Source organism: Sinohyriopsis cumingii, chromosome 19 (assembly GCF_028554795.1).
Source record: "Sinohyriopsis cumingii isolate HCF-2022 chromosome 19, ASM2855479v2, whole genome shotgun sequence".
NCBI lineage: Eukaryota > Metazoa > Mollusca > Bivalvia > Unionida > Unionidae > Sinohyriopsis > Sinohyriopsis cumingii.
In genome coordinates, this window is record NC_142979.1 from 34,724,307 (window position 1) to 34,868,485 (window position 144,179).

The window sequence follows — 144,179 nt, forward strand, 5'->3', positions numbered from 1 at the left end:
AAGGAGACAAACAATTGTGGACCATTTTATTGAGAAGTTGCATCGGTTACCTGCTTCCCAATCCCTCCCTGAAATTCTCCTCGAACGGGAACCACGGGAACCTTGTGTCCAGTGCCAGTGCCAGTCACCACTCCAACCACAACCAGAACCCCATTTTGGGACGAGACACGCCTCTGACGTCCAGTAACCCCTCGGACAGCCACAGAACTCTGGAATTATGAGTCACGAGAACCAATTTTACTTAACCTTACCCAGTGACAGTTCCATGGAGGTGTTTCCCCACAACACGTTGTGCTGTTACACGGCCAAATTACCTCAAGCCATCCCCTTAGATCACGAATCCCATTGGGAAGTAGCTTTAGTAGAAATGATTCACCCGACCCAAGTCCTCAATGTCCTTCCCAATCAAAATAAATTTGATGTGGATGTTTTTGACGAGCGAGTGCAACAGTGATTGGATAACCATGGCAAATATGACAAGAAAACCCGTTTACAAAATCAAAAGTACACCACCTATCACTTGTTCATTCCCCCAGGCTATTATTTTAGTGGTCAACATTTGGTCAGCACCATAACCTCCAGGTTTAATGTCGTGTTTCTGAAGGCTTTGGAGGATGCCAAAAAAAGTGTCACCATGGAATACCACAAAGCAGCTCGTCGCTTCTTGATGAAATTTGACGGGAGTAAAATCGTGTCCATTTTATTTTGTCCTGAATTGTTTGACATGTTGGGCGGAGACATGGACATGAGAATGACCATGATGAAGAAAAACGAATTACCCATCGTTTACGACAACGAGTCTTTTAGCAAGTTATTTCGTGCCCCAGTAGAACTGAATGAAGGACTGAATTTGATGTTCGTGTATTCCGATGTGGTGGAGTACAACGTGGTGGGACACACCTCCGTACCGTTACTGCGTGTCATTCCTTTCAAAGTGGATTCTGCCACGAACGCTGACGAGGAAGGTGGAAACACTTACCACGTCCACCGCGAATTTGTCCATCCTCACTATTTGCCTGTCAGCAAGTCTTATTTGGACACGGTCAACATTGCTATAAAAGGAGATTTGGGACAAAATATTCCATTCACCAAAGGAAAAGTCACGGTGAAACTCCATTTTCGAAAACGGTTCTCTCACGACTCGTAAGTCATGTATCCAGTGTACCGAGGGGTTGCTCGACAGCGAGGACACGGTTTAGGAGATATGCTGAAATCAGCCTTTCGTTCGGTGGCCCCGGTGTTGAAACCGATGGTGACACGCGGATTGCACGCCTTGAAAGATGCGGCACTGACGCAAGGCAAAGAATTTCTCCAAAATGTCATCATCGACAAACAAAACCCTAAAGAAGCCTTCATGAGGGCAGGCAAAAATGTCTTGCTGCAAACGGGCAAAGACATTTTAGGCCGACGAGACACACCTATAAATGCCCTGCACGCTACCGAGTCAGGCATTCAGCAAGGACAAGGCAGAAAGAGACGACGAAGAAAACACCCTTTCACCAGACTTCAAGCTAGAAAGGCCAAGAAAAGAAGAACCGTTCGAGACTTAGACGTTTTCGATTATTGAGAAAAGAGACAAAAAAATGATGCACCGAGAGTCTTGCGCTTGTTCCAAGACGGAACTGGATCTGTTTGCCATGCCCCCCACCATGATGACGATGCAAGAATCCCAATGGGTGAAATTTCACCCCGTCTCCTCATTGACAGCCTCAGCTCCCATCGAGTTTGAAATCAAAGGACAGCCCGAAGATTACATCGATCTGAATAGCAGTTACTTGTACTTGAAAGTCAAATTTGTCGATGAGGACAATTCAACCCTAGCTGGCGATGAGGTAATAGCTCCCGTCAACAATTTCATGCATTCCTTGTTTAGCGGAGTGGACTTGTACTTGAACAACAAACTGGTCAGCAGCAGCATGGATACTTACCCTTATCGAGCGTACCTGGAAAATCTCTTGACGTACGGAATAGACGCCAAGAACACTCATCTCAATGCCTGTGTGGTATGGGAAGCTGACGAAGCAGGCCAGTTTGAAACATTCGAAACTGATGCAACCAAAACACCAAACAATGACGGATTTGTAGAACGAAGAGACAAAATCAAAAACGGACAAAGTTTAGAACTAATGGATCGTTTGCATTTGGACATGTGGTTGCAAGAGAAATATTTGCTGAACGGGGTGAATGTCCGCCTGAGACTGAATCGTAGCAGTGCCGCTTTCCATTTGATAGGTAATACTGCTTGCAAAACTGTCATCGAGGAAGCCAAGCTCTACGTACGACGCGTAGAAGTGTTACCTAAAGTGGGTAACGACATCAGTCAGACGTTGAGCAGAACGACCGCCAAGTATCCGATCCGACGCGTGGAAGTGAAAACCTTCACCATTCCCAAGGGACAGCGATCCATGATCGAAGATCATCTGTTCCAAGGACAGCTACCCAAACGTTTGATCGTTGGTATCGTCGAAAATGAAGCCTTCAACGGAGCTTTGGCTAAAAATCCTTTCTACTTTCAACACTTTGGCGTGTCCAAAATCGAAGTCAGTCGCGATGGCAAGACCTTGTGTACCCGACCCTTTGAGCCTGACTTTCAGAAGAAGAATTACTTGAGATCGTACTTGTCCCTGTACGAAGCCACCGGCCAGTTAGGAACCAACACCAGTCACGGTATTACGTACGACGATTATGTAGGAGGCTATGCTTTGTGGGCTTTCGATTTCACTCCTGACCAAGGCAGCGACGAGGGACATTTCCACCCTATAAAATCAGGCCAGATTCGTGTGGAAATTCAGTTTGCAAACCGAGACCCTGATGTAACGGTGAACGTCATCCTGTATGCAGAATTCGATAATACCATAGAAATCAACAGTTTGAGAGAAGTCATTCTAGATTATTAGAAACCATGGAAGACTGTTCTCCCTCTTTACCTAGTGGAGAAACTTTAAAGATGGAATGTGAGGAGACTGTGGAAAAAGAAGAAGTGATCATGATGAAGTCGAGATGGCCAGAACAAGAAGCCCATTTAGTCTCCTGTTTTGCCAAACACTTGTCGACAAAATGACGGAATTGATCAAGAAAAATTGTTATGGATGTCAAAACGATCATCCCAGTCAAATTCAACACGATAAATGCCTGTTGTTGAGTCAAGAAGAAAAATTGGACGAGTATCTGGACGAAGCTTGGAGTCTCATCTCGAACAAAGACGTGTTGAACCAGTGGTATAAAGACTTGCGTGAACATTCTTGTCCACCATTAACCACTCAAGAGATCCATCGTATCGAAGCTCTCCTAAATCAGAGTGAGGAAACAGAACGAATAACCGTTTATTCGTCAGACATTTTCAAGCAAAAAGTCAGGATGGAATTGACGATTTATTATTACCTGTGAAGAAGAAGAAAAAAACACAAAACAATGGATACCTGGGAACTTTATTACCTTTTGAACCACAGTTCGTATACGTCTTCTTGGAATCCTGTCGTCTGTGCTAAAGATGAACTCCCTCATCGCAAACCTAAAGACCATCAAGCTTACGTGATCAACACGGATGACAGTCATCTCCCAGGAACCCACTGGGTAGCCGTCTACTTTCCTCAAGAAGGATGTGTGGAATATTTCGATTCGTACGGATTGCCCCCTTTGGAAGACGATATCATCGACTTTATGAGAAGAAATGCTCAAACCACCCGATTCAATAATGTGAAATTACAAGGCACAGATTCCTTGTGTGTGGACAGTACTGCGTGTATTTTCTGCATCATCGCAGCCTGGGCTATTCCTTAGAACATTTAGTGACTCATTTTGATCCTCGTTCTTCTTCTAGAAACGATGTGAAAGTAGATCGATGGTTTTGTGACCATTATGCTTATCTTTTGTCTCAAGCTAGGAAACGTAGTGTCCATCAATGGCCTAATGATTTCCAACAGTGGAAATCACAATTTCATTCACAACGTTGTCAGCCCTGTTTAAAGTAGATTGTCAGTTGAGAAAAAATGTTTGTGATTTGAAAAAAATTGTTTGATGTTATAGTGTTGGATTATTGTTAAAAAATGTTACAGTTGTTGTTTAGTGTTAAGTGATTTTTGAATAAAAAATGTTGTGTTTTGAAAAAAATGCCTTTGTCTTTTGTTTAGCTATAAGAATGTTGGATTGATGCTCTTTCATTTCTTACTATCCCTCTCATGACACTCACTGAACGTTGCGAATCGAAAACCATGTGGGGGATGTTTTCCTTCACGTCCGCGCTTTGACTTTAAGAACCGGTTTGTTTCCAGTCTAACCATCCATTGTCGACTCATCCTCCTAAGAAGATGTGTTCCAAACTAGCTAAGCTCAACGAAGCCTACGTGAATTTGCATAGGGTCAGACACAGTCTGATACCGAAGCCAGAAGAAATAGAGAATGTGAGAATGTTAAAAGTCACTGAAGACCTGATAGAAGAGCTCTTCAGAGAAGAAGTGAACAGAGAGAAAGAAGAATGGACAGAGAAATACAGACTTCAGAGACAGCAGCAACAGCAACAACAAGAACAACAACAGCAGCAACCTGAAGCTGACAGAGGCTTTGTCGATTGCCGTATCGACACCAAAGAGTTCTTCTTCTCTTTCCGAAGAAGCAGACCTATCGCCAGAAAGCCTATCCTCAGAGGACATCGCATTCTTACAAACTAAAAAAGAATGCCATAGCAAACAAAAAAACAGCCCTTTTCAGGGCTACCCAATACTCTAGAAAAGAAATAACTATTAATTTGCCAATGTGTGTAGGTAGAGTAGTGTGAATATAAACACTAACTCTTTATTGATAGTGAGAGTGTATGTGTTTGTGTGTTTGTAAGTGCTCAAGTACGTTGGTGTGGATAGTAGATTAATATGATGTTTTTTTGGGTGTTTGAGGTGTATATTTGGGGTTAGATTGGATTGGTTTTGCGTATGTGGATAGTCTATTGAAGTGATTTATGAAAAAAATTTTAAAACAGTGATGGGTAGCATAAAAAAGTGAGTGAGTGTTTCTTTTAGGTCCGCGCGTTGTTGTTGTTTTTGGTCATGATCTAGGTAAGATCAATTTTATGTTTTTAGGGGGATGTTTTCCTTCACGTCCGCGCTTTCACTATAAATTGAAACTCGCTGGGCAGTCTAGCTACCCTTGTTGATTGATCAACACAAAAATGAATAGTAGCAGAATAAGCAAACTTCTTGAACTCCAGATACATCTGGAATATGTAAGGCGCCTGGTCAATGAACTGGCTGCGGAGGCTATAATAGAAGAAGAAAGAATAAAGAAGGAAGAGGAGGAGAGAAGACAGAGGGAAGAGGAGGAAAAGAAAAGAGAAGAGAGGATGTCGTTCAATATTCCCGAGACAGAGGATTGGGGTGATGAAGCGAATCATCCTCCCTCTTCGCTCCCCAGAAGAAAGGTGAAAGGAGACTGGGGAAGAAGATGCGTGTGTGGCGCCAGGCCAGGAAGGTGCAATCATTAGATAGTTGCATCTGGAGTTGAAAAAAAACAGCCCTTTTCAGGGCTATCCAATACTCTAGAAAAGAAATAACTATTAATTTGCCAATGTGTGTAGGTAGAGTAGTGTGAAAATAAACACTAACTCTTTTTTAAGATCGTGTGAGGGTATGTGTTGGTGTGTTTGTGTTTGTAAGAGTAAAGGTATGTTTGTGCGAATAGTAGATTATGGGTTTCTTTATTGTTTCTTAGCAAATGTGGAGAGTATAGTTTGGGTTAAATTATATGAAATGAAAAAGTAGGGGGATGTTTTCCTTCACGTCCGCGCGTTGTTTGGTCATGATCTAGGTAAGATCCATTTTATGTTTTTAGGGGGATGTTTTCCTTCACGTACGCGCTTTCAGTATAAGAACCCACAGTATTCGTCGTTCAAACCATTCTACATAGAAGATGGCTTCAAACCACCTGGATAAATTTCAATCATTGCAAGACGTCCTTGACAATTTGGGCATGATAGAACAAATGCTCGTACGACTCGTTGAAGACCACTATTCTTATAGTCCGCATAGAGTAAAAATGGAAATTAACAACTTAAGAAAAGCAAAGGACATGATCAGTGGTGTGATGAAGGAAATAAAGGAGGAGAAGGAGGATGAAGAGGAAAAGATAAAAATAAGAACATGGAACGAAAAAATTGAAAAAGAAGAAGAAAATGAGAAGAGGAAGAAAGAAGAGGAGGAAGAGAAGAAAGAAGAAGAGGAGGAGAAAAAAAGAAAGAAAAGAAGATAAAGAGTGTTGGAGATAAAATAAGAAGTTGGTGGAGGAAAAGAAGAAATTAGAAGCAGAAGAAGAAGAAGAAGAAGAAAAACCAAAGGCCCTTTTCAGGGCCCCCATATTTCTCGAAAAGAGATAGCCTTTCCATTGCCTACCCCTTTTTTAAAAAAATTTTTTAAAAAAAATCCCATGTTCAATTTCCCTTGACGCTATACAGTCCCACCCTGTTTAAATTCCTTTGAAGCTATACAGTCCCAATTCCCATGTTCAATTCCTCTTGAGGCTATATCGTCCCACGATTTTTCTCTATGTTAAATTCCCATTGAGGCTATATGTTCCCACGATTTTTCTCCATGTTAAATTTCCATTGAGGCTATATGTTCCCAGGGGTGTTTTTAATGCTAATTCCCATTGAGGCTATACTATCCCCCTTCACTACTCCGGGGCCTCCATGTTTGGTATGAAAATTATCGCCCTGAGATGAATATCGATTCATCTGACACTATATGAAATTTACGATCCAGTGAAAGGCCAGATTAAATAATTTGTGCCATAATCGTCTAAAAATAAAGGTCACTGTATCAACATTCTGACTGAAGCTTAAGAATGGAAGTATTTTTTTCCCCGAAAACTGAATCGCAACGGTAACTAGAATAAAAAATAGAGCACTTTCATATAAATGGTCCCGGTCTCTTAAATAATCCGAAACAAAATTCTGTAACAACATATGTTTGGCATAAGATACATTTATGCAGTGTCCTTTCCAAACAGATGTACATATACTGTTATTAAACCGAATCATATAATCTCTACAGTGAACTTATATATATATATATATATATATATATATATATATATATATATATATATATATATATATGGGCTCTGTAAAATAATTTCTTGTCTGCGATAAGCATTCTGATGTTTTGATTAGATTAGATAAGTACGCTCCAGGTTACTTAACATCGCTGATAACATAAAAGGAGGCAAATGGATACTGGAACCGTGGCGACTCAATAGTTAGCGTGACGGACTCAAGCCCGAAAGGTGGCGAGTTATAATCTTAACAGAGGCCCTGGGTGGCCGAGCAGTCTAATGCGTTCGCCATTACAGATCACACACACACACAATTCTCATAACTGTCCACATGAATTCGAATCTCGGCCGGACCTTCGTGGGTATATGAGAAAGCTTGCCAGTAACTGCCAGCCAGTCGGCTGTTCTTTCCACGTCTCCTCGGACTCTGACTCCACCAAAATGTCTTGGCCGCCATGTACAGTATCATGTTCAGAACAATGATGTTAAACAACACCAAACACAAAACATTCCGAACAACCGATCAGTCAGCGTGGAATAAGGTGGTGTCCTTCTGGTAGGCACTCATCCTAATGGATTCAACATTAATAAAACTTGCTTGTGTTGCTGTTCCATAAAATAAGAAAGATATTAAATATTTTATATAAAAACCTATCACAACATCTGTGCCTAATTTTATCACGTATCAATTTACTTTTGGCTGGGCGGATGAATGGATGGATCAACGGACTGTCTAATTTTCCGAATGTCTATTTTAGTGTTCATACTGACACCTCTTTCTGCGTTGTCCATATATCTGCGATGTCACCAATCTCGACTTGAGCAGTTGTTTTATTCCAATGTATAGTCATTAGGGCTATCATACTTAACTATCATTGAGTACTCTCTCTCTCTCTCTCTCTAACAGTTTTGATGCATCGTGAACGAATTATTTCATGCAAATTTACAGACTTGTACTGTTCAACATCTATTTCCACTGGTATCCTCTTTTTTTTTTTTACAGGACACTATCCATTTCCACTCTATGCACTATATTGAAAGGTCTGGTTCTGTAGCAAACGTTTCCGTACTCAGTTTGTTCACCATTTTTAATGGGTCGTCTCAGTCTGGTGGTTATGTCTGATTGAGCTGTCATGAAATCAAATTGTCATTTTTTTTTCTAATGACTATCTTTTTAGGTTATACCTGAACGTGATTGAAAATATAAATATTTGTTTTGTTTTCTGTATTTCTTTTGGATGAATTTTAAAGCCTTTTTTCATATGATTCTATTTAAATTCTGTATATACAAGCCTTGTTATTTTTTTACTCGGAAAAATGCATTAAGAGGAATTTTTTAAATATTTTCCCTTGTTTTGGAATTGGTGTTTTGCCATTGATGCATGGTATCGAAATCTTCTTCTTTATTGTTTTTTAATTTTAAAAAAATATGTTTAAAACACTAAACACGTCATTGTTTTTCACGTACAACTCCATCGCTATTGTATATGTACAATGCCACTACTTTACGAGCTTGAGTACTGCGTCACTGTTTCTGTGCACTGCAACGTAGAATGCAAGCTAAAAACATGCTATAATTTTCACTTGTGTAATGTTCTGTGGTGTACATCTCATAATTTGGACTTGCGCATTCCATCGCGGTTCTTGCGTATTGTGGTGTAGCCAACATTAAAAGAAAAGAAAAAAAAAACTTTTGAAACACAGACCTTTCAATCTAGTTCTATAATGTACTTGTACTCCAAATGAATCTGCCTACTAAAACCATGATGTACTCCAAATGAATCTGCCTACTAAACCATGAGCGCTCTGCAATATTTGTTTAACTGTCATTCCTTGACAACGACACATTTTGGTCTCATTTAATGAAACAGCGAGATTTCAAACGGTGAGACTGTAGCGCTGCACAACAGTAGTGAACAATGTCACAGAACTGTAATCTGAATTTAATTTCTTAACATTTCGCGATGTGGGCAGAAAAGGGTTTTCTTTTAGTTTCACTATGGTTCAGTTTTCTCAAAATGTTTACTCCTCACATTGGATATTATTCATTTTAGAGCAGTGTTATAAGGACAGCCAGTCGCAAAGCACTTCAATAGGTCTAGATATCTGAGATATCGACATTTAACTTTACTTGTCCTGACCTTGCATTTGCAATCTCGATAGGAAAATGTGTGTGTAAACCCCATTCGCAAATTAAAGTGTGTGACCAATGGTGAAGTTACACAACTCTTGATAGCAAAGTGCTGCCGGATGTTGTTCAATGACAACGTAATCCTGGTCAGAATTTCATAATCCATCTTAAGTACGTACCGAAACAAACATTCTAACAGGACATACGTCTTGATGAAGTCAGGTTTGAATAGGATTGTCTAGTGTTTCAACCTATGATGACTATCATCGTGTGAAACATACATTCATGACAACGTTCAGAGCGTGCGTTCCAGATACTGCGTTTTGTAAATCCGTTTACTAACACCACACAGAATACTTAGTCGTACTTGTTGTTTCTTTTTGGGATTTTTTGTTGTTTTTTTTTTAAATTTGGTTTTGTTTGCTACTTTACCACCCCAACCCTTCCAACATCTTAATCACTTTTATGCATTTTCCAGATCATAACCATGTATATTTTAAGAAAACGTTACATCTCGGCGAGATTTCAAAATTATGAGTCTCTAACCATCAACCGTGACGTGACTAGAGGCGATAATATCATTATAATGTATACACCATACACGGATGTGTAGATTCCTTGTGGTTTAATTTGTAGCTGACTTGCCTATGCTAGTTCAAAACAAGATAAATTTTTATTTAACGACCATTTATGGCTAGGATGACATGCACACAAGCATACAGATATCCACGAGTTCTTTAACAAGCACAAAACGCACATTCAGATAGACTAAATACGAATTGATTAAAATGATAATTAAAGTGACTGATTACTTATTTATCACTATGTATAGACAATTATTGAGAAACAGACCGTGGGGGATGAAGGGAGGAGAAAGCCGCATCTTATATATTTAAAGAAAACGCCGAAAACGCCAACTGTAATGGAATCAAAACAGTTACAGGGATTTATGACGACATATTTATCGTAAATGTGTACAATTTAAATTTTTTTAAAATCACCAAATGAAAATAATATTTGTATAACCCAAAAATATGAATATTCTAAATCAGAGAAGGTGACCCAATATGAACCATTTTGTTCAGAGAGAGAGAGAGAGAGAGAGAGAATAACTTCAGGCTTGGGTTCTTAGTTATATTTCCGTGACTCAAAAGTTATAACTCCATAACGTTTCATATAAATACATCACCTCTGGCATATAATTTGTAACTGAAAACAATTATTGTGTAACGAAACCTTTTCCGCAAGGAATCACGAACAAGCGTGCATCTATATTCAGACTTTCTATTGTAAATTTGCTGCTAATTTGCCATTGGTGACCAATGAAATGGAGGGGCCATCGGGCTTGAAATAGTGGAGACCACATCATTCTGGTTAATGAATTACTTGTTGATAGTCAATCCAAGTCGTATTAATCTTAAAATACTGTGGAACTTCAAATAGCTGAGTAAAAACGAAACAAAAATTGCGTATATCACACCAACACGGTGACCAGAAATTTGCTAGCCAAGGGTCGTGGATCCACTTTATTCCACATCGTCCATTGGCACATGCAGCTAACCAAAACTGTTTTCAAGAACTGCCCTCTTGTGAATGAAAACGTGACTAATCAGGGAGCTTGCTGCTGGACATGTTAAGTTTTGAACACTTGGACTTCTGTAATATTCACGTACATTGACGTGAACGAAAATGTGTATGACAGGTTTTGATTGGTGAAATGGACACGAGGTATGTGTCACTATCCACCGAAGTTGCGATGATTATTCCAAACTATCTTCTAAGTTAAAAGTAGCGAACAGCCTAATTGGATCAGTTTCAGTCAGATACCGGAGCGGCAGATATTGCTTTTGCTAATAATAGCGGTTTTGTACTTTTTTTAATACTGATATAGGTTAAAGCCTTCCATCGCCATGACACAATGTTACCCACAAGTGTCCCTGCAAAATGGAAACCACGTGGGGTAGTAGACTCTACCCTAGATCAGTATTCAACAAAACAGATTTTATTATACTGGCAATACGCTGACAACCATTTACTCAATGTTCACTGAATGTAAATCCACTACCCTGTGCCTGGAATTATCGGTGGTTTTCCATTTCCGGCCAAAGTAATTATTTTATCCTCAATAGCCATCGAGTAGAGATTATTAATTATATGGAGACTGCCTTGTACCGCCGTGAGAAGTTCTGAATTGACGTTTTCGCAAATGCAGCCTTAACGAGATTATATTACCAGCTGTGCCAGTCACACTGGATACTAATAATATGACTCCACACACAGTTCTGATTGGTGTGAATATAATAGTTTCCGCAGTCATGATTCCCGTTTGAACCAATGGTGCAACCATGTCGATTCCATAAACAGCATATACGAACACACATGCGCTTGTGTTTCACAAGTAGCACTGTTCTCTTCACGATTTCATCTCGCAGCTGTTGTTTCGCTTTAATTGTTTTTCGTGTCAGTAACATCGAAGGTCTATCATAATTCTTATATTAACAATGTGATGGCCTCCATGTGCAACACACACGAGCTCTTCTAACCAATTACTGTTATTTGCTTGTACAACTATCATAAAATTATAGAAAATCAATGTTGGTCTAAGATAATGAAAGAGATATGCAACCGGGATGGATTTGTTGGTCAGTTCCACTTCATTGTTGCAAAAACAAATTTCTGAGCGTTTTCACGTTTTTATGTTATAACGGCAAGCTGGCCTCCAGTCGGTATTGGTACATCAGGGTGGTCCCAACTGTCAGTTTCTATATGGTCCTTTACAAAGTTATATTTCACTGCATAAAATGGTTTGTTAATATAGCTCTAACGCATATATCTGACACGTGGAACAAAACTACTATCGTGTCTGCATCCACTGTTAGCAGGTCAATATCCCGCCAGCAAATTCCGCAAGCTCATAAACACGGTTAGAATCCATCACTTATATCTAACAATAAATCTAATCTTAAACACAAACAAGAAGGACGGTTAAGTACCCGTCCGGATAAACGTGGTCTTCAAATTGAAATTTCATCTCCAGCGAACTTCGACACCGATAGACACATTCCTGTTATTGTTTCTGCTCATACACACGTGATTGTTTGCTATTTCCTTCTTCTCTTACTCATTCTTATTGTTGTTCCTGTATGGGTGGTACATGTTTTCTTTTCTCTTGAGCTGCACTACGTCTTTTTTTCCATTTCTTCCCAGTAAATTAGCAATTCTTGCCTCGGGTAAACTTTTCAGGTGGAGGAGCTGTCGTGCGGATGTACATATTCCTTTCTTATGTCAAGGTGGAGGTGCAGGTGAATATTCGCGTGCAGACATTTTCTCTTTACCAGTAGAGGCTGAGATAAATAACCGCGTGCGGGTGTAAATGTTCCAAATAGTCTCATATAATGGTCGAGGTTCGTATAATTGTCCGGGTTTGGGTTGGCGTTGTTGTGCGCGAGGTTGTTTTCTCGGTCTTTCTATATCTACTTCTTGCATAAATGCTGGCAACATTTGGGTGCCTTCGTTAACGTTCCCATCATGAACTGATTTAAAGCATTCTGTCATATATAAAAAATCAAATAGCTCTACAGTGGCTTGCTTAAACCCAGTGAATTCCCCTTAGATCCACTAAGTACTCTTTCCATTACAGGGGTAGGGGCTATCTCAACAACACTCTTTTAATGGATTTTCAAAGAGACACAAAATGACCTGTTTCATGGTAACAGGCTGATCTGGACCATGGCTGATTCGGACCAGGCTTACTCGGTCCAAATTACGGGCTGATTCGGACCAGATTGTTGGCTGATTCGGACCATGTGAAATATCAATAAGTTTCGTCTGAGATTTAAATGTGACACTTAAATTTGTTTAAGACACGATATTTCTCATTATTTCCCAGGTACGTTCAGCAGTTCCAATATGCATTTAAGGAATCGATCATTAAATTGCATTTAAGGAATCGATCATTAAATTGTATGCAGATTGTTGGGGACAAAAATAGCTAAAACAGTGTCCATGCATATATATATATATATATATATATATATATATATATATATATATATATATATATTGGTTGAAAAAATCTAAATGCTATAGTTAATATGGACTTTGTTCTGATTTCGGTTAGAAATTTGCTAACAACTGTCTTACGTAAATTTAAAAGCCGAATATCAACTTTTTTATATCGTCTTAGTATGTCTGCAAAAACAGTAATAACTATTAAACTAAATAATGTGTGTGTTACACGGTTTTTCTTATAACAGTTTTTATATCGTCTTAGTATGTCTGCAAAAACAGTAATAACTATTAAACTAAATAATGTGTGTGTGTTACACGGTTTTTCTTATAATAGTTCACATGGTCCGAATCAGCCAGTCATCTGGTCCGAATCAGCCCTTAATTTGGGCCGAATAAGCCCGTCATTTGGGCCGAATCAGCTATGGTACGAATCAGCCACGATCCGAATCAGCCAGCATTCTTGTTTCATTACAGTGGTGCAGTTTGTTTTCAACATTGACTGATACACGGGTAGCAATGGTGGTGGAAGATTCTAACGTCTTCATTAGATATTTCTTGCCACCTTGTCAGAATTTTCCCATCTGTGTTAATAACTGTTCAGAGGCTTGGGATGTCCTGGCAACCAGTCGCACCATCTTTGCAGTAGTTTCTGCAACTTTCTTTACCTATTCTCTGGTTTCACATATGGGCTTGAGCAGTCTTCAATTGTTTCTTCAAAGACCTCTGTGACAATGTTCCCGTACATTTAGTTTTGCTTGCAACACATCTGGAACATGTTTGGAGCCAGCTATAACATTACAAATCAGTTCCTAGTGTTTTTTGAAGCTCTGTTGTGTCGCTCCAATTCTTCTACTACATCAGTTGCAGGTATTGGCATTATATTCATTATAAATCTTAAAATTATCATGTCCAAATTGGCTTGATACTTGCGTGGTCCACCAGTCATGTCAATAGTAAAGTAAATATATGGCTCCTGGGTGGCCTCTGCAAACATACTTCGAAACGCGCCCCACGAGTAACCAATAAACACATTAAGTCCAATGGATGTCTGTGAGGTCATGTGTCCATGCCACAAAATATCATAAATACGTTACAATTATCCCAAATGACTTTAGGCAAGCGTGCATATCTTTTCTGTGTTATACAGATCAGGTCTGTGGTTTGTGTTGACCTCAGGAAAATATTATTGTAGGATTGTCTTGGTGTTCAAGCACCAAATCGTCTTGTCTTCATGTGTGTGATGCCGCAAGAAAACTCGTACTGTACATCCAGAGTGGCTTAAAACACATAATCATGGAGCTTTAATCACCAGATATTAAGTATGATGTCAAGCAAAGAAACTCATGTTTGTGACAACTTCCACCATGAAACACAAACATAGGTTAAAAGAAAAAGTTGGAGATAATATCGCAGCTGCATTTTCAAAGCCAACTCAAATGCCATGAAGTAAATTTCCTGCTAAAAATTACATTCCTGGACACAGGCTTGGTGCACAACTGGATATATGACTTGATTCAAATAACCAACTAAAGCCTGGAGAAGCACCTATTTATAATGTTTATGCTGCATGTTACCAACATGATCTTCCTTACAAGGCATCAAACAATACCTGTGCATGCCAAGATACTGATACTGATCTCATCTATGACTCAAATGTGATCAATCCTACACTTAGCAAAAGAAATGCCAAATGGATCATCAAAGAGGGTAGGAAGGATAAGATTCTCATTGAGGTAAAGCACACTGATATAAAGAACCTAGCCACACTCTATTAGTCCTCACAGTTACTGGAAAGGTTAAGCTGCTGTTGAAAAGTTAGTGAGTACAGCAAAAGTAACCAACAAGACCGATCAGGTATAGTTGTCCAAACAAGCACTGTGGCAAATTTACCTACAAGCACCATGAAAGATTTGTCATTGATGTCAAAACACCTAACAAAGTTCATAAGGTTGATCTTGGTTTCTTCTCCATGATCTCGTTTGGGAACAAATATATAGAATACTTTAACTATTGTAGATGTTGCCAGTAGATAAAAAGCTGAACCACTGACATAATGTATATTTAATTTATACTATGTGCTTGACTTTTGGCCATGATTGAGAGGTAATATCTGACTTTTATCAGGATTTTAAGATATTTACTAAACTTTGAGTTCAAGGCCAACCTTGTTTATGAGCTTAGAATGTTCAAGAAAAGACACTGTTGCCAATTAGATTGAATTTTTAATTACCAATGACTCATATCAAGCGAATTCCAGATCAATCAATTGTGATGAAAGGTAAAGTGGGTATCTGTATATATTGTTGATTTGGTAAACAAAATTAATTCCTGTTGCATATCACTCTTTGGGTTCAGAGTTTCCAGTTGTGTTCAAATGTAATTTGAGAGGAATTATTTCAATTGTAAATTGGAATTACAAAGTGCACATTGACTTTTTGGACTAAAACACTACTTTTTAATTATTGAGAACTCATCCAAAGACATTCTTGATGATATCACTGATGTCAAATAGGACATTCAAGACTAAAATGTAGTTAGGATTATTAGGGATTTAATTCACAATTCTGTAAGTGTTTTAAATTTTCACTTTTTAACTTAAAGAAATTATTTGTTGACTTTTACTAAATGTATTGGTTTCACTTTCTTTCTATTACATGCTTAAAGACGACTGCTCTGGTGACCTAGTGGTTAGAGCATCCATCTCAGATGTGGGAGGTTGCCAATTCAAACTCCGGCCAAGTCATACCAAAGACTGATAAAAATGGTACAAACAGCTGCCTTGCTAGGTGCTCAGCATTAAGAGGATAATGTTAGGACTGATTGGATCAGTTTCAGGGTAATGCCACTTGGTGGGACATCATGCTACATATATGCAGGCATGATGCCCCAGTGATAGACATCACCATAAATTGCCACTGCAGACATCATAGCAATATGACTGAAAAATTGTTAAAGCTACATGAAAAATCCAGATCGCGCACACACAGAGTTCAAGACACAAATCATAATAATGCCTAAAGATTCAGCAAGTGTTGCATATACCTTTTTCAAGAGCCTCTTTATAATATGGTCCCCTTTAAAAGTGCCACTGTATAACAGGCTCTCTTTTTAAGGCACCTTAGTATAACAAGGTCCCTTTATAAATAGCCTCAGTATAACAAAGTTTTTTTAAAAGCACACCTCATTACAGCATGCTTCCTTTTAGCAGTGCCTCAGTATAACATGGTCTTTTCTGATATATCATTATAGCATGGTCCCATTTTAAAGTGCCACAATGCAATATGGTCCCATTTTGAGGTGCTTCAGTATAACAAGGTCTCTTTTTAAAGTGCCTTAGTATTACATAATCCCTTTTAAAGTGCTTCATTGTAACAAGTAACAAGGTCTCATTGATATGGCACTTCAGTATAACAAGGTCCATATTTAAGGTGCCCAAGTATCACTTTTTTGTGTGCAAGGCACCTCATAATAGCATGGTCCCATTTTAAAGTGTGCGAGTATAGCAAGATCCCTTTCTACATTGCCTCAGTATAACATGGTGCCTAAAGTTCCTCAGTATAACATGGTCCTTTTTATGGTTCCTCAGTATCACATGGTGCCTAAAGTTCCTCAGTATAATAAAGATCCATTTTAGGTTCCTTGGTATAATGCAGTGTCTATTACAAGGCACCTCATGACAGCATGGTCCCTTTTAAAGTGTCTCAGTATAACAATAGCCTTTTTATAATGAGGGTATTGTCATGGATCCCAAGACATGATGCCTTAAACAGTGCTATAGTGAGGGATCACTGTGATACCTTCAAGTAATTCTGTATTTATCCCTTTACAGGTCATGTCCAACTGCAAATTGAACAAACCCAAATTTGCCATCATCACATAATGCACCAGCAGACCTAGGTCTATGCAATTTGTTAAGAGTAATCAGCAGAACAAACAACACAGACACTGATCTGCTCATGGATTATCAGACTGCATATCTGGGTGTCTGCATTTTGTAGCTAGACTTAACTTTTAAGTGAGTAAATATAGTATTTTCAACTCTCACGTCAATAAAGAAACAGAAAGGTTCTGACTAATTTTATTGTAGTAAGTGATATTATAGGAAAGCAATAAAACATACTTAACAGATTTGTAAACAAAACCTGTGTCAAACACAAAACATATCTATATATCAATACTAGCGATATTTAATCTATAACATTTAAGTGAAAGCTATAAAATATTCTATTTTAAAAGATAAAAAGGAAACTAATTAAAAAAAATGATGTGGATCTTGAAGTGTTCAATTAGGTAATGCTATAATAGGAATCACAGAAAACTACAATATATATATATATAACAAATTACTATGAAAGAGATTAACAGTTAAAAGTGCATTATGTATAGATATTATTTAATGGCACGTAAGTTCAGATCCTGCGCACATAAAAATGCAAAAGCAAGGTAGCAAAACTGATAAAGGCAAAACCTTGCCATATCCACCGGAAGACAAACCCATTCATACCCATCGGAAGACAAACCCTTCAATCAAAAGCTATGAGACATCATATTAAAACAAAAAAAGGTGCAAATGCTCCAATATCTACCCAAAACCCAAACAGGTTATAAAAGAAAGGCAATTATTGGGAAAAAGTTTGTTCTACATTAACAATATTTTAAAAAGCCCAAGATCAATTTAGCTCAAATGTCACAGGATGCATACTGCAACAAACAGGATGGATATAATTTTCTTTGGTCTCTTAGAATAGCATACTGTGGTCTTCATGTTAAGAAACAGCAAAAGAAATCATCTAAGATCCTTTAGAGTCAGGCCACGTTGTATCACTGAGACAGAACACTGAGTTTTCAAGATTTCAGGTAAAAGCCAATGCAGTCTGCTGAATCATAGCAGGGCACATCCTTCATTTGATTATGAGAATTAGAGAAATTCACAACAATGTATTTGACAGCTCCAGTGGCCAAGTGGTTAGAGCTTCTGCCTCATATGTTGGAGGTTGTGAGTTCGAACCTTGGCCAAGTTATACCAAAGACTTATAAAAATGGTACAAGCAGATGTCTTGCTAGGTACTCAGCATTATGAGGTTAGTTTTAGGACTGGTTGGCCTGGTCTCAGGATAATGTGACTGGGTGGGACATAATGCTACATGTCTGTGGCATTATGCTCCAGTGCTAGACATCGCTAAAAGTTGTCACACAGCAGACATCGCAGGAATATGACTGAATTCTTTTTAAAGCTATGTTAAAATACGAAATCTCACACACACACACACACACAAAACAATGTATTTGGAAACAGGAACCTGCTGACTAGGAGTCTGTAAAGGCTGAGTTCAAATTAAATGGGATGCTATATACCTCATGGGCTGTGCACTGAATTCCATTTCCGCTCCTAAAAAGGTCAAGGAGAATTTGGAAAGGATGATTTGTGAAGGCATTATAAAAAAAAATTAAACAACCATCCGAGTGGTGTGAACTGATGGTTCTGGTAACAACCCACTGAGTGGTGTGAACTGATGGTTCTGGTTACAATCCACTGAGTGGTGTGAACTGATGGTTCTGGTAACAACCCACTGAGTGGTGTGAACTGATGGTTCTGGTAACAACCCACTGAGTGGTGTGAACTGATGGTTCTGGTTACAACCCACTGGGTGGTGTGAACTAATGGTTCTGGTTACAAAAGTTCAATGAAGCAGTTATACCCGACAATTTCAAACTTGGACATCACACCTGAACTTGTGTGATTAAAAATAACTAGAAAATTGAATCTGTTGAGCAAATTTTGTCAAATCCAACTGGATCCTGACATTTCCAGCCTTTACTGCATATATTTGATTCAAACACTTCAAATTTATTTTTGCTGGTTAGGGAATTCAGTCTTGTTCTGTTTGGGATTACATGTGCTACAGATATCTTCAACACTAGATGTCTGACTTTCTTCAGATTATGTACAGATCCAATGCCGTAATGAATGACAGAATATGTACAGATCCAACACCATAAGGAATAGCAAAGTTCAGATGGCTGAAAGGGATCAAATAAGGGTTCCTGCATGGGTCTGGAATTGTCAAATGTTTCTTTAAACAATCTGTAAATTTTATTTGCTGTCCATAGGAACCTACATACATTGTAGGCTCTGATAACAGGACAGTAATCCTGTCAAGCTTACAAGTACAGACTCGAAACCATCTTCCCAGTATGTGCCAATCTATGTGTATGGTGGCAAACAGTCAAACGGAACTCTAGAACCTGAACCATCAGTGCTCATTTTTTTCTCTCCAGATTTATAAACACATACAAAGAAAAGATCTGCTTAAAAAGACAGGTCTGTGAGATTAGATGAGGCAAAAAACTGAAGTAGAACTTTTCAAGTCAAACAAACAAACACTTCTTTGTACTTAACATATAACTCCTCATGGTATATGTCATTTCCCAAAAACTGATTGTCAAAATAGAAAACATGTTTGTGCACTTCGCTGACCTAGACGAAATGGTCACAGACAAAGGAATGTTTACTTCATCTGGCTGACCCAGATCAACTGGTCCCAGATAATGGAAAGCAGCTTACTTTATCCAAGCTTTAAGAATCCACCCAGAAATGAAACATGAAAAAAAAAAACATTTGTGAGTCCTCACTGCCTCACAGGTAATGGCAAGTTTTGAATCTGGTGTTATTATTATGAAAGAAATAATGAATGAAAAAATTATCTCACATAAAAAATATCATAGGATGCCAATTGCAGTAACCGGTCACTCATGTACTAACCAGCCTCTCTAGTACTAACCAGTCTCTCTTGCACTAACCAAACTCTCATGTACTAACCAATCTCTCTTGTTCTAAGCAGTCCCTCTTGTACTAACCAGTCTCTCTTATACAACTTATGCCAGATACAATATCTGTGTAAGTGTTCCTACAGAACAAACATGAACTGCAGATCATATATTTTCAATACTCTAACTTGTATATACACTCACAACTACAGACATATACTCTAACTTTTATACACTCATAACTACAGACATATACAATGTATAGCACCAGTGCAAAAACAGTAATTTCTCCTGATACAAAAGCAATTACAAGTAAAAATTTACCAAATCAGTTGCCTTAGTCACCTCAGGTGATCAATGGTACAAATAAACCAAAACAGTTACCTCAGTCACCCCTGATAACTAATGGTACAAATAAACCCAAATAGTTGCCTCAGTCACCCCTGGTAACTAATGGTACAAAATAAACCAAAACAGTTGCCTCATTCACCTCAAGTGATCAATGGTACAAATAAACCAAAACAGTTGCCTCAGTCAACTCAGGTGATCAATGGTACAAATAAACCAATACAACTGCCTCAGTTACCCCTGGTAACTAATGGTACAAATAAACCAAACCAGTTGCCTCAGGCACACCTGGTAAGCTAATGGTACAAATAAACCAAAACATACAAATGTCATTTTTTGCATTGCCATGAAAACTGACACCCACTAAAATACATGTAATGACAGTACCACATATGCGTACTTATTAATCAGATCCAACATCAAAGAACACAGACCATGATCTGCTGTCATGCAATAATAAGTTTCATGACCAGAGGCAACAGTGTTTACATCTAACCTAAACAAGCAACTTATGCAAATAAGTGAAGCATAAAATCTAGAGCTTCATGACCTAGTTTTGTCAAAACTCTGCACCTCATGAAACAGATGGATCTCAAATTAGATGGCCCTACAGAAAAATATGAGCAAAGTATTATGCAAATGTTAACCAAACTGTTGACAACTACAATACTGACAAGACTGATCAAACTGATATAAGAGTGGAGTTGCTTTGCATTCTGATCATGAGGTGCACAATTAAATAAACATTTAAGACGGATCATATTTCTGTATTCTTGTTTCAAGTCAGTCTAATTTTCACCTTAAAAAATTTACCCTTGACTTGTACTTCCGGGGTCCATACTTGGGAGCAATCAAGACGAAATAGTCACCCTCAAGTCTGCACTTTTGCCTCAACATGCCCAAAATGAAAGTTCATTTCACCGTATACTGATTTCAAGCCATTCCCCAATCCTTCTAATTCAATAAAATGCAATAAAAATTCAAGTAAAGCACTGCCTTCCATGAATATTTTCTATTCAAAGAGAAAGGTGTAATGTAATAAACAGATTTAAGTTTTGTAGTCACTCTGGTGCTAAGTTTGATGATCATAAATGCCAAAATTATATGGGTATCTATGGAATGCCAGCTGAAAATTGGCCAATTTTCAAAGAAAAAAAAAATGAGTAAAATATTTATATTTTTGTTTCCAATCAGAAGTAAATTATGATTCAGTGAAGGTGTCTAGGTCCTAACACCATTAGTCATTTTATCCAATTATTGCATCCAATCAAATCATACAATGCAAATCATTGCCAATTTTCCAAAGTAACCTCTATTCAAGGTTGCCATTTTTCATTATACAACTCTAGTGAAGCAAGATAATGAAAGTTAAATTGATACTTCAGTAGTTATAATAATAAATCATCCATATTTTGATCAATATATCTGGTACTCTTTATTGGATTCAACACGAAAAAGGTTAAGTGGATGGTCTTTTTATAAATAATCATCTCTAGTAGTAAGAACCTAATCTGTATATCCCAGTTTGACTTATATTTGAAGCAAGCAGTGGAAAATAATAAAAAAATCACATAACCCATCTTTCACTCTACATCGACTTATTACTGTATATACTTGCTTATAAGATGAGTCCAACTGCAAACTGCACAGACCCAGATCAGCTGTAACATAATGCACCAGCAGATCAGGGTCTGTGCAGTTTGTTAGGAATAATTAGCACAACAAACAAGACAGACCTTATCTGCAGATACAGTATGCTATGGCAGATCAGGATCTTTGTTGTTAGCAGTTTGACTTGACTGAGAAGCGAGTATATACCGTAAAAGCATGGTACTCTCCTATTATATGACAAACTAAACAGCAATGTTATCAAAGTTTGACCGAAAAAATAGCATATAACTTTTTCAAAGGAATTAAAGAAGAAAAAGTGGAAAATATTACACTATCTTCATTCACTCCTGAGCCAGGTAACTTTGCAGATTTTCAATTTGTTTCAAAATACTGGGCTTTCCAGTTCCTCCATAAACTGAATAACGTTCCACGGAGTTCTCATAATTCCACACAGATGATACATCCTCATCAAACTGGGGACTGCAAAAAAAGACATGAAAAAAGTGCACTTGCACATATACTGAGTTAACAAAACACTTGTTAAAGTCAATATGACATAAGAGCATATAGCTTAAGCTATCATAAGTTTTGTATATGCGAGTTTATCAAGCAAAGAAAACTATTTTGAATACGAATCATTCATGTCATTACAGGAAAATTCAAATTATCTGTTGCTATTATCCAAGTTGTTCATTTGTATGGATTCTTGCCAAATATTCAATTATAGAATAGACTGTTTTCTCAGCTGAATTCATGGTCTTCCAATGGTGTGTGCGTGTGTGTGTGTGATTTGGATTTTTAACGCAGCTTTAATAATACTTCAGTCATATCTCTACGATGTCTGCAGTGTGGCAGATTACAGTGATGTCTAGCACTGAGGCATCATGCCACAGACATTTGGCATCATGCCCCGCCCAGTCAGATTATCCTGACACCAGGCCAACCAGTCCTAATACTAATCTCTTTATGCTGAGTACCAATCAAGGCAACTGCTAGTACCATTTTTTATAAATACCATTTTTTTTATAAGTCTTTGTTTTCACTCGGGAGGGGTTTAAACTTCAATGGATTTGTATAATTAGCATACTACTACACAGCACACACACAAGTGGATTTGACCTATTGTGCTGGTGTAGGATGTGTGTGCGTGTGTTTTAGATTTTTAATGTAGCTTTAACAATTTTTAGTCATACTGCAATTATGTCTGCAGTGTGTCAGTTTATAGTGATGTCTAGCACTGGAACATCATGCCACAGACATGTAGCATCATGTTCCACCCAGTCACATTAACCTCTTAATGCCGAGTGCCTATGAGGCAGCTCTTAGTACCATTTGGTATGACTCAGCCGGTGCTCGAACCAACAACCTCCCGCATCTGAGGCGGATAATCTAACCAGTTAGGCCATATGTAGTATGCAAGTGAGTAAAGAAAAGTGACTATGTACTATTCGCACTCTTGCTGTAGTACTCTCTCTAAGTTTAAGTTACACTCTAATTTACTCTCATGAGTGAAGTCTACCAGGCCAATGTATGGATTACCTTGTATATTTAATATCCTAAAAGGACTCACACCAGGTCGTAACTGTAAACTTAAGGTAATTAATCAAAGTCTACCAACCTACAGCACAATGAAGACAGACCCTTATTTCACTGGTAATAGATTGATAGCATGCAGCATTTTGGGGTGTAAATTACTGGCAGCTATTCAATCATGAGTGGAAAATAGTCAATAATTTTGTGTATACTGTATAATAGGCATCTGCAACCTATGGCCCATGGGCCACATCTGCCCTGGGACCTGGTTTTATCCAGTTACATTAATATCATACATTGTGGCTTTAAAATTCATTATCTGGCCAAAGGCCTGGAGAAAGTTGCAAATGCCAGCTGTATAATGTGGCTTGTGATAGTGCATTATCACTTTCTCATAATCCCAGCACAAACCAAAATAACAATAGGAATGATAGAACTAAATTTACACTGGTTAATAAATATCCATGACGATAGATGCTAAATCACAACAGGAATCCTATCATCAATATTTTGATGAAATGATTTATTTTTACAATTTATAACCTAATAAACAGAAGTGATTTTTAATATGCTTTTTTTGTAAACAGCAATACTTCCAACATTGTTCACCAAAAAAATAACCATAAAGATTATAAATGTTTTCTTCACAAGTTATCTCTTTTTTTCCTCTTAATTTCTGTCACCATATTTTATCTATCTGAAGTCTGTTACTGGTTCCTGTTCAATGCATTGAGTCCCTACATACAGAAACTATATTCAATCTACCAGTCATATTATTGCTGAAGAACTTTTCTTCCTACCTGTGTTTGACTGATATGCAGTCTAAACTGGCAAATTACTATCACACACCAGCACCTACTAAAATCTCTATTCTTGGTTGGTTAGTAATTGACATAATAATAATAATGATGATGATGATGGTGATGATGATGATGATGATGATGATGATGTCATTCTCTAAATTAACACTACATAAGAGTCCCTCAAAATGACTGAAGCTCTAGAGGACAATAAGAATTTTCAGTCATGACAATTACCCATTCATATGGAGTAGTGACAAGATATGACAGGCACCATTTTCATTTTGAGGTAACTATGCATCAAAGAAGCCTTTGGTGAATACTCCATGTTGATGTAGACATCCATAATGACAGGAGTTAAGATAACAATATTTTCAAGAGATGACTTTCCATTTAGGAATAATAATATTTTCAAGATGGCAGCTTTGACAACCCACACTGGAGAATCAGATTCATAACATTTTCACTTAAGACCAACTAGACATCACAAGTAGTCTTTTAGTGAAAATCCCACACTGATACGACCATCCATTCAGGACATGTAGTGATAACACAATTTTAAAGATGGCTGTCATGGTGGCCAATTTGGGTTTTGGATAAGCACCATTTTGATGTAACCATTTATTTGGAGAGGAGTTGAGATATCCAGATTTTTAAGATATGACTTTTTGTTCAGATCAGCAATAACAAGATTTTCCAAATGGCTGCTGTCATAGGTCATTTTGATATAAGAGCAACTGGACATCATCAGAAGTCTTCTGGTGAAATCCCCACATCAAGAATAATTTCTGTTCAGTTGAGTTATGACAATAATATTAAAATTGCTGCCATGGTGGCTGTATTGAATGTCAGGTTGGCATCATTTGTATTTAGGACCAGACAGAAATTATAAGAAGTATTTCAGCGAAAACCCCACGCTAAGACCACTGATTCAGGAGAAGAAGCAGTAAGATTTTCAAGATGGCTGATGTGGTGGCTATATTTAGCATGAACTAGACAGCAAAAATGTCTTTTCATCAAAGCCCCATGTTGATATGATGATCTAATCTGGAGAAGTAGTGATAACAAGATTTTCAAGATGCTGGATGTTTGAGTGGCACCATTTTCACTTAGGACCAACTAGGCTGCAGGATCAATGCGTTGTAAAGTTTCAAAGTGATCCTCCAAGTACTTTAGGAGGAGTAACGATAACAAACTTGTGTTAATGGATAGGTTGTTGTTGTGGGGTTTAACGCCATTTTTCAGCACACGATAGGCTATACATGGCGGCCAGTATTAATGGTGGAGGAAAAACCCGAGAAAACCCCCAAAAGAACCACCAACCCATGAGAAGCTATAATCGATAGGTATAACAAGATTTCAAGAGGGCCACTATGGCAGACATAACAGACATCAGATCTGCGTGATTTTCATTTAGGACGAACACCTGACACCATAATAAGTCTTTAAGCCTTTGACTGACCATCAAAATGCTGATAATCCCATTTCTGATTAACTGCAAATGTCAAATGGTATGGTTCATGACAGGAAACCATAAAAGAATTATCTATTGTGCAGGACAAATACAGCGCTAACAAGGATACCATATATTTACTGTCTGATCAAGTGAATCTGACAAAACAACAATTATATGGATGTCCAGACTTTTTGATCTTACATACTGACCTAGTGTCCCTAGATACACAATATATTATGCATAAATGTATCAGTTATCTGGACAAAAGCCATGTCCCCGCATGAGTCCAGATAATTTATGTATTACTGTATGCATATTCAAAATAAGGATTGAGTGTACTTAGAATACATTAGAGGATGGAAATTCCATAGTCCAAATACCTCATACAAGTAAAACTCAAAGCTGGGAAAGTTAAATTTCATCTATGCAGCCCATTTTGTACATAGAATAAAGAATACAAATTAGACTTTGATGACCAATTTCCTCATATTATCCTGCTGGGATAGTAAGCCAAAACTGGAACTGTCACCCTGTGGATAAGAAATAATAATAGCAATCCCTTAGAGGTTCACTATTGCAATGCCTTACTGTAATTGTTTCTCTCAGTTTACTGTATTTGAAATGGAAGTAAGAAAGTCATGTGAGCAAATAACATAGCCTTGTCTCAAGATTATACAATATCACTCTTGATCATTTCATCTCAATATTATACAATATCACTCCTGATAACCAGTTTCATCTCAAGATTAAAAATATTATAAATCTTGATTTGTTTCATCAAACAATTATACACTATCACTCTTGATGACTGGTTTCATCTAAATACACTATCACTCTTGATCAGTTTCATCTCAAGATTATACACTATCACTCTTGATGAACAGTGTTATCTCAGGATTATACACTATCAATCTTGATGACTTCTTTCATTTCAGGATTACACACTATCACTCTTGATGACTTGTTTCATCTCAAGATTATACACTATCACTTTTGATGAGCAATTTCATCTAAAAAGAATACACTCTCACCCTTGATGATTAGCATCATCTCAAAATCACACACTTTTACTCCTGATGATCTGTTTCATCTGAAAATTATACACAACACTCCTAAGTTTCATCTCAAGATTATACACTATCACTTTTGATGATCCATTTCATCTCAGGATTATACAATATCACTCTTGATGATTAGTTTCACCTCAAAATTATACAATATCACTCTTGATGATTAGTTTCATCTCAAGATTATACAATATCACTCTTGATGATTCATTTCATCTCAAGATTATACAATATCACTCTTGATGATTCATTTCATCTCAAGATTATACAATATCACTCTTGATGATTAGTTTCATCTCAAGATTATACAATATCACTCTTGACGATTAGTTTCATCTCAAGATTATATGCTATCACTCTTAATTAGTTTTATCTCAAGCTATCACTCTTAATTAGTGTCATCTCAAGATTATACACTGTACACTCTCAAATTTTATGCAGATAAACAAATACTTTCCAAAGTCATACTCTAGACATTCATTTTTGTATAAATACAACATAAATATATTGACAACAACTAACAGAGAGATGACAGAAAATCTAGCCAAGCAGGCAAGACCAAATCAAGCTACTAACCTCACTGACTTAAGATCCTGCAGTGTGAGCTCTGGAAGCTGACAGCCATTCTTTTCTGCCAGGGCCACACATTGTCCAGATAGTCCATGTGCTTCACGGAATGGAATCTAAAGTAAAAGGAACAGAAAAAGATCGATTGTCAACAGAAAAGTTCCATCAGCTGAAAAACATAGCTTTTATATCATATGTAACAGCCAGTTCAGTTGAAATAAAGTTAACAAGTTAGATATTACTGTCATGCAGTTTTCCATTCTTGTAACAACAAATTCAACTATTGCAAAATGCTTAGTAATCAATAACACCCACTATGAACCCAAAAAGATATAACAAGTTTTCTTTGGAATGTAGTGCCTGGATGGTTAATGGTGCTATGTAAATGTACCATATTTTCTCACTTATAAGTTGCGTCCAACTACTAAAAAAAGACCCAGTTCTGCTGTCACATTATGTACCAGCAGATCAGGGTTTATGCTGAATGTTCTACTAATTACTCCTAGCAAACTGCATAGATCCAGATATACCACTGCATTATGCAATGGCACAGCTGGGTCTCTGCAGTTAGTAGTTGGATTTGACTTAAAAGTGAGTATATATGGTAGCTTTTCTTCACACGAACATGAACTCCTAACATACCAGCATACAAACTTTAGAGATAGTGTAATATTATCACAAAGTTTTAGCATCTGATAAAGATATGTCGCTTAAAAAAATTCACAAAACTTTCAAGACAACAATCTGACTGAAAGCTAAGAGGGAGAAAACCCTCTAATGTTCACTCGTACTTTGAATTAATGTACAAAGTAAATGAAAATAAAATACTATTAATTTTTTCAAATATACCACTCCATTGTAAAGATATTGCCAATAATGTCAAATATTCATGCTGATAGTCGAGGCTCCAAGAAGTGCCATGATGATTATAGCTGGAATGTCACTAATCTGAATCTGGTCTACCACTGATAAGTCATCTACTGAATTGCTGTTGCAATCAAGTTTATTTTGGAATCGTTGAAAACAAAAAAGTCACAGAGAGCAATGTTTACTATATACTATTAAACGAAGATGAGGATTCAGGTTAAGGAGATAACACAAGGAAACAATTAATAAGCCTGTTCAACCTAGTCCAGAAACCTACTGCATTTCATTATGGAATGATAACTATAGTTACTACTGATTAGTTATATAAACTCATTTTATCAAGATACTGCAAGTTATTGCTAAGACACTATTTTACACCATATGATATCCAAATTTTCTCATCAGATTTTAAAATCTATGCAGTCACTTTCAACAAACTGACAACTAGCCTCATAATCATTATAAACTATAACCGCTTTTACAGTTTATGAGCTTTCAGGTTTGGCAATATGCTTTACACTAGTAAAATTGTCAACTGCAGTAAAGACAGCCAGAAACCATCCTTTAAAAGATTTTAAAAGAATCATCAGACATGATGAGGACAATTTTGCCTGAGAGACGATCTTCCCGGAAGTGAAAGGCCTTGATGACAGCCTTGAAGTGAAGTCCAGCAAGAGGTGGGCGCACCAACTGTATGTACTGGTGTCAGGGCAAACTGTTATTTCTGCTAGGGGCTTCTCCAGCAGGATTCCCCTGGACAGCAAACCTAGGGTGCACCATGGAAGCAACAAGGATCAAATCTCTCACGCGATCTGGATGGGTTGATTGAGGGTATCTGAGAAGGGGAACCACTGAATCAGCAGTGAGATCTGTAAGGGGCACATAAAAAGGCGCCCAAGCAGGATCAAGTCCACCACTGGACTGAATGAACCAAGGAGATGCAGGAACTCACTCACTGAAATCTGAGGCTTGTCAGAAACAGACTCAACCAGTTCTAGTATTTCGTTGATGTGGACATGAGAGAGCCACACAAGATTCTGGTTTGTGAAATACCCAAATGGAAAAAGTTCTGGGATGGATGAAGATCGGATTTTTCCCAGTTCACTAGAAAACCTAGCTGAGTCACAAGAGAAAGATCATTCCTGCCTTGAAGCAGGGTAAAACTTACCATGTGTTCCTGAAGGATGTTGTCCAGGTATGCTACTGTCGCTGTTGAAGATGTCAATCGGAACTGAGAGACAACGCCATCCATCAGATGAGTAAAAGCCTTGGGGCTCATGTTGAGGCCAAAGGGGAAGAACTGTAAATTGGTAGACTGTGCCTCAGTAAGCAAAGCAAAGATACTAGTGTGATATTGGGAGAATGGGGATGTGAAAATATGTGTCAGTCAGGTTGAGACTTTGAGACTGACGGCATACTCGCTGTGTCAGATGGAGAGGCAGATCAACCTCACTGTCTCCATCTTGAACTTTGGAGAAAGGATAAATTGATTGAGGTGACTCAAACTGATTATAGGCCTGAGTTCGCCATTCGTTTTTTGAATCAGGTACAGCCTTGAGTAAAACCCCAATGATTGTGGTTTTCACACAATCTCCACTGCCCTGCTTGGACAGGAGAGACCAAATATCCTGTTGAAGCAAGGAATCCCTCTCCCAATATGCCAAATCTTCAGTGAAGATGGGGGACGAAGAGAAGAGAGGGGTTGACAAAACAAAACCTGAAGCCCCTCCAAAATGACTTCAATCATCCATCCTTCTTGAGGGAAGAGGGAGATCCAGTGATCTCTAAAGCACAGGAGACTTCCATCCACTGGTAGGCTGTCTACAGGTGGTGAGGGAAATATGTCTATGTTTGTGATTGGGAGGTTTGAATGCAGAGAAAGTTGGTTTCTTCCTGCCTTTGTACAAACACCTCCTAAACTGAGTAGAGTTTGTCTCCTGGAACTGGGTTGGGACTAGCACAGGCTACATCATGCTGGGAGTGACGCATCTCTGGGCTGCTGAGCAGCTCTTAGCATGGGCAGGGGCTGAGGGGTCCATGTGCCCAAGCGGGGGGGGAGCGGCAAATTGGAGGGGTAGCCCCTGAGCTGCCTGCCTCCAAATATCTTCATTTTGTCCTCCCAAATATCAATGGAGACAGAAACAGGATCATCTGCAAATCAAGCGTATGGTGTGTCGACTGCAGACATGTATCACAATGGATAAGATCAAGATTGGCCAAAGCTGTCAAGGCAGTGGCCATAGTATGGTGAGCTGCTCGATTAAGGACATGAGTGATCCTAGCCATCACATCCCACACGTGGCTATTGTCGGATTCCTTCACAAGTCACAAGACTGCCAATGAGGCCAAGTCTAACATGGAAGATATTGCCACTATATTCCGAACCAGCTTAAACATTGCATGGAACACATTATTCACTTTGTAACACAATGGACCCGACATGTGAACAAATGCTATATTCTTGTCAAACCCCAGAAGGTCCATGCTGAAGGCATTGGTGTGAGTCTGATACTAGAACGTGGTGAAGTTCACTGGAATCTGGCTTTCTGAAAAGAACACCTGAGTTGCCACAATTCTAACCAAAAGCCAATCATTAATTTCCTTAATCTTTGCCAAGTGTTGAACAAGCCAGAAAGACAGCATCTCCCCCTCCTCCCCAACATCCAATGATGCCTTGACTGTGTAGTCTTGCAAAGTGGATGGGGGGCATTCCGAAGTGGCCAAAACCTGATAAATTTCCTCAATGGCAGCTTGAATTCAGTCAGTTCCATAGTCGGGTCGGCATAAGACATGCTGGATGGCACTGATGACTCGGCTCAGTCGTATCTGTCCAAGACAAGAGTTTGCCCTTAAGGATAAGCCATGAATAATCTAATATCCAGAATCTCAGGCACTGCCGGCATTGTTAGTTTTGCCAGCATCACTGGCCTTTCCAGTATTGCCGGCTGATGTAAGCAGTATGAAGTCAACCCGGTGATTTGTTGTATATACATCGATCCAGCCAGCCCATGCTGGTTGCTCCAAAGCTATGGATGTACAGGCAGATTTCTCATTGAAATCACCAATGAAATAATGATCTGCTGATGGCAGAAGGATCTTTTACTAAGATCCCCATAAACACTGTCTGATTGGCCTATTCCAGCCAAGAGGTCTCTATGCTGGGACAGCTGGGCTGCTGGTAATGTCAGGGCAACTGCCAGTGTCAGCTGGATGCTGATATTTTGTTAATCCCATGCACCCCAATGTACCGGCCCGAAGGCCATGCTCTGACATGTGGGAAGGCTTACCCCATCTGGGTTGCATAAAATTGGGGAATATTCCCCTAAAGTATCCATAGGAGCAAAAGATGGGAAGAAAGGGATGACTTGCTCAGATTGATGGAGTTGCATTTTCATCTGCTACACCATGTGATGCATCTTATCCAGCAATGGGTGGTCCCCTCCTTTATTTTCTCTGTCCCCTGTTCTGTGCAACGAACTTTAGCGGGGGTGGGAGGGATCCCAGCATCCCCCACAAAGTTTGCTGAGGAGGCTGATTTGGGGTTTAGACTAAAGATGTCATGCTCAACACAAATGACCTTGTGGAGGTCGACGATAGCATGGTGGAATGGGACCTTGCATACGAAATCTCAATAAATAACAAAATCAGTTTTTGCTGAAATTGTACAACAATATATACAACCTGCAGGAGATGAATAAATCCACTGAATAAATCCAAAACACTTGATGGACGGGCCTCTAGGCAAGAAGAGAAAGGCTGGATTGTTTGCGGCTATAACACTGTGTGTGCACTTCACAACAGCAAAGCTAAAAACTTGCAACCTCTGGTGGTATCAAGGGGAGGTAATGTACAAGAGTTACTGCCCTTCAACTATGTAATACTAGACAGGATAAGATGATTTTCATCTTTTAGTAGGCCTGGATTGAAGAGGTAGCAGGCTAATATTTGTAAAGTAATGTGACTGAGGAATGTATTTGAAGGACAAAGTTAACAGCACAATACAAAAACTTGAGTATTACTGATCAATATCATAAGGACAATAACATCTATTAAAACTATGCATAAATGTGTATAAATTCACTGGGATAAATGGAATTTTGCACATACCAGGTATATCAACCTTTTGGCTTGCTATACCACTGAAAATCATGTTGCATGGTCAAAAATGATTACTGACTGCAATGGATTCTTCAGTAGATTTTAAACTAGTAAAATCTAGGATATGTTTGACCATCTAGTGCAAACAAATGGTGTTGAGCTGTAAGAGTAACTTCCCTTCATCTATATGAAATACAGATGCAAAGACTTCTTGACTTGTAGAGGGAGCTGGATTTGGAAATGGAATAATTTCCTATTAATAATGTGACTGAATAGGGCATTTGATGGAGAAACAATAAATATTCTTACCCCTTTTTGTACTAGATAATAAGCCAAGTCCGTAGCTAGCATGTCTGGACTTAAGGCACCCATCATCTTGTCTGGATGTATCTATAAAAAAAATATTAACAATGACTTTAACAGTCCAAGTATAACTAAACAAAGAGATTTATTCTTAAATATTTGAAGTTTACAATTAAAAACATTGCTCATGCAATTTCATATAAATTTTCCAAGCGATATTTTATATCTGTAGATATCATTCTACTTGCAGAGAAAACAACACAACATGTTAAATATCTAGTGTCTGATTCCTATTATAACCCCATTTTTGTAAGTTTGTAAAATATCACATCCAATGTTTTATAAAAACAGGAGTGTGTAACACAAAAGGATTTAAACTTATTTCATTCACCGGATATAACTCTCTCTCTGTGTGTGTGTGTGTGTGTGTGTGTGTGTGTGTGTGTGTGTGTGTGTGTGTGTGTGTGTGTGTGTGTGTGTGTGTGTGTGTGTGTGTGTGTGTGTGTGTGTGTGTGTGTGTGTGTGTGTGTGTGTGTGTGAGATTTGGATTTTTAACGTAGATTTAACAATCTTTCAGTCACATCGCCACGATGTCTGCAGTGTGGCAGTTTATAGTAATGTCTTGCACTTGGGCATCATGCCGCAGACATGTAGCATCATGTCCCACCCAGTCACATTATCCTGACACCAGGATGACCAGTCCTAACACTAACCTCTTAATGCTGAGAGCCAAGCAAGGCAGCTGTTAGTACCATTTTTTTAAGTCTTTGGTATGACTCGGCTGGAGATCGAACCCACGACCTCCTGCATCCGAGGCAGACACTCTAACCACTAGGCCAGTGGAATGGTTGGTTCGTTGTAACATAGATCTTAATCGACAAAAAGAGCACCTGGTAAGCATGGACAAGTCCTCTTAATAACACAACCAATATGACCATATACAATATGTGTATACCATCTATACTCACTCAGAAGCCGAGACCAACTGCCAATTGCACAGACCAATATCTGCCATTGCATAATGTGCTGGTAGCTCTGGATATGTACAGTTCATCAGGAGTAATCTGTAGAACAAACAACATATACCATGGTCTGCAGGTGCATTATGCTATGGCAGATCAGAATCTTTGTTGCTTGCAGTTTGCTTTGACTTATAAGGCAGTATGTATAGTGCACAGAAATGTTCATTGTTCTGCACCTAGAACTGGCATGCACTAAGTAAATTGTACATTACTCTTCAAACAGGCATAAAGTATAGACAATACCCGGTTTGTATCAAAGACACACAGACTATGGGCAAAAAATGTTTATTTGGAAAACATTTTTTCTTCTCCATTATAATTAATTCTCACTTTCTTCCCATAAAATACTTAGTACATGCAGAAACTAAAAGTGTTTTTTTTTTATACTAAACATGATTATCATGTAAAACTACTTTGTTGTGTGTCAAGATTATTGAAATTTATTTTGGGAATTATGTCTACTATAAATACAGCAATACACATGCAGCGCTACTAATGTGCCCTACTGTCCATGTCACAATGAAACAAGACTAATACAATGTCAAAACTGTTTCCTCAGAAAAATTAAACTGAACCTACCCAGACAGAGGGTACACTTTGCTAAAATGTATAAATTGTAGACAATAAAGAAGAAAACATTAAAAATAAACTAAGAAAAGTAAACAATTTATAGACCAATTACACAATGATAATTACCATGAGACTTTGATGGCTTGCTAAAATTAGTGGACTTTGATAAAAATTCAGAAGAAAAAAAAGGAATTTATCAGACAAATCATAAGTACTATAATCCACAGGGGCTCATATCGTTGCTTACAATCGACCTGTCATACATGTACTATATAATAACTAAAAGGGAGGACACTTCTCTCCTTTCTCGCATGACCCATTTAAGAATAAACACTGATATTTCAAGCGTAGCTTAATAAATTAGGTACCAATACAACACGCTGATTGGAAAACTGCATACTCGTTGGCCAACTGAAAATGTCGCATGATGGCTTAGATTTTTAATTGTAATTTTTTGATAGGCTGAAATACATTGACATATCACAGGTGTTTTCACTGGGGTCGTAGTGTTGCTGATGCCGGCATGTGTTTGCATGATGGAAGATATTGTACATGCCGCAATTTCAGGCTTTAATATCATCATATTAGGGCAGGTTGGCACAGGCTTTAAGTGGGCCCAATCAGGACCATGTCGAGCGGTACAGTGGGAAAATGATTTGACATTCCTTAAAGTTATGATATTAAGTCAAACTTTTGATGGGGACTCATAGTCAAATGCCGGAGCTAAATATCTGTACCAAATTTATTAAGCGTTTATTCTTAAATGAGAAAGGAGATAAGTGTCCTCCCTTGTAGTTATTATGTAGTACATGTATGACAGGTCGACTGTAAGCAACGATAAGAGCCCCTGTGCTATAATCGTAACAAATACACTCCTTCTTAGGTTTTAAACTGAATGGAGTAAAATATCAATAACAATATTGTGAATATTCAAATCTGAAATATATCCTTTTTAACTTAAAGAGTGTGATATATATTTCTTGTTATAATCTTCATTATACCAATTTAGTGCTATTTTCTCCAGTAAAATTCAGCTAAAAGTAGCGTATATTGAGCAAATTGGTATACAAAAAGAATGAAAATCAATATCTCTCTCCCTCTCTAATACAAAAGCAAACTACTTTTACTTATCTGGTATAATGTCCTAAGGCACATAATCTATTTGGAACATACCAAATCTGAATAAAGCGGGGAGAAGCAGTATTTGTGTTTGTAAAGTATTGGACTCAGAAATCGAAGGATCATGGCTTCAATACCCACCCTGACCAGAACAGGTCAGCTGCTGCAGTGTTTTCTTGTGAAATGCTTTTAGCTCCCAGTAAAACCAAACATGCCGGTAAAACCAAGCATGCTGGTAAAACCAAACATGCCAGTAAAACCAAACATGCCGGTAAAACCAAACATGCCAGTAAAACCAAACATGCCCGTAAAACCAAACATGCCGGTAAAACCAAGCATGCAAGGAGAATAAAGGTGTAATAAAAGAATAACAATGTTTTTGCCCAAATTATCTCTATTTCAAGCTTATCTAATGTGATAACAATAAATAAGCAAATTCAGACAATATACTAGTCTAAGACTATTTTACAGTGCTATTGGTGCAATTACCTCTGATGCAATGGACAATGCTACTTGTGCAATTACCTTCAATATAGTGTACAATGCTACTGGTGCAAGTACCTCTGATGTGGTGTACAATAATAGTGCAAGTACTTTCAATGTAGTGTATAATGCTATTGGTGTGATTACCTTCAATGCAGTGTACAATGCAATTAGTGCAATTACCTCTGATGTAGTGTACAATGCAACTAGTGCAATTACCTCTGATGTAGTGTACAATGCAACTAGTGCAATCACCTCTGATGTAGTGTACAATGTGATTAGCACAATTACCTCTGATGAAGTTTACAATGCTATTAGTGCAAGTACTTTTGATGTGTTGAATAATGCTACTGGTGCAATTACCTTCAATGTAGTGTATAATGTGATTGGTGCAATTACCTCAGATGTAGTTAGTGTAAAATGCTATTGATGCAATTACCTTTGAGGTAGATGAATTAATATTTATAATCATTCTGATATAATCATATCCTCCTAAATATCTGGTCCTTTATATTTTTTGTATATGATCACCACCAAAAACTAATAAATTTCTAACACATTACTTTTTACACTTGCAAAATTACATAAATCAAGGTAGTCAGGAATCTTAATAGATCCAGATATTTTCATACCTCATTTACAGTCTTACTGGTATTTTAAGTTTACCTGTAAGGTTGAAATTACACCTGTGGCCACCTGCAGGACACTTAGAAGAGTGTCGTACACATCAAACATGGCCTCTTTATCTTCCTGCGAAATAAAAAACAGATATAAAATTTGGCTTAAACCTTATGTCTGCTTAAGCCTTCATCCTATTAACAGTACCATTACAGTCGATTCCTATGGGTCTGTGGTTCTTTCTGGGTTTTAATGGTATACTGGCCACCATGTAGAATCTATCATGTACAAAAAAAATGGCATTAAATTGACAAGCCAGAGAAACCATTAAAATCTGTAAGCAGGTGTAGATCATCTATCAGTTCTTTATGCAACTGCAGTTTTGATTTAATGGAAAATCTGCTTTGTTAAAACATTCTTTCTCAAACAAGCATACAAATTTTTCATTTGTTTTTGGATGACAAAATTTAAGTTTTGCTGCCCCAAAACATACAAAAATAATTCATTCAGTGTTTGAAAACAAACTTATAAAATCAAAGGCCAAACAACCAATTGCACACCTATTATATGAAAATTCCCTTTAGTCAAACAGCAAATTAAACAAGAACATTTATAGTAATTAATAAAAACAAACCTTACCTGCTTAGTTTCAACCTATTTCAATCCATAAGAAAATGTAAGCACATTAGAAAATAAATATCTGCATTATCTCCCCTACCCTCATCTCCTGACAACAAAAATCTGCACAAATATAACTCAAGTCTGCACTATGGTTTGTCATTGACTACCAAAAACCCAACTGAAAATAGGCAAAATAAGATGAGGCTAGTCTTGATTATGATTTTCCACAAATTTTATTTTGGTTGTGTGTAAAAGAGTAGAATCTCGAATTTTAAATATTCCAAACTGAACTAATGAACCAATCCCAGTTTTAGCAGTTCAGAAAAATAACTTATACAAAACCAGTGGCAAAATTCCTGGACTAATACTTACAAAAATTCACAGCAATGAATAAAACATAGGCAACAAAGATTTGTTTTCTTTAAGATTAACTTTTAAATAAATTATCCTCCTGTAAAATTAATTACCACGGACACATTTGTGGGCAAAGTCTGATGAAGATACATTAATGAATACAGGAGATATTGCACTTTAAAATAACTTTAACAAAATGTTTATTAAGGACAGACAGATGGATGGACATCATGACTACAGGCAAGACAAAAATGGAGGCATGAATATGCACTATTTGGCTTTTAAATACATAAAGAAAAAACATACAGGTTGATGATGACAATGCTAAAGCAATACAGGACCAGCCGATCAGCTGACATGACCCAACACAAAGCCTGTGCACCATTTAACATTTAAGCACAAGTTTGCACTGGAATTGAAATTTTAACCATAGATGTATGCTTTTAGAATTACAGTAATATGATTAACAGGACTATAACAAAGTACTGACATTATATAGTGATGAAATTTAGAAATGCAACAAATTCTCAAGACTCATGAATGTGGGTGGGGTGGAGGTAGTTACAGTGTTCTTATTCTATAATAACTACATATGCAGGACAAAGCGTTATTTAAGTTAAAGCCCAACTACCAAGCACCTTCAAAAAAGTCAAATATAATATATAATGAAGTTTTCAAAATGAAAAAGTTAATGTTTGATAAGACACATGAGAAGATCAAAATACTTCATTGTTACATTTTTTAAAGTCCATCTAATTCAGCACCTTTGTAAAACTGTCGAGAAATTAGTGAACCCTCACAATTTTCATCAAAAACATGGATTTCATTTGGTTTTATTAGGTTTTAATGCAGTACATGACAGGCTAAACATAGCAGCATATTTGACTGAGGAAGAACCAAGGAAGACCCCCAAAAGAACCAAAGGAAGCTGATGAGAATCTTCCTCACATACCCATGCTGGTCAATTTGAGATTTGAACTCAAGCTGACTGAGGTAAATTGTGAGAGTGACCTATAGAGGCAATTACCTTAGACTGCACAACTACTTAAAGCCCCAGGATCAAAAAATGAAATTATGAAACTTCAATCCAAAGTATGAATTCAAATTTTAGGATATTGGCTGTATTATACTTTGAACTCTCTAACATTGGACTAATTTAAATAAACAAGAATTCTTTGAAGGGAAGGATGCTCTACTGGGTGAAAAGAATCTCCAGGAATTCAAGATAAGACCATTTCTTCCTTGTAACTGTCAAGCACTGAAACCATCTCTGAAATTCATCAGCAAATTAGCCACTACTGTACACATAATTTATGTCAGCTTGGCACCATTTTCATATGGGACAAAGTGAACATCATTCTGGTGAAAATCCATGTCATAATGATCATCCATTCAGGAGTAGTGACAACAAAATGTTTAAGAAAGTCTTCATGGCAGCCTCATTGAATGTACAACTGGCACCATTTTAATTTAGGACCAACTAGGAATCATAAGAAGTCTACTGCTGAAAACCCCATGTTGATATACCATCCATTTGGAGAGGATAGAGATAACATTTTCAAGATATGACTTTCTAAACCCCACATGAAAATGACTTTCTTTTCAAGCAGAGTTGTGATAACAAGATTTGGAAGATGACAGTCATGCTGGCCATATTGGATGGCATCATTTTTTTATATTAAGGAACAGCTAAATATCATATGAATTCATTTAGAGAAAACCCAATGCTGATATGACCATCCACTTATGAGGAATAGTGATAACAAGATTTTCAAGCTCTCTGCCATGGTTACCATACTGGATATTGGATCAACAGTGTTTTTATTTAGCCCCAACTTGACGCCATAAAATGTCTCTTAGTCAAAACTCAATGTGATATAATCATCAATTCATGAGGAGTTGTGATAGTAGGATTTTCAAGATGGCTGCAATGGTCTCCATTTCAGATGTTGGATTGGCACCATTTCCATTCTGGACCAACTAGTAGGCATCATAAGGAGGAGAAGAGAAAACTAGACTTTAAGGTAGCTGCAATGGTGGTCATATTGAACATCAGATTGGCAACATTTTCATTCAGGACCAACCACACATATTAAAGTCTTTTAGTGAAAACCTCCCGCTGATATGACCATCCATTCAGAAGGAGCACAAAAACAAATTTTTTTATATGCTGTGTGTGTGTGTGTGTGTGTGTGTGTGTGAGAGGGAGAGAGAGAGAGAGAGAGAGAGGGAGAGAGAGAGAGATTTTTAACAAAGCTTTAACAATTTTATCATATCACTAAGATGTCTTCAGTGTGGCAGTTTATAGTGATGTCCAACACCTGGGCATCATGCCACAGACATGTAGCATAATGTCCCACCAATTACATTATCCTGACACCAGGGTGACCAGTCTTAATACTAACCTCTTAATGCTCAGAGTCAAGTGAGGCAGCTGCAAGTACTATTTTTGTTAGTCATTGGTATGACTTGGCTGAGGTTCGAACCCATGACTTTCCGCATCCAAAGTGGATGCTCTAACCACTTAGGCAACCGAAGTGGTGATGGCCACTTTGGCAGCTAAATTGGATGTCTGAGCAAAACCATTTTTATTTACGACCAACTAGACCATGAAATGAATGTGTGTATAAAGTTTCAAGTCAATCCTCCAAGTACTTTAGGAGGAGTAGCAATAATAAACTTGTGATAATGGACATACATTGGGCAACAGACGATCGATGGACAACATACATCCTATAAGCTTTTCAAGTCTATGACCAGTAGAGCTAAAAATGATACTTATGGAAGTATAGAAACTTCAAGCCAGGCCTTTGAAATCCATATACTGTTCAAATCTGAACATGTCAAATTTACAGAATTAGAAAATCTGAAAATCTACTAAAAATATATTGTGTGTAATTTTAACGATACTCCTGTGAAAATAATTATGCAAATTTCTTTTTTAAAATTGTCTCAAAAGGCAGAATTATTTCTAAAAGTGAACTTCGTATATAAATGCCATGCTTGGAGAAAAAGTTTGACATTTTCAACAGAAAGACAAGACTTAATCATCTTCTAGGGATAGATCTAGATCAATGATTTTTCAATATTTTTATCACAAGATGAATCTCAACAACATACCTGTAGATCTTTATTGTATGTACTGGGGATCCCTTTGAGAGTCATCACAAATCCACAGGACTGCAAAATATAAAACAAAAAGGCATATCTGTACAAGAAAAGTCACAGAGGCCAAGAGTGTTTCTAGTCATGACTATAAGTATACAAGAACACATTGTGTTACATACCCATTTAATGTCACATTTTTATCAAAGCACTTAATAAGAATGTTCAATCTACATTTCTCTATCGCACATACATGACTGAACTATTTTGGTTGATTTCAATGACATTTTTGCATGCACATTCCTAAATCAAACTTCTAAAACTTAATTTGTGCAGTTAACTTTTATACCATTCAGTTACAAATATGAGGAAGATTAAAATAAGGGAGTCATTTGATATGACTTTAAAAATATATCTCAGTTTGGCACCTCAATCTTTTTCAAACTCTAACAAAATAATCATGCCATTTTCATTTATTTTTGCAATCATGAAATCATAAGTAAAAACTGAAAATGATGAAATGACAAAATGAACTACTTTTATTTTTTATTGCTAACTCAAAAGTTTACAGTCAAAAGTGGTAAGAATTAATTTTATTTATGAAAATACAAGTTATTTTGTGGAAACATTTTTTCATCTTTAAGTCTCTGTGACCTTGATCTTTAACCCAAGTTCAAAATCAAAACGATTTTACCTTGTGATAATACAAACTACTTAGTAAAGTTTGAAAAGGTAAAATGTTGGATAAAAATACTTATTAAAATCATTTCTTCATCCAACTGAAACTGTTGCAAACAAATTAAATCCTTTTGAAAAAAACGATTTATTTTATCTTTGCTTGTTTAATTCAAAAGATCAACTCTGTAAAATATTAGGTAAATAATCAAGAAAATGTTGAAGTGAATCAATCCAGCTTTCTCAAAGCCATGGCTAATTAGGTCCAATCTTTCACATTTTCATGTGAACTGCTATTATCCATTTAGGATTATTCAGTTTGATTCATAAGGTTTTAAGGTCCACTATCCACTAATGCAGTTACTTCTTCCTTTTCCCTGATGGTCTCCATGACCGGTTTAGCATAGTATTTATGGAAGCATGATTTTAATTCTTCTCTGTAGTTTCTATTTATTGGAAAGTTTAGTGGTTGAAGTTGGTCCAAGCATGAGGCAGGCTCAGATAAAGGAGTGATTCCAATGTCTTTCAATTTAGTTAGCATCTTCTCACTTTGATGGGCTCTGAACACATCAAATATTGACTCTACCAGCTAATTCACTGAGAAAGAGGGAGCTCATCACATGTTTGATTCACATATGGAATTATAACCTTATACAAACTGATGGAGATCTAAGTTAAATTTTACCACTCTTAAGACACCCTATATAATGCCATAGTCATCGGAACATGCTGATTGTGCAACATTATGTAATGTATTCTAAGTAAGAGATAAAACACATGTACCTATAAATTGATCAGCCTAATGTTGCTGGCTGCATCAGCCCCCTTTGATGTTCAGTGTAAAAGAATGATCTAGACAGGCATTTGATTTTTGCTCATACAGCTGGCAGCATTGTTTTAACTGCCATTTGTTGTCAGCAAAGCTCTGTTCTTTTTTATTCTTTATTTTTGTATTTCGTTAATCCACAAAATTAAATACCTACAAATATGCAAAACATGGCTGACAACTCCTTGAATTTAAGTACACACATTAGTGTCTTTAAAAAAAGATAATTAAAAAAAACAACAAAAATTGAGATCCAGGAAAATAAATGAAACCACAGTAATAATCAATCAGATGATATGTCCCACTGAAAAAAAGCATCTTTCACTGGAATAAGAGCAATCAAGTTTCATACTGGTCTTCCAATAAGATTAAGCTTTGTCCTCGTTAACAGTTACTGTCTAATTTTCTGTACCAAAAAACAAAAAAAAAATAATTAAAAGGGGTAAGTATTTAGGAAGAGCTTGCTTCTGTTACCCTGCCAAAAACTCGCCCAGTTTTACCCCGGATCAGTTCTAGGCTGTCTGAATTCTTCTTCTGGGGCATAAGGCTGCTGCCTGTGCTGTGTGTTAGATGAAAAGGCCAGAATTAACAAATGCAACTAATATTGTAGGCTGAAATGTTGAAAAAATATTACTTTTGTATTAAGTGTGTGTGTGTAGTTGGTCATACAATATTTGAAACTTCCATACTTGAAAAACTCATATTCATTGTAACCTTCTAAAAAAATAATACCAATCATACAAAAGTCAGTATTTTTTTCTGCCAACTGAGCTGCACTGTAGATGAAACACATGTATATGTACAGAGAGTTCAGTTTTAGTTCATTCTATGTCTTTTAGTTCCTGCTTTAAAAACTTAATGTGATAAAGAAGCAGGAAAAGGAAAGCAGGATTTATATGATCAAAAGTTAAATATTATCTGTGATGATATTAAACAAACTAGAATAAACACATGGTAATGTTATACTGCTTTACAAAGCAGTGGCTGAGGAACTGATGGCCACTCAACAAAAGTGTGACAATTGTCATAAAATAAAGGAAAAAGCAAATCCTAATGTTTTAGGCAAAAACAATAATCATAAACATACCTTTTTATTCTTGTGATATGTAGCAAATATTACCCAGCCTTTTAGTTTAGTGCAATTTCTGTTTTTTACACAGTAACATAAATATAAAAGAGGAAAGTAAGAAACAGACACAAATGTACTAGAAAATCAGAATCTAATAAATTCTTCAGTGGGGTTGGCATAATGTGTACATGTGTGGAAAAAAGAGACAGACAGAAAATCTGTGAATCAGTTGTGGGTGCATGTCTGTGTGTATACGGTTTGTAAATGTGTTCATGTGTTCATTTTCTGGAAATACCACCTGTAGGCATCAGACAAGGTGACAAATCCGAATTCTTTAGTGGAGTAGATAATTAAGTCCTCTGCCCATCTGCTTAGGTGTGTACTGACAAGTGTGCCCCACATCAAAAACTCCACTGCAAGACAGAACATTATATTCCTCATGTACTTAAACTAGTATTCATAGGTATTTCAAGAAACAAAGCTACAATTCTAAGTCTTATGTATCACTTTTTTCTTGAAATGCAGTTAGAACAATCATCACATGTTTGCAAAACTGAGATAGTCTGGCAAGGATTGAACATTTTCATTTCATGTTTAGACTGAAGTATTACAATTTAACCTTCATTTAGGAGATTCTCATGCAAGACACTAAAGTAAACAATACACTCATAATGTTGTCAACTAACCCTGTTAATTACCTTGGGACATGGACTCTAACGTGATGATCACTACCTTCTTTTTTTGGCCACTTGAAAAATTGTTAGCTAAGTTAAATCTAGCATTAAGGAAATGTGACCAAGATGTTGCATGTAAGACATTTTTGTCCACTTAATAAAACAGCAGACTTATCACACAGACTGCCATAATGCTTTTGTCCAAGTACAGCCGAGTACTCAGTGCTGAATGACAGTAAATGTGTGCAGTACCAGCATGAAGAAATGAAGCTGGCAGCTGCGTTCAGAAAGAAAGCCATAGAAGTTTCCAGATCCTGTAATCTATCCATCAGGCAATCAGAGACTTCCTTAACCTTTGCTGACTGGAAGAAGACAGATGGATGTCTGGTCATCTTCATCTTCCAAATCCACTGAAGCCTTGACCTTACAGACCTAGCTTGCAATTCAGAAATTGACAGAACTCTCTATGGCCACTTCAAAACTGTATTCCACTTGCTCATTAAGGTTATCCCTGAATTGAATGCAGCATTTGTCCTCATGGGACATTCTGTTAACATCACAGTAAAATATCCCCACCAGCAAGGATGAGGCCTTACCATTATCCCTGTGTTCAGTTGTACAGTAAAATATCCCCACCAGCAAGGATGAGGCCTTACCATTATCCCTGTGTTCAGTTGTACAGTAAAATATCCCCACCAGCAAGGAAGAGGCCTTACCATTATCCCTGTGTTCAGTTGTACAGTAAAATATCCCACCAGCAAGGATGAGGCCTTACCATTATCACTGTGTTCAGTTGTACAGTAAAATATCCCCATCAGCAAGGATGAGGCCTTACCAATATCACTGTGTCCAGTTGTACATCTCATCAAAGGATGAGTCTTAATGATTTCAACCAGCAGTTGCATCAGCAGGCAGGCAAGTGCCATGGACTGCCCTGCCAGTATATGTCAATAAGATTGCTGGCCATTCACTTCGGATGTCAGCTGGACTGATATTTTTCAAGTGGTTAATGGCTAGCCATCTGGCTTGGTTCTTGGCTGCACAGGCAGCTCAGTAACTGCCTGGTTGGTCTGTGAAGCAAGACAGATGGATTGATTAACCAGATCCATGTCCAGACTGTAGTTCTGACAAAAAATATTTTCTTGAAACACAGTCTTTTTTTTAATAAAGATGGGAACTGAGATAATGATCTGATTTTGTTTTATATCAGTATCATAAATTTATTTTTGCAAAAATTATTTTTTAAACATTTCAAAAAAACATCACTGATATGTCTTTTGTCTTAAATTAAAAATCTGACTGAGCATAAATATTTAATTCATTCTTCTCTTAGTAATAAGAAAATTCCTTCTACTCACTATAATAAAAATTCATTTAAGTCATAATTACTACATACACTGTTAATAACCCAATTTTTTTAGTTGACTTCTCTCTCTGTCACATCTCCACTGAACTTACATCTCATTTATCTGAAGAATCACTGCTCTCCTTTTTTGATCCAAGTTTGAACCCTTATAAACAATGTTCCCTTTAAAAGTCTGTGCATTTTAAATGAGTTTGCTCCCTTTATCTCTGTTGGTAACCCTCTATCTGAGATGTACTTTTCCGACATGGTCACACAAAATAAAGCATGTTTACATTTGTTTTTTAGACTGATTTAACCAACAAATATAGGTGGTAATGAGGCCTCAGACACACATCAGGGAAAGTTCCAAGAAAACTAGGCTGTTCTATGCAAACTCGGAAAGATATTTTTTATGAGCATTGACCAAAACTATGTACACAAATGCCATGTACCAGTACTACGACAAAAACCTAACAGATACTCTATGCAAAAATCTCAGTTGATAAGTACACACTTAATTCTTTCCTTATTATTCAATACAACTAATGACCCCTAAATATTTAGCAAAACAAATTCTTTAGAGAAAATTGCTGCTTACCAACAAAATCACGATCACTCACAGCATCAAGACTATTTCCAGACACATCAGAAAAGGACATATCTGCAAAAAAAGAATCAGTTAAATGTATAGGGTTTAAAGAGACATCATGACAATCATGTTTGCATAGTGCCAAGTAAATCTGACTATCCCCACCCACCTTGGGCATAAAAAACAAACATGCCAACTAAAAGGGTAAAACCTCTAAATACAAACTTAGTTAAATCATTGACATTAATTGTGCTCTTTGTAGAAGTCTAAGACCATATAAAATGGAACATGATCATGTGATGCATACATAGGTAAAAAGGCTGCCTTCCAGTAATTGCCTCTTGACCTATAGGAGTGTATAACTGATCTATTTGACATTCTTCTTATCACACACACGAGTGAGTTATAGACCTATTCTACATCCTTCTTATGACACACAGGAGTGTGTAATAGACCTATTCTACATCCTTCTTATAACAGAAAAGAGTGAGTTATAGACCTATTCTACATCCTTCTTATGACACAAAGGAGTGAGTTATAGACCTATTCTACATCCTTCTTATGACACACAGGAGTGTGTAATAGACCTATTTTACACCCTTCTTATGACACACAGGAGTGTGTAACAGACCTATTCTTCATCCTTCTTATAACAGAAAAGAGTGAGTTATAGACCTATTCTACATCCTTCTTATGACACACAGGAGTGTTGTTGTTGTTGTTGTTATAGGGTTTAATGCCATTTTTCAGCACAAGATAGGCTATACATGGCGGCCAGTATTAATAGTGGAGGAAGAACCCGGGAAAACCCCGGAAAGAATCACCGACCCATGAGAAGCTACCAGCAAGCTTTCTCACATATCCACATTGGCTGAGCCAGAGACTCGAACCTACTGAGACAGAGGAGAGATGGCAGTGATCCGTGACGGAAAGTGCTTTAGACCACTTGGCCACTCAGGGCCCTAACACAGGAGTGTGTATTAGACCCATTCTACTCCCCTCTTACGACATACAGGATTGTGCAAAAGACCTATTCTATATCCTTCTTATAACACACACGAGTGTGTAACAGACCTATTCTACATCCCCTCTTATGGCATACAAGAGTGTGTAATAGATCCATTCTACATCCTTCTTACAACACACAGGAGTGTCTAACAGACCCATTCTACATCCCCTCTTATGACATACAGGAGTGTGTAATAGACCTATTTTACATCCTTCTTATGACACACAGGATTGAGTTAAAGACCTGTTTTAAATCCTTCTTATGACACACAGGAGTGTGTAATAGACCTATTTTACATCCTTCTTATGACACACGGGAGTGTGTAACAGACCTATTCTACATCCTTCTTATGACACACAGGAGTAAGTAATAGACCAATTTTACATCCTTCTTATGACACACAGGAGTTATAGACCTATTTTACATCCTTATTTGCCACACAGGAGTGTGTAAAAGACCTATTTTACATCCTTCTTATGACACACAGAAGTGAGTCAAAGACCTATCTTACATCCTTCTTATGACAGACAGGAGTAAGTTACAGACCTATTCTACATCTGTCTTACGACACACAGGAGTGAGTTATAGACCTATTCTACATCCTTCTTATGACACACGGGAGTGTGTCATAGACCTATTCTACATGCTTCTTACGACACACAGGAGTGCATAATAGACCAATTTTACATCATTTTTGCGACACACAGGAGTGTGTAATAGACCTATTTTACATCCTTCTTATGACACACAGGAGTTTGTAACAGACCTATTATTATACATCCTTCTTAGGATATACAGGAGTGTGTAATAGACCCATTCTACATCCCCTCTTATGACATACAGGAGTGTGTAATAGACCTATTCTACATACCCTCTTATGACATACAGGGGCATGTAATAGACCTATTCTACATCCCCTCTTATGACATACAGGAGTGTGTAATAGACCTATTCTACATCCCCTCTTATGACATACATGAGAGTGTAATAGACCTATTCTACATCCCCTCTTATGACATACAGGAGTGTGTAATAGACCTATTCTACATTCCCTCTTATGACATACAGGAGTGTGCAATAGACCCATTCTATATCCCCTCTTATGACATACAGGGGCGTGTAACAGACCTATGCTACTACCTGAGCACATGCAGGTCTTTGGAAGTAAGCAGCAAAACACCTGACATTACAGGTCACAATGGAGGATTCTGTTTAAACCTGGCATTACAGGTCACAATGGAGGATTCTGTTTAAACTTATTTTTAAATCTTCCCTCATTTGTTACCAAAAATTGCTTTTGCATCATTAATGATTAAATTTATGACCATCAAAAAATTTGGAATGGGTATTTTCAGCCCCAAATAATTACGTGAAAGTGATGCACCACTAGAACAAAGAACTTGCTCATATGGAGATTGCATTGTTAGGAAATGTAGAAAGATTATCAAATGAACAGTGATCTTGTGGAAATCAGTTTGTCCTTATCTTTCGTAGCGTTAAGCTCAATACTAAAGTGCGAAGTTATGTCAAAATTACAACATAACCAAAAATGTTACAGTGCTGAAAAAGATGATGACTCTGATGATAAGACAGTTATTTAGCTGAAAATGAGAAGGCTGGGAAATACACAAAACTGATATGACTAATCCAATATCAACAATCATTATGGTCACTAAAGGTTCAACAAAAAAGAACAATGCCACTTATTGGAAAGAATTATGTAAATATTGTTCATTCAAATACAGACAAGTGCTCCCAACATATATTAAAACTCTTATATATTATAAATGCTATATGAAGAAAATAAAGGCATTAAGATTATCTACTATAATGTTACAAAATAAACAATGGTTCCTTCAAATGGTACACTGGGAACCCCACCCCATTTAAATATAACCACTTATCACCATGTTCTTTTTTATATTTGCTGATTGTATTACATCACTATAAATCTACAGAACAAAGCTTAAATGAAGATACATGGCTGTTTTTGGTTTGCAGTTCAAATTTTTGTACTTGAAGAAACAGGATGGCTTATTTTCAATATTCATCTTGTCTCTCTTGCTTGCATATTATCTCAATTTTAGTTACTGAATGTCTAACTGATATGTCCAAAGCTCTTCATAATAATTCATGGCCCCTGAGCATAAGGCCTGCTTGAAAAGTTCTCCATAATAATTCCTGGTCTATGAGCAGTAAGGCCAACTTGAGAAGCTCATCATAATAATTCATGGCCTCTGAGCAGTATGGTCTACTTGAGAACTCAACCTCCTAATAATTCCTGGTCTTTGAGCAGTATCTACTATTGGAAAGCTCTTCATAATACCTCCTGGTCTATGAGCAGTATGGCCCACTTCATAATAATTCCTGGTCTGTGAGCAGTATGGCCTACTTTTAAGGCTCTTTGTAATAATTCCTAGTCTATGAACATTATGGCCTACTTCATAATTCCTGGTCTGTGAACAGTATGGCCTACTTCATAATAATTCCTGATCTATGAACAGTATGGCCTACTTCATAATAATTCCTGGTCTATGAACAGTATGGCCTACTTCATAATAATTCCTGGTCTATGAACAGTATGGCCTACTTCATAATAATTCCTGGTCTGTGAACAGTATGGCCTACTTCATAATAATTCCTGGTCTATGAACAGTATGGCCTACTTCATAATTATCCCAGGTTTATGAACAGTATGGCCTACTTCATAATAATTCCTGGTCTATGAACAGTATGGCCTACTTCATAATAATTCCTGGTCTATGAACAGTATGGCCTACTTCATAATAATTCCTGGTCTATGAACAGTATGGCCTACTTCATAATAATTCCTGGTCTGTGAACAGTATGGCCTACTTCATAATAATTCCTGATCTATGAACAGTATGGCCTACTTCATAATAATTCCTGGTCTATGAACAGTATGGCCTACTTCATAATAATTCCTGGTCTATGAACAGTATGGCCTACTTCATAATAATTCCTGGTCTATGAACAGCATGACCTACTTCATAATAATTCCTGATCTATGAACAGTATGGCCTACTTCATAATAATTCCTGGTCTATGAACAGTATGGCCTACTTCATAATAGTTCCTGGTCTATGAGAACTATGAGCTACTTACAAAGCTCTTCATGATCCTTCCTGGTCTAACAACAGCATAGCTAGTATATCCTTATTTCTCCATTTAAAACAAAATGAAACCAATATCCCTTTTTTATTGCAATTTTGACTGTATAAATCACAAAATCCATCAATTATACTTTAAAGGGCTGTGCAGTTGTACATTACTGGCTGATTCATTGTGCAATTACATCACACATAACAGCAAACCTTGCCTTAGTCATGAGAGGTAGTTCAATTGGTAAATTTTGGACACTACCGTATACACTCGCATATAGACCTCACAATTTAGGAAAAACTAAAGGCTTGGAAGAAGAGGGGTTGGATTATCCGCAAGCCAATGTGTAAACTTGACAGCTTTTAGATCTTTTTGTTGACTACTGTAATGGCTGTAAATCTTGGGACATGAAACAATACTTTTTTACGTGTCCTAAGACATAGGCACGTAAGAAAGTAACTTCTGTGACCCAACAATTATTAAACTGTTATAAAGTACTATGATTGATTTTGTTATTATTTTGCATGTGCATATTCTCTGATTTCTCCAAAATGAAGTTAAATAAAGGTAAATACAGACTTCATAATTCACTGGCCAGTTGAGTTTACCAGGGAGACCATCCTGAACTATAGTACTTACACAGTGCAAAGCATGCACAGCATCACTTAAATCCTTATTTATTCCCAAACTTAGATGCAGATTCTGCTTTATTCATTGTTTCGACCAAACTGCATTCTTCCAGATAACATTTCTGCTAGTACTTAATAGCTGTTTTATTTACATTGTTGTTGTTGTAGGGTTTAACACCATTTTTCAGCACACGATAAGCTATACATGTCGGCCAGTACTAATGGTGGAGGAAGAACCTGGGAAAACCCGGAAAGAACCACTGACCCACAAGAAGCTACTGGCAAGCTTTCTCACATACCCACATTGGCTGAATCCGAGACTCGCACCCATGCAGACAGAGGTGAGATGGCAGTGATCCGTAACGGACAGCGCTTTAGACCACTCAGCCACTCAGGGCCCCTCATTTACATTGAAACACACACTCACGAGTTTTTTCAATGATATAAGTGATCCTACAAATTGAGGTAATATTTTTACAAAGGTACGCACGTTTATTTGTACAAGGCACATAACCATCATAATTTACATGTTCACAAAGAGAGGTAATAATAAAGGCTATAATTCTCATATAGATCATCTAAGATCAACATCAATTAATTTTAGTTTTGTGTTTTAGCTGAACAAACTTTCAACACAATGGAAAGCTTGATGTTTTGGCATCTCCTATGTTGATAGTCGGCAAATTTGTCCTTCGTTTTGCAACAACAGTACATCCCATTTAATCATTAAAACCCTGAAACTGGCTTGTGATAAGAGGGAATTTTGACCAGTAACTATACCAGTTTAACATTGGTATATACAGTACAAAAATGCCAGGTGTTCACTTGTGTAAGTTTCTTTCGTTGGAATTGAGCTATATCATATGGAGTTACAGCATTCGTAGTGATCTTTCTTGGGATTGAAATTAATTGTAGATGATTTTATTGTTGCAGCTAATTCTTTTTGTTCTGGTTTATTTTTTTATTTTTTTTATTTTTGTACAGGTAAAAACAATCAATAATTTAAGTGAATAATGTTTAAACTTAGCATTCTATTTAGTAAAGAAGCATACTAAAATAATTATTTAGTCACAACAATAATTCACAGGTGATACAACAGAACATGTAGGACTTTTCTTGTTTAGAAGAAATGAAAATCCAAGATATAATGTAATAATCAGGAGTTCTCTGCAAAATTTGGAAGATATTATGAAATCGGGAGGTAGGCGTGGAACGACCCCAAATATCAGGAGTTTTTTTTTCCTCCCGGTATGAAAGTTGACAGGCATGGTGTAAGGTCGCTTACATCAAAGCAAACTACAATTCAGCTTTTACGTTATTAGCATAATTTTTGAAGCATTATTTATGAAACTTCATTATTGTATTTTGGAGATATCATAAAAGTTGAGTGCAATGGTGCCCATGATTTAACTCCAAGGGATGTACTTAATTCATTGCGTAATCAAACCTACTATGTACATGTGGTGGCGCCATTATGTAAATATGTTCTGTATCATAATTGCGAGCATTGCATTGAACCGTATTGTTTGTTCATTGTGTTGTCATACTGGGATTACATTTGAATGAGTTTAGGTATTTACAATTTCAAAGCAAAGTAAAAACGTAATTACCGGTGCACTGATATAAAATATCCAATGCAATAATGCATAAACAAACAATAATCTAGTCAAAAGGGAGAGGTAGTGTTACAGGAACTCGTGATTGCTAAATTCTTGTCATCGTTCTATCAAATTATACACAAATCTAAATTAGGCAGAAACAATAAGAAAACAGAAAATTAAATTACTTTTCAAACAAGTTTATACCATTTCTTTATAAAAATCCTGCAGGCCAACCGAGATAAGCATATATGTAATTTTTTTAAATACAAGTTTGCCTAAATAAATGCATTTAGAACTTACCTCATGCATCTTGAGATGCCTCAGAGTTGTAAGTCGGCTTATACATGGGTCATGCAATTTTTAGTGTTTAAACCTGTTCAGTTTGGGGGTCGGCTTATATGCGAGTGGGTTTATAAGCGAGTATATACAGGTAACTCATTATTTTAATGGTAAAGTTTGCCAATTTGAGTACATTTTACTGGACAACTTTGATTGCTTTTTTAATATAAACAGTGTTCCAAATAAAGCATGAAAAAGGCCAAGGCTGGAAAAGGGCTCACTGGCAGTGATAAATTCAAGTGTTTGTAACAGCATTCGTTATGGTCATAACACAAAAACATATATATACATGATATAATGCTGCGATGTCAAAAGAACAGTCCATTTTGTTCCTAAATAAGTAAGTGTTCTGTGAAAACCTCAAATCTTGCCAATTTTCTGCATCTTCAGAGTCCTAGTAACTCCAAGTTCTATACATATATATAGTAATTTTCCTACCATGTTACAATACAGTTGCATTCACGTAAGGGTACAACATTTGAATACATTATCCAGATCAAATATTAGAATGATGGTTCTAGACTAACGTCAAACTTTCTCTTTGGTTTTTAATGCAGATAAATAGGTTGCCTTCATATTTCTTGTTAATGATTCATGCTTATTTGCATTTCTGCCTTACTTTCCCATATCACAGATGATTTTGTCTTTTAATGAAAATTTGAAATTTTTATTCAAAGATTTACTTAAAAATAACCCTGAAAGCACTTTGTTTTCAAATACTACTCAATGCCTTACATGATTCATGTTGTCTGTTTGGATTGGTATGGTGCTAATTGGCAGAGCAACACAAATGGGTTATTTAGTGCCAAGGCAACTGGACTAAAGTGCCTTGCTCAAGGATACACTGTGGTAGCTAACCTAGTCTGATCTAGTGGTGGGATTTGAAAAACACACCTTTAGGTTTGAGTCCAGCAGGCTAATCACTGAGCCACTATTCCAAGAAGTTCACAAGCACAGATTTTTATGCTGGTGATCATTCATGTGTGTCAGTGACTATGTGTGGGATAGAGAGAGAGAGAGAGAGAGAGAGAGAGAGAGAGAGAGAGAGAGAGAGACTGAGTTGTGTGTGTGACTTGGATTTTTAACGTAGCTTTAACAATTGTTCAGTCATATCGCTACAATGTCTGCAGTGTGACAGGTTATAATGTTGTCTAGCACTGGGGCATCATGCCGCAGACATGTAGCATCATGCAGAGACGACATCTGGGGGGATGGGGGGGTGTAAAATGCAAAATTGCTGTTGCCTATATACGAAAATTAACAAGCCCATCAAGTTTTGGCCCCCCCACAAAAAATAATGTTGAAATGATGTCACTGGTATCATGTCCCACCCGGTTATATTATCCTGACACCAGGCCAACCAGTCCTAACACTAACCTCTTAATGCTGAGCGTCAAGCGAGGTAGTTGTTAGTACCATTTTTGTAAGTTTTTGGTATGACTCGGCCGTGGATGGAACCCATGACCTCCTGCATTTGAGGCGAGAGAGAGACTGAGAGATAGAGAGAAAAGCACTATAACAATGAGTTAACCAACAAAAAAATGAAGGCAACGGCATTTTTGAAGCCTTCCTTGAACATCTTTGGCAATGTACAGTTGTCAGATTTGGAAAGTCATTTACATGCTTTCTGAGAATGTGCAAAGTCATAATAATAGGTTACTGCATTTGTAAAGGAAAATATAAACATATTTTTTCTGAGCAATACTGCATGACATTAGGAGTGCAGCATTACTCAGGAAAAAAAAATGAGTTATTATTTTCCCATACAAATGTAATGACCTTTTTATGATATACCCATTTTTGCTTTTCTACCCAAGTCTAAATAATAAATAGAACACACTGCAAGACATAAATTAACCAAATTTATGCTAGATTCCAAAGCAAATAACACATCTGTAGGTTCAACAATACACACTAACAGTATTAATGAAAACATATCACAGTCATGTGACTTTTGAATAAGGTCATGCCTTCAGTCATTCATTTAAAAGATAAATCTCATTTTTGATCTACATAAAATTGAAATTTCAAGATATGTTGTGAATGAATGCACACTGAAACAACTTTATCTGTTGGTCTGGAATGGAAGGATTTTGTTTTGTGTTGATCCAACTAAATTCTGTTTTCTAGTTGTGATGGACTAGACTTATTAACTGGGTCAATTCTGTACAATGTACATATGACTGGCCTTAATACAGCTGTACTTGTGTCTCAGTTCTGTCATTGATTGTATGGAATCATATGTAGGAATAATATGAATTATTTTAACTGAAATTCTCAAAATGACACTGGATTAAATATTGTTTGCAGGGAATATTATATTCATTTTGTTTTTAGTGCAGCAAGGAGATTGTGATTTCTGTTGGAAATGTAGTTGAAATTACAGTACAATTTCATGGCATTGTCCAATTCTTGGGACCCATGTAATTCTGATTAGCAGAAATTAACTAGAATACCTTTTGAGGAAACTGAAGATGCAAAAGTTAAATATATTTATTGTTAATACCAGCTAAAGATGGCATATGTTTATTCCATCTCTTACATGCTTCTGTTGGAGGAACCACAGCAATTGACATGCCCTGTATGGCTTTGTTCACTACCATAAATCCAAACATTTGTCTCAAACAAGTTAAACCAGGAAAACTGCAAAGCAGCTACAATGTGACAGCCCATTTTGCCAGTGGAAATATGACTTTTTAATCATCTTGGCTTATTGGCTCTAAGGTTCTTGGTTTTCTACCAAACCCCACCTGCATCTGCATTTTTGTCTTCAAATTTAGTGTTTAAATGACTTGTAAAATGGGACACCTCCAAGGGAGATTGGATAACCCATGCCCTTAATATGCCTTTCCATTTTTATAGACTCTAGAGTTATGTCATAGTCTAAACCATTTGATTTATTAATAGTTATTAACATGTCTCCTAAATGTTTAAATTATCAGAAAGGTTTCTTCAATATAATGCATGTCTCATATATGTTATGGACATAGCTGACATCACATTCATTCATTCATTCATTTGCTCTGTTGAAAGTTTCTTTTTTGATTCGGTGAACTGATCAACATCATTAACTTTATCATTCTGACACTCAAATGGATCAAACAGCTTGTTTAGTTCATCCACGGACAAATAAATCAAAAGCTCTGGCATCTGATACATGACCCTACATTGTTTGTTTACAATCTAAAGTAGTTCCTAAAACATGATACTATTTCATACACGTGTCATGCAGTATGAAGTAGTGCAGTATGGAAAAACCACCTGATTCAAACAATATAATGGAGAATAAAATGAGCAAGCTATTTTTGTCAAAATTAGATTGTCTATTCTATGTCTAGCAGAAACCTTAAAGACACTACAATTACCTTTTAAGATCGGTTTACCTATGAGCCTAAAAGTTCGAACAATAATCAATGAATAAAACAAATTCAGACTTTCCAAACATCTGAAAAATCCCAATTTATTTCTTTGTTTTCCAAAGAAAACTAATATTCTAATGGTCAAAATGAAATAAACAGCATCAGTTGTTCAACCAGATGCACACTTTTGTGTTTGGTTCAATCAAAGGTTTCCATCCCATCAAAATCTACCTTCAAATATCTTTGTGTTTTGTTCATTCAACAGAATTTTAAACTTCTTTCATTCAAATGATTAACATTAATATAACAATCACTGCTGGAAATTTGAGAAAGATACCTTCACTGGCTATTCAAAAGGTCAAATGGCCATTAGCTTTCCCCAGCCAACATGCAAAGACTCTTACTGAAGTACTCTACTGTCACACAATCAATCAATTTATTTACTATTAATGCAATTATCTTATGGTCACTCACATCCAATTTATATACTACTCATGCAATTACCCTATGGTCATTCACACTCAATTTATATACTACTCATGCAATTATCTAATGGCCACTTGCACTCAATTTAATATAAACTACTCATGCAATTATCTAATGGTCACTCACACTCAATTTATATACTACTCATGCAATTGCCTTATGGTGACTCACACTCAAATATATACTACTCATGCAATTATCTAATGGTCACTAACACTGAATTTATTTACTACTCATGCAATTATCTAATGTTCACTAACTCAATTTATATACTACTCCTGCAATTACCTTACAGAGATTCACACTCAATTTAATATATACTGCTCATGCAATTACCTTATGGTCACTCACTCAATTTATATACTACTCATGCAATTATCTAATGGTCACTCGCACTCAATATATACAACTCATGCAATTATCTAATGGTCACTCACTCTCAATTTATATACTACTCATGCAATTGCCCTATGGTGACTCACACTCAAATATATACTACTCATGCAATTGCCTTATGGTGACTCACACTCAAATATATACTACTCATGCAATTATCTAATGGTCACTAACACTCAATTTATTTACTACTCATGCAATTATCTAATGTTCACTAACTCAATTTATATACTACTCATGCAATTACCTTACAGAGATTCACACTCAATTTAATATATACTACTCATGCAATTATCTTATGGTCACTCACAATTTATATACTACTCATGCAATTGCCACATGGTCACTCACTCAATTTATATACTACTCATGCAATTACCCTATGGTCACTCACTCAATTTATATACTACTCATGCAATTACCTTATGGCCACTCACTCAATTTATATGCTACTCATGCAATTACCTTATGGCCACTCACACTCAATTCATATACTACTCATGCAATTACCTTATGGCCACTCACACTCAATTCATATACTACTCATGCAATTACCTTATGGTCACTCACTCAATTTATACGCTACTCATGCAATTACCTTATGGCCACTCACACTCAATTCATATACTACTCATGCAATTACCTCATGGCCACTCACACTCGATTTATATACTACTCATGCCTATGGTCAATCACTGTAAACATATATACTGCTGATGTGAATACCTATTCACAATAACATGCTGTACAAAGCTTCTATAAAATATGGAATGCATAAAATTCTATGCATGAAAAGTCATGTCTAAGCAACTTTCTACACAACTATACCTTGTCCAGCTGAAATGTTTTAAGTGGGGTTGAAAAATTTATAATACACTCACCCAGTCAACCCTTTACTGCATGATAGCATGGTACATCAACAACCTCATTTGCATTGAATGTTGCTGTATCATGGCTATATAGAATCTAAGGTAAAATATTATTTTCAAATCTTTCCAAAACCATCATACATGCCAACCCCTGGCAAGGAAAAAGTGTAATCCAAGTTGACAAAAAGAGTAATCTGAGCAGAAAAAGAGTAATACACACATAACACCATAAAAATTCAATGAGCATATGTACAAAATGATTTATGTATCTCTCTGGTCTTTTAACGTCAATTACTGCTTCAAGTTTTCGTATATAACACTCTGAGCATTAAAAAGCAACAGACTCTCAAATTGCATTTCAAAACACTCTGTACCCACTGAGACTGAATGTTTTGCACACCAGTAGAGCGCTAAGTGCTGGGTTACAGAGCCTGGATGTGAATTCAATTATATTTTTGTTAACAATACTGAACAATCTCTCACAGTCAGCATTAGAATGGTAAAGAACCAATATTCCTTTCATAACCTGACAAAGAAGAGGAAATTTATATCCTCCAGTTATTGGGTCTTTTAGCTGGGAAAATAAGATGAAAAAAATCAACTCTGTCCGCATGAAGTTTATTGTCAGATAGAGTGCCAACTTGATACTTCAGTTCTTCTAATTTATCAGCAGCCTTTCCTGCAGCATGGTGCATCATATGACTGAGACAACCTGATATGAACAATGATGCAGACATTTTTCAAAATATAGAATGCAACTCATTTATGAATTCCAGTCATCACTGATGCAGTATCAGCTGAAAACCCCATACAGTTCTGCCATCTTATATTTATTCAAAGCACTATCCAGGAAATAAAAAAATGTTTTCTCAAGTGGAATCAACTGTTAATTCTGATAATGAAAGAAGAGCACTCTGACTTTGTCATTTTCATTGACAAAGTCTCTTACACAAACTGGGTACAACATTTTGTCATCATAATCGCTACTCCTGTCTGTTGCAATACTAAATGCCCAATTTTCATGGCTTTTTCAATTTTAAGTGAAGTATCATCTGCTAAACACCTAACAGTGTTAGATTATTGTTCTTGCAAATGCATATTTTCTGCAATATTAGAATCAGGAAAGATCTGTTTAAACAAAGGACCAATGTAGTTTTCTACCACTAGGGGTAGTCCGTGTTCTATTAAGAACTCGGTACATAACGCCTCTGCATTTATAAAATTCATGTCCCCAATTTAGCTCTGCTGTAAAAAAGAAGTTACCTTTAAGTTAGCATTGGAGTTAGTAAAACAAGCTATTTCAAGGTTTCTTTGTTTTACCACCATGACCAATATTAAAATCCTTTCCACACAGATTGCAAGGGGTGTGAAGCTGCCCTAGAATGGAAGGCTGTATTGTGTAATTCATGTATTCATCTCTGAATAGATTTTTCTTTTCCTAATCCATCTGTGAAATTATTTGAATTTTTTTTTTGCTCTAATACATGCATATCAACCAGGATAAATCTGACTTGACCTTTACTGCCAAATACCTACAGACTGGTTATGTATCAGATATGACTTTCAACAAAGAATCTGTGAGCAAATATTATGAGTTAGAAAACCAGTCTGTTCTCCGAACTAAGCCATACAGCTGCTATAAATAGAAACTGAGGTCAAAAGTTTGAAAGTAGAACCAGCATGTTTCTAGGAAATAGGGCAGCTGCTATATATAGAACATAATACTGTTAGGAAAGTGCATGCAAGTCTACGGACAAGCATACTCTTAAGTTGTAGTTACATAGCAGCCATCCTTTCAAGAATATGGTCTGTGGGATTAATGGAGTGTTAACAAAAATGAGAAAAGAAATTATTAATTTCTTTTCAAGGGGGATATACCCAAAATGCATAATCCGAATACATTTATGCGTAAGGGGTAATTTTGTGAAAAAAAGCGTAATGATTACACCAAAAGCATAATGGTTGGCATGTATGTGTACCATGTATGAAAACTCTGAGACTGATTCCTAATTTTAAATTTATTGATGAAATGTACTCATACCTTATATTTATTAAAAGCATATAATTACTGTGCATAAATCATGGGATGTTCTGTTACCATGGTAACCATTCTGAGTGATTTGCATGTGCAATTTGGATTTTTAATGTAGCTTTAACAATTTTTTAGACATATTGCTATGATGTCTGCAGTGTGGCAGTTTATAGTGATGTCTAGCACTGAGGCATCATGCCACAGACATGTAGCATCATGTCCCACCCAGTCCCATTATCATGACACCAGGCTCATTAGTCCTAACACTGACCTCTTAATGCTGAGCACCAAGCAAGGCAGCTGTTAGTACCATTTTTTAAGTCTTTGGTATGACTTGGCAGGGGATTGAACCATTCTGATATGAATAACAACACATGTAAATATAAATAATGTGACAATTTTTATTGATGATTTGATTTAAAGGAATCACATTCAAACAGTTCTCAAGGTTGTATAAAAAAAGAAAACTTTCCAAACATAAATACCTTTATTAAGTGGAAAAGCTTCACCTGCACCAGTATTCGGCATTATAAATTGAACAGATGTAGACAATGACTGGGGAGTAAAAATTTAAAAGAAGTGTAGAATGTGACAGAAATCCAACAACAGATGAAGTGGACAATTATGTTTGTCAAGTCTCGAAAATAGTGAACAAAACAATTCCTCATTCTTCCAATAAAAAACCATGAAAAGTATGGTACGCTTTAAAGCATCCAGCTTTGCATAAATTGATGTTGCACTGAATGCAGCCACAAACAGTTTCTTTATATCTCTTCAGTCCACTCTTAATGCACCATCTGCATCTGGTTCTTGGGTGTGCAAGCTCAGAAACTTTGTGAATTCTTGGTTGAACTGGTACATGGATTGGATGTAGTCTAGACGAGAAGCTGCTCATCAACCCTTCGGCAACATCAACTCTGATGTCTATGAAGGTATACCTTTTCTTCAGTTGGCAATGTAGGTATATGTCTCCTTCAGAACAATAAATTCATTTTAAATATACAAGTTTACAAGATAAAATAAAAAATACTGCCACCACTTCTTTGATTACATGCCCACTGGATTTTTTGCTCTCAACTGATTGTTTCTGTCAATGCCTCCCATGTAATTTTGATAAGTTTCCACTGAAGGTGGAAAACTAGCTTCTACTCTGCTTCCATATGCAAGTCGACAGAAGGTTGATCCATTCCTGAATGGGTCAGAGTTAGTAGACAGCAAATGTACCTTAAACTGAAAAGTAAAACCTTATAAAAAAAAATCATCTATACCATGAAATGTGTATGAAGACGTTAATGTGTCCAAGTTAGCATTGTTAATAATATGACAATGGAGGATTAAAAATTAATCAACTATAGAGGAATTTTCCAAATTAATTCATCTGTGACATCATGTGTCACTTTATATGAGCTCTGCTGCAAATAAAATTACTTTTCATTGATAAATGTTCTTATTTTTTTCCTTTTGGATTTCTTTCAGTACACTGTTTCATTAATTACAGATTTAATACAGTACACAACTTTAAAACTAAACAGAGCAAAAAGCACCTGCCCATATCATACCCTAGCTTGTTGTTATTGTTGTAGGGTTTAACACCATTTTCAGCACAGGATAGGCTATACATGCCAGCTAGTTTTAATGGTGGAGGAAGAACCCAGGAAAACCATGTAAAGAACCACTGACCCATGAGAAGCTACTGGAAGCTTTCTCACATACCCATATAGGCCAAACCCAAGGCTTGAACCCTTGCAGACAGAGGTGAAATGGCATCTATCTGTAACGGTGAGTGCTTTAGACCGCTCAGCCACTCGGGAACCCATTACCCATACAGTAGCAACTAGGTTGTTGTGTTTTGTCAAAATACTCTTGCCCAACAGGAATGACTTCATATTGGAACCCTAGAACAGTACTGTAACTTACATACCTGTCATCTTTTCAAAGGCCAAGCAGTGAGACTGAAAAAAAATAGGGAGATTGGGACACTTTTTAAGCCTCATTTTTACTAAATATTGTCTGATCTTTTGAGTCCAATACGCATGAAATTCTCAAAGGACGAGCCATTTCCCCCTGTGACATGCCTTATTTTCTCCCCAGGATGTGCCCTCTTTTCATATTCTGGCCAGCTGTGGCCAAACTGCAGAACAGTTAAAGTTAGTCCTAAGCAAAAAAGCCAGTGTGACTAATTAACAGTTAATCCTTCTCATTGCAGTTATCTTGTGAAAAGGACTTGCATAAGGCCTAATTCAAAGAAACCATGTTCTACAGTGTGTGTTATGTAAGCACCAGCAATTGATTGGCAAATAAACAAAGCCCTGTTCTGTTGTAAATAGGCAGTCTATAGTATGCTAACATACCTGTGGCAACTATTTTTCCCATGTTTATATCCCGCCTTATTTCCTTTTTCTGACAATAATTGTCAAGATTACAAATACTAACGGCCAGAAGGTCAAATCGTCGTGATGTTAAATGGTACATAACAAAGCCATTTTGGATTCTCTCACTTAGTGTAAAGAAATGTATAAAAACAACAGGGTACCAGACTACGACTAACGAATCACGTGACAAGATCACTTTCCTTTAAAAACACATGGCAATTTGTTTAAATGCATAAAAATTATTTTATCAGTCTTATAGATGGCAACTTGATTAACTTAATTCAAAAAGACCAACATGTCATCGAGGAAAAGAAAAACTCTAAATATAGAAGAGAAAGTGAAAGTAATTCAACTGACTGAAACGGGGCGGGATTCTACAATCCTTGCAGAAAACTGTGATGTCGGAAAGACTCAAATAAACAATATCGTGAAAGATAAGGAAACAATTCTGCAGAGACATGGGATGGTGGAATGGACAGAGAAAGAAAATTGTTTAAGTCCGGAGATGTTTGTATCCTGATTTGAATTACAAGGTTTTTGAATGGTTTTGCACTGTGTGTGCTAAGAAAATTCCACACACCGGTCGAATGATCCAAGGAAAAGCAACCATTTTGTCAGCTGAAATGGGATATGAAGACTTTACCGCAAGTAACGGATGGTTGCACAGATTTCAAGTCCGCCGCACTAATACGTGTTCTGTCCTATGTGGAGAATCAACTGATGATAATAATGAAGTTGTCAAAGATTGGAACAAAAGAATAAACGATATATACAGGGGATATGACAGCAAGGATATTTTTTATTGTGATGAAACTGGTTTGTCATTTAGACTGTTACCAACAATGTAACAGATGATGTGATCTGTAACATAATTATAAAGACAGTTTTAAAACTATATCAATGGTTATTCATAACATTCTTTTGAAAATGATGAAACAGTTTGTTTTACATTTATTTCACAACATGCATGTGATTTTTAAATGAAAATATTAAATGTTTTAGAGTTAAATGTACTTGTGACTTTCTTCATATGTATTTACTATTCGCATTTGTCATCCCCCTCTAGAAAGGCCACCCTCATTATAAGACCCCTTCCCTCCTGCAGTAGGGGTGGCATCATAACAGGGGTTACTGTATATATCGCATTTTGCTTGAAAAAAAAGTTTGTATTACCTATCATAGTATACCCGATGATGTTTCCTTTTCCAATCCTCCACAAGTAATTTCACAACTTTCTGAGATAGCTGGGGTCCATAACTGGGAACATGTTTGCCCAGATACAAGTCCAAGACATTACAGTATCCACTTTCTGCATCACAGCACATCCTGATTTTGAAACCTCTCTTGACTGGCTTACTGGGCATATAGTGTTTCATTGATTATCACCCTGTGAAGTAATTTACAAACTCTTTCAGTTAAGTTTTCATTCTATCTAAAGAAATATACATTGCAGAAAGGTATATTTTATTTATCATTTAATGTATTAATAAATTATTAATTTAATTATATAAAAATGTTAAACAGATAACAAAATACTTAGTATGTGAATAATAGTCTCCTGTAATTATTAAAGCAAATGAATTTTTAAAATGCAATATAATCCATATTTCACAACGAAATTAAAATAATTACCTTTATATTTCATCACTGCCTCATCTACTGACTGTTTCTGCCTGTGGCTGTGTACTTCTTTGAAAGTTTCCTTCACTTTACCTAGAGATTGTCGAATCTGACGCAGTTGGTCATGGCCTGGTATGCCATGTTGTGTTTCAGTGGTTTTGTCATTCAGATGGAAATACTGATGGAGTTTAGCATTTTTTTAAACAGACATTACTCCTTTGAATCCAGTGTTTCCAAAAATGGATCAGTGCACCAATATAGTCTGTACGAAGGAAGCTGATTCACTGTCATTTGAATATTAATGACAAGAAATGTCTTAACTTCCTCAACTGATGTTGGGTGTCATTTTGATCAGGCCCTTTTTGTTGTGCATACAACTTTCTTGTACTGCACAATCCTCAAAAAATGATTGTTCCAGAAACAGTTGGGCATATTTAACAGAACTAGCATTAACATGAATGGTATGGTTTGACCCAGATTTCAAAATGAATGGATCAGAGTCAACTTATTCCAGATTACATAACTGAAATCCCTCATTTTTCAAGCTGTTTTGGCTTTCAGGGATTTCACTTAACTCAGATATTTCTTCTGAATTAAAAAAATCAGAGTATGCATTATTAGTGACACTAACATGGAACTAAACATCAATATCAGTCCCTAACATCAGAAATTGATGACAATTCATTGCTATTAATAATGTCATTATCAATACTATCAAAAGAATCATTACTTCTTTACTAAAGTTACTAATCCAACTTCCACTATTACCATTTTCAAATTCTATTATTGAAATCATCATAATAGTCTAACCAGTCTACAATCATTTAAAAAAAGGAGTCAACTATGCATAAAATATTGCAAATTTATTATAGCTGTATACATTATCATTAGACAACAAGCAAGTTATAATGGTTCACAATCTTTTTGACATGCAAGCATTAAAAATACTTCTTGTTCAGGATGAAATAAAAGTCCGTCTTAACAAGCTGGTTGACAACTTCATTTAATTGTAGATTGCCAAAATTTTATCAAATTTCTGTTATTAGTTTGCACTTAAATGCTATTAGATTTATATTAAACAGCAAATTACATGCAAATATAAAGGAATGCACACACTGGAAGTTATGTAAGGAAGCAAATAACCACTTGGATTTTCCACATTTCTAAAAAGTATACTGCCCTTAGAAGACTATGATTGTTCTTATATTAGATATTTCTGGTCAGATATTTACTGAGAAGTCTTCATATCAAAAAGAAATTTGTATCTTCTATAAAATTATATCGTCAGTCTTTCTAAAGTTGATATATTCATAAACAATTTACCAAGGTTAACTGGTGACATGTGCTAAGCCTAGTTCCCATGCTTCCATTCACCAGTTGTCAGATATTTAGGATCAATATTTTTCATAAGTTTATATCTTTAGGCATGGAGGGATCTTGTCGAATAGCGTTATAAAATGTTATTGTTCAAAGAATCATAAATTAAGTATTATCTTTACGGCATATATACCATGTTTACAAATGGCAGACATAACAATGTATTGACCTTATAGATTAGGTAGTAAATCACTCATAAAAGTATAATTTGTGAATAAACAATGGTTTTATTGCATGCACATTTTTAATATGCATGCCCATATACATTTCAGTTGTAGTAATGGAGGAAATGTGTAGCATCTAACTTGACTCTGGTATAAAAAGCATCTGAATGCATCATTATACAGTAAAGGGGGTGACATCAAAGGCATCTACATGCAGTAACGGGTTAATTAACTACTAAATATTTTTACCTTCCAGAATAAATTCTTAGTCAACAAGCTATTAAAGAAATATAAAAATGGAGAATGTCAATGACCTAAATTTTATCCTATGAAAAGTTGTTTTCCTTTCACACCGATTTCACACTAAACTTCTAATACAAGTTAGAAGAAATTACAAACTGATAAAAGTCAGCTCTCCCTCTAGGAAGAAAATAGTACTGAAGATGGAGAGCAAAGCACTTTCATGAGCATTATCTACGCAAATTACAAACTTCCATTAAAAAGTATTGATTTTGTATGAACATAGTTGACATTATTCTAAAAAGAAGGTCTTTTTCATTTACTGTGGCTAGTACTAAATCAGCGCACATCCAATCTGGAAAGAAATTAGAAAATTCACCAGACTGCTGGAAATGTTCATTTGACATTTTGAGTTTGCAGAGAGAATTTTCAACACATAGAGTTAAGCTCTAGAAATGAAAATATTTATGGAGAGACAGATGAACATACCAGTAGCAATATCCCCCCCATGTAACATTCTTAAACGGAGTGGAAGATGAAATAAACAAATATTTTACCAAAGGAGTGCTGGTGATGTGCATAAATAAGCCCTGTCCACATTTGCAATTTTTTTCATGTGACTCCTAACTTACTAATGAACAATTTTCTATAATTCACAATGAAAATTGACAACTAAGGTAATATTCAAGTATTATGACAATTTGCCTACAATATACCATCAAGCAGGTATGGTTCCTCATGAAAATAGAAGCGATTTTGGATTATAATATTTTATTCAATGCCAAACCAAAGAAATTAATGTTTAAAGTGGTAATGGTTTTTGATAGTGAACTTACCCTAAACCATTAAAATGTCAAACTTTCTTGACGAATAATTTTTTTAACAACAGTTTTGTGCCTAGAGTATGACAAATGCTTTGGCAAACACATCAGTGACTTTGAAAGTACTTCAAACATAATAGAACCAGCTCGCTTTTCTGAGAATAAAGTTTCTATGAATAATTCAACTGAATCTTCTGATGGAAAATGAAAGGCAATCTCTAGACATTTTCAGAAACCTCAGACCTTAAAATTCCCCTGGCTTACAAGGAAAATATAGCATGAAATTCAAATACAGTCTTGACTGCAAACAACTAATGAAGTTTTTATAACAGTAAATAAATAATGTACAATCAAAATGTTCAATGCGCCATAACAATAACTGTTACAGAGACACTATGTCCCTTACAAATTCTTAACAAGGCACAACACTGCCTTCTCAATGGGACTTATTTGAAGTCACGAAGTTCCTCTTACCTAGAATTGTTTCTCAATTCTTACCTTTAGCCAGCTGTGTTCTGTCTATTCCAAATGGGTTCCCAGCCAAAGCCCCACTGAAATGAGATAGTTCCAATAAAAATTATACAGTAAAACCTGTCTTGGAAGACCACTGCTAAGATGGACCACCTGCCTTGAGATACCAGATTCTCAATGCACAGATTTATTGACATGTAATGTTTTGTTAAGAGATATCACCTGTAGTGATAACTTCTTGCTGGAGAGGTGGTCTTTCAAGATAGGTTCTACTATGTACTTCTGTATAACCTCTATGCAACAAAAAAGCTGTACAGACCCAGGTCTGCTGTCACTTGTGCCTCTACATCAAAGTAGTGTTGTGTAAATCAGAAAAGATTATCAATTTACCATTTCTGCAAACTGATCCATGATCAATTAATTACCTATTAATTTTTTCAAAAGCTGTCCTGCAAATCAGGTTTACTTTTCAAATAGTGTGGAGGTCAAAACAGCAGAAACGAAGAAAAACTAAATGCTGACCAAAACCTAATCCAAGAAATGGTATTTGGTTAATTGGTCACTTCACTGAAAGTGTCTAATGCTTGAACAAGTCAATTAATATGAACTTTTATCAGGGTCAATACTGTTTGCATGGGGGCCCTGAGTGGCAGAGTGGTCTAAAGCGCTATCCATTACGGATCACTACCATCTCACCTCTCTCTGCGTGGGTTTGAATCTAGGATTTGGCCAATGTGGGTATGTGAGAAAGCTTGCCAGTAGCTTTTCATGGGTCGGTGGTTCTTCCCGGGTTCCTCCTCCACCATTAACACTGGCCACCATATATAGCCTATTGTGTGCTGAAAAATGGTGCTAAACCCCTCAACAGCAACAACAACAACAACTGTTTGCATGTGATAACAACCTGAACAAGATTCTGACATCCAATGAAGGCAAACAAATTGTCTCTCATATATTAAATGACACTTCTCTTAGCACAGACATGATTTTGGTCTCCCATTAAAAAAGCCGAAATAATTTTATAGGGGATTTGGGGGTCTTTCTCCATTGGGGTTTTGAGGGGCAGTGCCTGCGACCTGGGGTCCAGGGGACCAAAGTCATCCAGCCAAAAAAGCATATTACACTCATAAAAATATGCCCCTGGTGGAATTTATGATCATAAAATAAATCAAAATAATCATTTGAAAAACAATAATTTCACCAAATTTAGTCACATGGACTTGTTCTCTAAACTATTGATGCATTTAGTTATTTCATGTGCATGTCAGTGTTCACCTCATCATTAAGTCACAATAATTTGTCAATTTTTGCAGCAAATATGTTATACTTCTCTCTTTTCATAACAAATCTGTAAAATGAACACCCAAGTACATCAATTATATACAAATAATCCCATACATTCACTTGTCTTTTTCTCCAATGGACACAGCCTGTTGATATGCCAGTCAGGCTCTTTTTGCAGCTTTGGCAAAGATTTCTTTAGCCTTCCTTTTTGTCACCACTGACTTTTTTTTGGCTCAATGAATAATTGTTTCTTTTCCTTCTCAACGAGACCCTTTTTCCTTTCAAGCTTCTGCTTGTATTGGCAACATGCATTGTGCACATTCTGAGAGAGGGCTACATGCAAGAAATCTTTCTTATTATAGTAACTAACTGCACTTTATTCAGATGCCTTCTGAGCTTCAATTTTCCTGTATGCAGCTTCTTTTGTTGGTGCTGTTCCAAACTCTTCCAACTCTTTGATTACCGTAATTCAGATCTTTCTTGCAGAGGTTACAAAATGCCAGTCCTCTAGCATTCAGTTTTCTTATAAATCTGACAAACTAAATTTCCATAACTTTTCACTCCAGCCATTCCCATACGTTTTTTAAAGCCTTTTCTAAACTTTTTGTGTCATGGTCTACCTCAACAACTATGGATGCTATGTTTTGCAAGCATGCTTCTTCTTTCCATTGCCATCAGTTTCCATTACACGAAGATGCATTGGATGAATTTAAACCTTTGACCAATCAGAGTACTTTTTATGAGTGTCATGTACCAACTAATATATGGAACAAATAATTTATAAGGGTCATTGTAGAATGGAATGGGAACGACCATTTTAAAAGAAAAAACGGATCAGAGATGATATAAAAGATGGATTATATCAAGAAAAATCTGATTCAAGTCAGGAGAAAAGCTTTAAAACGGAGAAAAATCATATCTCTTAGCAGTTGCATCAATATAAAAGGACATATGCTCAGAAAGTAAAATATGAATGAACCCCTTTCTTTAATCAGGGTTATTAGTTTAATTATATTTACAATCTGAGGGATTTTAAAGGTTTTCTTCAAGGGTTTAACATTTTATTTGAGGTTCAAAGAAAGGAGTTAAAAGATTTTCTCCATGGAGAGCATAACATTTATTAACAATTTTATAAAGTACTCTATGAATTTGTTTTAAAAGCAATGAAAATAAAGCTATAGTGAAAAGTAAAAAAATTAATGACTGTCCTCAATTTGCATAATTTGCATACTTTCTTGACCACTAGGCTAGTCTAATGAAAAACCAAGAGCAAAAAAGCATTTTTTTTCTGTTGGGTTGGACACAAAGACATTTGTCTTCTCAAATTATTAGGTTCGTTTTTTATTATTTAAGTTCTCTTAAGATTTTTTTAGGGTTTTCTTAAGTGTCTATGGTCAAAATGAAATTTTAGGTTTTTCATGTTTTTTGAAGTGACATGTTTGAACAGCTGCAGCCTCCAAAAGGAACAAAGATTCTGTGGTCCAATGAGTGCCCTTCATACACACAAAGTTACACTCAAACATGAATCAACAGATTTTGATTAATCAAGGGCCTTAACTTATGTCAGACATAGGGACAAACTGGCATAACCTTCTAACTGCATTATTATATTTCCACTGTGCAGTTTATATATGTCAGAAGCGGAATTAAATGGCTGCTAGATTAAGCTGCTAATTAGCCACTGCTATCTTGTTTGGGGTTTAATGCCTTTTTTCAGTACATGATAGGTTATACATGGTAGCCAGTATAGCTGGTGGAAGACGATCCCATGAAAGCCCCATTAAGAACCACCAACCCAAGGGAACCTACTGGCAAGCATACTCGCATACCCACTTTGTCTAAGTTTGAGATTTGAACAGAATTAGACAGAGGTGAGATGGCAGTGATCAATAAATGTGCTTTAAACTATGCAATGACAAAAGGCCCTACCACTGCTCATAAATTAACCAAAGCTAGAAATTTGTTAATGAGACACATATAACCCACCATGTTGCCTGAAAAACTTACATACAGACAAAACTAAACCAATGTATAGACATATAAAGCAATGTTGTGTGCTGGGTCCTTATGAGCTAAAGGGTAATTTGTACCCTTACTAAATTCAAAGATGATTTATATTAAAATGTTACAACTTAATTAGTTACGAGCAGTCAAAAAAATAAAGATTATACCCTGAACTTTGAAGAGAGAAAATATTATGTTGGAAGAGTATGTTCTTCAATTCTTAAATTTAATCAACAGACTCATGTAGTTTATCATACCATCTTGCTGGGATGAAAAACTCTCACTAATGATAAATCTTCATACAGGGTAAATCAGAGTATATTTGTAGTTACTTTCCCAATATTTTATTAGAAATGTGCTGATTCATGAAATAAATGTTGTGATTAAGATCAAAATATATTTATGTGTTGTTTATTTGGTTCCAACAATAAGACATTTAAAAGTTAATGGTGTCTGCTAAAATGAGGCTTAGTACTCATGCCATGACAACAAGGTTGCATTATACCTGTGCTTGCCCAGCAGATGGTCAGAAGTGGTTCAGGCAGGCAAACAAGGTTGTATTATATCCTTGCTTGCCCAGCAAGTGGCCAGAAGCAATCCAAACAGGTAAACAAGGTTGCATGCCAATAAAGAAGACTTTCATGGCAAATGTTTCAGCATTTTTTTCACTAAATAAAGAATTCTATATGCTTTTTCTGGTGTTTGTTTCTCTTCTCATTGTAAAACTATGTACATCATGTTTTTACTGCCACTGGTGAGAAATCTTCATTATCACTTTCAACTTATCTATGAATGTGATCAAGTGCTAATATCAATATTGTTTCCTAACATAAGATTGCCTTTAATAACAGGATATGTCACTAAAAAGTACATAGCTATTCACAGTATCCTACCTTGAAAAATCTCAGCAATAATTGATGTTTTCTTTTTCTTAAATGCTTGAAACAATCTTGACACATTTAAAATATGTCAATGATTACCCTAATAGCCAAATCACTCAGACTTGTTCAGGAATTTAATTCTGCAAACCCATTATTTGTACTACCATAATTATAGCTGAATGAATGGTTGTATCCAAATTGAGGTTATCAAGGGGAAAGTCATTTTTTTTAAATTATGTTTCTTTGAGAACCTATACCCAAATGCATTCACGTTAGGATAGAACATTTCAAATCCAGCATTCTGAAAAGATGAAATTTTCATCTTTCTGTCTATATATCATATAGGCAAAGTAACATTACTTTTCAAAATGACTTAAATGACCTTCCCTTACTTATAACCTCTAGGTGACCAGACATCAAAAAAGATGTTTACCAGTTTAAGCTGAGACATATCAATGAGGATGCTTGCATTTGCAGGGAGGTGTAGAAAATAGATTCATTCACCAAACACATTAATACTATCAAAATAGGTAAGTGGAGGAAATGTTTGTGCATCTAACCTCCACCATAAGTCTTCTTCAAGTTAAGACTGTATGAATAAGAAGGATAAACCACTCTCCTAAATGATAGCGCACAACTAGGAGACAAGAGTGACTTTTCCTTACTGACAAAAAACTTGATGCAAATTCAATAAAGCACTAAACTCAAACCCATAAGGTTATTGTTCCCACTTCAGAAATCGGTCCCATGGTCATCTTGGTCACAGCCACTAGACATAGATTCAATTCTAGTCTCTGTGATGCTAAATCATGGATAAAAAACGTGTATGCCAGCCAATGGCTTCTATAATATCTTGGATCAAAATATCACATCCCGATAAGAGACACACCAGAATAGTTCAAGTCTCAGAGTGGAAATCCCGATGAGGTGTATCTAATTGTATGAATAAGCCAAGCGACTTCAGGACTTAAGAGGGTCATATCTTCTTTTCCTGTCTTAGCCAGAAGAAAAAGATACTGTCAGGATCCACTGCTCTTCTTTGTGCATTTCAAGTAATGCTTAAAAGCATGGACACATTATTGTTCCTCTCAACATGTCAATGGAGGAGAATGGATGACATCATTCTGACTGGACACAGATGTCAGCAAGTTCACAGTTACAAAACCCAATTGTGTCATTAGGATCATGGAACCATCCGATCTGAACTGGAGATATATCCATTTCTGTCATTAGGATCATGGAACCATCCAATCTGAACTGGAGATATTTCCAATTCAAGGCTTTTACTCCTCACTGTCCATAATTTGTAGTTTATTGCAGCAAGTACACTGAGCATTCCCAGGAAAACTTAATTTCTCTAAAAATATTCAGATTTTTGGAATTCCTTAAGCTCAGTCTTGCCACTGTTCTGTTTGATTGGTTAATTTAAAACATTATTCCAAGAAGAAGACCAAATTTGATTAAAATCAGATCTCCATTGTCCTACATGAAGATCTGGTGGCAGTCATTTAGGGGTCATGTCCTAGTGACCTATGTTATTACCATAATTTTTAAACCATAGTTTTTATCAGCCAATCAGATGAAGTTTTATATCTTTGTGTTTGGGAGACTGAACAGTGTGTGCTGAATGATTTGATTTGCTTTCAGATTTCTGAAAGCTTCATTTCCACTGGTTAATTTATAGGTCACCAGAACATGGCCCCCAAGCGATCACTGTCAGTTCTTTGCATAGAAGAGTGGAGATCTGATTTTAATCTGACTGCCAGAAGACTAAGAATGTTTCTGACAACACTGTTAACATACTGTCAATAAAATATATATATGGTATGGTGCAGAATTAATTACAAGTGGGAATGCCATCTTTCTGAACTGCTGATTGGTTCAAATAGAACCCCACATGGTAGCTGCAATCTGATTGCTTAGAATTTGGTGTGCGTAATTCAGACTGGTATTCTGTACTTCTATTAATATGTGAAAAATCCAAACCAAGAAAAAGATGAAAATAATGGACCAATGTTGTAGTACCTGACCTATCCACCCCATTATTTTTTTCAGGATTTACACTAATCTGAAAAACAGCACAGAAAACTATTTTTAAAAAGTGTAAAATCTACCTGGCATGCATATTTCATCCCTGGGAGAGTTTGTATGTAAGGATTTTCCACTTTCAACTTTAAAGGTGTGTATGTGTGGGTGTGTGCATGTATATATATATATATATATATATATATATATATATATATATATATATATATATGCATATGCATATGCATATATGCACACACACACATATACATCATGGTGCACAATCAATGTAAATTAATGATTTGTTCTGTCTGTTTAGTTTGATGCTTCACAGTACAGCAACACAAGTAGATTACTTATGCCACTGGAGCAAAGTACCTTCCCCCAAAGACACACCACAGTAGCTTATTCAGCAGGCAGGTCCAATGGTAAGATTCAAAATCCATACCCTTTTGGTCTTGAATCTAGCTTACTAACCACTGAGCCACCGTGACACCCTCAAATTGAAGAAATTTAAAGAAATCAAACTGAAGCATTGATTTATACTCACCAACCCAATGGGCAGATATTCACTCTCTGTATCACTCCACTAAGTCTCTCTAGGTCTCTCTTCAGCATCCATGCATAGCTGCGAGGAACAATATGGAATATTATAACAAAATGCAATATCTCAGATTTCTGTAATAGGTAAATTCTACAAGCCCTGACACTGTCAACTGCATTTTAAACACTATAATAGATGAAACAATTAACTACATATGTGCTTGAAAAACATGTAAACAGCAAACCAGAAAAGTTGCAGACTCAAAAACTCAACATCAGAAAAAAATGGATATAATTGCATGGGAATCTAATCATGTCAGCTACAAATGTGTACATTCATGCCAAATTTAAATTGTGTATGATTTTTGCCTAATTGTGCTAACAAGATTCTTTTGTCCAATAATATCAAAAACTTTTTGCAATGACCCAAAATTTAATTAGATTTACATATGAATACAAATCTATGGACAAATTTTAATTTGTCTACCTCAAGTGGTTTTTGCTTAACTGAAGTCCAGAACAGTTAAAAATGTGTTCATGATTGGGAAGTTGCTATAATGCCTTAAAAACTTAATTAATTATTTATCTTCTTATGATCATGATAAAGTTTTAAATATTTTTTGTGCCAAGATGCTAAAATGAATTTGCTACAGACACGCAGACGTATGAATGGACAGCAGCAAAACAATATGAACTCTTCTACCATCATCAAAACAACTGAAGAAAAAAAAACAAGAACCACCACCATCACGATAGGACTGCATTTAGTAAGGATGGCATTATGCACCTTTTATGTGGACGGTAATTTGTAAATATTGACAGCCCAACTTATCATGAATTTTCAAATGGTGGACAAATACTTAAATCTAGTTGGAATAGCATTGAATTTTCTGATTTTTACACCATGCTCTGCAAAGATTGACAAATAAACATTAATTGCCCAAAGAATTTTCTTGAACCTATGTCAGAGTGAAAAGGAATAAATACACATCAGGTATACATCATTCCACTTTCTTGCGTCATAATTTGATTCAATCCGGAAAAAGACATCAGGGTATGTATAGTCTGACACAAGGAATCAGACTTTGATATGTGGAAAAGTATCAATATGGGCATATGGAAAAGTATCAATATGGGCAGATGGAAAAGTATCAACATGGGCAGATTGAAAAGTATAAATATGGGCTGATGGAAAAATATCAATATGGGCAGAAGGAAAATTATCAATATGGGCAGAAGGAAAATTATCAATATGGGCTAATGGAAAAATATCAATATGGGCAGATGGAAAAGTATCAATATAGTCTGATGGAAAGTATCAATATAGGCAGATAGAAAAGTATCAAGATGGGCAGATAGAAAAGTATCAATATGGGCTGATGGAAAAATATCAATATGAGCAGAAGGAAAATTATCAATATGGGCTAATGGAAAATTATCAGTATGTGCAGATGGACAAGTATCAATATGGGCTGACAAAAAAATATCAATATGGGCAGAAGGAAACTTATCAATATGGGCTAATGGAAAAATATCAATATGGGCAGAAGGAAAACTATCAATATGGGCTGATGGAAAAATATCAATATGGGCAGATGAAAAGTATCAATATGGGCTGATAAAAAATATAAATGTGGGCAGATGGAAAAGTATCAATATGGGGTGATGGAAAGTATCAATATGGGTGGATGGAAAAGTATCAATATCAGTGGACAAGTGTGTGTGATATTCCTGAAAATTTGGAATCTAGTTTGACTGTCAGTCGACTACAGAACACACTACACAATGTCGTTTATTTTGGACGACAATTACACTGTCATGGTAGCCACATCTCAGATGTCGAGTCCTTCTGTACTTGAAACAATATTTGCACATCATCTATGCTTGCTAGTAAGTCCAACTGCAAACAGCACAGACCCAGATCTGCCATTGCATAATACGCCAGCATATCTGAGCCTATGCAGTTTGTTAGGAGTAATCAGTAGAACAAACAATGACCTTGATCTGCCAGCATTATGTGACTGCAGATCAGGGTCTACGTTGTTTGCAGTTGGACTTGATTTATAAGTGAGTAACTATGGTACCTTACTGAAGCAAGCTAGTCTTAGACCTGCAAAGTCATACTAACCTAAGTAGCCAGTGGCTCCATCTGATGGGCTGAGCTCTCTGCATATGTGTGTACCCTGGCATTAGACACTCTATTTCTCTACAGAAGAAACAAAAAATCTCCTATACAGTCAATAGCCTTATGGCATTCATTTAATTAAAAGGTCATTCCCACTTAAAACATCTGTCCCACAAAATGCAGTGCATTAACTTTGAATCACATTTTTGTTACAGCTTTCAGCTTATGCAGGAAATACTTGAACACAAAGGATAGATGGGTGTCATATAGTAATAATTTTCAAAGTTGATGTCAAATACAGAAACTGATGCAGAAAGTGTCTTTCACAACCTCCATTACAGTATCTTAACACTGAAACTATCATATCTCCAAAAATGATACCCATGCCTTGCCATTCGCAGATGAGACAAAAAGAGTTGGATTAACTTATTTAATCCCATAGTTTTTTTTTAAATAACGTGTCGTAAAACATCTTGACCTTGAAAAGATAGGATTGCTGGAACAACGGTTCTATGGAATGCTTTGTCTTGGAACTATGTTATGATGACACAGCCTTCTGCTCAAGTTAGTGAGGCAGGAAACACAAGTATATCTGCATACAATGGAGTATATCTCGATACAACAGAGTATATCAGGATATAATGGAGTATACTGGGATACAAACTTTGGGCTTTAGTAATATTATACCAAGGTTCCATTTCAATACAAAATCTAATGCAGAGGATATGAGACATGTAAAAAGGAAATATTTATCATATGTTATGTCATGTTTATCTGAGAACAGTTACACAATAACATTAATATTACTAATTGACTTACTACCTTCAAAATCCATCTCGCTTGGAAAGACAAAAAATGTTGTCCTTCCTGTCAGCATTCATGGGAAGAATCTGTCCACGATTGTAGATCGTAAGAGTCATTTTGTAAACAGCATACTGTATCACTAACTTTTGTCCATGATTGTATCTGTACTTTAAGATAATATATATATACGTTTACATGGATTTGAGGTCAGGACATGCTTGACTTGGACATTTTATGGTGAACCTGGTTTCTGTTTTATTGGTTGATAAAATTTAAATAAAAAGACCTGACCTTGTTCATGAATTTAATGGAAATTTCCATTTAAAATGACCCACATCATGGTCATCTTATTGTATCTTAGTTTTCTATATAAGCTTGTTTACATCAAAATTATTCATTTCAATCTGAACATCAGTCTTTGTGGAATCAATTTTAGTTGTGTTCAGTTATAATTTGCTGGGATTTATTTATTTAAATCATTCAATGGAATTACAAATTGCTCACTGACTTTTGGACTGAATCTTTATTTTTGGATTATTATGAATTCATTCAAGGACATTCTGGATTATATCACTGTGACATTAAGACTGTTGGCACATTAGCTCATCCAAGACTATAGGCACAGCTGCACAAACAATACTGGAATTAATTTGGGAACACTTTATAGTTTTGGACTCGTGATAGAACTTTTATGATTATTTGGGATTTAATTCACAGAGGAAATAATTTTTTTGTTGAACTGTACTAAAGCTGATGGTTTAACTTTTTCTATTACTTAGTTATGACCATAGAGTCATAAGAGACAGCTGACTGCGATGACAGGTGATAAAATATGTTGGTGATGTCAGAATTATACCCATGACACTGGAATTTACAGGCACTTTGGACATGGGCATGTAGGGGTAATTATGTCCATGTAGGGTAATTATGCCCATGATGGGATAATTATGCCCATGATGGGGTAATTATACCCAAGTAGGGGTAATTATGCCCATGATGGGGTAATTATGCCCAAGTAGGGGTAATTATGCCCATAATGAGGTAATTATGCCCATGGAGTTGTTAAAAATGCATAAATAAATCATCAAACTGTCAATTCCAAATCTGCAATACTTTAACACACATTATGATCCATGGGTAAAATTAAAGATCTTGAACGATATCAAGAGCTGATTATGTGTAATGTATATCATACATCAAAAGCTTGAACTGGTAAACATATGGAATAAAGGCAGCCACCTAATGGTGGAAAGGGGAGGTAGTCTGAAAGTTTTTTTCCTTTTAAAGAACTGTTATTTAAAGGGGAAAGACAATATTTTTGTCTGTCTGGAAAGGCAGCATTCGAGTGGTAAGAGAGTTTATTTTCTAATGTTAATGTTGCTGAAGAACATATCTGACAAAGAAAGAATCATTGTCAAGCTACTCCAATATTGTTGTTTCTGTTGTTCTGAGTTAATGCCATTTTTCAGCACATGATAGGCTAAATATGGTGGCCAGTATATCTGGTGGGGGAACAAGTAGGGAAAACTTGGGAAGAACAAATCACTCACAGGAAGTTACTACCAATGTTTTTCACATACCCACACTGGCTGAGCCTGAGACTTGAACCCATCCAGACAGGTGAGATGTCATTGAACTGTAAAGGCAAGTGTGTGATTTAGATTTTTAACGTAGATTTAAACAATTTTACATCATATCGCTATGTCTCAGTGTGGCAGTTTATAGTGATGTCTAGCACAGAGGCACCATGCCACAGACATGTATGTACCATGCTGTCCCACCCAGTTACATTATCCTGACACCAGGACAACCAGTTCTAACACTAACCTCTTAATGCTGAGCACCTAGTGAGGCAGCTACTAGTACTATTTTTTATAAGTCTGTATGACTCAGCTGGGGTTTGAACCCGCAACTCCCGCATCCGAGGCAAATGCTATAAGCACTGAGCCACCACCCTGGCCACCTAAGGCCTTCCACGCCAATGTTTACCATGCATGGGATATAACACCTAAGAGCATGAACCAGATCAATGAAGGTCAGCAAGCAAATGGATACTTTTTGATTAACTGTTGAAAGTAACCGGTTCTAAACCATGCTTGCATCATGCCAATTTGGGGTATACAGACATGAAAGACAACATTTCTTGCTTTTCCATGAATTCAATGGGATGTGCATACTAATTAATAACATTTTATTTTCAGATGATGTATTCGATATAGAAGCCTAAACACTGCTTGTTAACACTGTTGAAGAAAATGTTATATTTCCCATCATACACAGGCAAGACAATAATGGATGTAGATTATCATTACTGTAATCTAAAGTAAGACTGCTCTTGAAATTAGCCAATTCCCTTGCAAAGAATAGTCGATCCTGATATAAGAATTTCAATTTTTTAATTGAAAAAATGGACATGTTGTTTCTGCATAAAAAAATATAACTACATCCTAAAAAAATTGATTCAAACTTTTATAGCGAATTTGTCCGCATCAAGCAAATTTTGTGGAACTATACTAAGAAGCTTCTCATGATGAATGTACAGACATACTGATGAACAAATGGACAGGATTAAATCATGATGTCCCATTTAGCAAACAGTGGGGGCATAAATATCTTCCAAAAAATGAACAATTTCAACTCATCAATCTAGTTTGTGGTTTGCATCATTTATATGGAACCGTGTGTGCATGTAAATTGGATTTCTAATGTAGCTTTAACAATCTGAGTCACATTGCTACAATATCTTCAGTGTGGCAGTTTATAATGATGTCTAGCACTGAGGCATCATGTTACAGACATGCTGCATCATGTCCCAAAGTAACACTGTCCTGACACCAGGCCGACCAGTCCAAATACTAACCTCTTAAGGCTGAGCACCAACTGAGGCAGCTGCTAGTACCAGTTTTACAAATCTCTGATATGACTTGGCAGTGGTTTGAGGCAAGGGGCTAATCTCCATAAAAAATAATAGCTATCTATCTTTGGCTGATTTTAACTATCCCAGACTCAGTTTACCCTAAAAGGACTGGGGATTACCTACTCTCTGGCTCTGTCAATCATGACTTGAAGAAGACTTGTAATGTTTCCTTTCAATTCATCAAGAGCATCTCGTAACCACAGCCTTATGTCAGTTGCCACTTGATCATTACGACTTCGGCCTGTATGCAACTTGCCTCCAACTGGACCAATAAGCTCCTAGAAAGAAGAATGCAAAACATTCTTTCATTTTGTTCATTTCTTTCTCTCTCTCTCTTTTAAACTGGACTACAGACATTATAATAAATCTCTGAATCAAATGATTTTCAAAGTACAGTGAACCTACCATAAAGGACAATATCTGTAAATCACTTTCTTTAATTCCCCTTCCTTGTTAAACTTTCTACTGAGGATACTTGAGGTCTTTTAATGTCCTTTATATCATAAATATGATGCAAATAACTATCAATAAAGGGGAAATTTGAAATTTGTGAGTGATGTTAAACCTTTAACTGTTAGTCACTGAGATTTTTGAAATCCTGACAGTTTAACTACATACCATATTTGCTGGCCTATAAGTCGATGTGGAGTATAAGATGAATCAGCAAATTTAGCAAATTTTCCATCCTTCATATAAGTCAATGCTGAGTATAAGATGAGGCCAGATGAATACCTCAAATTGTGTTTTTCACATCGCTCCATACAGCATCATGAATTTTATCCTACCTGTAACTCAGTAACCTTTCCAGTCAGGATCATTAAATGTAACTAAAAGTACCAAATTTGTTTCACACAAGCTATTTTAGATACCTATAATGAAGTTGACCTGAAAATTTATTGTGGAATTAAATTATAATAACTTCTGGTTTCCTAAATATTAAAAGTATCACTGTATGCTATTTCCAATTACCAGCAATATGGAAATTGCATCATTAATACTAAAATGCTTTTTCCAGTTTGTTTTTTGGGGGTTTATTTGGTGGGGGGGAGAAACATATAGAAAGAATGAAGCATATCCGATATAAGAGAGAGATAGAGAGAGAAAGTTCAGCTCTTCGTGGCTTTTTTTTATGATACCTTATTGCTCCATGTTGCTGAAGCTTTTGTCAAAGAGAAGAAACATTAATAAATGAAACAGTAAATGTAAACTATGAAAATACATACCATACTCCTTCAGGGTTTGAATATTCACAATAGTTATATGCGTATGGACTCCATTAGGTCAAATCCCAAGAATGACCATCTTGCATGCAGTCTATTATCTTTTCAAGTATAACAACCTCTCCATTCCCATCAAATAAGATTTGGTATAAAAGGCATATACTCTTCCTGTACTTTGGCGGCAATATTTTTTTATGATTGATCATGCTAGATATACTTTAAACTACTGTTGTTGGTTCCATCGGCAAGTTCAAAAATGTCACTGGCTGAGAAATTTACGCGAGTAACCACCAGGCATTTCCTTTCATTATATGGTGCAGTATTCATAATACCCATGCGAAGCTTCATTTCCCAAACTGGTAGCCTCACTAATCTGATCTGGTCTGCCGAATCTTTAATGCAAACAGGTGTTAGCTTGGAATGACTGAATACAGCCATAGTATATTTAATTAGCATGTAAATAACACTACTAAGCCATGTGATTTTTTGCCACTTTGGCAACAAAAACTCAAGGAATTGCTTATTGCAAATTCCAAATCATTAAATTTAGGATTTATTATCTGCATAGGTCTAAACACTTCACTGGATCTGGGATTGTGAATGAAGTTGATTCCTTGTCATGCTAAGCTTCTCAAAGTTCTAGATTTACACAATGCCATTATGAAGATAGCCATGGAATGCAGACAGACAGACACAAGTCTTCATGAACTAGAGGTAAAACACTGGTATACATGTTATGTAAAGAATACACTCTCTGTTTAACATTAACTACTCACTTATCTTGGCATCCTCTGGACTGGAGTAATACTGTCGACATAAGTGGATATCAAGATATGTGTTGTGGGAAGGGGAGGCTGAACAAATTCAAAATTTAGCAGACAAGTGAAACTTGTCTTTAATGGGTAACTTGTCATCAGTACACAGGATTTACACTTCGAGAAAATAAACAATTGGTTTTTTTTATAAATGACTACAAAACCAGTTTACAATATACACTTATATACTGACAACTTATATTTGTGTTACTTTTGTGTTATACAATTCATAATGCTTGAAGTACACAGTATACGCACATAAAAAATCCACAAATTTGGATATAGGTCACATTAGAAAAACACTGTATCTGTCATATCCATTAGGAAATGTATACAGTGTATAAACACATCTATAAAAAAAAATGGTAGTCATTTTCTGCACTGTATATCCATTTGTCAACCAACACTTCACTAAACAGTTAACTATGATGTGCATTTTTCACCAGCAGCACATGGCTGCTTTGCTGTTATTTACATACATGTACTTAAATTGACCTAGATTTTTGGGCTGACTGAGACGACAAGCATAACCATCTTAATGAGGCTACTTATAAGGAAATAAAAACATGTCACCAAGTTCTGAATAATTTAATGCAAATAAAAATTGTACTTTTGTAAAATACTCACAAATTCCAGAATACACACATCATTAAGATCATCTATAGCACAATCTATACATTAAATTGAAATGGAATATAATATAAAAAAAATTAATTAAAATTAAATGCATTTAGCAAAACAGGCAGGGGTGGGAGATAATGATAGTTCTGAATTTTATGCAAGCCTTTTCTGTTTTTGCCTTAACAGTTTTTCTTTCAAGATTATAATTAAATTTGCTCTTTATACTGCCATTGGTAGCCATCGTAAGCATAAACAAGTTACTTTTTTCCTAAAAAAACACCAGAAACTTTCACAACACAATAAATTTGTTCCGATCAATGAAAACTTTGAAAAATGCAATAATCGATCAGATTTCATTCTTTTTATACAGTTTGGTGCTGATTTCTTTCATGAAGGGTGCATTCTTTTGATAAAAGATTGTAACTGGCTTGCTTTGATGAAAGATGCACATGCTATTTATTGCCACGAAAACCAACTCCCAAGGACAAAATAAGCATCCCCATTTGTTAATCCAACGGCAGCATTAAAACCTTGTAGCAACATCAAATAAATGTACAGCAAAGTATGAGCTGGAGCTTTTCGACACAATAATAAAACAAAGATTTTGTTCAAGTTGGGACAAAGGGTTTCCATTGACATGTAAATTATTCTTTTATCTAAATGTTGTCATAAGCAAGACAAATTTGGTAACAATAACAAAGCACTGGACTGGGACTTTGTAGTTTGGCTGACATAGGTGGCTTGTTGACATAAGTGATGTCGATATAAGTGGGCAGGACTATATATATATATATGCTGCCACTTTCTCATGGTACCTGTAACCATCTATTTCCATGGCTCACCATAGCAAATCCCTACACTTTCTATTAACACCTATCTTACCTTACCTTGACTTACGGGGACATAACCAAAAGATGTTACATACTTGTCTTTATACTACAACTGCATAAAGTTTTTCAAAAAAGTATTGTAAATTTAACATTATATGCCCTTCCTGTGACCTCTTCCCAAATAATGACCTTGAACTCTGAGCAAGAGAGTTAAATGTATGATAAGATATGCACCTGGATAATATTGCATCAAAACATCTGCAAGGGCTAAAAATGGTGACATCCTGGATGAAGTAACAGACTGTTGTGACCTGGTTATGGTAACTGACACACCATTTATAGATGATATACAAGTTTCATTCAAATACCTTCTGTGGTTCAAAGGTTACATCCCAAACTAGGATAAATTTCAGAGTTGAATTTCTGTTGCCATTACTTTGACCTAAGGGCATGAGGCTTTACAATGGTACAATGGCAACCATTTAGTCATAACAGATCATCCAAGTTTCATATGAGCCAGACAAGCAATTGTTAATGGCTAAATGCAAAGATGCTCAGATGGATGGACAAAGCCATAACAAAATACAGGCATCTGCAATTGTTACTTAACCCTTTAAGCCCCGATCCTGTCTGTAGGCGTGATCCGGTTTCTGCATTCAATGGCCGATCCCGCCTGTAGTCGTGATTTTTTTACTGCATTCAATGGCCGATCCTGTCTCCAAGCGTGATGAATGTGTGTTAGATTCAACGTCTCTGATTGGTTAGAAATGGGTTTATTCCAAGAAATAACAACTATTAAACCAATCAGAAATGATTTTACTTTCATTTGCGGAAATTTGAATTGTTCAGAAGTTAAGGGCTCCTGTTTTGAAAGCGGTTTAACTACACGTGTTCTGGTCATGAAAAATCGTAAATGATGGCGGACGTAAGAGTGATTTTTGATGAGAGCAAAAATGAGGAGTTTCTCGGATTTGATCTTGAAAATACTGAGCAAGCTGAGGAAAGATATGTTCGGCAGTTGGATATTTTGTGAGATTTCGATTCGGACATAGAAGTTTCTGAGACTGAATCGTCCGAAGATGAGGATGCTGACAGCGATGATGATCAAGTTCTTGCGGATAAACGTTGCACATAATTTTGTAAATTCTGTATAAATAAATCGTGAAAGACTTGGACAAATAGGGAAAAAAAATACATCACTGTGTAGACAAATTCATTTGCAATAAATGGTGAAACTTTCTTGGATTTTAATTGGATATTAGCAGAGAAATTAAGGTAAGAGTGAATGCATGTACACGATGTTTACAAAATTTTTCAAACAGGTAAAAACTCTGGGGCACACGCAGCTAGACACAGCTTAGTGCTGCTGGGGCATAGCAGCAGTGATACTAATAAAGGGTCTGGGGCTGAATGAGTTAACTGCAATGTTTGTATATCTGACCTCTGACCGCCCCCAGAGATCCCTAGAGAAATGCATATGGATATCACATGGATCACTTGTGATTCAAGTTCTGTCAATTTCCACTTACAGTTTTGGTGGAACTAGAGTCATGGACTGATGGCATATATCCCAACATCACACCCCACATGGAGGATAATGTATGATATGACCATGAATGTAAAAAAAAACTATTCAGCTCCCAAAAGGTAGCTACTAAATACACGTTTGACAACAACAAATATTCAAAAATTTCACACAAAATTAACAATCATGCAGAATTCTATCCACTACATGATAAAACACTAATTTTATCTGATAAACCATGAAAAACTTCAAGAGTGGTTTAACTGATGTATGCTAAAATGTTAATGGTGTCATGCACAGACCTTGCTTTTCCTCAAAATTACTGTTATACCAAGAAAACATAAAGCAACAACAAAACAGAAGTTTACCTTTAGCCGTCTTTCATTTGCTGTATGAATATCTTCATCCTCTTGCTCGAGTTGGAATTCTCCTGCAGACCATTCCACAAAGATCTACATGAAAAAATTTCAATCTATTGAAAGGGTATTCAAATACAATTATCCTGTGTCTTCATTGAAAATCAGACTGAAAAGAAGACAGTCAATATAGTGCTTTTAGATAAATCTGATCTTATCCATTGAACAACAAGGTGACATCATAAATTTCATATCATTATAATTGGTATACAGACATGAATCCAAGACTAACCTGAGTGTACATTAATCTTACAAATTTTTTTCCCCAAACAAAAAATTATGCTTTTCTATTTTAAAAAATTCCAGTTCTGACTGTATGTTCATGTTAGTGACTGCTGTATAATATCCACCTTTTCATTCAGTTATTTTTCTTTTATCCACACCTATTGAAAAATCCTTTGTCTGCAAATCCAAGGTACTTATAAATCCTGTGTAGCAGATTTATTTTTCTGCCACTGTTCAGCAATTTACCAATAACATAAGGAAAATTTTGCAGTTTGGTGATGTGATGAGAATCTTAATTCAGACAAGCTGACAATATTAGGATTTTTAAAGGTGCAAGTTCACTAGGCTTCAAGGTTCAGTTTTTCAACACTGAACAAAGAAAGCAAACTTTTTAGTAAATTATGCTTCTCCAAGAAACCTTACCTGGTCACATTAACATCTGAAGAAGAAAAAATCCTTTGAATCACACCCACAGAAAATATAAAAATTCATCTTTTCCATATATGTACCATACAGACCATCGGAAAATACTGTTACATATTATCTCCCCTTTACCACAATAGGTGGCACCAGTTTTAAACTGTGACACATCAACTAGGATGCTTGCATTCACAGAAATGTTAGTAGGGTTTTATACTAATATAATCAGATAAGTATTCTCAGAGAAACATAATTTACTAAAAAAAATTGCTTTCTCCTTTGAATGCATTCCCCAACCACATTAAAACATTAGGAAATAAGACGATAAGTGGCTGCAATGCTGAGAATTGTACCTCTACCACAGGAACCACTCAAGGCAAGAATAACTGGATTCCCTATATGAGTAACCCATTATTCTAACATGATAAAAACACAACCAACGGTCATGAGATCTGTGATGGCTACAGACAATTAAGAGGGAAATTAATAAACTTTTCTAATTAATAAAATTTCCATGCAAATCCAGCAAAAGAACAAACCTCCTGCCTGTGATAATTCTGTGCTCATGACAACTAGGTCTATAGGTCACCTGGGCAGCAGCTACTGTACCCATTTCTGCAAATCTGAGATTAAATTCCAAGACAGCTGATTGTGCATCACAACTAACAGCTTCAGTTAAGTCTCAGATTGAAACGTTAGATTCAAACACAAGGCTGGAAGAGATTGCTCCAATCTCATGAGCAGAAATCGTCATAAGGCAACTTTGATCTTTCAAGACTTCAGACTATGCTGAGCACATCTGACACTGTAGCAATGATGATCAACCTTATAGCCTCTTTCAATACCTTCACCTGAAGAAAGAGACACTTTTCCCTGTCCAATTCAAGTAATACTTGAGGTCACAGAGAGGACCTTGCATGGTTGATTCTCTGGGTATCTATCAAAGAGAGGGTGAGTATAAGCATTCCAAGTGCAAGCTGAAAGCTACCTATTCTTAGCTACAAAGCCTGGCTGCACCATTAGGACCACAGAACAATTCAATCTAAACTGCAGATAGTTGAGGTCCACTGGTTGGGCACATTAACTCACCTACCCTGTTAAAAGTTCAAATTGATCTGAACTGAGCCAAGTCAAACCCATGACAAGTTCCATAAGCAGACCTGCCAACCCTGATGCCGTCTCAGTAAGGCAGTTGATTTTTTCCATAAGTTTGACCATTTCTCAGTAAGTTGTAATAAAATATCATAAACTGCTATTGTAAAGCTGGAAAACAATTAAAAGTTTGTAAAGTATGGATAGACTTTATTTACCACTAGTACGGTGCACAAATTTTAGTTCCAAACCCTATGCAACTCAATGGCTTGTTGCTGTCTCTCAACGTAATTTCTGGAAATTCTTTTTCCATTTCACATGGTGACAGCAATCATATTTCCCGCCATGAGTCATTCTCAAATTGGCATGTGATGTCCAATAAACAAAATCGTGTCCCTTCCAGCTTTTATTCACAAGAATCGGAATAGTCCTTTTTATTTTTCCTGTGTTGAATTTTAACATTTTTCAAGAGGATTATTTTCCCATTCGTCTTAAAGGTGGCAGGGTACACTTTCGTAATTGGCCCCTGGCAAATTTCTTAACACAAGGCTATGGCGTGACTTTTTCAGCTATATTTGTTACTATTTAAAGATATAGATATATTTGTGAGCTGGGTGTTTTGGGCTCATGTTGTTCTTGAAAATGATGTTAGGCATGTACACCTTCCCTAGTTACTCTGCAGTATGTTGATAGTGAAATACCAATAGTCGGCTAGGAAGAAGAGCTAGCCTCCGATAGCAGACCTGCCAACCCTAACAAGCCCGTCTCAGTAATGCAGTTGATTTTTTCCCAAGACTGACCAGTTTTCAGTAAGGTGTAACAAAATATCAATAACTGCTATTGTAAAGCTGGAAAACGTAATTAAAAGTTTGACGCATCAATGATATGTTCAACTGAAAAGTTTGCAAAGTAAGCATTGACTTTATTTACCACTAGTACAGTTGCATAAACTCTATTTCCAAACTCTATGCAGCTCAATGACTTGTTGCTATCTCTCAACTTGACAAAATGTTTGGAAATTCGTTTCCATTTCACATGATGATGGCAATCATATCTCCCACCACGAGACATACTCAAATTGACACATGATGTCCAATAAACGTAACTGTGTCCTTTCCAGCTTTTACAAGAATCTGAATACTCCTTTTTATTCTTCTGTGTTGATTATTAACACTTTTCTAGAAGCTTATTTTCCCTTTCGTCTCAAACATGCATCGCTTTCTGGATGCCATTTTTAAAAATTCTATAATCAACAGTTTGATCATGCAGATGCTTCGCATGAACAAATAGGTGCAGTTTAAAGCATCTGGGGTGCTGCTGTAAAGTTAGTCTGGTTCCCTGACCAAATTCACTAACTCTAAGATGAAACCCGTATCCAAATAAAACACAGCTGAACCAATTATCCGGATGTTTTGGCAATGATTATTTTCCCATAGTTTTTGCTAGTATGCCGTAAGCCTGTATTTTAAGGTTATTTTTTGTAAGACTTACGGCAAAATTGTAAGAGATGGCAGGTCTGTGACAGCAGTAAACACATGGGTTTGGGGCAAGTACAACATATCAAAAGCGGCTTGGACGACAACTATTTTCAACTGCATCAGCCTGTTTAGTACACATTGTTTTGCAGAGATGTCTCATCTAGGAAAAGGGCTTGTGTTTGCACTGTGAGATTTGGGATTGAGGTGCATAAACTTCTGTTATGAACTGCCATTTACTTCTTTGGTAAGTTGATAATATTCTTATGCTTTGTTTTATTATAGGCATCCAAAAATATGGACCCTTTTTTTATACCTCACTTGTGTATTTGATTTTTTATGATCTTTTTTATACTAGGTCACTGATAGTGGCATTAAATTTGTACATAAAAACTGGTCCCTGCCCCCTAAAACATGCATCACTTGCTGGATGCCATTTTTAAAAAAATTATATGATCAAAAGTTTGATCATGTAGACACTTCACATGAACAAATAAGTGCAGTTTAAAGCATCTGATGTGCTGCTGTAAAGTTAGTCTGGTTCTTGACCAATTTCACTAGTTCTAATATGAAATTCAAATCAAACAGATGAACAGATTTTCCGGATTTTTCTATAATGATAATTTTTCAGTAGTTTTTGTTTTTATGCCGTAAGTCCTTATTTTAAGGGTAATTTTTGTCAGATTTAAGGCAAAATCTTAAGAGTTGGCAGGTCTGCATAAATAAACAGTGTGAGGGGTTTGGGCCTATTAAAGTCAAAATTAACTAGCAGGTCTGACAAATCTTCATCATGACCAAATATCCTCTCTGTCATGATGCCTATAAGCATCAGGTAATGCAGAGCAGTAGCCTTTGATAGTCCTAACGACCTTCTATTTTAAGTACTATGTTGATAGCATTAACCGAATACCTAAATTAGCACCACCTAGTGATGGTAAGGGGCAGGTAATTGGTAAGAGTTTCTTCCCTTAGTCTAAATCAATCTCTCAGACACACACACATATATATATTCTCATATATCTTTTCAGGTGGTAGCCAAGTTTAATTTCAAAATGCTAATATGACAAGGGAATGTTCTCAAAAGAGAAGCTCAGTTAGGGAACCAGGTTTAAAACTAGCTTGCAAAATCTGAAAACTTTTTGAGCAAATTTTGAAATACTAAAGATCACAAACATACAAGAAACAAAATAATGTACAGAGATACGATGGCCACAATACCCTACTCTTGACAAAGACATAGAAGGTGAGAAAAAAGTATTTATTTTGGTTGCAGATATGCAAATATAACATGTTCTCTCATTGAAGCAAGAAAATGTATGACATACTTTTGATATGACTGACATCAAAGTCATCAGGCAGTCAGGCAGGGAAGTATTTGTACACTATGTCAAATAAGTTATCTTCCCCAAACAGGAATAAAACACATACCTTAAGCAGTTTTGAATTTATTAAATAGGTTTATGCTTTTCAACATTCTGAATGGATTTATTTTTTTAAAGCATTCAATCGGGTGCACCTAAGATTCAGACATCAGTGAAAAATGCTAAATAGTTATTCAGGGTATGCAAAATGGAAATACAACTTGCACATCCATAGTGACCCCAGATCAAACATGTATGATTAAATGAGTATGTAACTGTGATGATGTATACATCTACACAGAATTAATTTTTTATAAATTACACTTTTTAAAAACTGTTTACCAACGTCTTTGAATGAAAACAGTAAAAAAAATCTTGCATTTGAAAATGTGAGAATGTTTATGCGGGTTTTATTTCTATACAAATCCACTTTAAAAGCTCTGTGTTTTCTGGAGTAAACTGTATACCTGTCTTAAAAACTGATGTTCTTCTTTAGATAACATAAAAGGATGAACGGTACATTATATGTCCTCTCTGTGTTTAGTAGGTGTCTATATAGATAACTGAAATGTTTGTGCAGAAACGATTTTCTTCTTTCAGTAACTGACCTTGATCTTGAAGTTTTTTACCCCAAAATCAAAAGATTTCTTCATTACTGAAAGTGTAAGCCATGGATAAAGTTTCATTTACAACTGTAATTGTTGTGCAGAAACCATCGTTCTTCTTTCTGTCAGTGAACTTGACCTTTGACCCTGAAAATGACAGGCTTCCTCCTTACCTCAAGCATAAGTCATCCACATAGGTTGGTAACTACTGATAATAGCAGACTCTGATTATTGTGCAGAAAAGAAATGAGGAATACATGGACAGATTGGAAGACGAACAAATGGATGGTCAACGTTATAGCATAACACATACTGCCGTACTTCTTACATGTAAAAGGATATGAATGTACCAGATCCAAATAATCACAATGAATAATTATACAGTAATGAAATAACCATCCTACCTTTTCCAGTCCATCGAGAATCAAGTTCATCTCTGCCTCTGTCACAAGTCCAACCTTCTGAATGGTCTTTACATATGCCTTACTGCCCTGGAAATGTGAATGGTAACAATAAACTCTGCTTACAATGTTATCATATGGAACAATGTATTATTATGCTACATGTCTGCAGCATGATGCCCCAGTGCTAGACATCACTATAAACTGCCACACTGTAGACATCGTAGCGATATGACGGAAAAATTGTTAAAGCTACGTTAAAAATCCAAATCACACACACACACACACACACACACACACAAATATTTTGTCATACACTGCACTGAGCGGAAAGTAAAAAAAGGGCAATAACTCTAATAACAAAAATGTCAGGGTCTGCATGTCAAGCACACAATTGAAAAACTGCTTAGTAAAGGAATGACCTTCAGCCCACAATTTTCCCATAAACTGCCTCCAAAAACTATTAGTAATACTGGGGAAAAAGCATAAAATAGGCACAATATTAATCTGGCATCCTAATAGAGCAAACTTTAAGTGCAAACATTAACTAAAATTTGCCTTTAAACTTACAAAAATCAATAAAACTGAGTAAAAAGTGTTACAAAAAAGGTCAGTAAATGCTAATGAACACAGGGCAACGAACCTTTATTTGAACCTTTTAACATGTATGATCAATGCTAAAACCATCATTGCAAGAGGTGGAGCATAATCACTTCTGTACTTTGTAAAGATGAGCCATCAAACACTCCCATTTCAAACTCAAATAAATATCATCACATTTTGATGCTTTTATGTTAGCCAATCAAATATTTAAACCTGAGCTGCATCCAAGTTTTGAGCATGCAAAGTTTTGCCTGCCTACATTAGCATGAAGAGACTGAGACATAGTGGGGGAATACATCAATACATACTTACCAACTCCTGAGTGGTATAAGCATAATTATTGGGTTCATACAGATCAGGAGAGCTGAAATTTAATGATTTTTCAACGACCAGTTTTCAGTTTTCACTGACTTACTCATGGTATCAAGTGTTCTGCTTCAATTACTAATTTAAATACAAGCAACAAATACAAAAACAATACGGACATAAATAGATGTAATATGAAAGGCAAATGATATTTTAAAAGAAAGCCACTGTATCCTAGATGCTGACCATTGCCCTCTAGCTTTTATACTTTCTTCTACAGCTGCAATTTCACTGCTTTCACTACAGAACTGCTGCCTGTATTTTATCTAAGGGAGGGGGGTCCCACTTGTTACAAAAATAAGTGGGGAGTAGAACAAAAATGAGGAAGAGCAGGAATTGGCAATAGTTCACTATTTACCTAACACTTCAATATCCATCTATCTTTATTCTAGCTACTCTCTATTAAGAGTCCTACTGAAATAAAAAATCTTTAAAAGATGTTGCCTCTAGTCGTATATGCATTAATCTGTTGATTTTTCTGAGCTTAATCTGTTCCTCACCTGTGTATGAATATGGTTCAGTGCTGAGATGCCCGTGCTGATGGGGCATTTACATAGCTAACTTGGCGAGCTGGAACAAGTTTGGAAACTGTTCCTTATGGTTATTATGTACATTATGTCAAGCCACATCAGCTAAAATTCTCACTCTGAATGCTTTTCCAGCTCCAATAACCTGATGCAATTCATAGCTTTAAAAATAAACTGCATCACTATCATCAGCCAGTATTTGCCAAACTAAATCATCTAAGATGAACCACGCTGGGATTGAGCCCTTTTGGATTGTCTAAATATCTCGTAACTTAAACATGCATTTGCAAAACTACCTCAATGCAATGTCTTGTCAGGACTAAAGTGACAAACTGAGTGAAGTGAAAAAGTGTTAATGACATGTGAAAGGGGTGCTAAGCATGATTTCCGATCACTTCGTGTGGATCATGATAATAGTTGAATTGCTAGCATGACAGAAAATCAAACCATATTTCTAATTGTCACACAATGTAAAATAAATGTCTCGAAAGCAAAATTTTCAATCATATTTTTTAATTTTTTAAGCAGTCTCCAAAATTAATTGCCTTTCAATGACCTTGAATCGAGGTGTTCATTTCTCAATGACTTTCAATGACCTTTAATGACCAAATATCGCTCCAGTGGCCTAGTGGTTAGAGCATACACCTTGGAAGTGGGAGGTCGTGGGTTTGAACCCCAGCCAAGTCATACCAAAGACTTACAAAAATGGTAATAACAGCTGCCTCACTAGGCACTCAGCATTAAGAGGTTAGTGTTAGGACTGGTCGGCCTGGTGTCAAGATACCTTTAATGACCATGCAAACCCTGTTTTATAAGTAGCAAGAAAGCTTAATTTGGGCATAAAAATGTGTTGTCTATGTATTACATGCCAGAATTACAGCATGTATGAAAAAATAATACGTTTCCTACTAACCTGGTTCTGCAGCTGGTCAAACTTCTTGTCGAAAAGGACAGAATCCATTTAGATTTGAACCAGAATACAAACACAACATATACAGAAAAATTATTTATCTTCAGCACTCACGTTAACTAGTCTACACATCTAACTTTTGCTGAATGATCGTGAACTGGAATTCTGCAATGATCATGGTCACGTGCTCACAGTGCTGTATTACATTACTCTCAATCATCATGGTCAGGTGCTCAGAGTGCATTAATACATTACTCTCAATGATCATGGCCAGGTGCTCAGAGTGCTGTAATACATTACTCTCAATGATCATGGTCAGGTGCTCAGTGCTGTAATACATTACTCTCAATGATCATGGTCAGGTGCTCAGAGTGCTGTAATACGTTACTCTCAATGATCATGGCCAGGTGCTCAGAGTGCTGTAATACATTACCATCATATTCTAATACATTACTCTCATATTTTTCACTGAAAGTTTGCAAAGCTGTGTTGATTTGTCCTTATTTCTGATCTGACATGTTTTGAAGTTTGTAAATAATCCATCTGCTCTAACATTTTCCATCATATAATATCCACAACTTACATCATAAAGCGTTTCACTTAGGGGGCACTCTACAGATACAATGAACTTCTGAGAGAGTGGCAGGTGCAAAGTGAAGGTGTTTTACATTTGCAACATACACAATGGAGAGAATGTTGGTATACCTCTTTGTTACTTTCATGTACTGTAGCTGAAGTTTCTTGGATATTGTACTTGTGGAAATTATACATGATCTAAGCACACAGCTAACAAAAATGATTTCTCCTTTATGCTGAATAAATCAGCGTGAATTAGTCTAATGTACACTAGCTTGAGCAGTTATTAATACAGGGATAATGAATTTTGCCAGACTGGGCAATACCAGCCTCTGACAGTGCAATGAATGAATTACTAAATATATAAAATGTAAAAAAGTTATCAGCTCCTTTTTTTTATAACTTTACCTCAAAATCCAGGAAGTGAAAATGAGCAAGCAGTCTTCTTTGAGATACAAATCTGAAGTAAGGCATAGCTATATACTCTACAACCCACATTACATGCATCAATCATACCAAAATAAAAAGAATTAATGGTTCCTCCAACAATGCCGAAGATATTCAAGGTCTTTTTTAAATAACCAGTATTACCAGTGAGGAAACCTGGGTAAATTCTTTATTTAAAAGTTCTAACTCAATGCAAAGTACAAAACTCTAGAGTGCCACCTTAAGATTTGGTGCCATTTTTTTTAAAAGTATAGACTGGTCTGTTAACTAACTAGCTTATCAATATATTGAATCTGTAAGGAAAAGTTTGCATTTGATGAAACCCATGTTTTCCTGGAAATGGGTCATATACAGTTGCTATAAATAGCAAATAAGGAATGTACTGTTAGGGCTGTTCCAATAAAACATGTACCCCCCAGGGGGGAGGCACTTTCAAATTCAACCAACCCACAACAGAAACAATTAAAAAAAATTATGATCCACCATCAGATATGTTTTAATCGAAAAACACTGCCCCCTACAGAAGCATAATTTTTTTAACTTAATTTCTGGCTATGGGTTAGTGGGCAGATGAAGCGATTTTAATATTGAGTTGGGGACAGAAGCAATTTAAATGACAGCTGGCTGGTGGTAATCTACTGAATTCTTATAGATCATATAATTTACTGCATATTTTTATTTGTATTCATTCATTATAAAATCAATCTTTTGTCCTTCTGTTTGTTTGTCTGTCAGCCATGTATGTCTCTGATACTGTGAAATCACAAATTTTCATGGTGGCTTATTATTTGTAGACGTCATTTATCAGTCCCTTAATACCTACTAATCTAACGTCCACGAATACTGATTTTATAATAGGGATTTTGATTCTAATATAGACATCATGAATTTGTATCCTTACTAAACTGTGTGTTTACTAAAGTGACCACTATGTTTTGCTATTTTTCTTTTGTTCCCAGGCATGCTGCTTTTGATTAGAATAATAGTTAAATCTTGTATTGATTTAAATGTGTGGTCAGATGCTATGATTCCTTGTTATTATTTTTTTCAATAAATGTTTTGGTAAACTTATAATATATGACTTGTCAAAAGAAGAAAACCATTAATGCCTGTGGAAGTGATGTTGCATTATTTCTGCATACTTTAACACTATATCATTTCTTGCAAGAACATATATTTCAGATTCCGATGTCTTATTTTTATGCTTGTTGCAATACTAATACAAAATGTAAAAAAACAAATGAAATATAGCAAGTCAAACGTTCTTATATCATTAATTAGATTTTTTAAAATGGATTAAAGTCAAGGAATCATTTTCCAGAGTACTCATAATCACTGTCATTACAGTTAACTGTATTGTCAACAGCATCATCATCATCACTGATGGCCTAGCAGAAACATTCTGTACTTTCAATGCTGTTGTCACATGTTCTATCTCCCACTTCTAGTCTTTCATATGAGACTTATACCTATGGCCTGAGGGGCTTTTATGGCAGAGTGGTATAAGATGCTTGTCTTGTGATACAGATCTTAGGGGCTTCCATGGCCTAGTGGTACAAGATGCTTGTTATGTGATTACTTGCCTCCATCATCAAGTACTTGGATTTTCTTCAGCAGTAAATTTTCATCTGAAAATGGGGTAAAGGCCATAATGATCTACTGAAACCCAAGATCTCATGTCTAAATGACTTTGACTGTTGGAGATAAACATCAAATCAACAGAGGCTCCATGTGCCCAAGTGTACTAAGGTGCTTGCTTTTACATCACTTGCACATCTCACAGAGTGAGATTTTGTCACAGATCACCTAGTTTGGGTTGGTGGTCTTTCGGGGTTCTTCCTCCACCTAATATATTGTTAAAAACCACCAAAAAAAAAACAGACCAAACTAAATCACCCAACTAACCCACTGTCGCAACAGCAGCAAAGGTACTAATCCATCACTTCTGCCACAGCTGTATGAGTTTATAAATTTTGACTCAAGTAATTTTGTAGGCCTCTGAATATCGTCAATTATGCATTCCTGACAGTTACCAAACAGTCATCAGTTGGTACAAATGGATTTTTCATGAAGAGCATATGAGATGGATAAGCTTTAAGCAAGCCTGCATCACACGCTGCCAAAAAGTTTACATTTTAGCTCACTTAAAATTTCTCTAACAATGTCCATTGTTCCAACTAGAACTGTTATAACTTATTCAAGCTATATTCACCGGTATCTGGAGATATGCATCTGTAATAAATATTTGTAACAAAGTACGAAAATGCATCAATGTTTTTAAATGATGCATTTGAACTGAGCAACAACCAGAAACAACAAACCAAGAATAAAATTATTCGCATCTCTCAGGCAGAAGTACAGTGTATACCAGTAATCATAATCTGCCAACAAAATTTCCAACCATACTGATTCAGTGGACATAATCACCAGAGTGGACAGAAACAGACCAGAACAGATATAACCAGAAGGTAAAAATCAATTTGATACATCTTTCAAATAACTAAATTCATGTTGGTTTAGTTAACTGTACACCCTTTATTGTCTTCCCTTAGATGTAATCTCTTAATGAAGCTGAGAAAATAAATGTTGCACACATAAAAAGAGGCACACTTCTACTCATTATTGTTTATTGTTTTTATTATACTTCTCCATTCCAGCCTGTTCTTATGATCTTGTCCCCCCACATAATGTTTGTCTTGTTTTTTATATGTATCTAAATTTGTCACTTACTCTTCCTATTACTATACTAATTGTCTGTGAACATGCGTATCAATGTGAAATGCAATGGGGAGACTAAATCCAAGATTGAAAACCTCTACATTTCTGGATGTATTCTGCTTGGATTCCATGTTTCTGCACAAAGCTCAAGAAATCATGACTCGCTGTACTAATTCAGTTCCCCCTGTAAACCTATGCAAACACCATGATATTAAAATTCAATAACTTAAAATTTTGAGTGCTCATGATCAAATTTGTATCAGTATAGACCGATCTATTATGACAGCTTTTGTGAAATGAAAACCATAACAGCCGCACCATTTTCTGGACCTACACAAATTTGAAATGTGTGCTTACAATACTGCACCAAAGTGTCAGCTGCTGATTTCAGTAACGAGCCTTCCAAACTCAGGTCTGTAAAGGGATGGAAATTACGTTAATAAAACAATGTCCCTGACTTTTTTCAGTTACAAGTAGGACAAGCTCTCAAAAGATTCTTTTTACTAAAATCTTACTTTCATTATCAACCAATCAGGGACAGTCAAACCCATATATACTCTATTTTATCTTCACTGATTTAAGTATGGTTCTTGTTCTTTCATATCTGTAGTAATGTGAGTCCTTTAACAACTTTCAATGGTTGTAAGCCTTTTTTGACCATGCTGACTGAACACACTGTAAGATAACGTTTAAGTAACAGAAATACCATGGGATAACCAGACCAATAAAACCAAATAAAATTGTCAAGTTATCTCCCCTGCATGGATGCTGCCAGGATTTCAGGATTTACTCTAAAGTTTTGTGTGTGTGATCTCCAACGAGGAAGTGGTGGTGGGAGGAATAGCCATTGTTAAATATCTCCCTAACACTTAAATATTTGTCAATCTTTCTTACTGTTCCACTCTGTTAAGGCTCTACTGAAATCAAAATACTACAAGAGATGTCATTTCTAGTATAGCGATTTTACTGTGATGTCATTCGGCATGGTTACATGGTTGTGGTGGGGTCTTGGTTGGGATGGCAGAAAGACCACAGGCTTACTCCATATATGACAGCTAATTACAAAGTTGTCAAAAGAATTAAAAAATTTCTAACAATTCAGTTGGACTTGATTATATACTTGATTTATAGTCAGTGAACAGGTTCTAAACTTGATGTGTTTATTTGGAGCCCTGTTCCTCCATCACATTCAAGATTTGAATATACCAAAGGTGAAATTAGTACAGTTGCATCCTAAATTACTATCATGGCTACTTCAAATGTTATTTAATGTGAGACTTTAATGCCAGAACTCATAGCTTCAGTGATTTTTGGGTTAAAAGAAAGAATTTCTTCTCAAACAACTCAATTTGGTACAGATTACATTGTTTTTTAATGATACTGTGAGAATTCTTGAAAAATCGCATAAGAAATGAACAACATCAGATCAGAAATTTAACAACACTGGGAAAATACTGATAGGAATATGAAGAAATAATGATATTATTAATAAAATGGAATATGTGGTGAACATGTGTGCTGGATCTACAACTTGGTAAAATACATCTTGTACAACTATTATGTTGTTTCTAACAACACTGTAATATGGCAATAACTTCTGCACATATGAAGATGACCCACTTTTTACTGTAGTCCCTTGCTAATTAATAGTTTTAGATTTTACAAAACTAAGTACATTTTAACTTTTGACAATAATACATGATTACAAATATTTAGATTGCAAGAAAATAGAAGTTATAATTTTATTAAAAGTACTGGCACCAGTAAAACTAAAGGAGATGGTAAAAAAGAATCAGGATGAACAGTTTACTAGTGTAGTATATCAGAATGAAATCAAGTATTTTGTCATCAATTTCATCATTAGTTAATGACACTGCTTCAAAATGTTGTGTACTAGAAAATAGTAATCCAATTTGTAATACAAATACCAAATGATGGCTTGGAACTAAGTGCCAAAAGGTCTGCAGAAAATATCACCATGATCAAAATATAAATAGGAAGAACCAAAAACAAACAGGACAAATTTTATCTTGCTTTAAGTTTACACAGATCAGTCAGTCTCTTATGTTTAATGTCGTTTAATTTTTGCACATAGAGAGTATGTACTTCATTTAGTAATAATGCATCTGCATGATATGAAAGTTTGTTTCGTTATTCTTTTGTTGCCATAAGCATTAATCTGTTAATTGTTTCTGAATTTAATATGATCCTCCTCCTCTGTGTAAGAATATTTTTCTGTGCTGAGAACTACTTTCATTGCCTGCTGTCTGAAACGCATATGCATAACCAGCTTGAACAAGTTACTGTTCTTTATGGTTATGCAATTTTCAACATCTCACAGATATGGCCCATGGGTATTCTCTCTTGGATATATCTGTACCAAAAAGAAAAGTTTTCCAGAGGTCTCGCTAGAATTTTAAAACTAGGAGTCCAGGACTCCCATTTTGGTAAAAATAGGAGTCCCACCAGCAAAAGTTGCAGTGCCCTCCCAGAAAACTAAGCAAATTATAAGAACTATTGGTTTCCTGAGTTTAATTTCTACATTCTTTATAACACTGACATAGCTCTTGTTTGTCAATGAGAGTGAGTCTGAATTTTGTCAATCCAAGGAAGGTCTTATTCAAAGCACTAAGCAAGGGATCACACACTTTCTTACACTTGGCTACTGTCCCATCCAAACTATCAGTTCTAGCAACTTTAGCACTCTCCTGAATCTCATTACAATCTTCATCAGTTGCCACTGAACCCCAAAATTCAAGTCTAAGTCTCAATATGTCATGAATCTGAGGTCACGTGCACTGCTTATTCCGCTACACTCAGAAATAAACACAATAATGAAAGCTCAAGTTGTTTATTTTATGTACTGTTATAAATGACCACATGTACATCTCTGGGTCTTTCTGCCTCTGAATTCAAGCACTGTAAATATCAGTAGATTTTCCCACCCAGCTGCCAGTCAAAGCCTTTGATCTTGCCGCCCAGCTATTGCAGCATGTTCTTTTGATGTACTGTTATAATGGTGACATGTATGGGGGGTGGGGGTGGGGGGCTTTCAGCCACTAAATTCTGTCATTGTAAATATCAGCACAGCTAACTGATCAACACATTTTCCCACTAAGCAGATGGCTGAAGCAGGACTGGCAAGTCATTGAATTTTGCCGCCCACCTATTACATGTGTACGGAGGAATCTCGCCTAAGTGATTTTCTGCGCCCCAATAAAAAATGACATCCAAATACACATGATTAAGCATTTCCGAGACATCTGAGTTTTCACTAACATGAACTCTGCCAAAGATTCATTCCTTGAATCAGTGCTTTGCTTCCTCTTATCCCAGCTTTTTTCTCTTCCGTAATGCTGTATTATGGTTTTAAGTCCAACATTCCCATAGTCTGCTTGTTCAGACATGGGTATCTTGAATAAATATAACCGGCGTATTGTCCATCCAACACATACATCAGACTCGCACTCAACATCAATTTTGGGCTCAAAATCACACACTGGTATTTCCAGTGACATATTCTCAATGTCCAACAGACCGATATACATGAAATTCATTGTCATCATAGCTATCACCTGCCATTATATGCAGTCTGAAAACGCTGTCTGAAGACAAACTCTGTTGTGATTCAGCCATTTTGGTTTCCTGTGTGGCCCTTATTCGAAACATACATTTGTAAAACTCCCATGATGAAAATAAGGTTAAAACTACAATAAAATGCTTGTTCCAGGGCCCAATGAACCAATCAAATTTAGTTTAACAGCCCTTCATGTTGAACCAAAGTACCCAGCTATCTGGATGTTGCATCAAGCGCTGCAAGACCGCTACTGGCAGCGCAAAGCAAGTTTTATATCTGCGATGTTGACATAATTTGCGGAACGCGTATCACTGCTTTAAAGTACTCGAATTCGTACAAATTACATGCACTCATGTGTACTGGCATCATTTTCAAACGCAATGTTTTATTCACATTAGACCACTAGGAGGGGGTTAGTCCGATAAATCAACCCCACAAATATGTGTTGATATTGATGGATGAAAATCAATATCATCATGGGTGAAGGGCTGATATATCAACCTAGGAGGGGGTTAGATGCAATTTTAAATATATATTCAGTTTATTTTTCTGACAACCCCACCAGGGATTTCTCATTTTGTTAACACAACCCACAACAGAAGTGATTTTCCTAACAAACCCTCCACTATCAGAATCAAAACAGTTTGAAAGACAACAGGTTCTGTAGATAACTTGCTTATAACAACGGACCAGGCACATTCCTATATATTGTGTATTAACAGATTAATAGTCCAAAGTACTCCTGACACATTTTAAATTATTTACTAGTTAAGAACAGATCAAAGACCATCAAAACTTCCAGCTTACCAAAATATCTGCCTTCCACATCCGTTTATCATAGTGAATTGATGCATTAAACTTCTCCATAACTGGGTCAATTTTTCCAGTGAATCTTCCTCCCCAAAGCTTCTGTTTCTACAATAGAATATGAAATTTCATTATCTCTATTCATTTTTTCAAAAATTGTTGGGATATCGAGATATTTTCCATCTGTCAATAAGCCTGTCAGTTGCATCTTCTAAAAGCTGGATGAAATTCAAGAAACGCTGTAGTAATGCTGCTGCACCTATAGTGGCCATCTGTCATTACTGACTCCCCGGGAGTGAGGGGGAGTGGGGCAATGGTCAAAGTTATACAAATCTCATTTTCAATTTTTTTTTCTTCTGACCAAACATCATGTATGTGGCCACTATAGTAGCAGGATGCATCACACATAGATTCTTACATGTGACAGATTTTGTTTTGGGGGTGGGAATGGGGGGGTTAATAAGCATTTTAAAGTATTGGGTTTTCAGTTGTTGTTTTTTTACCTATTACAGGGCTCGAATTTTTAACACAAATTTCTTTGTAGCCAGAAGGACTAGTATATTGACAAATTTACTAGTCCTGCCAAATCTTTACTAGTCCTGTTCACAAACAATGTCACACAGCTTTCATGCATGTTTACCGATTCAATTTTAAAGTTCGAACAACCCGCAACAAAATTGGATGTTTTTTGTGTGTCTGTGTTTGCGAATTGCAAACACCAGTTACACCACATAACGTTCCTTTCCTCGTCATAATTCAGCCATTCCCTGTCTTTTGTCCATTTCTTCTGAAATTTTCCATTATGCTTTTCCCTATCATAAGAATTATTCCTCATCATTCTCATTCAACTTTTGCTTTTTTCCGGTGGCTGAACACCTTCTATCAAATGCCACATTTTGCCTGTCTTATAAGGAGGGAATTATTGAAATACGAAATGTTATAGTATAGCTGACACGAATTATTTAAAGCAAGAAAAGGAATGGCAGTGTCCTTTATATAAGAAAGTCAGAGCAAGAAACACGTTTTAAAACACGTGTCTTTGCCCGATCCCACAATTAAATGGTCTCTCCCTAACAAAGACTTAACTTCAGTGGATGTTCTGCATGATCAAAGCAGTGGCTATTGCAAACACTGTTATAAAATATTAGCATCAGAAGATAGTGTTAGTTTCAGCTTGGAAAAGGTGTGTTCCCATCAAACTGAGCCATCTAACACTTGGCACATTGTATTTAACAGCTCCAATTACAGTATCATAAGTCGTAAGTTTAGTAATTGTTCCTAATTAATCAAACCTAAATGTATTGGTGAAATTAATAATAAGGTGGAAAATTTTCAAATCTTAGACGCCCATGCTCAGAGATTTTAATTCCCAACAAATGTACGGCATTCTGCTTGGATGTCTCCACATGTATTCAATTATTTGTTCATTCTTGTAAGGGAAAAATATAAAAGCTGTTCTTATCATCATAGAAAAAGTAGTTGTATGGAAAGGATGTGTCAATAACGTGATCATAATAAATTGATCTAATTCTTATAATTATTTCGATGGAAATTTAAAATATGTAGTTTCCTGTTTGTGACTGTTGAAGTATCTGGGTAGCGAGCAAAAAAAAAAAGAACCTTAAACAAAAAAACAAACAAACTAATTTCTCTGAATTTGCCGTGTTCTTTTGCATGGCATACTGCTTTGTAGTTTGTTAATGTGGTCGAGTGAATAAAGTGTGATACCACATCATTTTTTCATTTAATTCGTTATCTGATTAATTAGGATCAATTACCAAACTTCCATTGTTAATGATGGGACCATAATTTGCGCTGTTAAGTGAAATGCACAAAATTGACATCATCTTCTCATGCTAATATTTTGTGACTGTGTTTACAATGGCCAATGCTTTGATTCTACAGAACATCTGCTAAGTCAAGTCTTTATTAGGAAATGACATAAACAAAGCTGACTATTGATAACCGAAACTTACTAGCCCATCAGACTATTAACATTATGAACGTTACTAGTCCGACAGGAAATCTGCTAGCATCTGGCTAGCGGACTACCGCTAATTCCGACCCCTGCTATTATGGTTAAACTTGTCTATGAAAGTAACAGAGACTGGTGACTCACACTGTTCAAAGGACATCTTCAACTGGGCCATGCTGTGCCTGACCCTATGACACAGTGGATACCTATACCGAATTTCAACTGTACTAAAAGCACATCTTTGGTATTGGATGATAGCAATGAGCATTCTCAGATGTAGATTAATTCACATTAAAAAAATGAAAGCCTTTGAAAATTCTGAGGCTTGCCTTTTTCTCAGTTTTACCCATCAATTCTTACATTATCACCAAGGTAAGTGACTGCTACTTTAAAGTAATTCAACATTCTAACAATATAAGGTATATGCCAATCACTTTATGAAGAACCCAACTTGTAGCAATACGTAATACAAAATTAAGTCATACATTAATTAGTCTGTAAAGAAACTATAAATCTATCAACTAAACATGAAGTCCTACAACAGGGTCTCAAAACTGAGCTAAAAAAACATTCATGGAATGGAAAACTTCATAACAGGTAGATAAAAGAAGGTTAACATTATAAGCTCTCTTCCACACTCATGGATTTGACAATCTAAGTGAAAATAAGAAACAACAAATCTTTTGGGACAATGTTAGCTTTTGAAATGTTGATGCCATAAAAAGTTTTGCCAGCTGTTATTTCAAATACAAAATAATAATTCAATCTTTCCAGGATAAAATTACCTGGAAAAAGATTAAGATATTCAATCTGTGAGAAACAGCCCCATAACAATTTAGATGAGGCAAAAAGCTTTCAAATAACTAATGATTAGTTTGTAAATTACATTATGTTGGTCCACTTCATTAGCTTCATTAGGTCCTGGGGTGGAACTTACTGACGATGCCATGATCTGGAAAAGAAACAAAAGCATTAACAAAACTGGCTCATTAAACATCTTAGAAAGTGTTAACACAAAGTTTTATTGTTATATGCCACAATTTCTAGCAGCTGCCCTTTTTCACCAACTAACTAGATATGCTTGCTTTGCTGATTCCATATGCAAACTGCATAGAGTCTGACCTGCGATGCATTTTGCAATGTCAGATCAAGGTCTATATTGTTTGCAAGTAAATATGGCATGTCTTGTGGGATCAGGGTCAATGTTGTTTACAAGAATACTTTCAAAATTTATGGAAAGTTCTACAGGTTTTACTGTTTTACAAACAACTAAAAGCTGTCAATATTTTAGAAACAGTCTACTGGGTACCTGTCAATCCTATCGGTTACCCGATAAAAGGAAAATTGTATTAAATGTGAACCTGAACTGCTTTGTTGTAGGTTCACACATGCCAACCCTCAAAAGAGGTGTAAGTGTAATTATTACTAATACTGTATAAGTGTCAAAAAAGCATAATCTGAACATAAAAAGAACAATCTATTATAACATGCCATAATTACAGAAAACTGTATTTTAAAAACAAAATAATAATTTTGCTACTTACTTGGATCTGCAGTAAACATTTTTGTGACTATCAGCTCAATCCATGTGGATTAGTAGTTAGTACAAGAGTATAGACACAAAACAAATTGATAAATTATTTATGCATAACAATCACTTTAACTAGTCTACATGCCTACAGTAACTTTCATGAATACATATACACATAGTCATAATTTCCACAAATGAGTTAATATCAACAGACGGGTACCCGAGTACCCATTGGTGTCTTTAATCTTGTTGAAATCAGGGTCAACGTTGTCTGCAAGAATACAAGGCATATCTTATGGTATCAGGGTCTATGTTGTTTGCAAGTATATTGGCATATCTTGTGGGATCTGGGTCTATGTTGTTTGCAAATATATTGGCATATCTTGTGGGACCAGGGTCTATGTTGTTTGCAAGTATATTGGCATCTCTTGTGGGACCAGGGTCGATGTTGTTTGCAAGTATATTGGCATCTCTTGTGGGACCAGGGTCTATGTTGTTTGCAAATATATATGGCATTTTAGATAGAAGTTGTTGTTGTTGTTGTTGTAGGGTTTAACGCCATTTTTCAGCACACGATAGGCTATACATGGCGGCCAGTATTAATGGTGGAGGAAGAACCCGAGAAAACCCCGGAAAGAACCACTGACCCACGAGAAGCTACTGGCAAGCTTTCTCACATACCCACATTGGGTGAATCCGAGACTTGAACCCACGCAGACAGAGGTGAGATGGCAGTGATCCGTAACAGAGAGTGCTTTAGACCACTCTGGGCCCCTTTAGATAGAAGTATTGATACAGTACCACAGACAGTTCAGAGAAAAGTACTAATACAGTCCCCCAGACAAATCAGATGGATGTAATGATAGGGTGCCACAGACATTTTAGATAGAAGTACTGGTACAGTCCCACAGATATTTTAGTTAGAAGTACTGATACAGTCCCACAGACATTTTAGATAGAAGTATTGATACAGTACCACAGACAGTTCAGAGAAAAGTACTAATACAGTCCCCCAGACAAATCAGATGGATGTAATGATAGGGTGCCACAGACATTTTAGATAGAAGTACTGGTACAGTCCCACAGATATTTTAGTTAGAAGTACTGATACAGTCCCACAGACATTTTAGATAGAAATATTGATACAGTACTACAGACAGTTTAGAGAAAAGTACTAATACTGTCCCCCAGACAAATCAGATGGATGTAATGATAGGGGGCCACAGACATTTTACACAGAAGTACTGATACAGTCCCACAGACATTTTAGATAGAAGTACTGTTACAGTCCCACAGACATTTTAGACAGAAGTACTGATACAGTTCCACAGACATTTTAGATAGAAGTTACTGATACATCAAAAAAGTCATATATGCCTAACCACTTGAATAATACTGAATCTTGAAAGATATTGGTCTTTAACATTATTGGGTGAACAGAAGGATTATACCTGCCATCTGGATACAAAGACCAGCGAACTATCTCGCATGGATTCTGCTTAAAACAGTTGTACTCTGCCATCAGTCAGGTCAGATAAACAAATCCACGAGGAAGGGAATGAACTTGGCAGCCTATATCAATGGTTCCCATCTCACCAGATCGCAATCCAAATCAGGGCAGGCTCTTTTTTTGGCGGTGACAAAACTTATCAAAATGCGGAAATGGGGTTGTGAGACTCAAGAACAAATATTTGTTGGGATCATGGCCAAACAAGGTTGGGAACAATTAGTCTATATATATACATGGTTACTATTCATGGTAAATGAGCTTAAATATGCAGTTAGATCTGAAATCCTCATCTTTATTTCCTAAGAAAGAAATCTGTAAATAAATACCATCTCTCGAATAACATGCTTAATTAGCTAATCAAACTATAAAACAACAGTGATTAAAAGCAAGAGAAAATTTGTTTGCCAGAAGTTACAGGTGCTGTAAAGCATTGTGAGAGCATTGCACATTTTAATGCTAGATTATTAAAATGATGATGAACAACTGTTCATTGATTGTACAGTGTACTAACATTACAACTTTTTTATTTTGCTTAACATTTGTTGTGTACACATTGGCAACCTTCAAAACAGGTTAGTCAAAACTCTGCAAGATCTTCCACAAAAGAAGTCATCTTCTCACTTGTTAATAATTTGAAATACTATATACAATTATCAGGTTTGTTAGTAATGGATCTAGATGCATCCACTGAGTCACAATATGTTTTAAGAGTCAAATTTCCAATACCTTCTATCAGCAAATCAGCACCAAAATTTATTTCAAAACATACTTCTTTTTCTTCCTTTGCATCATCATCTTTTATGGGAAAACTGACATAAAGGTTGATGGGGGGTGAAATGATACACTTTTGTGTTTCAATACAATTCATGATACAAAGCCTATAATATGATGCAATATTGTTATAAATATCTCGATGGTCTGTTCACCATTTCAAGGTTTCCGAGTGGTAGGGCAGTTCTGTTTTATTTGCCCTGACATAATGGTTGCATTTCTAGTATTCAGATTACAGAGTTACTTGTTCATATGCCATTCTCATCTTTTACATAACAAAAAAAGTCCAGATAGACTACCTCTTGGGTGACAGTGATTTTTACAAACCTTTTAGGCTATTTCAGGCTACTCCATCTGATCATGTCCTGGACTCTCTTGATAACAAAACTGAGCCTAGCTACTCATGTCTTAATGAATACATTTTGCTACAACACTAGAACTAACTGGGCAAAGGCGAGGGGGCATCTAAAAAAAGTATGGTCAGTCATTGTACCTCTTAAAAAATAACAGGGCAAAGTCGTTTTCGCTTTCATAACAGAAGAAGTTAACATTTTTAGCCGATTTAATCGCCCACTTCGCCTGGTAGCGTGACCCTTGGCCCTCCTAAACAACTGTGAAAATTAGAATTATTGGTTGTCATTGAGTTTAATTTCTACATTCTTTATAACACTGATATAGCTCTTGTTGTCCATCGGAGTGAGACTGAATTTTGTCAATCCAAGGAAGGTTTTATTCCAAGCACTAAGCTAGGCATCACACACTTACACTTGGCTACTGTCCCATCCGAACTATCAATGCTAGCAGCTTTAGAACTCTTCTGAATATCGTTACAATCTTCGTAAGTTTGCCATTTAACCGCAATATACATATCCAAATTTGTGAATGACATTTTGTCTAAGTCTCTACATGTCTTGATTCTGAGGTCACGTGCACTGCTTATTCTGCTACATTCAGAAATGAACACAATAATGAAAGCTTAAGTTGTTTATTTGAAATACTCTTATAAATGACATGTTCATCTCTGGGTCTTTCTGCCTCTGAATTCAATCACTATAGATATTAGTACATTTTCCCACCCAGCTGCCAGTCAAAGCCTTTGAACTTGCTGCCCAGCTATTGCATCATTTTTTTTAATGTACTCTAACAAAACAAGAACAAACAAAATTATGTAGCCATTTATGGTTTATAATGTGAATGTTTTAATCTGCATTATGGGACATACAGAAATATAATGCAACACAAATTATGAGTGCTGATGGTTTTGAGGTTAAAAAATACACACCTACATGTTAAAAAATCCTGAAATTATTTGTTTTGCATTGAGATATTCCAATTCTAAGAATGGACTCCCCAAAACTGTATTGTTGAAATCATCCCTGACATATGTGTAGTCCTAAGAACCTGATCACTCTGCTGAAAATGGACTTTTTTCAGAAACCAGAGGAGGACAGTGAGCAGGCTCATTGTTTATTCTGAAAACTTGATTTGAACTGCAGACAAGATGACACTATTAATTATTCCTGGTAACATTCAAGTTAGAAATTATAAACTTGTATATACGACTTGTCAATTGTATGTTATTTGTAAGGACCTTGCGTCTGTTATATACTGTAGCTAGCCTAAATCCGTAACATTGTATCAATGTGGAATGTGCCAAAACAGCTGGAATGTGGCAGTCCACAAATTATCCGTTTTAGTTCATTCAGAAACAAATTTAAACAACCACAACGTAAAGAGCCTCTTACGCGAGTGTACATGATTTGTATACAAATCAAAAGTACTGGTGTCTGCGTCCATTGTTTGTTTACAATAGGAAGTAGTTCCTTTGTTCACGTGAATGATAAATGTGTATTGTCACGCGAGTTCAATATCGGGTAGTACTGAACATATCTGACAATGTAAAGTTAATCGGGAAAAAAATGAGCATATAATAAAAGGTGTTATGATATGTCTGAACAACTGAAATCTTTATCTCTGAAATCAATAACTTCTTTTGCAAATTCAGTACATATGAAGATGAGCACAGGTGCTCGATGCGAAATTAATGTTGAACAAAATGCATCGGTGATGCATCATGTAAATGTGTTATGCATATCACGTGATAAAGTGAAAATGTAGGACAAACAATGACAGCGGCTAATAATATAGCATGTGTAAGGAAATAGAAAACAATGGTATGGAACTGAATTTTTATTGCTGCTTTTACCTTACAGCCTTCAACAATGGAAAATTCATACCTACAGTGTACAAATATATATATATATATATATATATATATATATATATATATATATATATATATATATATATATAATGAAGTGATTGACATGATTCATTGTTTTGATTTAGTCTATACTGAAGACAGTTTTAATTCATGTTTTTAAAACATTTTGAAGAGTTAATCTACATGTATCATTTCAAAATAATAAAGTTGTATATTCTTTTAGTGATAAAACACTTGTACACACAAGAAGTTTTAAAACTTATGATAATGTAGAAATGTTTATCGTTTAATACATAACATGCCATACTGAAATATTCAAGAATCATTTTACTTTTAGATAGAATATCAAAATAAAATCTATTGGTGATGCAACTTTTGTATTTTTTTAAGGAAGTTTCCACCCTTCTGGACTCATTGTCTCCTTTATATTTTTATTGGCAACCACATCACTGCCATACTAGGTAGTTAGTGTTCCGGCATCACAAACAGGGGTTGCTCTATACGTGATGGCCTCTTCTGGTATCTACAAAACGAATCAGAAGACATATTAAAGTTAATGAAGTAACATTGTCTTACTATGTAATATATAAACTGCAAATTTTGGTAATACATAAATTATGCCCCATGGGTCCCACTACTAGTTTATTATTTTGAATATAAACATCTTTGTACAGTTTTGTATATCAAGCCTGTAGTAATCGACCATAATTTAGACACCTGCAAGGATAACATTTTGAAATTTATTGTTAAAATATTTGTTTTCTTCTGATATCTGAGTTGATGGTGGGACCCTAAGTACCCTCCCTGCACTGAGCAGGCCTGTATATAATTCTGAAGTATACAAATGATTGAGGAGGCAGGACTCCATATAATTTTATATATATATATATATATATATATATATATATATATATATATATATATATATATATATATATATAAATAACTGGTATATTCTAAACTATGCAATAAAGTTACTCAGTTCAATAAATCTTAAGTGTGTTTTCTTATTTTTGTTGTGCATGTGTGTGTGTGTATTTATATATATATATATATATATATATCCTCTTTAAAGTTTGAGCTCTTGTGTACTTTTTTATTTATTTATTTATCCGCCCCTGTATCATGGAACTGAAAGGCTTTTTGTTACTAACACATCTATTGATTACAAATATCCACCTAGGCCTGATGTTAATTGAACATGTTCTATTTTCTAAATAGATGTAAATGACGAACCTGATTTGGTATAAGTGTTGCTGGGATAGGGTCGGGATGATCCGTCGTCGATCTTTTCTCACCTACGAAATGTTTACTGCAGATATATGTCCATCTTGTGATTTTGTCAGTAGTGAAAGTTCCCCTTCCACAAGCACACACCTAATGCCCACACTTTGCGAGATCTTTTTTTGTTTTGGAAATGGAATCCAAAATACACACATCATATGTTCAGGATCTCAATATCTACTATCGCTGTTACAAAGTCCAAAGCAACAATGTCTTGAAGCACCGCAATTATTTTGGTTTTTGCTTTTCGGGGATAGATGCAATCTCTTCAGTGTGTTCACCCATTTATGTTGTAGTAAAAAATCCAGTTTATCTGTCCTAAATTCTGCAGCAGAGTCTGCAAGCTATAAATAGGCATGCTATTTTTAACAATTAACAGTGTTGGTCGATCTCTGCTATAACCTGTATGAAAAATATCATAACAAGTGACAAAATTACCATCGATTACCCCCATAACTCGTTCTGACATACAATCCTGTCTATCATACTATAAAAGAAGCATAGGCAGGGTCCTACATTTGTCAGAATGGGTCATAGGGTAATCTGAGGCAATTTTGTTGGTCAGTATAATCGTTTTTCCTTCATGTTATTGCTTTAACATTAAAATCAAGCTCGCATCGAGCACCTGTGACATAGACACTTGATTCATTGGGAAACCAAAGATAACACACTCCTAATTATCATTGGTTTTCCCATGAATCAAGTGCCTTGTGACCCATGAAGATGACAATCGTGACCAGGAGGCTTTGTAGGGATTAATAATTGAGACAATTACAATTACAAGGGCTCGTATCATTGCTTAAAATTGACCTGTCATACATGTACTATATAATAACTACAAGGGAGGACACTTCTCTCGTTTCTCGCGCAACCCATTTAAGAATATCTTAATATGCAAGAACAACGTGCTGAATGGAATACTGTCCTCTCATTAGTTAAAAGAAAATGACGTCCTGTATTTATTTTATAACTTATTTTCAGTTGGCCAATGAGAAGGTAGTATTCCATTCAGGACGTTATTCTTGCATATTAAGCGGGCGCGATCAGGTATATGTCGAGCCTTACCGGGGAAAAGTGATCTGACATCCCTTAAAGGTATGATGTTAAGTCGAACACTTGATAGGGATACTGAGTCGAATGCCGAAGCTAAACATCAGTACCAAATTTATTACGCTAACGCGAAATGTGGCTTGAAATAACAGCGTTTATTCTTAAATAGGTCGCGCGAGAAAGGAGAGAAGTGTCCTCCCTTGTAATTATTATATAGTACATGTGTGATAGGTCAATTTTAAGCAGCGATACGAGACCCAGTGATTACAATTAACCAAAATAATTTTCACCAGGCTTAATTGACATTGTTCAAAATATTACAATTGTGGGCTTTCAGTGAATGTAATTTCTCACCAAGTATTAATAAATAAAACAATACAATGTTCTCGTCTAAAATCCGCTTGTTAGCAAACGTTTCTTTCTTACAACAGGATTCTCATACCAGGATGAAGAACATTGGTCTGTTGCACAAGAGTGTCTAAGGTAGGTAACTCTGACTTAACCTCTCTCGCGTTAATTTCATTTTTGCTGACAAGGGACGCCGCTAGAGGGCACTGGCGATTAAGATTAACGTTTTCTCAAAATGTTAACCCCATTACACCCGATACTTTCTCCGCTTTAATATGTAAAAAGCCGACATTATTACATCCGAATGTATCCATGGCTGAAAGGTCAATGTCTGTATTTAACGTATATGACATCGGGCCATTTCTACAACTTATCCAGCGGAAGAAAACGAAAACCGAATTTTTGAAAACGCTGAAAAACTAAATAAACGAACATATGAGCTCACATACACCTACTTTTTAAATGCTCTGGATATCTTTTTACGAGAATAATGGTAGAATGTGTGCGCATATTTGTGGAAAACCCACAAATTACGTCTTTTTCAAAGGTCACCCATGCCAGCAAAAACGATAACTCTTCCCGGCACATGGGTACGTACAAAATGTAAACAATGACAACAATACAACATAATTTGGGTTCAAAAACACACGAAAACTTGATTGTATGAAAAGGATGACGTTTATAACAATTAATCGGATTATACAGACGTACTATCATTCATTATAACAAACTTATTACAAAATATTTGTACAACTTTCGTTGTGTAATATATTTTCGAGGTTAGAGACTCGACGGGAGTATCACTCACCGAAATAGTGATACTAGACATATTGATAATATGTATGTGATCACTGAGATAGTATCAATGTCAGGTCATCTGTTCTAGATACGATTCTTATCTAGAGACACTGGTATTAAAATTAAAATGTTAATGTTTAGTAGGGACGGAAAAAAAGAGGTAAAAGTTTTGATGAATGAAAACAAATTCATTTAAAATTTTCATGCCATTTTTTGTGAATATCAGTATGAATATTATCATCATAAGCCAAGGAATAGAGAATCGATCTGTAGTATTTCTCCATTTAAACAAATACATAATCATAAATATTTATTGAGAACCAACTCATTGCTAGTTTCTTCTCTATCGCTGTCTTTACTTCGTGAACTATGTAATATTGCTCAAAACAGAATTATTATGAAAATATCGCAAAGTTAGGACATCCAAAATTTAATGCTGCACCATCCTAAGTTGACACTATAGAAATCCTGACTTACTGTAATGAAAACTTTGTGGAAAACCTGTGCAGTTATGAAAATCTGAATGAGGAATTTGTCCAGAATTGTGTCCATATTAAAAATGGTGGACGGTACATGTGTTTGAATGCTTCCTGTGAATTTATTTGAAATGATATCTAAAGATGGGTTCATTTTTGAAATTTTCACACTCAAATTAAGCAGAAAACATTCCATTTTAAAAAGCAACATTTAATTTCAATTTGTGTATGACTCAAAAATATAGTATTTCATGTAAAAATCTTGGGGAGGGTGGGGTGATTTAAAGGCACGGGGGGAGGGGGGCTTCTGAATTACCTGGCACATAGAAAAAGTCAATTTATTCTTAAAGATGAATGTTCACAAAACATTTCTATATAAAATATATATAAGAAATATGCAAATTTCAGCATGAAATAACATGAGGTCAAGAATTTTCAAAAATTGCCAAAGACCGCTTTAGTGGACGGTACATGTGTGTGCTTCCTGTGAATTGATTTGAAAAGGTATCATAAAGCTGGGTTCATTTTTGAAATCTGCACACTCAAATTATGCAGAAAACATTCCATTGATATATATTTTCTAATTATGAAGAAATCATCCCCTGTTGCTGACAGTGACTGAGTCATTTAAGCTGAGTCCACAACATCCATTTTTATGGTAAATATTAGGCATTACCAACAGTAATGTTTGTTTCAAAATATAAAATAGATATTTTTAAAGATTAAAAAGAAATAATTTTTGTTCCTATTAGATGGATTTTTTTGTTCTAAAGTTATGCGGAACAAAATATAAAATTTCGATTGCCGTCGTTGTCGTCTTATTCGTCGGCATTGCTTCCACTACCATCTTCGTCATTAAAGTTACCTCTCCATACTTTTGCCCGTAAACTTTATACGTTTATTTTCTACCATGCAGTTGAGTAACTATGGGGATGCGGTGGCATAGAACAGTTCTTGACCAGCAGTTAAATTGCTGCACAAATTTTCTTACTACTGGACAAAACAGCACCAATATAACCTTACTATTGCATAAAACACCCCCATATTTGTTACCCCCATTGTACTGGACCAGTTTCCTTAACGGCATAAACACACCCATATGACTACACCACCGTTTTTTATTACAGCATAAAAACGAAAGCAGAATCAATGGTGTACTAAAGATAAATGGTGCCCGGGGCGAAGGAATGGCCCAATGGGTCTTGGCGCCTCAGGATCTCTGGCGCTCGTGGTATCGGCGCCCCAAGACATCTGAAGCCCGGGGCAACCTAGTTCCCCTCCCCCCACCCCCCACACACACACGTTAGTATGCTACTGAGCACTGAGCCCAGAGTTCCTAGACCTTACTGGATGATAAGTTTTTGTACAACTGGATTTTTAGACACGTGATCCAAAACTCTCCTATTCCTTATTACTCGAATACCATACTATCGTGATAAGAAAATCTCGCAACTAAATTAAATAGAAATGGCAAAATGCGGTAATTGTGGTTCTTCGAGAAAAGTGGTACAGTAACGATGGTGACTTTGTACTTGTTAATGCAGTACTAAGGTCAAACATTGAGTTGATAGTATGTGAGAACCCAGTGGCGTAACTACCGTGGTAGCAGGTACAGCCGTGCTGTAGGGCCCGGTCCAACCAGGAAAACAATACGTGACTTTAAGGGGGGGGGGGGGGGTAGGGCTACAAAAGGTTTGCTGTGGGGCCCGTGGTGACGTCACTGCGAGCTGGCGTCAAAATTAATGTGTCGGTCACTTTTATTAGTTGTGCATCAAAGACAGTCATGGTATAAAAAATGTAACTAGTGGTCCAGAATTTTCAAATATGTCACAGAGAGAGAGAAAGAGAGGCAGAAAGAATTTTTGCAAACGTAGACTCGGTATGTCTGCCATTGTCATAAATTGGCTACTGTTTGTTAAACCGACACATACTAAGATTAAGCGTTGATCCAGCCGTGAGCATTAGAGAAGACATCAAACAGATGACTATTATCCTACCCATTCGTGATTACAAACTTAAAACCGCGCATCCCAATTAGCAATTTATGGCAAAGCCTTTCGAGAAATGATGGGAGTGGGTTTTTTTTCTTTCTTTTTTATATGTTTAAAACGGCCATGACATTTGCATCCAACCCTCGAATAATTAATAATAACTGAAATACTCTTTACTGGTTAATTCTGTGTTAAGAGATTACGTTTGAGGTGTCAAATAAAGTAAATCAAGGGGGAATGGAAACGAGGAAAAGACCCGTGTAATAATGGAATGAACTAGTCCTAGTTTCCCCTGACCCTTTAAATGAACCAGCAAATAAACAGTTAAGCTATGTTGGAGCAATGTTGTTCACTTCATATTTTGTGTTAAATATAAATCTCGCAAAAATGCAACCAACTTAGCCCCACCCCCACTCCAAACAATGTACACTTTCTATAAATGAGGCAAAATAGATCTGCAAACTATAAATCAGTAACATCAATCTAATATATCTGGAAGGAAGTGGTCCAGTCTCTACTAACTCAACGGACACCGTTAGGTATAAATAATTGATGTATACTATATAATGTGTATTTAATAAAGGCTGAGAGAGACAGAACGAAAGAAAATAAATAGAGATACCCCAATGGAGGCAGCAAGGACGGCACTTCGGTTAGTGATTATTGGTTCTAACAGAAGAGAGAGAGAGAGAGAGAGAGAGAGTTAATATCCGTCAGTAACCTCTCTATACAAATTGGTCCTTGAAAATACATGTATAAATTACATCCTGGAACGACAAGTGGTGAACAACTAAGTACTTGACGTAGATACGGCACAATGGTCTATACCATAGGCTGCGTATGCTCACGCAATTATTGTATTGTAGTTGATATGGAAGGCTGCCGAGATAGAACTTTTCGCTGGGATAGATTATCGACAGACGAGTCACCAGCACATTACCATTACTGTGTCTCAGTATATACACCTGAAGACATGTCGTAATTTAGTCATATATTCATATTTACTCGCTATAAGGAAGTCATAACAGGTGTGTATAATAAATATTCACTTTGACATTCAGTATTCAATGGATTGTTAGGCACGTCTGTTATAATATTACCGTGAAACGTGTCAACTTAAAAACCCAACGAATCGTAGATCTTTTTATTAGATAAAGTAACATCAGCTTGAGAAATAACCATGTCTAATTTTAAACACCTTTTATTGCGAATATATTGTCCTATCCCTATAGTATTCGAGTAAGACAGGGTTCAATGTATATTGTTCGTGTGTCTAAATCTTAGGAAATAATCAACGCTCATTTTCATAAAAAAGCACGGTGGATTAAACAGGTCAGAAGTTTGAATAAACTGACTTCACTCGAGTAGTCTTGAAATATAATGCTGGTCAACTGAAAATGAAAATTAAAAAAGTAATATATTTATGTGTGCGATTCTCCCACAAAATAAATAAATAAATAAATAAAATTATTTTAATTTTAGCATCAGTCAGTTTTACACTTTCCTTTTAAGACTTGAGATTTTTTTATTTAAATGAAATAACAGGACAACAGATTATTGTATGTATAACAACTGAAATAAATTTGCCGTTACCTGTGAACATTAATGATTAAGCCTACTCGTAATCAGACAAGATATACGGCCAGCATGGCAACAACATTAAATAGACGACGCATCGCTAAAGCACGTCATTGTGTGTGATTGGTCACATAAGCCTGATATGTCAAACCACAGATATTTCCAGAGGTTAATATGGAATATCATTTGTCATTCATTTATAAATGCGTAGAGCCAGACTGTGATTTTTAGTACGACTGCGCCTGTTTTTTGTTACATTCTTTTCCCATGCACAGTACATGCAAATGGTCAGACTAAGAAATTTATTTCAACACTCAAGTTGCACACTACTGTGTGACAGTCCTTTCTATCGTGATATTGAAATATTGCTGCATAAATAATTATAGCTCATAACGTGTAGAGATACCACAACACTAAAATACAAATAAAATATATAGCGCATGTGCAGTGCAAACACATATTAACGTCTGGCAATTTTTCACAGTGAAACTAACATTGTCACTAGTACAGTTACAGTGCTACTAACAAGGAAAGGTCGGTGGTACAATGATGCGAATCAAATATACTCCGCGAATCAAATATACTCCGCGACCGGCCCGAGTTCGACTATTATGGCCGGCGTTCAAAGCAGGACAGGCTAATATTTATTTTTTAAGTAAGATCATTGTGCGATTAAAACACAAGATCATTACACAGTCTCGTGCACGCAAAACACTCCGTTGGAAGTAAGATGCAACAATACAAATTAATATAAAAAATTTAAAAACAAAAATCATTGTGTTGCTAATTAATATCGATTCATTCGTCTTAGTCAACATGAGAAACAAGAATATAAAATTAATTAAACACGTTTATGGTGTATTTAAATTGCGATAATTGTCAAAACGATGGAGAGGGCCGTAGAGAGTGATCACATGTCCTGGGGTAAGAAACACCCTGGTCTCTCTTAGTTCTTGCTTAAACAAAAGTTTTCTTTTATAAAATTAAAAAGTGTTGTTCGGCCCGGGTCCCGTGGATATATCCCCGGTTCCACCCCCCACCCCACCCCACCCCCGTCGGCCCTGATGATGGACGTATGAAGTTTGCGACAGAAAGATGAAAAACAAATGCAGTGATAGGACGAGACTGCTTATGACTGATACAGTTTCTTTAAGCATTCTTTCTGAGAGAAGAATATTTATAGTGACATGAAAGAAAGGATATAATATTATGATCGTGGTACAAATCATTACGCTTATGTCGTCGTGGTTTTTCAAGTTTTGCATAACTTCTTTGTGAGTAGAAGTATAAAGAGTAAAATTATCAACCAGGTTGATTAAAGTATGTTCCTCAAACCTTATTGTCTAATCTTTCATTAAAACAATTAAATATCTCTGATTTGGTTTTGTTATTGAAATGTTTACATATAATTATTTGGGCATCAGCTCCATTATGATGAACTAATTTGAATAGATAGTTAATTCCTGTAAATGCTGAACCATTCTTTTAGCTTCTTCAACAATGATTACTGTGAAACCATAGTTGCATTCACGAGTAACATATATCGATATTGCTGCCAGTTTTAATTTTACAGCCTGTCTGAATAAGGAGACCGATTTGTTTTAAATCCAGTTTAATATTGCCATGCTACACAATGTATCTACGTGTTTATTTGAAGCTGTAATTATTTTCTTCAAGCCTAGTCAGAAAGCAGCACGTTGTTCGTTAGCCTCCAATGGATTGTAAAAAAAAAAAACAAATCCTATTAAAATCCCACATATTTCTCAGGAGCTCTTATGTAAGGTGATACAAATTTTGCATCAGCTTTATTTATTTATTCATTTATTTCAAAGGCGAATTCATGTAATGCTTCGAAATATTCTAATTTAGCAAAATGTTATGTAATATAGTCAACTAATATTGACGGGTACATTTCAGATTCAAGAACTCGGACGCTTCAAACCTCTTTTAAAGCTACGATTCCAGTAACCGTTGTTTCCTCTTAAAATTAGTGTTACGTCTGTTTAATTTGCATTGTTTCTTACTTGTTTAATTATTATATAATATGGGTTATGTAAAATTGTATTTTGTAGCTGACCTTGTCCAAAATCAAATTCATTGTCTATCTGAGTAAAATCATTGATATTTTAATTCTAAAGCAACTAATATATAGCTCATATGTGGGTTAAATATTAGGACATTATCAGTAAAAGTAGACATATTTATCTTGATCTGAGTCAAGCCACTGTATTAACCATGTTCTGTATTACAACTTTAGTAACAGACCTAGTCTAATTAAAGCTTGAATTGCCCTGGAAATGAAATTTTGTCCTACATCCTAGTTCTTCTGTTTTGTCTTAGCTTTTTTATATAATCGTGTATATTTAGAAACTATTCATTCGTTCTGTAAGATCTTGAGACAGGATCATTTGTTGTGTTCAGTGTTTGATTTGGGCTGAAATTATTTAATTGAAATTATTATTCTCTGAAAATACAACGTGCTTTATAATATTCATGGAAAGAGGAGTTAAGTGGGAGTAATAGTGAATTCAGAACAATGAACCTTGGATTACATTACTGTGATTCAACAAAAGACTGCTGGCACATCATTACAATGCGGGCCATTGTTACGTTAGTACATTAGAGACTGCAGGCCGCTAAAGGCTCATCAACACCTTCAGCGTCAGAAATTATTTGAAATACCACTAAAATTTATTCAAAACGTTTTTCAATAGGATATATGTTAGAAGTTCAAGGATTATTTGGGATTTAATTAGCAATACCTTAAGTTATTTTGACATTTTCACTTTGTATTCTTGGGAAATAAATTATTTGTTGAATTTTACAAAGCCAGCTCTTCTTATTATTTTCTATTACTTTTTTTAAGATCATAGTGTCGTAATATGAGCAACTGCTAATCTACAGACTTAAATCTATGCCAAACGTTCTTGGCATCCGTCCGTCTACGGGAGACGATGGCGTAACTCCAAAGTAAGCTTTTGTTTATCCTTCTTTCTAGCTCTATTTTCAGCTTGTTTTATTTTTCTCTCTTCCTCTGCGTTTTGAACTCCCTGCATGACAGCTAGACACCAGCTGAAACGGTTGTTTGCACAGCTCTCCCAGTCGTTGACATTGATGTTTGCGGTCTTCATATCCTTCTTGCAAACATCTTTGCAGCGCAGATGTGGTCGTCCAGTTGGTCGTGCACCTTCTGCTAACTTCCCATATAACAGGTTCTTGGGAATGCGCCCTGGGTCCATTCTCTTGACGTGGCCAAGCCAGCGAAGGCGCCTCTCGCTGAGAATGGAGAACATGCTGTTCATGTTGGCGCGTTCTAGAACCTCTGTGTTGGGTACTTTGTCCTGCCACTGGATGTGCAGAATGCACCGCAGACATCTCAGGTGGAAGCTGTTGAGTTTCCTCTCGTGTCTTGCATGGGTGGTCCATGTTTCGCTGCTGTAGAGAAGTGAGCTGAGCACGCAGGCTTGGTAGACACGCAGTTAGGTCTTCTCGGTGAGGTTGGGGTTGTTTCAGACTCTCTGGTTAAGTCTGGCCATCACTGCTGCTGCCTTGGCAATCCTGCCGTTCACCTCAGAATCAATGGAGAGTGAGCTGGAGATGTTAGACCCGAGGTATGTGAAGTTCGCGACAACTTCCAAGTTGTACCCATCGATGGTGACAGAGGGAGGGGAGTCTGCGTCCTGCGCTATGACGTTCGTTTTCTTTAAACTGATGGTCAGTCCAAATTCCTTACAAGCATGGGAGAGGCGCCATACCAGCTGCTCAAGTCCATCTTCCGTGTGTGATGTCAAGGCTGCATCGTCGGCGAAGAGCAATTCACGGATGAGTACCTCTGTGACTTTAGTCTTAGCACGGAGACGGGCGATGTTGAACAGCTTGCCGTCAGCCCTGGTATGGATGTACACTCCCTCGTTGCAGTCCTTGAATGCGTACTGGAGAAGCATGGAGAAGAAGATGGCAAAGAGCATCGGCGCAAGGACACAGCCTTGTTTGACTCCGCTGATGACTGCGAATGCTTCAGATGTTCCGCCATTGAAGCACAGTGTGCTGTACATGTTCTCGTGGAACGACATGATGACAGCAAGCAGACGTGGGGAGGGGGGCAGCCAATCCTCTGCAGGAGTTTGAAGAGTCCACTCCGGCTAACCAGGTCAAACGCCTTCGTCAGGTCTATGAAGGCAATGTAGAGGGGCATCTGCTGCTCGCGACACTTCTCCTGCAGCTGACGTAGTGAGAAGATCATGTCTACAGTCGACCTGCCGGCTCGAAATCCACACTGGGACTCTGGGCAGACGCGGGAGGCTAGGATCTGCAAGCGCACCAAGGCAACCCGAGCGAAAGCCTTTCCGACGATGCTGAGGAGGGAGATGCCCCGGTAGTTGTTGCAGTCGCTACGGTCTCCTTTGTTTTTGTACAAAGTGACGATGTTGGCGTCACGCATGTCCTGTGGAATGTATCCCTGTTCCCAGCAAAGGCAGAGGAGTATATGTAGGGGCTGGAGCAGTGCTGGTTTTCCGCTCTTGAGGACTTCAGGCGGAATGCCGTCGCTTCCAGGAGCCTTCCCACAGGCAAGGCAATCGATGACTTTTCCGAGCTCTTCCAGGGTGGGCTGTGTGTCTAGCTCCTCCATGACAGGCAGGTCTGGAATGGTGTCCAGGGCAGTTCCGGTGACATTGTTTTGGGTTGCATATAGCTCGAGATAGTGCTCAACCCATCTCTGCAGTTGGTTCCCCTGGTCTGTGTTGACTTCACCCGTCTTGGACTTGAGGGGGGGACGGTCTTGTAGCTGGAGGGGCTGTCGCCTTTTTGATACTCTCGTACATTCCTCTTGCATCCCCGGTGTCGGCAGCTGTCTGTATACTGTTACAAAGGTTCGGCCAGTAGGTGTTGGCACAGCGGCGGGTGGTCTTCTGGGCGTTGTTCCTTGCAATCCTGAGGGCTTGTAGTGATCTGGGGCTAGGTGCAACCTTGTATGCCAAGAGGGCTTTCCTCTTTTCCTCAGTCACGGGCTCCATCTCCTCCCAGTTTGCCTCATACCAGTCGACATTCTTTCGCTCCCTCTTCCCGTAAGCTGTGATGTCTGAACTGTACACAGATTCACGGATATGGGACCACTTGGAGTCAATGGTATCATCACGTGTCACTTTGGTGAGGGCTTTTGTCAGTTTGCTCATGAACTGCTATGTTTTCTCTGGGTTGCTTGCACAGCAGGTTTTGATGCGTGGGTGACCCTTCTTCTTGGCGTGGTGCAGCTTCTTGGGTAATATTCGCACCTTGCTGGCCACGAGGGAATGGTCCGTGTCGCAATCGGCACTGTGGTAGCTCTGGGTGAGGAGGACACTGGCCAGTTCTGCACGCCTGGTGATGACGAGGTCTAGCTGGTGCCAGTGGCGTGAACGTGAGTGTCTCCACGACACCTGGTGGATCTCCTTGTATGTGAAGAAAGTGTTGGTCACACATAGGCTGTGGGAGCAGCACATCTTCAGCAGCTGCTGACCATTCTCGTTGATCTTGCCTCTTCCGCAAAAGCCGAGACAGGTGGACCAGGCTTCATGGTCAGCTCCCACTCTAGCATTGAAGTCTCCTAGTAAGTAAAGGCTTCCATTGTTGGGGATAGTGGATATTGCCTGATCCAGAGCCTCATAAAACATGTCTTTCTCCTCGTGGGTGGAGAAGAGGGTTGGGACGTACACGCTAAAGATGTTGACCGGGCCTAAGGATGTTGACAGCCAGAGGGCAAGGATTCTCTCAGTACCTGATGACGGAGGTTCAATGAAGGTGATTAGCGTGTTCTTTACGGCAAAGCCTACACTACGCTGCCTAGGTTCATCCGAGGGCCTCCCCTGCCAAAAGAACGTGTAATTGGCTTCCCTGATGGTGCCGCTGTCAGCCGGTCGGGTCTCCTGGAGGTCAACGGTCAATCCAGGACACATGGTCCTGATGTTCCAGGTTGTAAAAACGAAGAGTTGGAGTCTTCTTATTTCTTTTTTTAGTCTTTCCTGGTGCGGAGTTTTGTGGCCCACTTGTCGAGATGGTTCTCTAAGCTCCACGCACGCAGTGAAGCAGGCAGGCCATGGCGGGCAGCACCTTACTGACTGGAGGCTGCCCAGCTTGAGGCGGGCGGTAGCTGTCCAGTGAGACCTGGTGATCTCTCCCACCGTCAGAAGTAACCCCTGGCGCCAAGCTCTACGCCAATCGAGCTTTGACTTAGAACCGGTAAACTGCTACTTCTCGTGTTGTGCCGACGCCTTACGACGACGCTGGAGTGTCCTCTCCATTGGAGCTATGAAGCCTGGGCAGGGTGGTATGGAGAATCACCTGTTGTCCATGCAGCAGATCCCCCCTCTCCACGCACCTGGTGGGCCCAAGGGAACGACGAATGCCGATACAGCTTGGCACCAACGGCGTCGCAGGAGTTGCCGTAATGACGTTGAAGTCAATGTCAGACCGCCTTATGGACTCCGTCTCCGGATTTTCTGTCAGGTTTTACTCCCTTAGCCTTTCCCATGAGTGGGTATAGCCACAAGGCAGCAGAGGTTTGGATTCGGAGTTTTCCTTCTCCTAGATGAGCTGCCATCCAAGGTTTACTAGTCCTATCTACCCGAAGCAACTGGTTTTAAGGCGCCAGTGGCCCGCCTTCACCCCTTCTCCTGTTAGTGGAAAACGTGGTCTGGCGGACTTCAAATCTAAGCCACTCGCGAAGGCCAGGAGCTGGATTTTAGTTGACAGAGGCAATCAGAGACGCAAGCCGTATGGGGCATTTTTGGAGGATTGGGGCGCTTGTCTCCAACTCCCACCCCGGGCAATGTCAACCTTAGACCACAATGCCAAACGAATACTCCATATTAATACACATTTCATAAGCAATATACAGCCAGGAATTACTGTTGTAATAGTTTAGTAATTAGTTTAGTTAAGTTTCTTCTCAAATCTATTTTGTATTAGTCTATTTTAGTTTTCAGCAGTTTAATTCTATCAAACAAGGTGATATTAATGACTCATATTTATGTGGTTAATTCAGTTATAGATTATATATATGATTCTGCTTATTTCGGATTTAAAAGCCATAGAGGTCGGGTAGGTGTAATTACTGAAATTAAATTAAATTTTACTTGTTGTTCTAAAATTTAATGCTTAAATAGTATAACCAATGCCTATGCAATCCTCCGTTGTGAATGTTCTGCGCCTCAAAATATTAATCGAATTAATTAGATTATATTAATTAATTTAACCAACGCCAATTCAATCCCCAGTGTTGAATGTTCTGCCATGAAAAAACTTCCAGTCGAAAATATTGATCGCTACGGACTTTTAAAACGGTAGCCAGGTCAGTAAGACTTATCACGTCACTCTCATTATACTAATATATGTGTGTCATTGTACGAGCTAAAATAGTGAAATGTGTGTGATTTAGATTTTTAACGTAGCTTTAACAATTTTCCAATCATATCGCTACGATGTCTGCAGTGTGGTAGTTTAAAGTGATGTCTAGCTCTGGGGCATCATGCCGCAGACATGTATCGTGATGTCCCACCCAGTCACATTATCCTGATACCAGGCCGACCAGCCCAAACAATTATCTCTTAAAGCTGAGTGCCAAGCGAGGCAGAAGTTAATACCATTTTTAGAAGTCTTTGGTATGACTCGCCGGGGTTCGAACCCAGGAACTCCTGCATTCGGAGCGGACGCTCTAACCAATAGGCCACCGGAGCGGTCCAAAATTGTGTAGTGTGATATTCTTTTATTTACATTGTTATTTTATCCACGCCACTTTCATTCTGCTAAATGATTCGACAAGCGTGACAAGATGTACAATAGTTACAAACGTCACTTCTAATTTCCGGCCAATAAAAATTATTAAAGGTCTTGTGATAAGTCTTACTGACTGCTAAAAAACCAAGCAAAGGATTTTCCTGGGCTAGACTAAGAACTTCGTATAGAGATGACCTTGAACGACAATTTGATAGCTCACTGACCACTCATCACCAGCAGGTACTTCAACTGGTCTCCATTTTCTCATAAGGACTCCATTTTTCACAAAATAACAAACTGGGACTTGTCTGGATTCAGTTGCACTAAAAGCCCTCTGAAACAAACAGGAGAACTCAGGATTGTATTTTTTGTGGGCAATAAGCGATTGTCGTTTTGCATCCAGATTAACATAAAGAATGAGTAGTAAAAAGAACACAATGTGATTAGTATCTAATGATTGATTAATATTAGAAACAAGCGTAACCTCATCATTAAATGCGTCAGCAAAAGGAATAATTTCCTAATCAACACTTTTCTCAAGAGCTCTTTTAGCCATAGTTCTGATACATGTAGAGACAGGAAACAAATCAGGGATTGCGATCTCGACAGGATTAACACTTTAAACATAACTAACCATATCATTTATAAGTGGATTAACTACAACCTAATCTCCATCTAGGGCATTGACTTGTAATAAACAAATATGTTCTATAGGTAATGAAGTCGCTGCTTCAACAGTCACAGGTCCTGAAACTAAGTCCGATGCCCAATTGACCCAATCGAGAGGAACATTAACAAAATCGCACTCTACTCCCTGAAGTAGTTCACTTTCACTAGAACAAGAATTCTCAAGCAAGGGTAAAGTGCGTGTGAAAAAAATACTCTGATAAACGCCCGTATCGCTTAATATTTGAACAGAGGTAGACTTGGTATAATCACCAATAGGTGACATTTAATCTTTCGACATGAGTGGTTCATAACTATCCAAAAAAGAAACACGGGTTTGTTTGCCCCAACCAATGCCTTGTTTTAAATACTTGATCTAGGGTTTACCGTTTTTAAATAAGAGCATTTGGAATATCCCTGACTTTATATTGTTCCTTATTATTCAGCCTGTAGTAATCAGAAATAACGTTGCCTTTCTTCTTGCATTAAGTGCACATATGAAGACATAATGATTTCTTCCATCTTTTATTCATCAAGGTATGTCTTAACATCGCTATGGATGCAATCCTTCAACTCTTCAATCAGTATTAGCTGTCTTAAGTTGTTATATACCTTCTTGGCTGGGCTCATCGATAAAAAAAGTTGTTCTATTTTCGTAAGCTAATTTGGCATGGGTCTCTCACGTTTCTTTTCCACAGCTCCTAAACCTTTGCTGATATGCTTCAGATTCCAGCTCCTATCTCTTCACGATGCATTCCTTAACCACAGCCTAATCAGCACTTTGTTGAACAGACAGTGAAATGTAGACTTGACGAGCTATGCCAGTAAGCACACTTTCAAATGCTCTGTTGGCCATTTAAAATGTTTCAGTAACTTTCTCAAAGCGAGGAATATTTCTTTTTGCTTGAAAGGGGGTACTAATCTGCTATTTATTCAACAATACATAACAAATCTGAACGTCTGTGTAAATGGGGGGGGGGAGTGTGCTCTAACTGCCGATTTTAATTCCATTAATCTATATCTCTGTCTCTCTCTCCTTCTCTATTTATCTCTCTCCTCTCTTGTCTCTGGATTTGCCTTTGAATTTCTTTTCCTCTTACTGAATTTGCAATTCCATCGTTTCCTTCTGAAGCTGAAGATTTGTTGATTCCAACTACATCTGATTGCTTAATGTAATTCCTTTAATTTTCTATGGATACCAGATACAGACTTACTTATGAAACCCAAAGCACCATCATCCCAAAAAATCCTTTCCCACCAAATACTAAACCAAAATAAAAAAAATATTATTTCTTGCTTTTTAAATATGCTTTTACTTCCGAAATATCATAGCGTATTTGCATCAAGCAAGCGCGCGTCCTTTTCCATTTATTCTACCCTTACTGGGTAGGAGTTGAAACAAAGTCCTCGATCTTAGTTAACATTGTTAATGCTTGTTGGTTTCACTAAAACATTTCTTAAATCTGTGAAAATAAAATCTTTCCAATACACAATGCAAATTCCGAAAAAATGGTAATTAAAATTAAAACGACAGTTTTTATATCTTTGAAATCTTTTAAAGAAATTCAAATCCTGAACCAGCCAACACATTCTGTTAAGACTCGATGGTCTTAAACTATGTAACACAATGAAGCAAAACCAACAAATGTAATAAAATCAACAAATACTTTATCTCCCTAGAATAAAAGGTGAAAATGCGAGACACAGTAATGTGAATTAAATTCCAAATAGTCCTAAATATTCTATCACAAGTCCACAAGTACAAAATGTTCCGAATGAACTCCAATAGTCTTGAATGTCTTGATGCATCACATTGATATAACCCAGAATGTCTTTGAATGAGGCCTCATTAATCACAAAGTAGTTTTTAGCCCAAAAGTCAATGATCACTTTGTAATTCCAAAGAATAATTTAAATAAATAATTGTTCTCAAATTATCTTTGAACACAACTAAAGGATTCGACTGACTGCTCATAAAAATAAATGAATAATTGTTTACAAAATCCCATATATACTAACTGCACTTGACCCAAGACACTAAGAAATTTCCTTGAGAAAACCTCAGGTATTGAACTCAAATCCAAGTAAACAGATTGTTTGCTTTTTAGAAATATGACAAAATTCGTGTAGTTAGTTATTATCCTAAATCAATGATACCAATTACCTTGCGAAAAACTCAGGTATTAAACTAAAATCCAAGCAAACATATTTTGTTTTTAGAACCATGACAAAATTCAGGTAGCCTTACCTTCAGTCAATTACAAAACTTAAGCACGCAACAAGACATACAAAACAATTTAAACATTCCTCCATATCAGTATCATTCAAATTGTTATCTCTTAATATTCGAATATCAGCTTGATCCTCTAGACTGGTAATCAGTTAGTTTCGATATTTTAGGCAATGCTGATTGCCTAACCTCTTTTCAAATGTTTTGTCTCTGTTTATAACTACATTTATTCGGACCTCATACAATAGATGTCCTTTACGTTGTAAACATATCACAGACATATCTTGAAATCGTTTGATATTTGGACCTGCGTAAGACTAGTTAGCCGATGTATTGTGTTAAAAGAAGAGAAATCGCTATAAGATGGTTACGTGATGTACTTTCTTTCTTATTAATAAAGCTGATGTCTATTTATTTACCATAAAGTTTCTACTTTTGGTAGGCCATTATTTACATTCCCAAATTAATGCATGATTGGATTTACCTGTTCAGATACATTGAGCCTCTATAGACTGTTTCTTTACTGACTGTCTAATATCTCCATTTTCTATACTGTATTAAAAGTTTAACGTCGTTTCATTTCCGCACTCATTGCATTACTGGTTTTTATTATCGTTTTCCCTTTATCATTCGTTCTCCAGTTTTGTCCGTTACACTTGTAGAACTCGTACTCAAATTTCTTTAGAACATTATATTACTAGGACTAATACTTTATAAATCTTGGTTTATTCTTGGATTATTTTTGGATTTGATTATTAAAACCGTAGGTTCTTTTCCTCATTTTTACATTGTTTTTTCCAGGGAAATAAATTATTTGTTAAATTTTTTAAATCTTGTTGTTTTCACTTTTTCTTTGTTACTGTTTATTAGAGCCTAAACACGTAACACTAAAAAAAGAAATTATGTTTGACCTAACCTGGGACATCTGACCCACTTGAGCTTTCATCGCTATAGCAATTCATGCCCTGCTATTTGCAAACTGCAAACATACGCAGGTAGAGAATGTGCACTACTCTGATCACGAGTTGATATGAAATATTATATGATATTATAAAACGATTAAATTATATTTATTGCGTTTAAATGCTAGTTCAAACAGAGTAAACACTTGTAGACGAGTAAACTTGCGCTGATATCAGTGAAGGCGTTTGTCTTTTATAATTGCCCACCAGGCATTTTAAGAACGTGTTTTTTCTGTGGGTTTTTGTTGGGGGGGGGGGGGTGTATTTCTAGAGCATTTGCACCAATAGATAAGAACGACGATCACGATGACGACGATGAAGAAGTCTATGACGAAAACAACTGTTTATTATTATTATTATTATTATTAGTAGTAGTAGTAGTAGTAGTAGCAGCAGTAGTTGGCCTGGTGCCAGTGTGACTGGGTGGGACATGATGTTACATGTCTGTGGCATGATGCCCCAGAACTAGACATCACTATAAACTGCAATACTGCAGACATCGTATCGATATGACTGAAACATTATTAAAGCTGCGTCATAAATCCATATCACACACATTATTACTATTATTATTGCATTCCCGTCTCTTCAAGACTCACGGTACTAATTTAACTCGCATAGTAAACCTAAACATAGTACAACATTAAGATATTAAAATTACAATAACTTTAAATTTCTAAAGATTCATGTGCCAACCTATACACATGTATGTCAGTAAAGACCGATTCTTGATAACAGCTTGTGTGTGGAAAAAACAATATATCCCATGGCATGTGTTTTATCCACATCTGTTTTCAATTCCGCACCTAAAGAATTGGGTACTAATTTCGGTAATGAGTGTTGTAGAGTCAGTTCTGTAAAAGGACTGAAATTCCATAAAATGACACGCTGTCTCTGTTTGTTTTGTTTGGTTTGTTTTCTTCAGATTAAACATTATAGGCTCTCAAAAGATCATTTTTACTCCAATTTTGCTTTTAACTATAGACCAATCATGACCTTTCAAACCCAATATATACCCTATTTTATCATCACCCTTTTCTACAATTGGTTCCCATGTTGGCAATATAATTAGTTGCGAGAGTTCTTCGTGCTTATTAGGCGAAACATTCTACTAGTATAACTGCATTGTCTGAACAAGGATATAAACCACCGTATGTAAAATCAAAACTGAATGCATATCCTTGGAATTACAGCATAAGTAAAGAAATTTCCAATGAAAATTGAAGTTGGAAGCCACCAAACTGCTCCTCTACATTCGATTAAACACTTCCGCAAACCTTATTATCTACACATCCTTGTGAAAGATCATATCATCTCTCTCTCTCTCTCTCTCTCTCTCTCTCTCTCTCTCTCTCAAATTTCGAACGAAAACTGAAGTTGGAAGCCACCAAATACATCCGATTAAACTTTCCGCAAACCTTATTATCTACAAATCCTTGTGAAAGATCATATAATATCTCTCTCTCTCTCTCTCTCTCTCAGTGTAAGCAGAGTTAAGATCACAAGCAGAATCAACAAACAGGCGAACACACGGACGGACATAAGGATTGACATTACCGATCAGATATATCCGCAAAGTCCGGATATAGTACAAAAGTGACAAGGACGGTTCAGTACAGTATGGAAATACTGATGAAGGAATCTTGCACTTTAAAGACGTATGTGCATCCGGTTTGAAGTGACGAAGGCGCCATACTGTTTCCCACATCTTCAATGATCTTGGCTTATTCGTGAAAACAAAATAGTGATACTCAGAACTTCGCAGCAAAGATGAGATATCTTGTGTGAATTTTAGTCCAGTCCAAAGACTCTTTTTGTTCATGTTCCTTTATCATACTTTGAATAACTGAATTAGGAAAGTATCGGAATTTTTCTTGCTACTTTCTTACGTAAACTTGTACTTTCCCATGAAGTGTTTATAGCTACTTAAAAAGCTGGTATGTGCGACTAGTGATGTTGGACAGCACGTGAAAGAGCTGTAGGATACATATAGTATATGCATATAATGTAACGCAAGTGGTTTCTTTCATCATTTGAAGGCTTCATGCTACTTTTCAAAAAGCAGGTAAGATTTGATATACATTCATTTTTTATTTTTTATTTTTGTTTTGCTTAAATTGCATGGTGCTTTTGGAAATATTATTGTTTCCATAGTTCAAAAGTGCAATGTGCATTGGAGAGAGATGTTTTACAGACCGCGCTATATCAATCTTATAACAAAGTACCGTTGAGTTATTAGAATGAGTTAGAATACGCTTCTGATACTTGAAGAATTTTTCTGCATTGTGATTGTCAGAGTCTTTTTCCATTCGAGGAAACAGTTTTCGACTCACTTATAAAGTGTAATAAATATAATTTATTATTAAAGTTCATCGCTAATACGATCGTGCATTCCAGCAAAATACATATTGGTCCGGAAAACGCAGGTACAACGGTATGCCGATAAATCAGCCCTTTGCCGTGATGTTATTGATTTTCGGGTGAGGGGCTGATATCACCTATTCATTATAAGCTGCAATTATCTGCATGCAAATTTTTCTGCACACATCGATGTATATTTTATACACTTAGCGGCATTGCACGCGGCTGTGCAGATACCGTCGGCTGAAGTGTTCTTTCGGTGACATGTAGATTATATTTCCTGGGCAAATCATATGTTTGGTGACATGTGAATCCACCTGGAATAGCACAACCATCTGTCCTGTGGCCATTATGAATTTCGCGCTTGATATGGCTGTTCCCAATTATCGGTATATGTCTACAGTGTACGCGGGTTTGTTCCGGAATGATCTGCATGCAACAAAATTGCATATTTTAATGAACAGGTGATATCATACCCCCAGCATCGTCCATCAGTATCAACACAGATTTGTGGGTTGATTTATCAGACTAGTACAACGGGTACAGCTCACATAAAAACACTCTATGAGAGCGCGTAATTGAACCAATATTTAGTTTCAGCTGTTAGCTTTTGATATCTGTTATTGCCTTGGAGGAAATTGTAAAGTTTGACAAGCGCAATGACATCGTAGTCTTATGACAAATATTGAACCGCTGGACCGTCTCAAGTTTTCTTGTGACTAAACGGCGCCTAGGGCGAGCGTCACCTTTGGCGCCATTACCCTCCCACCCGGGTCTTGCGCCCTGTGCAATCGGGTTCAACGCCCGTCCCTTAAGACGGCCATGTACAACCGTCCACTTCATACATTCTCGTCCTTCTTCAAATTAGCATACGACAGTTTTCTAAAAGATGACGTCATCCAATATGGCGGTCTCTTTTCTGCTGTGCATATTTGTACAACTCTTTTGGGCCATATCTGTCAACACAATCTTGAAGTATCAGGATGAAAACATTGTCTCTAGTTACTGTATGATTTAAATATAATAGCTGAATGCTGACATCTGGAATTTTCTACTCGCTGAGAAACTACATTGGTATATATATATATATATATATATATAGAGAGAGAGAGAGAGAGAGAGAGAGAGACTATGAAGCATTAATATTAAATACAAATAATACTTATACAGGTTATATAGTTTATAATTCGTCCGAATTAAAAATTATCTAACCTGTATGATGTTATTATTTATATTATACCTTTTTCCTTTTTTTATAATTCCAATAGCAGTTCTAAATGTACTACTTGTATTTGCGTTTCTTGCTGTCATGCTTTTACGTGCATCACCTGCACTACCGTCACATATTATACGATTTGCTAACACGTCATTGTCATCACAAAGAATATATACTGGTGAAGGTTACAAACTATCTCACGCAGTGTCACATCTCATGCAAAATATACTACACAGTAACATCACTTTCAGGATCAAGGTATGCTCTTTATTTGCTTATGTTACACTTGTGTGCAAATTCTGTGGCAGACAAACACACAGTCTGGTACACTGACCGTCCCCACTACACTTCTCTCCCTTACGAAGAAAGAAGTGAAATGAACAAGGCCAGGGTACCGGACTAAAAACCACCGGGTTCTTGCTTGCGACAGCTACAACATTGGGCATTAAATGAAATGTGGAGGTGTCATCCGACAATCAGTATGGTTTTATTGGTTATGTCTAACATGCATACTTCTTAATGGGACAAACTCATCATTTATTGATTACTCCACCAGAGCACAACAATTGATTAATGCTACTGTAATATATGAAACAGAAACAAGAACAAAAGGCAAGAAGACTTCAACGTTTACGTGAGACTATTGCCTATGAACTGTAGAAGCTTAAGTTAATAAAGGGAAAATAAATGGATTCAACGAACTCAGAACTTGTTATTACCTATCAGCTTCATATCATGCAAATAACAAGAACCGATCTTGATAAATCAAGAGAAACTGCAAAAGTTTAGATACGGATGTAATTGAGATATCATTTCATACAGTGAGTGAAAGATATGATGTGTTGAATGCATTCAGGAAAGTCCTACTTTCATCTGACAAACACATTGTACAAACTGGCTGTAAAATTCCATGGAATAAAACAAGCTATGTATATAGGCCACTGTTTACTGGATGCTACAAATACATCATCAACCAGGGTTATAGTCTGATAGGGGTGTGCAGATCCAAGATGGCATAATGCCATAGTGAACAGGAAGGAACCTAGGTTTGTGTATTTGTATGGAACGGAAAACGTGCAAGGACTGAACAAAAAATGAACTGAATTATAGCTTTCAAAGCTTGAAGCATCTGACCAAGCTCAACAGTAGAATGCAGCTAGGATTGTTTTCAAATTCCCTTAACAACCATGTATAAAAAAAATATTCCAGCTAAAAAAAAAACTTATTCGCCAAGGGTGCATCCCATGGAGTACACAGATGGAAGGAAGAAGATAAGAGCAACACAGAGTATATACGAAAATATTAAAATGCAAATTAAACAAAAAAGAAAAGGATACTATAAAAATTGGATCAATTTCATTGGTGAAAGTAAAAAAATAATAATGGTCCCAACACAGACCCATGGGGAACACATGGGTTGATGCGACGGATATCAAAGGATTTGGAATTTATAATCGCTTTTTTCTTACTCTAATAATAAATTTCACAAAATTCAATAGCTTTTAGTATTGTGGGCAATCCTATATGTCAGATTTGGTTGAAAGCCTTGCCATTATAAAAGAAAACGATACTAACCTGATTTCCTTGATCTAGCGCGAAACAAATGGTATCAAAAATGTGTCAATTAATGTGTTACCGGGTGAACAACTGACTAATTATGTGAAACTATGTCATGTTGCATGATATAGTTATGTAACTATTGATACACCCACTTGTTAGGCACTTTAGATAAAGTACAATAGCAAAGATACAGGACAATAATTTTAGACAGCGGTTTTAGAAATTTTCTTATGCACGTTTGCTAATTTTCAACTATCTTGGAACACGTAATTTTGCAATAAGAGATTATAAATGTAGAACAGTTGCTTCTTAATCGATTGTCGTTTGTTTTAAAAAGTAATTTTGGATGCGGTAAGCCTGGGCCACATACGTTTGATGGATTTAGAGCGACATTAAAAACATTACACACGGTTAGAATAATGTTAGCAAGAGCATTGTTTAGAAAAAATCTCTTGTAATCGGAGAAAGGTTTCTTTTTTTAAAGTTCATTGTTCACAAAAAGTTGTTAGAGCGTCTTCCTTGGATGCAGGAGCTCGCGGGTTCAAACACCGACCGAGTCATACCAAAGACTTATGAACAATGGTGCTAACATCCGTCTCTCTATGCGCTCAGCATTAAGAGGTTAGTGTTAGGACTGGTCGGCCTCTGTGTGTGTGTGTGTGTGTGTGTGTGTGTGTGTGTGTGTGTGTACATTCAAGGTCAGAAACGTCCAAGTCAGACGTTATAATTGCGAAAGTGTATTTTTTTTTAGTATCATTTTGACATGCATAATAACGCCATTTTAAAGTGAATTTCTAGCCTACCAAAAACGGTGGGTGGGGATCCACATATATTATGAACTTCTAAGAAAGTGATAGGTGTAAGGTGAAGTTGTTTACATTTGCAACATGCACAGTGAAGAGAATGCTGGCTTACCTTTATATTTCTTTCATGTACTTCGGTTGAAATTTCTTTGGATATTGTACTTAAGGATATTTTACAATATGTAAGCACACCGCTAACCAACATGATTGATCCCATGTGCTCAAAAAAATCAGCTTGAATTAGTCTAAAGTACACTATGTTTAGTAGTTATTAAAACTGGAAAAACGAATTTAGTCACTCAAGACAATAACAGCAAAAGTGCCATGTATGAATGACTAAAATATAAGAACTGTAAAACATAATAATAAAAAAAAACGTTATCAGCTCTGAAGTGATAAAGGGAAGTGAAAATGACCAAGCGGAGCTAGCAGGATTTTGAAAGACGCATATCTAAAGCAAATCAAAGCTGTATACACTATAACCCATATTACATCCATCAATCTGTATTACACCCATCAAGCTGTATACACTATAACCCATATTACACCCATCAACCTGTATTACACCCATCAATCCGTATTACACCCATCAAGCTGTATACACTATAACCCATATTACACCCATCAATCTCTATTACATCCATCAATCCGTATTACACCCATCAAGCTGTATACACTATAACCCATATTACACCCATCAAGCTGTATACATTACAACCCATATTACACCCATCAAACTGTATACACTATAACCCATATTACACCCATCAAACACCAAAATAAAGGAAACTAAACGTTCTTTTAACAATACCTAAGATATATAACTTAACAATACCTAAGATGCGTTAGGTCTCTTTCAACTAGCCAGTATAATCGGTTAGGATTACCGGGGAAATTCTTTTTCTAAATCGAACATGTGCAGAACACGAAACCGCAGAGCGCACACCAAAATGGTTCAGAGTAGTTAGGAAAAGCTTTTCATCATTTAGTTGTTCTTTCTAAGCCATGTCTTATTAAATGTTAATACAACAAATTTCTTCATATTTACATCAATCAAGATTGTGTACATCAAGGTGGATGCAATATTGCATGGATACCGGTCTGGTGACCTATTGGCTAGAGCTTCCGCCTTGGATGTGGGAAGTCGCGGGTTTGAACCACCGCCGAGTTATACCAAAGAATTACAAAACATGATACTGACAACTGCCTCGTTAGGCTCTCAACATTAAGAGGTTAGTGTTAAGACTGGATGGCCTGGTGTTAGGATAATGTGACTGGGTGAGACATGATGCTACATGTCTGCAGCATGATGCCGCAGTGTTAGTAGCGATATGATTGAAACATTGTTAAAGCTACGTTAAAAAAATCCAAATCACACACACACACACACACACACACACACACACACACACACACACACACACCCTAGGTTCTTTGTATGGTAGCAACAGAAGGATACTTGACCAATATATTAATAAAACACTCGACACCATACTATTTTGCAAAGAAAAATATAAAGCTGACAGAGGTGAAAAAAAATGTTACGTTTCTCAGATCGTATAAACAAAATAAACTGTACTTACTCTTGGAATTACATTGCACAGTAAACTGTACTTACTTTTGGGATTACATTGCACTCATCACATACTAGTATTAGCGTTCTAAAATGTATCGAATAATAATAGAGTCCAGTACTACCGTATTTACACACATACAAGGGCATCACTGATATCATTAATGCGATAATTACGTCCGTGTAACTGCAAACGTTAGCAGGAATATAAAACAAACGTCCTCCAAATTAGTCATTCTCTATAAGACCATACATCAGAAAGTAGTCATACCAATACCAGAGTATATCATAAAACCGAGTTGGCATACATGCAGATTCCATCAAAAAAAATTTTGTTCGTCTAGGTTCACCATATGAAAGACGCAAATTCTATCACAGATGTTTTCTCCGTCTAGATTCACCATTTGATAGACATGCAAATTCTTTCACAGATGTCTTCCCCTTCTAGGTTTATCATTTGACAGACATGCAAATTATATCACAGACTTGTTGTCCGTCTAGGTTCGCCATTTGAAAAACATGCAAACTCAGTCACAGATGTTTTGACCGTCTAGGTTCGCCATTTGACAGACATGCAAATTCCATCACAGACGTATTGTCCGTCTAGGTTCACCATTTGACAAACACGCAAATTCCATCAGAGATGTTTTGTCAGTCTAGTTTTACCACTTGACGGACATGCAAATTATGTCACAGGTTCACTGTATTTGACAGACATACAAATTCTATCACAGACGTGTTGTCCGTCTAGATTCACCATTTGACAAACATGTAGACTTCATCACAGATGTTTTGTCCGTCTAGGTTCAGCTGGAGATGTATACATTAACCAGCTTCATCGTTAGAACAAGTGTGTGTGTGTGTGTGTGTGTGCGCGCGTGGGGGCAGTTTTGCCACCCATCGGCCCTGTTAGACCTGTTAGACTGAGGCATTCAAGTCCACTTTATATAATATTAGAGTGTATTCAGTCTGCACATAGATTATGTTGACACGTTTACAAATTCCTTATTGGTTTCCTTTTAATGTGGAGTTTATTCCTGAATTGCGGACATTTTATTTTTTGGGGGGTGGGGCAACAAATTCGATGTCACCAGCAAAGCTGGTGGATGTTAATTTTAAAACAAATTATTGAAAATTAGAATGTAACTAGATACATTTTCTACCATATAAAGGTCATCATGTTTTTTGTTAGGTGTTTATTTTTAATCTTGTAGTTTTGTGCGTTCATTTCGATGATTCATGTCACATTTGCTCGAGTTGTTGGTCTCGGAGAAAAGGCCAAAATAAAAATATCTAGAACCTCTTCATCACGTGAAACCTTTTAATTTTTAATTTTTAAGTCTTATTTTCTTCGCGCATTTAGAACTATTTATCTTAAATATCAAACCTTAATAGGCTGATGGGCTATTGATAGTCTACAATTCGTATTCAGATACTAGGTATGCACCCCAAGTCTCGCTTTCCGTTAACAATATAATGCGATAACTAGCGTTATTTTGTAAGGCTCGTCTCTGTGGGTTAGGAGCATCAGCGCTTGTTCAGCTTATAAGTTTAGCTTCATGTTTTTTTGACTTAGTAGCAATGATATCCAGAAATAATCAGATGTAGACATATCACTCTTATATAAATTTTATTTAGTCCAGGGATACAATTATTAACACAATTTTAACACGAGACTTAAGCGAGCCAAAATGTCAAATATAACTGCTGATATATAATGGTTATTACTTCAATTATAAATAATACTGTATATCCAGCATTTAACGCCCCAATAAGGTTTCAATGATCTACGCCTCAGTTCCTAAAAACAGATTTTCTATAATAATCATTTCACAAATGAAATATATGTGTCAACTGTCGACATAGGCGGTATGTTTAAGGCCAGCGGGCTCGGGAAAAGGTATTTCATTGTCCCAACGATCATGTATATAAGACTCAATGCACAGAACATAACACCATACTGTGGTGCGGCCTAGTAGGATGTGTGTCAAACTCCACCTGTCGGAAAGGAGATACACATCTAAGCGTGTTTGGAACTAACATACTATACTGTGTTTAAAAATAGTCAACGTGTTTATCAAATTCAAGCAGTTTTAATTCATCGTTGGATATGACGTCGGTTGTAAAGTACTAACTGGATATAATGCCTGCGGAACACGACGCTCATTAATGTTCTCTAGATCATAAATTAAGATTTGATGAACCAATTCAGGTAGGTACAACTTTACCGGTCTTGTTTACCGATGTAGATGTAAAAAAACATTTTAAGTATAGAGGTTGATGGCTCAACTTTCCCTCGTACTCGTGACTCATCTCACGTAACCTTGTGTATTCCGATGGATGTATTTTAGATCAAATAATAGAAATTATTTAGGTAACGTAAGAGCATAGACGGTTAAAGAGGACTGTGAAGTTGAACGTGACTAAATTATTAAATATGACATAGATTATAATTGTTTAGGTATATCTATGATCAAAACTTCCTGCTATACCTTCTCAGGAAACAATATGTGCATGTACTATAAATTATATTGGATCCAGGTAGACATTTTCGGAGGGGGTGGTTTGAACAAACAGATTCATATCTGGAGACATTTTTCTGCGCTTAACGGGAACAAATTTGCTGGAACACCGTCAACAGTATGAAATGTGAATTACGTGTAAAGATTTCCTTTCAGTGAGTTTGGTTATCGATTAGCCCTTTAAGGTAGCTGTGCAAACGTGGGTGCTTTTAGAAAAGGAGAGAACGTGAATGTGTGACACACCCCATCAGTTCTTTCGAACTAGGGCATTGCATTTGGATCAAATTAATTTATGTGTACAAACTTTTTTGTCTCTAAATGCGAATGATTAACATGGCAGTAACCAAACATTTTCTTGCGTGTATTTTTTTTTTTTTTTTTTTTTAGTACGGCCAATGCATTAAAACTTGTCATATACAAGCTTTCACTATCCAAGAGCCGCGGTGACTAAGTGGTATCGTGACTGATTCGCGAATGGGTTCGAATCTTATATATGGAACAACTTGGGTCAGCTACCGTGGAGTGACATTGGGTATGACACTTTGCTCCAATTGCCTCGGCACTAAATAACCTACTTGTGATGCTGTGCCGTAAAGCACCAAACCAAATTCAAGATAATTGTCGATCATTTCAAACTCTCTCCCAACTCCCAACAAACGATTCATTCTAATCCAAACCGCCCTATAATCCTAACAATCTATATAGTTATGAGGTACCGGGAATAGACCTGCTTCATTGTTGTCTCGAACTGGGTAGGTATCTATTAGGTTGGTTCACTAAGTTGTTGCGTGTTTTTTTTTAAAATAGAAAAATCTCTTGTAAGGGATCTGTCTTTTATACATGTCCGTAATCTCTCCTTTCTTTCTGATTGTTACATTATTCCATTTAACCCCTTCCATACATTCACCTTTCATAAAATATTCAACACACAAAATTACATCATGTAGGCGTAGACTTTGGGACCTTGTCCGATAAATCAGTCTCCCAAGATGTGCTGGTACTGATGAATGGTTTATGGGGCACCCAAACCTAGCCACCAATATCAGCAGTGTTTTTGTGACCGACCGTTAAATATGTATGTTGGAGGTGGGATGGTAAAGATATATTTCGTTCCCATAAGCATGTTTTAAGTTTTTACTATAATTTGATATTTAAAAGAAAGTAATTTTACAGATTTTATTAGCCTTTTGCTTTTCTTTAATTGTGAACAAAAATATTTTTTTCAAGCTATTCAGAGGCTAGACATTTTTAAAATAATAAGCTCTCCCTCACATCACAACCGAAAATGGAATGGGCTGGATTGACTGGTTAAGCTTTTACACTGGCGACGGCCCCATACTGCAAATGCTATCTCTCGCTTCAGGGCTGGATTAAGCTTTTTTTAGGTCCTTAGCTCTTCTTTAATAAAACGATTGACATTGATACGATTCTGCCTCCTTGTGTAAACACTTTTCAGTAACATGGTGTATTCGTAGACCATAGGCACACCCTACTGCCCGATATGGATAATCGGCCCTGCCCACAGGGGTTCGTTATAAACAAAATTTGGAATATCCGTCCATGAAACAAGGGATGCAGGTTCTAACCTGTAACAATATAACACAAGGGAAGACACCAGTCTGCATCCCTCAGTAGTTCCAACACTGTTAGTTTATTCTTATAATAAGGCTTATTACGTCTGCTAATTTCCAACTTAAGCCGGTCGTAATCAAGAATAGTTCAATTTTCAAAACAGCTCGACACACTTCGTTCAGTTTGTGACATAATCACAGGCACTTGATTCTGTGGAAACTAATGCGTATACTCACTATATATATATATATATATATATATATATATATATATATATATATATATATATATATATATATATATATATAGTGAGTATACGCATTAGTTTCCACAGAATCAAGTGCCTGTGGACATAATGGAGAAAATGAAATAATTGTTCGCCGATTTTAACGTCTGGACAAATGCCGTCTAGAAGTGCCGTTTTGCATTTGGAAAGTCTTGGATTTCACACCTGACCGAAAGGTAAGATCCGAACAACCTCAAGTCTGTAGTTCAACAATATTTCAGGAGTTAACAATGCTCTGTCCAACAATGTAACCATTAATCAGCACCAAATTTACCAAAATCAATCGAGTGGTCTAAATCGCTCTCAGTTACGGATCACTGCCATCTCACCTCTGTTTTCATGGGTTCGAGTCTCGGATTCAGCCAATGTGGGTATGTGAGAAAGCTTGCCAGTAGCTTTTCGTGGGTCGGTGGTTCTTTCCGGGGTTTTCCCGGGTTCTTCCTCCACCATTAATACTGGCCGCCATGTATAGCCTATCGTGTGCTGAAAAATGGCGTTAAACCCTACAACAACAACAACCAAAGTCAATATTTGTTTTTACCACCAAAATTAAAATGCATCACAATGTACATTAACGATATTTACTGCGGACTCGTAAACATTCCAATACACTCTAGCTGATATAAGTTTAATAGCTTATTATTATTAGACAAACTTACTGAAAAACGTAACTCTACTTAGATAGTAGATTTTGAATACAGTCATCTTTTTGCCTTTGGCAATAGTTTTATTTGCTCCATTCAATGTATAAAATCAGATCGTAGCCTCAACCACCTCGAGCGGGTTCGAACCCTACTGACTGATAATATAATCTGCAGGATTAAAATGTATACTCCAGGTCCTTGGCTGAAAACCCGATGACGCAAATCTAGTTAGAATTTTTATTACAATTTGTTTTGTAACTGTTCTAATTCTCTTTCCGCGCACAAATCCAGTTTGAATTTTTGTTACAATTTGTTTTGTAACTGTTACAATTATATGTCCATTGATTTATCAAGTTTTCGGTCTATTTTATTTTACTGGGGTCATTTGAACCAAATATTAATCCTTCCAAGTTGCAACAGTCTATCTCAAAATCGTTCCATTTATGTAACAACAGGTTACCTCCCCCTTCCGCCAACCACATATAGGATCCTCAATGTGAACTCAAAAATCGGAATTCTCTGCTAAGATATTTATTCTACACTTTTCACCCGGCTAATTCGTTACATGGTTAATTTGTTCATGTAACTTTATAATGGTACATGCGCAAATGAAGTTTGTATTAAATTACCTACATGTGTTATACTTCTCAGAGACAGACAGACATATTATATGTGTGTGTGTGTGTGTTTGTGTGTGTTTTAATGGCATGTCAGCAAAACGAGAGAGAGAGAGAGCGAGAGTTGTTTGTAATTCGTGGCATTTCGTATTAGTTTGGCATTTCGAAGATCTCACCGAGTCCTTTTTTTTTTAGTCTAGCATATATATATATATATATATATATATATATATATATATATATATATATATATATATACCTGCATAGTAGTCTCACCTGTTTATGGTGTATGTATCCGCTGGGATCCTGACAACATATACTTGGCACACGTGACATCAATTGAGCATTGACTTTGTAGTCACTAGTTACATTGCTAGTCACGTGACTTAGCATGAAATCGCGACCTACATGTCCGCGGCATAAGCGCCTCAATAGTCGTGTGATATCAACAATAAATCCAGTTCCGATGTTGTTGTAGAAAAATTGAAAAATATTAAATGAAAGTAACGTACTGTTGGTTAAAACCCGAAAGGACACACAATTCTCCACATATTTAGCACTAATAATAGTACTCCAACTATTTTAATTGCGAATAGCGACTAGACACCGGACCGCTCCAATGGCCTAGTGGTTAGAGCATCCGCCTCGGATGCGGGTTGTCGCGGGTTTGAACCATGGCCGAGCCATACCAAAGACTTATAAAAAAATAATTCTAACCGCTGCCTCGCTTGGCGCTCAGCATTAAGAGGTTAGTGTTAGGACTAGTCGGCCTAGTGTCAGAATAATGTGACAGGGTGGGACATCATGCTACATGTCTGCATCATGATGCTTCAGTATTAGACATCAGTATAAACAGCCATACTGCATATATCGTAACGATATGACTGAACAATTGTTAAAGCTACGTTAAAAATCGAAATCACACACACACACACGACCAGAAACCAGTCGCTGTCGTATCAACCTGTTCAAAGCCAGATCCATCAAGCAGTGAGCAGATGTTACGGGGGCTATCACGTGATAAACAAACAAACCATTGTTGACACGTGCTTTATTCGTAATGAATCACGAAAGGTGTACACCAGGGGTGCACATCTTTCTTCAGCCAAGGGCCATATTGCATTTTCTAAGACCACTCGCGGACCGCAAACACTAATTTCTTTAATATAATTACTGTTCACGGGCCAGATTTCTGTGTTGTTTTAATTTGCCCTGAAAGCCGGACAGAACACGTTTGCGGGCCGCATCTGGCACAAAACCCCGGAGTTGTGCACCCCTGCTATGAACAATCTACTGGCTATAGATTACTGAGAAACCAGAGGTAGAAAACAGGCATCTGATTTGTGTCTGGAGAAGGGAGTACAAACTCGCAGTTTCATTCTCAGGGAACGCTGGGAAGTCAGCTCGGGCTTTCTGGTAAGTACCTAAAGTATAGATCATCCCCTATTCAAAACTAAATTAAATTATCTAAATAACTTTTTGAGATCAAATTATTTTAATAAAAGAACAACACAGAAGATCTGAGGGGGTACAGTCAGATATAAAACCCTGTAAAAAAAATTTGGGCGGGGGGGTGGGTCGGGGGAAGGGACTTATAAAAAATGGCACAACTAATATAGCTGGGATCTCGCGAGAAGTCCACATATAAAGATCAACATTGTACGGTACCTAAATGACTGAGCTAAATGATCAAGATATACCGTATATCATCTACTGAAAATTTGTATAAAGACGATGATTAACATGTACAAACATTCATCTGTTTAATAGCGATCAGTTTTGGTCTATGTATCCACCTCACGTATCCAATCAGCTGTTTATGCCATCTCTTGTTAGTTGGTTCATTTGGCTTTACTTATGCGTTAATTGATTAATTTGCCTTTTCAACAAGGTTATAGTCGAATTGTTTAAGTATTTCCATTTGTCATGTGTATAGCTCTAATTCATCATCCAAGATTTCTACTTCATTCATTGAATTGAACAATGCTTCACTCAAAACACTGCATCCATGTTTGTAGAATAAAGCTTGGTCAGTCCCATTAAAATCTGATCTCCGCTGCCCAATATGTTTTGGTAAACCGTTAATCTAGCCTTTTCTTTGAAATTCGAAGCTAATCAGCATCAGGTAAATATTTAATGATTTCATTAATGTCGATTCAGTTAAAGTCATTTCCATCAATCCAGGGAATTCTTTTCTTCTTTTTCAAGCAGGGTCTTGGATAACTAGTGCTCAGTACTATGAATGTTCACTTGACTGACACCTACCGCTTCATTCTGTTTCAATGTCAGATGGTTTCAAATGGCTTTTCTTTTCCGTTGGTTCTTGTTCGTCTTTGGTGAATATTTGCTCCCCTTCCCCCTTTGAGCGGCAGACCCTATTCTTTCCATAGCTATTTTTATAATTTTTATTTGAAGTCCAGGACACAAGGTTGTTTGTTGCCACCATGCTTACATTTCAATTGGAAAACCGCCGCTTTTCGAAGGAAAATCTAATGTATTGTCGGAAAGTTTAGATGATGTTTTGATTGACCCTTCTTCCATTCCCCTGGATTAGAAATAAAAACTGGATTATCCAGATTATGGATTTAACAAGTCACACGCTAAGTAATTACACTTCAAAGAGGGAAAGAACCCAGCGACAATAATTATTTTTAGGCAGTATATTCAAACCATGTATAGTATTAGTTCACTGTCCAACACACCTGGCTAATTGTCATTATTCTATAGGTGTGAAAACGAATATAAGTGGACTGACTTCTTTCATGGCAATCTAGAAGAAAAGCACGCGGTCTTTTATATCCTGCAATCAAGCTATCTTGTATATCTTTAATAACATCCTTTATGCTTAGCGGTCACAGTTTGGTTGTTATTTAATCCGGATTATGTTTCCATACTAATAGACCATGTCATTGACTCGACAGTATAAATAAGATCTTAAAGTATTCAGTAATTTTTAAACTTTTTCTAATTGGTTTCAAAGAGATCTTTAATGCAATATTGGGTATATTTTGACGAGGAAATGTGAGTTATGTGCCTTTCCTAACACATCGATGTGACGGATCCGGGCTGGCCTAGGCGGATATCGAATTGGTGTCTCTTGTATTTATGAGATCGACGCTCAACCAACTGGACTGCTGCGGTTCATTAATGGGAAATAATGCGACGATAAAATATATGCTCTTT

General features: G+C 36.5%; 1 protein-coding gene and 1 long non-coding RNA gene across 2 annotated transcripts; both read right to left on the reverse strand.

The window, feature by feature from the left end:
- Positions 1–17,244: 17,244 nt before the first annotated feature.
- On the reverse strand, positions 17,245–115,316 carry LOC149775423 (argininosuccinate lyase-like). The gene is made up of 17 exons (XM_089944080.1): positions 115,277–115,316; positions 103,558–103,623; positions 100,697–100,804; positions 90,169–90,255; positions 84,539–84,622; positions 79,283–79,437; positions 75,442–75,519; positions 73,321–73,398; positions 66,604–66,656; positions 45,678–45,740; positions 43,359–43,473; positions 42,466–42,550; positions 40,506–40,565; positions 36,459–36,542; positions 32,605–32,685; positions 27,340–27,446; positions 17,245–22,387 (listed from the first exon to the last, which is right to left on the reverse strand). Exons 2-17 carry the CDS (start codon positions 103,618–103,620, stop codon positions 22,249–22,251), a joined length of 1,440 nt encoding a protein of 479 aa, XP_089800206.1. The 5' UTR covers positions 103,621–103,623; positions 115,277–115,316; the 3' UTR covers positions 17,245–22,248.
- LOC149775424 (uncharacterized) lies at positions 60,026–65,285 on the reverse strand. Its single transcript, XR_016416577.1, has 2 exons — positions 63,057–65,285; positions 60,026–60,741 (listed from the first exon to the last, which is right to left on the reverse strand). It is a non-coding gene; the product is annotated as an uncharacterized LOC149775424 (long non-coding RNA).
- Positions 115,317–144,179: the final 28,863 nt, after the last annotated feature.

Excerpts from the sequence above, each read along its gene's own strand:
- LOC149775423 (XM_089944080.1), bottom strand. The coding sequence starts at position 103,620 with ATGGCATCGTCAGTAAGTTCCACCCCAGGACCTAATGAAGCTAATGAA. Across the intron at positions 75,520-79,282 it reads ATGATTGACAGAGCCAGAGA|AGAAATAGAGTGTCTAATGC; the intron begins GTAGGTAATCCC and ends TTTCTTCTGTAG. Across the intron at positions 43,474-45,677 it reads GAGTGATCGTGATTTTGTTG|TGGAGTTTTTGATGTGGGGC; the intron begins GTAAGCAGCAAT and ends TCTGTCTTGCAG.